The 101,938-nt window shown below is 50.5% G+C and overlaps 1 protein-coding gene across 2 annotated transcripts; it reads right to left on the bottom strand.

The window, feature by feature from the left end:
• Nucleotides 1-23,247: 23,247 nt before the first annotated feature.
• LOC119968802 (ATP-binding cassette sub-family B member 9-like) lies at nucleotides 23,248-88,196 on the bottom strand. 2 transcript variants are annotated; one of them, XM_038801648.1, is made up of 11 exons: nucleotides 87,675-88,196; nucleotides 80,461-80,572; nucleotides 76,608-76,738; nucleotides 71,547-71,752; nucleotides 67,236-67,433; nucleotides 44,774-44,902; nucleotides 44,493-44,681; nucleotides 30,752-30,925; nucleotides 29,148-29,307; nucleotides 25,993-26,129; nucleotides 23,248-24,113 (listed from the first exon to the last, which is right to left on the bottom strand). In XM_038801648.1, exons 2-11 carry the CDS (start codon nucleotides 80,535-80,537, stop codon nucleotides 23,892-23,894), a joined length of 1,623 nt encoding a protein of 540 aa, XP_038657576.1. In that variant the 5' UTR covers nucleotides 80,538-80,572; nucleotides 87,675-88,196; the 3' UTR covers nucleotides 23,248-23,891. The 2 variants fall into 2 exon arrangements, with proteins under 2 accessions (XP_038657576.1, XP_038657667.1); XM_038801739.1 differs by having other exon boundaries at nucleotides 30,752-30,817.
• Between the last annotated feature and the right edge of the window lie 13,742 nt (nucleotides 88,197-101,938).

Raw genomic sequence — 101,938 nt, 5'->3', positions numbered from 1 at the left:
TCCTTCCTCAGGTGAATGACCTGAGGGGAGAGAGGTTTAGGGAGAGGATTCCACATCCTCGGCCCCCAGCAGCTGAAAGGCTGGCTGCCAATGGAGCAATTAAAAGCGGAGATGAGCTAGAGAACTTTAACCTGGTGTTCATCATAGAATTTACAGTGCAGAAGGAGGCCATTCGGCCCATGGAGTCTGCACCGGCTCCTGGAAAGAGCACCCTACCCAAGGTCAACACCTCCACCCTATCCCAGTAACCCCACCCAACACTAAGGGCAATTTTGGACAGTAAGGTCAATTTTGGTCAAGGGCAATTTAGCATGGCCAATCCACCTAACCTGCACATCTTCGGACTGTGGGAGGAAACCGGAGCACCCGGAAAAAACCCACGCAGACACGGGGAGGACGTGCAGACTCCGCACAGGCAGTGACCCAGCGGGGAATCGAACCTGGGACCCTGGAGCTGTGAAGCAATTGTGCTAGCCACAAGGCTACCGTGTTGTAAGACTTCTTAGTATAAATCGTATAGATATCGTTTTAATAGAAATTTAGTAATCCTGTAATCATAGAAACCCTACAGTGCAGAAGGAGGCCATTCAGCCCATCAGGTCTGTACTGACCTGGGGTAAAAAACACTCCCCCACCCTATCCTCATAATCCAATAACCCCACCTAACCTGCGTACCCCTGGACACTAAGGGCAATTTATCATGGCCAATCCACCTAATAGCACACCTTTGGACTGTGGGAGGAATCCGGAACACCCGGTGGAAACCCACATAGAATCCGCACAGATAGTGATCCAAGCTGGAAATTGAACCAGGGACCCTGCCGCTGTGAGGCAGCAGTGCTGACCACCGTGCTGCCCCCATGGAGAGGATTATAAAATGACAACATGTATTTATTTATATGTGTGGCCTTAAACATAATTAAACAACTTTATAGGTTTACGGTGCGAGGGACAAGGTTTAGAGGAGATGTACGAGGCAAGTTTTTTTACACAGAGGGTAGTGGGTGCCTGGAACTCGCTGCCGGAGGAGGTGGTGGAAGCAGGGACGATAGTGACATTTAAGGGGCATCTTGACAAATACATGAATAGGATGGGAATAGAGGGATATGGACCCAGGAAGTGTAGAAGATTTTAGTTTAGACGGGCAGCATGGTCGGCGCAGGCTTGGAGGGCCGAAGGGCCTGTTCCTGTGCTGTACTTTTCTTTGTTCTTTTTTTTAACCCAAGGCGCTTCACAGCGGTGTTACAAAGCAACATTTGAGCCACATGAGTTTTTAGGACAGGCAACCAAAAATCTCAGTCAGAGATAGCTTTTAAGCAGTATATTAAAGGGGAGAGAGAGGTTTAGGGAGAGGATTCCACAGCTTAGGGCCCCAGCAGCCTAAGGACTGGCTGCTAATGAAGTAATTGAAGGAATGCTTCCTCCAACCCCCGAATGGTGAACTTTATCTTCTCCAGATGCAGGATCCTGCCAAGTCACTCACCCACCCCGCCACTTTAGCAGCTCCAGACCTCGAGCAAGATCTGCCTCAGGGAGGCCATCAGGGTGGCAGAGATTAGCGGTAGGAAACGAGGAAAAGAGAAATTAGAAAAGAGATATTAGAAGCAATGGCCACAAAAATGATGGAACGTTTAATGAATCCACAGGAACCCGAGGTCGCAGCGACCAAAGAACAGAGCAGTGCCCCATTTGGGAAGATGAGTTAAGGAAGTATTTAAAGGGGAAAGGATGGCCCCTTTGGTCTGATTTTTGTTCAAATGAAGAGTCAGGTCCAAAAAGCATAGGACAAACTTGGGGGACAACCTAACCGAGGTGCATAAGAAAAATGCAGCGAAAGCCGACGGCGATAATGTCCTGTTTGGCACAGTTGTGAGGACGCTCCGCAGGCAGCTAGTTGAGAAAGAAGAGAAGAATGAGGGAAACAATAGTGAAAGCGAAAAGATTATTGAGCAACTCCAGGATCAGTTGGCAGCTAACGATAAAGAGATGGCTGATGGCACACCAATCTTGTTTAGTTCACCTTAGCAGCTTTCAGATCCAGTATGATAAAGCCTACCAAGATACACAGCGCGCAGTCCTGGTACGAGAAAGAGACAGAACAGCAGGTAGCACAGGTAACGAGACAATGCGCGGATTTAAAGGCAGCTTTACGAGTGCTCCATAGCTCCACTACAGAACAAAGACAGAGCACAGTAGACCACGCAAAATGTAGAGAATAAATAGAGAAGTTGCAGTCACTGCTTTCAGTGCAAAACGGATTTAGGGATACTTTTTTTTAAAATAATTTTTATTGAAAAATTTTGATTTTATACAACATTGACACACCTTAGTAAAATACCGAAAATAACAATAATATTAACAATCATATACATTCTCCCCCCCTCCATGAACAACACAGCATTTTAACAACAACGCAAATTAACACACTATAAAGTTACAGAATAGACACTACAATAGTGCACCCCCCACCCCCCGGGTTGCTGCTGCTATTGACCCAGTTACCTATCTCTGAGCCAGGAAGTCCAGAAAAGGCTGCCATCGTTTATACAACCCTTGTATTGATCCCCTCAGGGCAAATTTGACCTTTTCCAATTTTATAAATCCCGCCATGTCACTAATCCAGGTCTCCACGTTTGGGGGCCTTGCATCCTTCCGCTGTAACAGAATCCTTCGGTGGGCTACTAGGGACGCAAAGGCCAGGACACCGGCCTCTTTCGCCTCCTGCACTCCTGGCTCTACCGCAACTCCAAAGATTGCGAGTCCCCACCCTGGTTTGACCCTGGATCCAACCACCCTCGACACAGTCTCCGCCACCCCCTTCCAGAATTCTTCCAGTGCTGGGCATGCCCAGAACATATGGGCATGGTTCGCTGGACTCCCCGAACATCTGGTGCACCTATCCTCACCCCCAAAGAACTTACTCATCCTGGTCCCGGACATGTGGGCCCGGTGCAGCACCTTGGATTTAGGGATACCTTTGGACAAATTCAGATGAGGAAGGTGCTCCCAATTGGCATGAACGAAATGAAACCACCCAGAGATATGTGGAGAACATAGAAAATCACAATAGAGCCCTCCCCCCCCCACCCCCCGATGCCCCAAAATGGAAAGCACCCACACCACCGACAGCACAGGCAGCACACTCCCCCGTGAATCCGGTCACCACAGCGCAAGTCATCGGATCGGGAGGAGCCCGATTGCATTTACACCACCCCATTATCCATCACCCAATTGAGAGATGCCTGCGCTAAAATTGATCCATTCGAACCCACCGCAAACCTGCATAATTGGTTTGAGAGAGTACACCAGCAAAAGGTTATGTGCGGTCTAGAGTGACGAAAGGGAGAAGTTAAACTTATAGTAATGAGCCTTGACCAGTCCGTCAGCTCAGCTTTACCAAAACCCCAGAATGTAGGAGGAGGAACCCTGCAGGAGGTGAAAACGGCCATTTTAGATGTGAAACAAGATGCACAAGAAGGGAGACCCCATAGAAGGTTTGAATTGTTGTAGGCAAAAGAAGGGAGAGCATCCAACCGCATCTGCAGGTCGCCTTTGGATCCATTTTAAGGCGGTATTTGGGGATTTGAACTGCGCACACTTAAATGAGGATGACACCACTAAATGGTCCCGCACCTCACACACCAGTCTCCCACACCACAGTAGCAGGTCAAAAGGCTTGTGTGAATTACGATCCCGCAGACTCCACACACAATGAAGTTTGGGTATTAAAGCGACTCTCCAGAGCTTGGGAACAATCTACACGGAAGGCAGATCAGGAACAGGTAGAAGCAAATATGCACCCAGTTAGAACTAACCAGGACCCAGCATGGATAAATGAGGGTAGATATGAAGGACGGCACCCCAGAGCACAGGCATCACGAGGTTGCTGTAATTGTGGACACATGGGACATTATGTCCACGAATGCCGACAAAACCCCCTGAACCAGCAACGCCACCAACAACCAGCTCCCCCCCCCCACCTAGGAACAATGTTAGGCCCATACATAGTGTTAGCGCCCGTTGAGATAATTCAGCAATCAACACCACAGTTGACGGTGTTCGGACTCCCCAACTTGAGTCTGCGACACACTCTGGGACAAATCAGGCAGACCAGTAGTCATAGGCACAGTCCGGGGACATCCAGTAGAATTTCTTTGGGACACAGGAGGGTTCAGTTGGGTCGCTTGAGGGTTACCAGGTAGCAAGGAATGAGATAAAAAAAGGACTTAGGAGAGCTAGGAGGGGGCATGAGAAGTCCTTGGCGGGTCGGATCAAGGAAAACCCCAAGGCTTTTTACTCTTATGCGAGAAAGAAAAGAATGACCAGGGTGAGGGTAGAGCACCGGTCAAGGGCAGTAGTGGGAACTTGTGCATGGAGTCAGAAGAAATAGGAGAGGCATTGAATGAATATTTTTCTTCAGTGTTCACCAAGGAGAGGGGCCATGTTTTTGAAGATGAGAGTGTAATACAGGCGGGTAGGCTGGAGGAGGTAGATGTTCTGAGGAAGGATGTATTAGTAATTTTGAAAAACCTGAGGGTCGACAAGTCCCCTGGGCCAGATGGGATATATCCAAGGATTTTTTGGGAGGCAAGAGATGAGATTACAGAGCCTTTGGCTTTGATCTTTGGGTCCTCACTGTCCACGGGGATAGTGCCAGAGGACTGGAGAGTGGTGAATATTGTTCCTCTGTTCAAGAAAGGGAATAGGAATGACCCTGGTAATTATAGGCCAGTTAGTCTTACTTCGGTGGTGGGTAAGTTAATGGAAAAGGTCCTGAAGGATAGGATTTCTGACTATTTGGAAAGATGCAGCTTAATCCGGGATAGTCAACACGGATTTGTGAAGGGTAAGTCTTGCCTCACAAATTTGATTGAATTCTTTGAGGAGGTAACTAAGTGTGTAAATGAAGGTAGAGCAGTTGATGTTGTATACATGGATTTTAGTAAGGCGTTTGATAAGGTTCCCCCATGGCCGGCTCATGAAGAAAGTAAGGAGGTGTGGGATAGAGGGAAATTTAGCCAAATGGATAAGTAACTGGCTATCACATAGAAGACTGAGGGTGTGCGTCGCGGCTAGGAGAGGTCCTAGCCTGGGGGGGGGATACCGGGTTGCTGCTGGAATGGCCAAGAAGGAGCTGGTGTGGGCCGGGGGAGTAGAGGAGAGGCGTTATCGTCATGGGGAACGGGTCGGGCGGGGTGTGCTGGCCTGGGGCGAGCAGTCGATGAGCTAGTGGTGGGGGAGGGGGGCGGGGTGCCCTCTGACCCGGCTGATTACCTGGAACGTGAGGGAGCTGAATGGGCCGGTTAAGAGAATTAGGGTATTTTCTCATCTGAAGGCGGACGTGGCTATGCTCCAGGAGACCCACTTGAAGGTGGCGGACCAGGTTCGTCTGAGGAAGGGGTGGGTGGGGCAGGTTTTCCACTCAGGATTAGACGCGAAGAACCGGGGGGTGGCGATTCTGGTGGGGAAGAGGGTGGCGTTCGAGGCGTCTGAGGTGGTGTCGGACAAGGAGGGCAGATATATTATGGTGAAGGGTAAGCTACAGGGAGAGAAAGTGGTGCTGGTTAATGTATATGCCCCGAACTGGGATGATGCTGGCTTCATGAGGCGCTTGTTGGGCCGCATTCCGGACCTGGAGGCAGGGGGCCTGATCATGGGGGGAGACTTTAACACAGTGCTGGATCCCCCACTGGACCGGTCCAGTTCAAGGACGCGTAGGAGACCGGCGGCGGCCAAGGTGCTGAGGGGGTTTATGGACCAGATGGGAGGGGTGGATCCCTGGAGGTTTGGGAGGCCGAGGGCGCGGGAGTATTCCTTTTTCTCCCATGTCCATAGGGTTTACTCCCGAATAGATTTTTTCATCCTGAGCAGGGGATTGATCCCGAAGGTGCAGGATGCCGAGTATTCGGCCATAGCAATTTCAGACCATGCTCCGCACTGGGTCTATCTGGAGATGGGGGAGGCGCGGGATCAGCGCCCGCTGTGGCACCTGGATGTGGGGATGCTGGCTGATGAGGAGGTGTGTAGGAGGGTCTGGGGAAGTATTGAGGGGTATCTTGAGACCAACGACACGGGGGAGGTCCGGGTGGGGATGGTCTGGGAGGCTCTGAAAGCAGTGATCCGGGGGGAGCTGATTTCCATCCGGGTCCCATAGGGAAAGGAGGGAGAGGAAAGAGAGGGAGAGACTGGTGGGGGAACTCCTGGATGTGGATAGGAGGTATGCGGAGGCACCGGAGGAGGGGTTGCTGGGGGAACGGAGTAGTTTGTAGGCCAAGTTCGACTTGTTGACCACCAGAAAGGCGGAGGCACAGTGGAGGAGGGCCCAAGGTGCGGTTTATGAGTATGGGGAGAAGGCGAGCAGGATGTTGGCGCATCAGCTCCGTAGGCGAGATGCGGCTAGGGAAATTGGTGGAGTGACGGACAAGGGTGGGAATGTGGTGCAGAAGGAGGCAGAGGTGAACGGGGTCTTTAGGGACTTCTACGAGGAACTGTACCGGTCGGAGCCACCGGTGGGGGGGGGGAGGGGGGATGGAGAGCTTCATGAACAAGCTACGTTTCCCAAAGGTTCAAGAGGAGCTGGTAGAGGGGCTGGGGCGCCAATAGAGTTGGAGGAGCTAGTCAGGGGGATTGGTCAAATGCAGTCAGGTAAGGCACCGGGGCCGGATGGGTTCCCGGTGGAATTTTATGAAAAGTATGCGGATCTGGTGGGCCCCCTGTTGGTGCGAGCCTTCAATGAGGCATGGGAGGGGGGGGGGGGGTTTGCTCTCGACGATGTCACGGGACGCTGATCGCTCTGATCCTGAAGCGGGATAAGGACCCCTTGCAGTGTGGATCATACAGGCCAATCTCGCTCCTCAATGTTGACGCTAAGTTGCTGGCGAAGATCCTGGCCACCAGGATAGAGGACTGTGTGCCAGGGGTGATACACGAGGCTCAGACAGGATTTGTCAAGGGAAGGCAGCTCAACACGAATGTGCGGAGATTGTTAAATGTTATTATGATGCCGGCGGTGGAGGGGGAGGCGGAGATAGTGGTGGCGCTGGATGCAGAGAAGGCGTTTGATAGAGTTGAGTGGGGGTACCTGTGGGAGGTGCTGGAGTGGTTCGGATTCAGGGAGGGGTTCATCAAATGGGTGAGGTTGCTTTATGAGGCCCCGATGGCGAGTGTAGTTACAAATGGAAGGAGATCAGAGTACTTCAGGCTCTACCGTGGGACCAGGCAGGGGTGCCCCCTGTCCCCCTTGCTGTTTTGCACTGGCGATAGAACCTTTGGCTTTGGCGCTGAGGGAGTCGGGGAGGTGGAGGGGCCTGATGCGGGGTGGGGAAGAACATAGGGTATCGCTGTATGCGGGCGACCTGTTGTATGTGGCAGACCCAGAGGGGGGAATGCCGGGGGTAAAGGAGCTGTTGGCTGAGTTTGGGAGCTTCTCGGGCTATAAGTTAAATCTAGGCAAGAGTGAGGTATTTGTAGTACACCCGGGTGATCAGGAGGAGGGAATTGGGAGGCTCCCGTTTAAGAGGGCAGTGAAGAGTTTCAGATACCTGGGGGTGCAGGTGGCCAGGAGTTGGGGGACTCTCCATAAGCTTAATTTTACCAGGCTTGTGGAGCAGATGGAGGAGGAATTCAAAAGGTGGGACATGGTGCCGCTATCGCTGGCGGGTACAGTGCAGTCCGTCAAAATGACGGTTCTCCCGAGGTTCTTGTTCCTCTTTCAGTGTTTGCCCATCTTTATCCCTAGGGCCTTTTTTAGGAGGGTGACTAGCAGCATAATGAGCTTTGTTTGGGCGCATGGGACCCCGAGGGTGAAGAGGGTCTTCTTGGAGCGGGGTAGAGATGGTGGGGGGCTGGCGTTACCCAATCTCTCGGGGTATTATTGGGCGGCCAATGTGTCGATGGTGCGCAAGTGGGTGATGGAGGGGGAGGGGGCAGCATGGAAACGGATGGAGAGGGCGTCCTGTGGAGATACAAGCCTAGGGGCCCAGGTAACGGCGCCGTGGCCGCTCCCTCCTACGAGGTATACCACGAGTCTGGTGGTGGCGGCTACCCTCAAGATTTGGGGGCAGCGGAGGCGACATAGGGGGGAAGTGGGGGGCTCGATGGAGGCTCCGCTAAAGGGGAACCATCGGTTCGGCCCGGGGAACATTGATGGGGGGTTCCAGGGTTGGCACAGAGCGGGCATCAGACAGCTGAGGGACCTGTTCATTGATGGGAGGTTTGCGAGCCTGGGGGAGTTGGAGGAGAAATTTGGGCACCCCGGGGAACATGTTCAGGTATCTGCAGGTAAAGGCGTTTGCTAGGCGGCAGGTGGAGGGATTCCCTTCGCTTCCCGCGAGGGGGGTGAGTGACAGGGTGCTTTTGGGAGTCGGGGAGGGGAAGATATCTGATATCTACAATGTAATGCAGGAGGTGGAGGAGGCGTCAGTAGAGGAGCTGAAAGCTAAGTGTGAGGGGGAACTGGGCGAACAGATCGAAGATGGGACATGGGCTGATGCCCTGGAGAGGGTTAACTCTTCCTCCTCATGTGCACGGCTTAGCCTCATCCAATTCAAGGTGCTGCACCGGTCCCACATGTCCGGTTCTAGGATGAGTAGGTTCTTTGGGGGCGAAGGCAGGTGTGTCAGGTGTTTGGGGAGTCCAGCGAACCATGCCCATATGTTCTGGGCATGCCCGGAACTGGAGGAGTTCTGGAAGGGGGTGGCGAGGACGGTGTCGAGGATAGTAGGATCCAGGGTCAAGCCAGGCTGGGGACTCGCGATTTTTGGGGTTGGGGAGGAGCCGGGAGAGCAGGAGGCGAAAGAGGCCGGTGTGCTGGCCTTTGCGTCCCTAGTAGCCTGGCGGAGGATCTTGTTACAGTGGAAGGATGCGAGGCCCCCAAGCGTGGAGACCTGGATCAATGACATGGCGGGGTTCATTACGCTAGAGAAGGTCAAATTCACCCTGAGAGGATCGGTACAAGGGTTCTTTAGGCGGTGGCATCCTTTCCTCGACTTTCTGGCTCAACGATAGGGTACGGGGTCAGCAGCAGCAGCAACCTGGGGGGGGGGGGGGGGTAACTTGACTATGTTTGCTTATTTAATTTTAATTTATTTTTAAGTTCTCTTGTTGTTTACCGGGTTTGGGGGGGGTGGGGTGTGATACATGCGTTGATACGGTCTTGGGGGTGTTACAGTTATTATGGTGTTTCATTGTTGCTTTTTATTGTTGTTATATTTTCTGTAAAAAATTCTAATAAAAATTATTTTAAAAAAAAAGAAGACTGAGGGTGGTGGTGGATGGAAAATTTTCAGACTGGAGACCAGTTACCAGCGGTGTACCACAGGGATCAGTACTGGGTCCTCTGCTATTTGTGATTTTTACCAATGACTTGAGGGGGCTGAAGGGTAGGTCAGTTAATTTGCTGATGACACCAAGATTGGTGGAGTAGTGGATGAGGTGAAGGGCTGTTGTAGGCTGCAAAGAGACATTAATAGGATGCAGAGCTGGGCTGAAAAGTGGCAGATCGAGTTTAACCCTAAGAGCGAGGTGATTCGTTTTGGTAGACAAGATCTGTCAATATGAGTTTGTGTTCACATTTCAAGGGCAGCAGTATATGTGGACATGCCTCCCACAAGGATTCCACAACTCCCCCTCCATTTTCCACCGATAATTGGCCAACGAACTTTCCAAATTTTCCCGCCCCGAATGCCTTATACAGTATGTGAACAACTTACTCCTACAGACGGACACAAAGGAAGAGCATGTAAAGCTTCTTTCGGAATTACGAGGTCTTTTGCAATCCATTGGATGCAAGGTAAACCCAAAAAAAGCCCAGATCTTAAAAGAAAAGGTCCTTTATTTAGGCACCATTATCACCCACGGGAAGAGAGAGATCGGACAGAAGCGAATTGAGTCAATAGTTAAATTGCCCCTGCCCCACAATGTCACTGCACTCCGGTCATTCTTAGGATTTGTTGGATATTGTAGGAACCATGGGCGAAATTCTCCGCACCCGCGGAAAGTCGGCAAACGGTCGTAAAAATCGGGACCGTTTTACGACGGTTGCGAAGGCTTCATTTCCCGACCGATTCACTTCCTGGAAATGGGCTAGCAGCGCGGCCGCGTCAATTACGTGCGTGATGACGACGGAACGCGACGACGACACGAACCCGCCCATGTGACGCCGCCCGACGCCGTAAAAAGGCGCGGGCGACCACAGAATCTGTCGGGCAGGATGTCGGAGCCTAGGCGAGCTGCACCTCGCTTTATTGATGCAGACGTCGAGGCGCTGCTCGATGCCGTGGAGCAGAGGAGGGGCATCATCCGCCCGCGGAGAGGGCATCGCCAACCTGCCAGCACAGTACGCCAGGCCTGGCGTGACGTGGCTGCTGCCGTCAGTGCTGTGGGGCAGACCCCTCGCTCAGCAGAGCAGTGCCGAAAGAAGCTACATGACCTCACCAGGTCTGCCAGGGTAAGTGCCATGAGGGTGCCCCCTAGTCACAACCATCCCTCCCCCTTAACTGCCCGGGGGGGGGGGGGGGGAGAGGGATTGGGGCAGAGTTATTTGAGGGTGGTTCACAAAGTTGTCACAGACCCAGCGCTCTGGCCCCGAGGAGAGATGCAATCATCTGATGACAACTTGCCCCCCCCCCAAACTGTGCCAGTATCAGAACGGACTTCTGAGACCTACCGTTTTGTAATGATCTACCTATGTTTCCTCCCCCAACAGGCCAAGGCCGGTCATAACCACCGTGAGCGGCACAAGACTGGAGGGGGTTCGCCCAACATGCACCCCCTCAGCACCTTTGAACAGAGGGCACTGGACCTTGTTGGGGGGTCTGCCACCCGCGATATCGCGCAATGCGAGGTTGGCGGAACTGCAGCAAGTGAGACAACCCTCCCTGACAAACACCCTCCCCCCCCCCCCCATCCTCTGTCCCTTCACACACCCTGCCCACTGGGACACCTCCCCATCCTCTGTCCCTTCACACACCCTGCCCACTGGGACCGTCCAGCGGCCTGCCGAGCAAATCGAAATAACCCGTCTCATTCTCTTCCCTAGGACGTGATGCCGAATGACCAGGGCCGTCTGGCTGCAGACGGAGACACGAATCTGCCGCCACCTCACCCGGGGCCTCACAACAGAGGGTGCCCGATCAGCGGGCAGCCCTATCTGCCCCAACCCAATCTGCGGACCAGGACGCACAGAGGGTTCGAGGTCCACCACCACCACCAGAAATGGCCAGGGACAACCCTCCTGTCGCTGAGCGGCCCCACACCCTGGACGAGGACCTAACCATTGAGAGCGTCGGGCTTGCGGCACTGCTTTCTCCCACCACTTCCATCATCCCAGAGATACACACCCCGGCGGGCCTATTTAGTGATGAGTCTCCTGGGGCACAGTCTGGTTGGCACATCACAGATGAGCAGGTACAGCAGGTGGAGGTCGGAGCAACAGAGGGCCCGGACTCGCGGAGGCCAGACCAGGCCCAGGATGCAGCTGGCTCCCAGACGTTTTCGGAGTTCCTGGAGTTTCTCAACCCACCCGCACAGCCGATGCCTCAGGAAACCCAGGGAAACAATGACGGGATGAGGGCTTCCTTCCAGACTCTGCAGACGCTGTTAGAGGAGTCGATCCGCGTCCAAGAGCAGGGAGTGGTGCCGCTCATGGCAGAGACCCAGTCCGACACCGCACGGGTGGCATCCGCGGTGGAGGCAATGGGTCAGGTTATGCAAGACGTTGGGATTAATGTGCACGCGTCATCCTCGGCCCTGGACAGGGTTGCCCTCTCACAGGCAGCAATGTGCCAGAGCCAAACCGACATTGCCGGCGCCCTGCGGGCCATGGCCGAGTCTCAGCAGGTCATTGGCCAGTCGCAGCAGTCAGTCGCCGAGAGCATCAACCGCCTGACACATGTGCTGGATGGCGTCGTGCACAATCAGGTTGAGATCGCACAGTCCCTGGCGGGAATGTCTAACTCCCTGGACTCCGTCTCTGCAAACCTTCGGATCCTGGTGGATACCGTTGCAGGCCTCCAGGACTGGCAGCGCCAGGTGTCGGTGGTGCGACGGGGAACCTCCCCGCTCGCACCTCTGTCCCAAAGTGAGGCCCGGGGGCCACCGGGCTCCCCGAGGGAGGAGGAGGTTTCGGGGCCCGTCCCATTAACTCCATCACGGGACGTCCCGGAATTCTCGGCCTCCCCCCGTCCCATCCCTGGTGCATCGGGTGGGCAGCAGGCAGAGCAGGGTGGCACAATGTCACCCGAGACGCCCGCAGAGCAGCCTGGCCCATCAAGGCCGGGTCGCCCCAGGAAACGCTTGGCCAAGGAGAAACGAGTCGAGGGGGGCGATTCGCAGCAATCCTCCTCCACTCCTGCTGTATCATCTGGGGATTCACTTAGACGTAGTGGTAGGGCCCGTAAGGCAACTAAGATAGACACTGAGTAAGTTGGCACGGGTGAAGGGCACAGTTTAGTTGTAGGGGTAGGGCACCTGTAAATAATTGTTAATATTAAACACACTGTTCCACCTTACTTGTAATACCGTGTGATTGTTCCACAGCCACAGGAATCGTGATGGTGACCGAGTGTCGCTGGGGGGTGGCGGGTGGTGAAACCTCGGTGCCGGGTGTGCAGTCCCTGCCCCTACCCCCCTCCCACAGCTAGCCCACGCGGGCACGTGATGGAGTGTCAGTGACGAACTCAGCGGCCACCAAGGTGGATGGTTCAGCTATTGCCATGGGTCAGACTCTCTCTAACGATTCTGAGCTCACAGCTCTTCGCAGAGCGGGCTGTCATCATTCCACATGGCACTGATCACACCCGCTGACACAGCCATCAATGTTGTGCCATTCCGTCTGGACCCAGTGATAAGCGTCATGTCGAAGTGGAGCAGTGTACACTGAGGGGGGGGGGGTTTGGTGGTGGCAGTTGTGTGGTGACCCTCTGCATGACTAGCGATGCAGGTGGTGGTTTGGTGTTCATCGGGGACGTCACATGCGATGCGTGAACCGTGCTGCCACCATGGCATCGCGTGCCCGCCGTCCTTGCCGGGTCCGTCGTGCCGCCTCCTGGACATCACCAGCACCTGGGTCGTGTCTGCGTGCTGCGCCCGCCACTCCGCCAGCGTCCTCCTCCTCCTCCTCCTCCTCCTCCTCCTCCTCCTCCTCCTCCTCCTCCTCTGTGCTGGCACCACTGCCACTAGCTTCTCCCTCCGCCTCCTGCAACAGGTCATCTCCCCTCTGCATCGCGATGTTGTGCAGCGCACAGCAGACCACTACAATGCGAGCGACCCTGTCGGCCTGGTACTGCAGGGCCCCTCCGGAGCGGTCCAGGCACCTGAATCTCATCTTCAGGAGGCCAAGGCAGCGCTCCACCACACCCCTGGTTGCTGCATGGGCCTCGTTGTATCGTGTTTCCGCATTGGTCTGAGGCCTCCGTATCGGCGTCATCAGCCAAGACCTCAGCGGATAACCCCTGTCACCTAGCAACCAGCCCCTCAGCCGGGGGGGACGTCCCTCAAACATCGCAGGGATGAACGACTGCGCTAGTATGTAGGAGTCATGCACACTCCCTGGGAACCTTGCACAGACGTTCATGAACCTCATGTGGGGGTCGCATACCACCTGGACATTAATGGAGTATGTCCCCCTCCTGTTTGTGAACACGTCCCTGTCCACAGCAGGCGGGCGCATGGGGACGTGAACACAGTCGATTGACCCCTGAACCCTCGGTATCCCGGCCACACTGGCAAATCCACGGGCTCGTGAGTCTTGACTTGCTCGGTCCTCGGGAAAGGTGATGTAGCGATCGGCGATGGCATAGAGGGCGTCGGTCACATCCCGGATGCACCTGTGCACCGATGACTGGGAGATCCCAGAGACGTCCCCGCTCGGAGACTGGAAGGAGCCGGTAGCATAGAAGTTCAGAGCGACCGTCACCTTGATGGCTACCGGGATCGCGTGTCCTCCCCCCGTTCCACGTGGGGCGAGGTGCGACAGGAGTTCGCAGATATGTATCACCGTCTGCCTACTCAGCCGGAGTCTTCTCCTGCAGGTGATGTCCGGCATTGTTAGGAAAGAGACCCGGACACGGTACACCCTCGGCTTTGGTCGTCGCCTCTGACGCCGTGGCTGCACCCTCACTCTCTCCTCTTCCTCTTCCTCCTCCTCCTCCTCCTCCCCCCCCCCCCCCCCCATGCTGCTCGACGACTGGCAACTCCTCGGCCCTTCCCTCTGCTGCTGCAGCTGGCCCTGCAGCCACTGCGGGTTGTGGGTGTGGATGCTGCTGCATCTCCAAATCCAGTAGAGCGGCCCCAACCACTGCGCAGAACATAGCCGTTCTGTTCCCATGCATCGTGCTAACCTACAGAAGGGTGGTGGGGGGCGGAGAAACGGGACATGTTAGACGGACGTTAGTCGACACCTCGGCAGCCGCCAGCCATGGGATACCAGTGTGTCCCGGTGGCCTGGTCGCGCTGCTGACACGCGGTCAGCCTAACCCCTGGTCACTTCCTGCATCCAACGGCCAGTAAACTATGTCCTCCTCACGGGTGCGTCAGTGGCCTGTGGCCGGAAGCCACAGGGGAACCAGCGGCCGTGTCCTCGTCACCTGCACACCATGGCATGGTGGCAGACATTTTGTTACGGGGTTGGACGGCTCACTCTCTACCTAAACCCCCCCCCCTCCGTCGCCCCCCACTGCCTCCCCCGTCTCCCCCACCTGCCCCCTCCGTCTCCCCCACTGCCTCCTCCGTCTCCCCCACTGCCCCCTCCATCTCCCCCACTGCATCCTCCGTCTCCCCCACTGCCCCCTCCGTCTCCCCCACTGCCCCCTCCGTCTCCCCCACTGCCCCCTCCGTCTCCCCCACTGCCCCCTCCGTCTCCCCCACTGCCCCCTCCGTCTCCCCCACTGCCCCCTCCGTCTCCCCCCACTGCCCCCTCCGTCTCCCCCACTGCCCCCTCCGTCCCCCCCACCGCCCCCGTTCTGGACCCCCTCCCGTTCCCAGGGATGCCTTCCCCGTTGTGGCCAGACTCGAGCGGTGCGCTGAGCGGTGCGCAGAGTGGTGCCCTGACCTCCTCCAAGCAGTCGTCAGCCAGGCCGACTGGTTGACGAATTTAAAAAGCAGGTGTGTTTCACGACGTCCAAACAGGGCGCCATGACGTCGGGACTTCGGCCCATCCGGGCCGGTGAATAGCGGGGGGGCTCACAGTGGCGATTCTGGTCGTGTCAGGGGCGGGAAGGAGGCGTTTGTCGGGAAACGCGACTCCGACAATTTGCGGGGTTCGGAGAATAGCGGGAGGGCGTCGGAACAGCGTCGCCGTAAAAATTTCCGACGCCCGCTATTCTCCGACCCGTCGTGAGTCCGGAGAATCTCGCCCCATATAGATGGTTTTGCCACAAAAGCAGTCCCACTCTCAGAGCTCCTTAAAAAGAACGCCCCATGGGAATGGCTTCCTCAGAACACAGACGCCATCGATGAATTAAAACGCGGCCTAGGCAAGTTCCAGACCCACACTCTGCCGATGCCATAGAAGTAGCGACCACCGACCGAACCCTATCAGCAGTACTCCTACAGGAAAGACACGACCGCTTAGGACCCATAGCCTATGCCTCACGAATTTTGGATCCTGTAGAGCAAGGATTTACAGCCTGCGAACAATACTTGCTTGCAGTCTTTTGGGCAATGCAGTATTTTGCATACATCACAGGCCTTAACCCAGTAACGATTTTAACCGAGCACACCCCAACACAGCTATTGTTAGATGGTAGGTTAAAGGACGGTTCAGTCAGCCAGATCAAAGAAGCTTGCTGGACACTGTTGTTCCAAGGAAGGGACATTACAGTCAAACGTACAAAGACCCACACATTTCTCGCCGATAACCTTCAGTATGCAGGGACCCCACATGAGTGCCAGATCATAGCAGCCCAACATCACACAGGACCCTTTATTCCGAAGTCACTGCAAACACGAGCAGGCAGTAAAACGCAGAATCCACACACCATAGACAATGCTTTAAAGATTTATGTAGACGGTTCCTCCACGATAGAAAATGGAAAGAGAATAACTGGTTGTGGAATTTATGTAGAAGACGCACAAGGGCGCGCATTAGAAGAAATATCTTTAAAATTGCCCGGCCACCTAGGATCACAAGGAGCAGAACTAACAGCCATAGCAGATGTAGTGCAGCACCCCGATTCCTTTGCAATCCCTGCAGATATACATTCCGACAATTTATATGTGTGCAATAGCTTGACAGAATTCCTGCCCCTGTGGGAATCTCGAGGATTCGTATCCGCTGATGGTAACCCCTGCCCTCAGCCCCATTGTTGAAACACATTCTTAGGATTGCTAAAGACCGCACGTATGGTATTATTAAAGTGAGAAGCCATCATCGTTCCTCCTCACCCGGTAATGTAAAGGCAGGCACCTTAGATAAGTCAGGGTCACGCCACGGTCACTTTTGGCAAGCCCCCGAAAGTGAACCGATACACGCAGTCCAGGTTTCTCAGACCAATATCGAGGATCTATCCCAGGCCCAAAAGGCAGACGGCACTCTCAAACAAGGTTTAGACGGTAACTTCCCAGCCCCCTCCGACAAATGCAAGAACTTACTGACGGTACAGGACGGTATAGTTTTGACAAATGGAATTTATGTGGTCCCCACCCAGGACAGAAACCAGATAATTTACCAGTTTCATGACGGACACGGACATCAGGGGATAGACAACACCATTGCCCATTTAAGACCTATGTACTGGTGGCCCGATTTAAAATCAGATGTTAACACATTATGTTGAGAATTGTTTAATCTGTGCACAGAACAATCCTGAAAGGTACTCCAAGAAGGGACAATTGAGACACACCCGACCTGTAATGGCCCTTGGACAAATTTGCAACTCGACTACATTGGTCCCCACCCCCCTTTCAGAAATAGTTTCAAATACGTATTAGTGGTAATCGACACCTTTTTTGCAAATTGGTAGAAGCATTTCCCTCACGGACAAACACTGCAAAGGCCACAGCTAACATTTTGACCCAACAGATATTTACACGATGCGGACTCCCCCGCAGCACTGAGTCAGACCAAGGTTCCTATTTCACCAGCAGAGTCATGCAAAATGCCCTAAAGATTTTTGGAATCAAACAAAAATTTCACATCGGGTATCACCCCCAATCCAGCGGCATTGTTGAACCAATGAATCGCACTTTAAAAGTGACCATTAGAAACATGGTGCAACAGAATAATACCGTATCGGACACAGTTCTCCCATTCGTCCTAATGATTATTCAGAAGACCATTTCCAGTTCCACCGGTTTCACCCCCCACACTCTTATGACTGGAGGGCCCATGAAAGGAATTGAATATTTATTAGGTCTCGGTTTGGCACGCCCCACAGTCACCGCCCTCACCCATGAAAAAGCGGTTCAACAAGTCACAGACAATATTAAAGCAGCACAGCTCGCTGCAGCTGTCTGACTAGGCGCTAGAGGGAAGCAGAGAAAGGCCTGCTATGATAAAACCATCCAGCCCGTAGAGTATACAGTCGGTCAGCAAGTAATAGTTTCCCTTTACAATTCCAGTTCTTTCCTCTCCCCCGAAATTTGCAGGACCCTACTCCATTTCAGACAAAGTAAGCCCCTCTGTGTTCAAGTTAACGTACCCCAATGGTAAAACTGGTTGTTTCCGCATCAACCAGCTCAAAGTCTATGGAACCCAATGTAGCCACTCCCACCACATCTCCCGAGCAATAGCAGACGATTCCACCCCGTCCATCGACAACCTAGTCCAACCCTCCCCCAGCCCTGACAGCACGTCCACGCCCACAGACTCGACCTTGTCTCCGCCCACAGGTACGACTTTCCACCTTGAGCTTGACTCCGATGACAGCGCCAGCCTCCCCGAATTGACCATGATCACTGACCAATGGTACAACCTCCCCGGCCCCAGCCCCCGGTACCACGACCAAGACATGTTTGGCCCCCAATACCCCCTTCCACAACCACAGCCACCGCCTGACAACAGTAACTTGCCCTTCACTGCCACCGCCCTACGCCTCATGACAAACTAACCCCTTTTTGGCACCACGCCAACACTTGTAGACTGGTTAGACATGATGATTCGGATTCCACGGCGGCCCACGCGGCCACGGCACAAAAACGGCAGAGACGGGTCTGGCAACTGGGAGATGGTGATGATTCACATTCTGACCCTGGTTATGGTTATCCTTTTACAACGCTTTTTGATACAGAACCCTGAGGTGTCCAGATGATGAGAAAAAGACAGCGCATAAGAATTACGGTGTCCTACTTTCTGATGGAGCCTGCCCGCCTTTTTATTTTCCTTCTTTCTTTCTTCTTGTTACATGGTTTTAATTAATGGTCGGCCTGACACCCAATTTCTCGATACAGTCATAGTTACTTTTCCAACGCCATTTACTGACCAATGGCCGTTAAAGGAACAATTGTTGGATCTAACATGTGTTACAAATTATTTCTGCTCATTTAGGTCACCCAAGTAGGGAATAACGGCACTAATCCCCGCCTGCCTGAGGACCCCAAATGCATCCGGTCAGTTAAGCTCGGATAGTGGAGCAACGGCACTGATCACCGCTCTACCCGGGGATTACACCCATTGTTGCCCTGCCGTGGCTCACACGCACCTCATGTTCCTGTCACTTCGAGTACTCTGGAATGGCTCTTGACACTTTTCACTGTCTTTGGCAGGTCTTAGTTTCCATTCTATGCTCTTTTATTGTGGTTCAAAGAATGCCCTTTGCCAGAGTCTGTACACTCATCCCTTTACCTTCCGCGACCCTCTGGTCTTTCCCCACCTCTTATTTACAGGCTTGACACACTTGGTTGCCACATATGCTGCAACACGCGAACTACCTCTGGACCCTGGGACGACAAAACTCTATTAAACTGGCCTCCGCCTCCTCCTGACATCAACATGCTGTCCCAGTACCGCCTCCTCCTGACATCAACATGTTGTCCCAGTACGATCCCTCCTGACGTCAGCGTGCTGTCCCAGTACCGTCTCCTCCTGACGTCAGCGCGCTGTCCCAGTACCTTCTCCCCCTGACGTCAGCGCGCTGTCCCAGTACCGTCTCCTCCTGACGTCAGCGCGCTGTCCCAGTACCGTCTCCTCCTGACGTCAGCGTGCTGTCCCAGTACCGTCTCCTTCTGACGTCAGCGCGCTGTCCCAGTACCTTCTCCCCCTGACGTCAGCGCGCTGTCCCAGTATGAAAATGAAAATGAAAATCGCTTATTGTCACGAGTAGGCTTCAATGAAGTTACTGTGAAAAGTCCCTAGTCGCCACATTCCGGCACCTGCCCGGGGAGGCTGGTACGGGAATCGAACTGTGCTGCTGGCCTGCTGGGTCTGCTTTAAAAGCCAGCGATTTAGCCTGGTGTGCTAAACCAGCCCTGTCGCTTCCTGACGTCAGCACACTGTCCCAGTACTGTCTCCTCCTGACGTCAGCGCGCTGTCCCAGTACCGTCTCCTCCTGACGTCAGTGCGCTGTCCCAGTACCGTCTCCTCCTGACGTCAGCACGCTGTCCCAGTACCTTCTTCTCCTGACATCAACATGCTGGCCCAGTACCTTCTGCTCCTGACGTCAGCACGCTGTCCCAGTACCACCGCCTCCTGACATCAGCACGCTGTCCCAGTACCTTATCCTCCTGACGTCAGCGTGCTGTCCCAGTACCATCTCCTCCTGACGTCAGCGTGCTGTCCCAGTACCGTCTCCTCCTGACGTCAGCGCGCTGTCCCAGTACCGTCTCCTCCTGACGTCAGCGCGCTGTCCCAGTACCTTCTTCTCCTGACATCAGAACGCTGTCCCAGTACTTTCTTCTCCTGACATCAACATGCTGTCCCAGTACCGTCTCCTCCTGACATCCGCATGCTGTCCCAGTACCGCCTCCTGACTTCAGCGCGCTGTCCCAATACCGTCTCCTCCTGACGTCAGCCGTTGTCCCAGTACCGTCTCCTCCTGACGTCAGCCGTTGTCCCAGTACCGTCTCCTCCTGACATCAGCGCGCTGTCCCAGTACAGCCTCCTCCTGACGTCAGCGCCCTGTCCCAGTACCGTCTCCTCCTGACATCAACGTGCTGTCCCAGTACCGTCTGCTCCTGACGTCAGCGCGTTGTCCCAGTACCCTCTCCTCCTGACGTCAGCACGCTGTCCCAATACCGTCTCCTCCTGACATCAGCGCGTTGTCCCAGTACCCTCTCCTCCTGACGTCAGCGCGCTGTCCCAGTACCCTCTCCTCCTGACGTCAGCGCGCTGTCCCAGTACCGTCTCCTCCTGATGTCAGCGCGCTGCTGTCTCAGTACAGCTTCCTCCTGACATCAGCACGTTGTCCCAGTACCGTCTCCTCCTGACTTCAGCGCGCTGTCCCAATACCGTCTCATTCTGACGTCAGCGCGCTGCTGTCCCAGTACAGCCTCCTCCTTACGTCAGCACGTTGTCCCAGTACCGTCTCCTCCTGACGTCAGCACGTTGTCCCAGTACCCTCTCCTCCTGACGTCAGCACGTTGTCCCAGTACCCTCTCCTCCTGACGTCAGCGCGCTGCTGTCTCAGTACAGCTTCCTCCTGACATCAGCACGTTGTCCCAGTACCGTCTACTCCTGACTTCAGCACGCTGTCCCAATACCGTCTCCTTCTGATGTCAGCGCGCTGCTGTCCCAGTACAGCCTCCTCCTGATGTCAGCGCGTTGTCCCAGTACCGTCTCCTGACGCCAGCACACTGTCCCAATACCGTCTCCTCTTGACGCCAGCACACTGTCCCAGTACCATCTCCTCCTGATGTCAACGTGCTGTCCCAGAAAATGTAACCCCACTTTCTTTTGGCAAAGTATTTTTATTTAAGTTTTCCATTTTAACAAATAAAGCAACAAAATCACAGGAATGTGCAGCAAAGCTAAACTGTCTCAAAATACATAGATACAGAGCAGCGTTTTCAAACTTTTTTGCTTGAGACCTATTTTTCTTATTAAAAATGGCCGAGTCTTCACTCCAGAAGTGGTGAGAGAGTGCAGGTCCCGCGCCCGGCAGGTACACTGATGTCACGCCATCCGTACTTTGGATCAAAGTCCTAAAGGAGAGATTCCTCCATTTTGTAGCTGCCAGCAAGTTAGCAACTGGACTGTGAAAATAACTGAAGATGGATCAGTTTGTAATAAGGAAGAGAGGATCAGAGGCACAAACATGCCAGGAACTCACAACTGAATCTGCTGGAGAGAGCTTCGCAGGAGAGTCCACGGCAGGACCAAGCAATGCTGGTGTGAGCTCCAGGGCATCTGATGAACAATCCATTCAGAAGAAGTGGAAATCCGAAAGGCAGTATAAAGTTGATTTCTTGAGGTATGGCTTAATTAATTGTGCCAATGCAAATTAGGATGCAAAGCCCATGTGTGTTATGTGCAGGGAAGTACTGGTAAATGAAAGATTAAAGCCTCAAAACTTCAAAAACATTTCAAGACTAAGCATGGCGAGTTCAAGGACAAACCTCTTGACTTTTTTACAAAGGACGCTGCCAAAACCTAAATCATTGGCTGAAGCCCTGAGCAGAAATGTAACATTGAATGACAAAGCAAGTGTGATCTTGAGGACAAAGCAGGCACACCTGTCGGATTAAAGGTAAGCAGAAAAGTCAGTTGCGGAGTTTGGGCAGCGTGGGTCACAAAGGTTGGCCGACGTGGATCACAAAGATCGGCTGGCGTGGGTCGCGAAGGTTGGCAGTTGGTAAAAATAGGTCTGGGGGAAAAAAGTCTGAAAACATTGCTCTGTATCTATGTATGTTGAGACATTTTTGCTATACTGAACCATTCCTGTGTTTTTGTTGCTTTATTTGTTAAAATGGAAATATTTAAATAAAAATATGTTATCAAAAGAAAGTGGTGTTCCATTTGCTGCTTGCCTGTCTGCAGGAACCTTTCCAGAATCTATGGAATTTTGAAAGACAACATTGCATCATGTTCAACCCAATTAATTTTGTATTAATATTCATTTCTTTCTGTTCCCCATTTTCACAAGCCCCTTGGTTCCGTAATATTTCTGGGAGATTAAGGATGGTAGACAGATTCCCGAGACTGGAGAACCAAAAAGAGCCCCTCCAGTAATTGAAAGGTTGGCAGTCCCACTATCAGATGTAGGCATGGTTGGCAACGAAATGGCACCTCAAGAAGAAGGCACCCTCGGACGAATTTTCAAACTTTAAAAATAATTGAGAAGTGGGCAGAAGCGCCGTACTGTCATTGCGAAGGGGGAGCTGTAACTGTGACCCTCTTGTCGATCGTAGCTGCAGTGGTGCATTGAGTTAAATGGGTATCAATGGCCCCTCGGATTGCCGCCAGGAGGCATCCGCTGTTCATCGGCTGGACTTCGGCCTCAGTGGGGATTCTGCCTGCCATCTGGGATATTCTAGTTGGTTTCTGATTCGTGCCCTCAACGGACAATTGAATTGGTTACCTGCCACTGACAGGCACTAGCTGTCAACCCCCATATGTCAACGAGACAGCTCCCCCCAAATAACGTGGATGTATGCCAGCCGCGAGTGGGAAATTGCTGGCATGCCTCCAGTCCCATCTCCAGATCTCCATGAGTGTTCATCATTGAAAGTGTTTAGCTTAGACCATAAGACATAGGAGCAGAATTAGGCCACTCGGCCCATCAAGTCTGCTCCGCCATTCAATCATGGCTGATATTATTCTCACCCCCATTCTCCAGCCTTCTCCCCATAACCTCTGATCCTCTTATTAATCAAGAACCTATCTATCTCTGTCTTAAACACTCAGTGATTTGGCCTCCACAGCCTTCTGTGGCAAAGAGTTCCACAGATTCACAACCCTCTATCTGAAGAAATTCCTCTTCATCTCTGTTTTAAAGGATCGTCCCTTTAGTCTGAGGTTGTGTCCTCTGGTTCTAGTTTTTCCTACAAGTGGAAACATCCTCGCCACGTACACTCTATCCAGGCCTCGCAGGGGCTGGTTTAGCACAGGGCTAAATTGCTGGCTTTGAAAGCAGGCCAGCAGCACGGTTCAATTCCCGTACCAGCCTCCCCAGACAGGCGCCGGAATGTGGCGACTAGGGGCTTTTCACAGTAAGTTCATTGAAGCCTACTCGTGACAATAAGTGATTTTCATTTCATTTAATTTCTTCTAAGTTTCAATAAGCCTTCTGCGGCAAAGAATTCTTCCTTGCTCATTATCAACTGAAGAATTTGATTATCGTCATAATTCAAAAATAAAACACCTTGACACATGGGTAAACTTTCACAACAAATTTTATTTATATTTGCAAAGCAATGTAAGTGATCTATTGAGACCTAAAGAATACATACATTATATAAGAGAAAACAAGCAAAATTCATCTGTTTTAAGGTCAGGTTCTGCACCCTCCTTCACAAAGTCACAGTTTCATTCTGAACTTTACTTTTGTTTGGCCAAGCAAAATCTTCTTTCATTACATTTAGACCTTTAGAGATCATAAATTCAGATTAATCCTGCCAGCTAACTGCCCATCATAAACACAGTAAACAGAGTACGTATTTCCCAAATATTTACAATGTTGTTTTTCTGAATAATAAGAAGTCTTCCAACACCAGGTTAAAGTTCCAACAGGTTTGTTTCGAATCACTAGCTTTCGGAGCGCAGCTCATTTATCACCTGAGGAAAGCTAGTGATTTGAAACAAACCTGTTGGACTTTAACCTGGTGTTGTAAGACTTCTTACTGTACCCACCCCAGTCCAACGCTGGCATCTCCACATCTTTTCTGAACAAGGGGGAGATCTCCCTCACATCCTACACATTCCCCCACATACTTCAAAAGTTTTGTTTATTTCCATTTATTTATTAGTCTCAGTGTTAACATTTTCTCCAATGATTCAAACTTCATTTGAATTTAAGGATTCATGATGAATTATTAATGTCAGACTCTAAAGCAGGCACTTGCATTTTTACCATTCTGAAATAGGTGCCTTTTCTCTGCATTAATTCTTCATGACTCCCCCGTTCCACTATCACACCCTCGCTGATGACAATTATTTTCTGTGCATATTTCACGGTACTCAAACGGTGTGCTACAATAAGGATGGTGCAGCGTTCCTTCAACTTGGATAGTTCTTGCAGGATCTAAAATAGTGAGTAGATTTTTAATTCTCACCAACAATTAGAATGTGTTTATGTTACATATCTGCAACATATTTTATCAGCCCTATCATTTCATATTCCTGTACTGAAGATGTTTATCAATGATGAGCACAAATCAATATTGTGGAAACCCAGCATAGAAATTTAAATTAGCATTGAAGTAAATTAGCATAGAACTAAATTAGAATTTAATTTGCAGGCACATTTAAATGCACATAGCAATTTCTATATTTCATATCATAATCAAAAAGATATTTAACTAATTTATTTGAGCAATATTGTACTCCCAATTGCTACTGAACTAGGAAACAAAGGGGCAGAAAAATCAGTTGACTGAGAGAAATATCTACTGTTTGGTTGTTTTCGTTTGCCAAGGTGGTAGTGGACAATAACAATAGAATCAATTATTCATAATGCATAATCAGTGTGTTAAGAATTGGGGAAAATTAAGATTAAAAAATTTAATTGGGATGAAAGAAACTAAAACAGATAGATGACCAAAGATGCAAACTAGCATATCAGCAAGAAAAACAAGTGTTTACCTCGGTGACCAGAGGAAACCAATGGGAGTGTAGAAAACTTCAAAATGGAGATAAGGAGATTGACATATATGCAAAACGCCAACTTCACAGGGTGGTTATCATCAAAGGGAAAAATGGTATTTCCATGTCTGAGAAAAAAGGGAGACAGGGAAAAACACAGACACAGCTACCACCAGCCACATCCAGCTGCAGAAACAATCTCCCAAAAGCAAGTTATTGTTGAACAGGAGGCTGGTTAAGGTCAAAACCCGAAACAAACAGATTTTGTCTTTGCTCAAACTGAAGACGGTTTTCCCAAACGTGGCCACATAACCTGTGCGTGGTAACTATTTGCTGGATTTAGCTCATAGAGTTATATAATATTGGATATTATTTGGGAATAGCCATCAGTGTACTTATGTATTGTTGTGTATTTTAGTCCTTCTTGTAGCGTGTTTTGATTTCTTTTGAAGTTAATAAATATTCTTTATTAATTATTCACACAACAACTGGACTGTTGCCTCTCTGGTTCCCATATTTTCTCACCGTATACTAAATTAGATGTATAATATAGGATAATGTAACCACCTCTGCTTCTACCACCACCCATCTACTCCTAAATGTTCAATTATATCTTTATCACCTCCAAACCTGACTATTCCAACGGTCTCCTGACTGGCCTTCAATCCACCCTCCATAAAGTGTAACCAAAATATTGTTTGTCATTCCCTAAATTGCATCACACATGCTAATTTTTCCAACGCTAGCAGATCCATTTCAGCTCCTAATCCCCCAATACGCACCTCACACTTTAAGATGTCGTCCTTAGGTTTCATTCCCTCTGTTTTCTCACCCCTTCCTCTTTCTGTAATTCTCTCCAGTGCTACAGCTCTGACCCATTCTCCACTCCCCTTCCCATCCTCGACCCATCTGAGTTCTATTTCCACCACTCAGGCCTTTGTGTATCCTCCACCTTGCCATTGACAACCGTGCTTCCTCCTGCCTGGAACCTATGTTCTCAAAAGGACTTTCTAAAATCTATCTGATTCTTTCTCCTCCTTTTTGACCTTCCTTAAAACTAATCTTTTCAAAGAAACTTTGCAGTCGCCCCTCCGATTATCTTCTTTGGTTTAGAAACCATCTTTTTCCTAATGTCTCTGGGTATCACCCTGAGATGTTTTTCTGGGTTTTGTGCCAGACAGATGGTAGTGGCTGTTGGTTTCTCTTAATCTTTCCTCAATCAGCATATCCTTTTCATGCATTTATTTGTAAAGTGCCTTATGACATTTCTTTATGTTAAAAGTTAGAAGTTGTTACCAATGAGTGTCATGTTTGCTTACGTTATATTCATTTTCTCCATCCAATGCGCTGGTAGCTTCATCCAGTAGTAAAACCTGAGGATCACGAACTAATGCACGAGCTATGGCAACTCTCTGCTTCTGGCCGCCTGACAGCTTTGTGCCTTTCTCTCCAGTCTCTGATTAAGGCAGGCAGAAAATAGTTTAAGCAATCTTAGACAGAAATTAAATTAATGTTTTACATGCTGTGAGGTGGGTTCATTCCCCTGTATAGATTTATTTCAGGCACCAACAGAAATAATCAGGTACATAGCTATAATCAGGTACACAGCTATACAGTATTGTTCAGGTTACTGGAAGAACTTAAACTTTAGCTTCACAGCTTTTGAAACAGTGACGGGCCAAAGAGCACCGGTGATGCTTTAGCAACACGTGAAAGTATCATTGTTTGCAATAAGCCTACTCAATAACAATGAAATGAAATGAAAATCGCTTATTGTCACAAGTAGCCATCAAATGAAGTTACTGTGAAAAGCCGCTAGTCGCCACATTCCGACGCCTGTTCGGGGAGGCTTGTACGGGAATTGAACCGTGCTGTGAGAGGATTTGAGTATTGGAATAGAGATGTTTTACTGCAACTGTATTGTGAGCAGTTGTGGGCCCTGTATCTAAGGAAGAATGTGCTGGCCTTGGAAAGGGTCCAGAGGAGGTTGACAAGAATGATCCCTGGAATGAAGAACTTGTTGTATGAGGAACAGTTGAGGACTCTGGGTCTGTACTCGTTGGGAGTTTAGAAGGATGAGGGGGGATCTTATTGAAACTTACAAGATACTGCGAGGCCTGGATAGAGTGGACGTGGAGAGGATGTTTCCACTTGTAGGAAAAACTAGAACCAGAGGACACAATCTCAGACTAAAGGAACAATCCTTTAAAACAGAAATAAGGAGGAAATTCTTCAGCCAGAGGGTGGTGAATCTGTGGAACTCTTTCCCGCAGAAGGCTGTGGAGGCCAATTCACTGAGTGTCTTTAAGACAGAGATAGATAGGTTCTTGATTAATAAGGGGATTAGGGGTTATGGGGAGAAGGCAGGAGAATGGGGATGAGAAAATATCTGCCATGATTGAATGACGGAGCAGACTCGATGGGCCGAGTGGCCTAATTCTGCTGCTATGTCTTATGGCCTTATGATCTGTGGATGGTGGAGGGTGCCAATGACAGCAATGACAAACTTTGGTACAAGGTGTGCTGAGGATCTGGCTGGGGGGTGGGGGGGATGAAAAGCGGCGTACTCAAGGCCCCTACCTGCTCCTGTGTCTTATGGTCTTATGTATAAGGCATTGGTGATGTCACATCTGGAGTATTGTGTGCAGTTTTGGTGCCCTTATCTAAGTAAGGATGTTCTTGCTATGGAGGGAGCGCAGCGAAGGTTTACCAGGCTGATTCCTGGAATGGCGAGACTGTCATATGAGGAGAGACTAAATCGGTTAGGATTATAGAACATAGAACAGTACAGCACAGAACAGGCCCTTCGGCCCTCAATGTTGTGCCGAGCCATGACCACTCTACTCAAACCCACGTATCCACCCTATACCCGTAACCCAACAACCCCCCCCCCCTTAACCTTACTTTTTATTTGGACACTACGGGCAATTTTAGCCTGGCCAATCCACCTAACCTGCACATCTTTGGACTGTGGGAGGAAACCGGAGCACCCGGAGGAAACCCACGCACACAGGGGGAGGACTTGCAGACTCCACACAGACAGTGACCCAGCCGGGAATTGAACCTGGGACCCTGGAGCTGTGAAGCATTTATGCTAACCACCATGCTACCCTGCTGCCCACGCTTATATTCATTGGAGTTTAGAAGAGTGAGAGGGGATCTCATAGAAACTTGCAAAATTCTAACAGGATTAGATAGGGTAGATTCGGACAGAATGTTCCTGATGGTGGGGGAGTCCAGAACTAGGGGTCATAGTTTGAGGATAAGGGGTAAACCATTTGGGACTGAGGTTAGGAGAAATGTCTTCACCCAGAAAGTGGTGAATCTGTGGAATTCACTACCACAGAAATTAGTTGGGGCCAAAACATTGTGTAATTTCAGGAAGGAATTAGATACAGCTCTTGGGACTAAAGGGATTCAGGGATATGGGGGGGAAGGCAGGGATCAGGGTATTGAACTTGATGATCAGCCATGATCATAATGAATGGCGGAGTAGGCTCGAAGGTCCGAATGGCCTCCTCATGCTTCTATCTCTATGTTTCTAAGATTTGGAGGGGCATGGACAGGGTGGATCGAAAGCTGCTGTTCCCTTTAGTTGAAGGGTCGATAACAAGGGGGCATGATTTTAAGATGAAAGGCAGGGGGCGGAATTCTCTGAAAATGGGTCGATGTCCCACACGCCCGTGAGAAAACGGGCAGCAATCACTCTGGACTTTCCTGGAGAAAGTCCAGAGTGATTCTCCATTTTGAAGGGGGCTTGCAGAGCCAGAGTAGTCTGCGTAGCTCTGGCTGCCGATACGGGGCCCTGCACTTCCGGCCGTGGGTCTGCGCATGCGCAACATGGCACCCGCAAATGGCGGACCCACACTTCAAGTCGGCCCCAACAATAAAGGCGCCCGCAGATCGCGCGCGGCCGCCGATCGGTCATCCCCAATCGGAACCCTGGCCGTCCCTGGAGGCCCCCCCCCCCCCCCCCCGGTGACGGATACCCCCGCCACCCCCACCAGACTGTGTCCACAGCCGCCACTCCGAGTGCCCGCCGGGTGGAACTTTGAGGGAACCACGCTGGCGGGAACTCGGCCAGCTGCCGGCTGAGAATCGCCGCGGGGGCCTTTTTCAATGGCCCCCGACCGGCGCCGTGTCGACCGCGCGCACGACTTGCAGCGATTCTCTGGTCAGCGGCGAGTCGCGGGAAGACATCGGATCCGGTCGCGGGTCTGACGCCCCATTCTCTGCCCCCGCACCAGGGGCAGGTTTGATGGGCCAAAGGGCCTCTTCTGTACGGTATGATTCTATGGTATTTTAAATCAAGTCCCAGCCTTGAGTAAGAAAGGAGCAGACCTGATCATTACTGTAAGTATGAAATGAAAAGTGGACCAAATGAAATATTTATGTTCTTTGAAGGAGGAGTTTGTTATAGATTTGATATATCAGCACGCCAGTGTTATAAACACCTGTAATTAATGTGTTTTACCTGTATTGTAGCCATCTTTCAGTTCAGTTATAAATTCATGTGCATGAGCAGTCAGAGCTGCTTGCACAATTGAATTGATGGAACACTCCTCCAGGCCATACGAAATATTTTCTTGTATTGATCGGGCAAACAGCACTGGCTCCTGACCAACCATTGCAACCTTTAACAAGAATTTTTTTGAAAAGGTTTATCAAAATGTTATGTTTGGTGATATGCATTACTGTAAATACACAAGGGCTAATGTAATACACTTAGACTAGCTAGACACTAGAGGGAGCACTAGAGACATGACACAGACATTCAACCAATAGGCCAGTAAGATAGGACACGACCAATGGGCATTCAAGACACACACAGAGGTGACACTACCACAGGGGGGCATTACACCAACCCATATATAAGGACACAGCACACATGATCTTCCTCTTTCCAGTGGAGTACACAGAGTTGATTGAAACACATCACACCCACCACGTGGATTGTAGCAGACTGGTTCGTCAGTCTGAGTAGCTACAGCAGGATTAACAGGAGAGTCGAATCCAAGTAGGAGAATTGTTAACAGTTTAATAAATGTGTTAAAGCTATCTCCAAGTCTGAACCTTCCTTTGTCAGAGTGCACATCAAGGAAGCAGCTTATGCTACATCAAGAGCATAACAAAACATTATGTACAAAGATACTGAACAGAAATGGGAAGTTTATCTCAACGAATTTACATAAATGACAATGGATTAAATAATATCCTTTCATTACAAACACATAGAGCGGAATTCTCTGTTTGAGAGTCTAAGTACTGACACCCGGACTGAGTGGGGGGGGGGGGTTCCATGGTCCCGATGGGGGTGCGATTGCCGGCGCCATTTAGCACACGCTAATGGGCCAACACTCTCGTCACATAGAACTAGTGCAATTCCAACGCACGCCGGCGTGTGATTCTCTGGGGTCGGGAATGCCACTCGAGAGCCTGACAAGTCGTAGCTGCAGATAAGCACTCCACTCCTCACACTGAACTCAGTGATCGGCCCGCCACTTTGAAAGGGTGCCCCAATCTGTAAGAGGGCTTGTCTCCCTACCATGGACAATGGTAACCCCCACACATATGGGCATTACCCCACACACCCCCAAGTGATGACACCCCACTGTGGGGTCAGTGAGGCTTCCCTTTTCAGGCTGTTTCATGCACCCTTTCGGAACCCCCCTTCCAGGAGCCCCATCCTTCACCCGCCCCCAAACGTCAAAGGGCTCCTCATAACCGCCCTGCACCCCCCACCCAACCCATCCTTTAGACCCACCCTCAGGCCCTAACCCTTGGCAGTGCCTCCCGGGCACCCTGACACTGCCACCCTGGCAGTGCTGCTGCCGGCTTTGCTGGCACCTATTTTCCATGGCTCTATGTGACAGTGAAAACCAGATCTCCAGGTTTTCTGTGCGGGGAGTTCCATAATACCTGGAGAGAAAATTCAGTAGTGGAGCCGGAGAGCTACGCACCAGTTTATTCGCCTCAGCCAGTACTCTGTGCACTAAGTGCAAATTTCTACCCGTGATATATAATTATTAATGCCAGGCTGGACATTAAAAAGATTGGTAATCAAATGTTAACACCTACCTTGGAGTGAAGATATTTATAATCATAATCTTGAATTGGGTGGCCATCCAATAAAATTTCACCAGCCTGTGGGTTGTACAAATTCTCCATCAGCTGCACACAAGAACTCTTCCCACTCCCTGATACACCCACTATAGCTGTAATTTCACCAGGATTTAGTGTGAAAGATGCATTCTGTAAAAAGCAACATACGCTTGATTCTTGTTTACCAAAAACAAACAAAGTTAAGACTTCTAAAGTATTAACCACTTTAGCCACTTGCGCTAAACACACAAAATGAAAGGCCATCCATCTGAAACAGTAACTGTTTATCTCCGCAGGTGCTGTCACACCTGCTGAGCATTTCCAGCATTTTCAGTTTTTAACACATAAATACACTTCATGCGTCCATATTTACTGATGACAATTCCCACCAACCACAGAATTAAAACACTAACTTACTGTTTTACCAACAAATGTGCAACAAGGTCACATTCTTCTGCTATGTGACAGACCCACTAAAAATGCCCATTGTTCATTTTTTTATTTACTCTTCAGAAATTTATCTGAATTCCCAATTAGCCACATGTGGCCAGTTGCTAATGTGTTAGTTCCACAGTTCCAGAGCCGCAGTGCCCTCCTATTTCGGCAAAGAAAAGAGCCATCCTGGATTCGAACCAGAAACAACCTGAGGGCCACTTGCTTGATTACCACAGCGGCAGCAGACCAGCCACCTTCAGGAAGTTGTACACAAACCTGGTCATCAGGAACGAGAGCAGGAACCATCGGTTCGTCCCGGGGAACATAGATGGGGGATTTCAGGGTTGGCACAGAGCGGGCATCAGACAGCTGAGGGACCTGTTTATTGATGGGAGGTTTGCGAGCCTGGGGGAGTTGGAGGATAAATTTGGGCTCCCCCCGGGAAACATGTTCAGATATCTGCAGGTAAAGGCATTTGCTAGACGGCAGGTGGAGGGATTCCCTTCGCTTCCCGCGAGGGGGGTGAGTGACAGGGTGCTTTTGGGGGTCTGGGTTGGAGAGGGGAAGATATCTGATATCTACAAGGTTATGCAGGAGGTGGAGGAGGCGTCAGTAGAGGAGCTGAAAACTAAGTGGGAGGGGGAACTGGGGGAACAGATCGAAGACGGGACATGGGCTGATGCCCTGGAGAGGGTTAACTCTTCCTCCTCGTGTGCGCGGCTTAGCCTCATCCAATTCAAGGTGCTGCACCGGGCCCACATGACTGGGACGAGGATGAGTAGGTTCTTTGGGGGTGAAGACAGGTGTGTCAGGTGCTCGGGGAGTCCAGCGAACCATGCCCATATGTTCTGGGCATGCCCGGCACTGGAGGAGTTCTGGAAGGGGGTGGCGAGGACGGTGTCAAGGGTGGTGGGATCCAGGGTCAAGCCAGGATGGGGACACGCGATTTTTGGGGTTGGGGTGGAGCCGGGAGTGCAGGAGGCGAAAGAGGCCGGTGTGCTGGCCTTTGCGTCCCTAGTAGCCCGGCGAAGGATCTTGCTACAATGGAAGGATGCGAGGCCCCCAAGCGTGGAGACCTGGATCAATGACATGGCGGGTTTTATTAAGCTAGAGAAGGTCAAATTCGCCCTGAGAGGATCGACACAAGGGTTCTTTAGGCGTTGGCAACCTTTCCTCGACTTTCTGGCTCAACGATAGGGTACTGGGACAGTAGCAGCAGCAACCCGGGGGGGGGGGAGGGGAGGGAAAAGGGGGGGGGGGGGGGGGGGGGGGGGGACGATGACTATGTTTGTTTATTTAATTTTAATTTATTTTTAAGTTCTCTTGTTGTTCATTGGGGTTGGGGGGGTGGGAGGTAGGGGATACATGCGTTGTTACGGTTTGGGGGGTGTTACAGTTTTTATGGGTTATTTTTTTGCATTTCATTGTTATATTTTATATTTTCTGTAAAAAATTCCAATAAAAATTATTTTTTAAAAAAGGAAGGAGAGCAGGGAGATCTGTGGCGTGGGTGTCATACGCCGACTTGTGTTGGGCCCGAGACAGTTGCATTCTTCGCAGGACCGGAAAGTTGTCCAGGTCTGGGACGTGTATTGCAGGCACCGTTGTTTGTAATGTGCGGTTCATTAACAATTGTGCTGGGGACAGGCCAGTGGACAAAGGAGTTGACCTGTAGGCAAGTAGTGCGAGGTAAAAGTCGAATCCCGCATCAGCCGCTTTGCACAGGAGTCATTTGACAATGTGTACCCCCTTTTCAGCTTTGCCATTCGACTGGGGGTAGTGGGGACTTGAGGTGACGTGCATGAAATTATACCGCCGGGCAAAGTTGGACCACTCCTGACTAGCAAAACACGGGCCATTATCAGACATGACCGTGAGTGGAATGCCATGGCAAGCAAAAGTCTCCTTGCACGCACGGATGACCGCTGTCGACGTGAAGGTCATGCAGCCTAACTACCTCTGAGTAGTTACAGAAGTAATCCACAATGAGGACATAGTCCCGGCCTAGTGCATGGAAAATAATCAATGCCAACCTTGGTCCATGGGGCCGACACCAGTTCATGTGGCTGCAAGGTCTCTTTTGGCTGAGCAGGCTTGAACTGTTGGCATGTTGGGCAGTTGAGAACGGCGTTGGCGATGTCCTGGTTGATGCCAGGCCAGTACACTGCCTCACGGGCCCGCCGGCGGCACTTCTCCACCCCCAGGTGACCCTCAAGGATGACCTCCCGCATGCTGTGCAGAATGACGATCCTGTCCAACTTTAACAGAATTCCATCTATCACTGCCAAGTCATCTTTGATGTTGTAGAATTGTGGGCATTGGCCCTTGAGCCATCTGTCTGTAAGATGGCACATGACGCGTTGGAGCAAAGGATCCGCGGCTGTTTCACGGCGAATCTGGATGAGTCGTTCATCCGTGGCGGGCAAGTTAGATGCGCAGAACTCAACATGTGCATCAATTTGGCACACAAAGCCCGACGGCTCGCAGGGCGTAGTGACGGAACAGGAGAGTGCATCGGCGACGATGAGCTCCTTACCCGCGGTGTAAACCAGTTCAAAGTCATACCACCTGAGTTTAAGGAGGATGCGTTGCAGGCGTGGTGTCATATTGTTGAGGTCCTTCTGTATAATGTTGACCAGTGGGCTGTGGTCCGTTTCGACCGTAAATTTGGGGAGTCCATATACGTAGTCATGGAATGTGACAATTCCCGTGAGGAGGCCCAGGCACTCTTTTTCGATTTGCACGTAGCGTTGCTCGGTGGGCGTCATTGCACGTGATGCTTATGCGACTGGAGCCCATGAGGAAGAGTCGTCGCTTTGAAGGAGCACTGCTCCAATGCCGGACTGGCTCGCATCAGTGGAGATCTTTGTCTCCTTGGCAGGGTCGAAGAATGCCAATACCGGGTCTAGGTGAGTTTCGCCCTGAGTTCATGCCATTCTTGCTCGTGAGCGGGGAGCCATTGGAATTTGGTTGTCTTCTTCACTAGATTACAGAGAGCCGTGGTGTGAGATGCGAGGTTGGGGATAAACTTCCCCAGGAAGTTGACCATTCCCAGGAAGTGGAGGACCGACTTCTTGTCCTCCGGTGTCTTCACGGCATTGATTGCCGACACCTTGTCTGCATCCGGCTGCACACCAAACTGTGATATGTGGTCGCCGAGGAATTTTATTTCAGTTTGACCAAAGGGGCATTTGGCTTTGTTGAGGCGGAGGCCATGCTCATGGATTCTCCGGAAGACGCATTGGAGGCGATCAGTGTGTTCCTGCGGGGTGGTAGACCAGACAATGATGTCGTCTACGTATACCCGCACCCCCTCGATGCCCGCCATCATTTGCTCCATTATTCGGTGGAACACGTCCGAGGCTGAGATGATGCCAAACGGCATCCGGTTGTAACAATACCGGCCAAATGGGGTGTTAAAGGTGCAGAGCTTCCGACTGGATGCGTCAAGTTGCATCTGCCAGAATCCCTTGGAGGCGTCCAGCTTTGTGAAAAATTTGGCGCGAGCCGTCTCGCAGGTGAGTTCTTCGCGCTTTGGGATAGGGTAGTGTTCCCTCATGATGTTACGGTTCAGATCTTTGGGGTCGATGCAGATGCGTAGTTCTCCTGATGGTTTCTTAACACACACCATGGAGTTGACCCAGTCGGTTGGTTCCGTTACTTTAGATATGACGCCCTGGTCCTGGAGGTCATGCAGCTGCTGCTTGAGGCGGTCCTTGAGGGGCGCCGGCACCCGGCAAGGTGCATGAACCACAGGCATGGCATTCGGTTTTAAAAGAATTTTGTACGTGTACGGGAGTGTGCCCATACCCTCGAAGACGCTGTGGTATCGAGTGATGATGTTATTCAGTTGTCGGCGTCTGGCGATGCTGAAGCCTCAGCGGGTGACATGGAGTGAATCCTTTGGTCGAGGTTTAGGATCTTGCACGCCTGAGCACCGAGCAGGGAAGCTTTAGTGGACCCTACAATCTCGAAGGGCAGGGTGGCCTTTAAGGAACGGTGCGATACCACAAGCTGGCATGAGCTGGCATGAGCAATGGTATTGCCATTGTAGTCGAGAAGCTGGCAGGCGAATGGCAGGATGGTCGGCTTAACGTGGAGGCTGTCAAGGTCAGACCGCGCAATGAGGTTGGCTGAAGCGCCGGTGTCCAGCCTGTATCGGATGCAAGATTTGTTGACCATGAGGGTGGCACACCACTCATCGTCCGGATCAATGCTCATCACTGGGAGGGTTTTGGCTTTTTTCTTCTGAAGCACATTGTGCTTGGTGATGATGACCACCCGGAATGGGGATTTGAGATCCTCGGTGTCAGGATCTGGAACCATGTCGGAGTCGGAATCTGTGACCGGTTGTTGTACGGTTTGGACGTCCCTGCGTAGCTGGTGCGAGCGACAGGAGGCAGGTGTTTGTGAAGACCTGCACAGGGCTGCGTAGTGGCCAAGCTTGCCACACTGGAGACAGCGTCGAGATTTTGTGGGACATTGCCGCTTTAAGTGTCACAGTTGTTGCACGTCGTGATGTCAGAACACTCAGTGCGCCACCGCGCATGCGCGGTGCGGTCGTACGTAATGCACGCCTGCGCAATTCGGTCTTCAGCCTCGCTGTCCCCTCGGTCATTGCGCGCATGCGCGGGAGCCCGGGAAAAGCGTGCAAAATGGCTGCAGTCATCCAGGCTCAGGCCCTGGAGCTGTTTTACAGCCTGCACTCGCTCTGCATCGTGGTGGCCTTGCCGCGCCGTCTCTGCCGCTTGAATGTGCGAGTATCGGTTAGTGGCATGCTCATGCAGAACTCAGGTTTCGATGGCTATAGTCAGGGTGAGCTGTTTCACTTTGAGGAGCTGCTGGCGTAGGGGGTCCAAGTGCACACCGAAAACGATCTGGTCATGGATCATTGAATCGGAGGTGGAGCCGTAATCGCAGGATTGCGCGAGGATGCGAAGATGGGTGAGGAAAGATTGAAAAGGTTCATCTTTACCCTGCAGACGATGCTGAAAGATGTAGCGTTCAAAACTTTTGTTGACTTCAATGTCACAGTGGCTGTCGAATTTGAGCAGGACTGTCTTGAACTTGGACTTGTCCTCACCTTCAGCGAATGTGAGGGAGTTAAAAATGTGGATGGCGTGGTCCCCAGCCATGGAGAAAAGAGAGCAATTTTTCTGGCATCCGAGGCAGCTTCCAGGTCGGTGGCTGCTGGCCTCTTTCCCTATCGTTCTGCTAGGAAATCAAGGAAAGGCTGCCACCGCCTGAAAAACCCCTGAACTGATCACCTTAGGGCAAATTTCATCCTTTCCAATTTGATAAACCCCGCCGTATCATTGATCCAGGCCTCCACGCTTGGGGGCCTCGCATCCTTCCACTGAAGAAGAATCCTCCGCCGGGCTACTAGGGACGCAAAGGCCAGAACACCGGCCTCTTTCGCCTCCTGCACTCCCGGCTCCCCTGCAATGCTGAATATTGCGAGCCCCCAGCCTGGCTTGACCCTGGATCCTACCACCTTCGACACCGTGCTCGCTACCCCCTTCCAAAATTCCCTCAGCGCTGGGCATGCCCAGAACATATGGGCATGATTCGCTGGGCTCCCTGAGCACCTATTACACCTGTCCTCGCCCCCAAAGAAGTGACTCATCCTCATCCCGGTCATATGAGGGCTGGTCATATTGGGGCTGGTTTAGCTCACTGGGCTAAATCACTGGCTTTGAAAGCAGATCAAGCAGGCCAGCAGCACAGTTCGATTCCCGTACCAGCCTCCCCGGACAGGCGCCGGAATGTGGCGACTAGGGGCTTTTCACAGTAACTTCATTGAATCCTACTCGTGACAATAAGCGATTTTCATTTTTTCTTGAGCCCTATGCAGCACCTTAAACTGTATGAGGCTGAGCCTCGCACAAGACGAGGAGGAGTTCACCCTTCCTAGAACATCCGCCCACGTCCCCTCCTCAATCTCCTCACCCAGCTCCTCTTCCCATTTACCCTTTAGCTCCTCCACCGAGGCCTCGTCCATCTCCTGCATCACGTGGTATATTTCCGAAATCTTCCCCTCTCCAAACGACACCCCCAAGAGCACCCTGTCCTGGACCCCATGCGGGGGCAACAGCGGGAACCCCATCACCTGCCGCCTGGCAAACGCCCTCACCTGCATGTATCTGAAGATGTTTCCCGGGGGGAGCCCGAACCTCCCCTCTAGCTCACCCAGGCTCGCAGACCTCCCATCTAAAAACAGGTCCCCCAACCTCCTAATACCCGCCCTGTGCCAACCCAGGAACCCACTGTCAATATTCCCCGGGACAAACAGATGGTTCCCCCGTATCGGGGACCTCATCGAGGCCCCCACCTCCCCCTATGCCGTCTCCATTGCCCCCAAATTTTGAGGGTAGCCACCACCACCGGGCTCGTGGTATACCTCGTCGGAGGGAGCGGCAGCGGCGCCATCACCAGCGCCTCCAGGCACGTGCTCACACAGGACGCCATCTCCATCCTCTTCCATGCTGCCCCCTCCCCGTCCATCACCCACTTACGCACCATCGCTGCGTTAGCAGCCCAATAGTACCCACAGAAGTTGGGCAGCGCCAGCCCCCCCCTATCCCTGCCCTGTTCCAAGAACACCCTTCTCACCCTCTGTGTTCCATGCGCCCACACAAACCCCGTAATGCTCCTGTTGACCCCCCTGAAAAAAGCCTTCGGGATAAGGATAGGAAGGCACTGGAACAGGAACAAAAACCTCGGGAGCACCGTCATCTTGACGGACTCCACCCTGCCCGCCAGCGACAGCGGCAACATGTCCCATCTTTTAAACTCCTCCTCCATTTGCTCCACCAGCCTTGTAAGGTTGAGTTTGTGTAGGGCCCCCCAGCTCCTGGCCACCTGGACTCCCAAGTACCTAAAACTCCTCTCCGCCCTTTTTAGTGGGAGCCTACCAATCCCCTCCTCCTGGTCCCCCGGATGCACGACAAACAGCTCGCTCTTCCCAACGTTGAGCTTGTATCCTGAAAACTCCCCAAATTCCCTAAGGATCTTCATCACCTCCGGCATTCCCCCCACCGGGTCTGCCAGATACAACAATAAATCATCGCCGTAGAGCGACACACGGTGCTCCTCCCCCCCTCGCGCCAGTCCCCTCCAGTTCCTCGACTCCCACAATGCCATGGCCAGGGGTTCAATTGCTAACGCAAAGAGCAGGGGGGGACAGGGGACACCCCTGCCTCGTCCCTCGATATAACCGAAAATACTCCGATCTCCTCCTATTCGTGGTCACGCTCACCATCGGGGCCTCATATAATAGCCTCACCCATCTGACAAACCCCTCCCCAAACCCAAACCTTTCCAGCACCTCCCACAAGTACTCCCACTCAACCCTATCAAATGCCTTCTCCGCGTCTAGCGTCACCACTATCTCCACTTCCCCCGCTACCGCCGGCATCATTATAACATTCAAGAGCTTCTGTATGTTGGTGTTCAGCTGTCGCCCCTTCACGAACCCCGTCTGATCCTCATGAATGACCCATGGCACACAGTCCTCCATCCTCGTGGCCAAGATCTTCGCCATCAGTTTGGCGTCTACATTTAACAGCGAGATCAGCCTGTATGACCCACACTGCAGGGGGTCCTTGTCCCGCTTAAGGATCAGGGAAATCATCGCCCGGGACATAGTCAGGGGCAGAGCCTCCCCCCTCCCATGCCTCGTTGAAGGTCCTAACCAACAGGGGACCCAACAGGTCTGCATACTTTTTATAAAATTCGACCGGGAACCCATCTGGCTCCAGCGCCTTCCCCGACTGCATGCTCCCAATCCCTTTGACCAGCTCCTCGAGCTCAATCGGCGCCCCCAATCCCTCAAACCTGTCCCTCCTCCACCCTCGGGAATCGCAGCCGGACCAAGAAGCGCCCCATTCCCCCTCCCCCCTCCGCTGGGGGTTCAGACCGATACAGTTCCTCATAGAAGTCTCTGAAGACCCCATTGATGTCTACCCCCCTTTGCACCACATTTCCTCCCCTATCCTTGACTCCACCAATTTCCCTAGCCGCATCCTGCTTGCGGAGCTGATGCGCCAGCATCCTACTCGCCTTCTCCCCATATTCATACACCGCTCCCTGTGCCTTCCTCCACTGAGCCTCCACCTTTCTAGTGGTCAGCAGGTCAAACTTGGCCTGAAGACTACACCGCTCCCCCAGCAATCCCTCCTCCGGAGCCTCCACGTATCTCCTGTCCATCCTCACCAGCTCCCCCACCAACCTCTCCCTCTCCGCTCCCTCCTCTCCCTATGGGTTCGAATGGAGATCAACTCCCCTCTGACCACCGCCTTCAGTGCCTCCCAGACCGTGCCCACTCGGACCTCCCCATTATCATTAGCCTCCAGGTACCTGATGATACCGCCTCGAACCCGCCCGTCCACCTCCTCATCTGCCAACAGCCCCACATCCAAGCGCCAGAGCGGGCGCTGGTCTCTCTCCTCCTCGATTTTTTGCATCCAGCCCTGAATGAAACACTTGGCCTACCCATCTTTTCCTCAATCTAACCTGGTCCGCCACCTTCAGATGTGTCTCCTGGAGCATGGCCACGTCCGCCTTCAGCCGCTTCGTTTGACCGGCCCGTTCAGTCCCCTCACTTTCCAGGTTATCAGCCGGATCAGGGGGCTCCCTGCCTCCCTCCCCCGCCGATTAGCCATAACCCTTCCTCCGCCCGCCACAGGCCCGTGCCTCCCACTCGGCCCATTTCCCACGGCGGCAAACCCCCAACTCGACCCCCTCTGCATACTTCAGCTCCTCCCTGGCCATTCCAGCAGCAGACCGGTACCCCCCCCCCCCCCCCCCCCCCCCCCCCCCCACCAGCTAGGGCCCCCCCCCCCCAACCGCGTTACTCCCTCCAAAGTACTCCCGTAAGCCAGCTGACTCCTGCTGACCCCAGCTACTCCCGCCACTCCTCCGACCCCCCCCAACGTGGGGCTGCCCCTCCTCCCCAGTGCCCACGAGCAGGCTCTCCGCCTCCCCCTCCCGCTCTCACGCGGGGAAAAAGCCCACGCTACCAGCTCCGACTCCGCCCACCTTAGCCCTCAGCGCGGGAAAAAGCCCGCGCTTTCCTCCTGTCCGGCCCCACCACCTCTAAAACAACACCCATTGTCGGCCCCATCCCCCCGCGGGGCCCCGGCCTTCCTTCCCACCATCAGCTCCCCACACAGCCAGTCTGCCCCCCTCCTCAAGTCCATCCACCGAGCCCACGCAAAAAGACAGTGCCCCACTCACCCTGAAAACAACACAGAACCAACATTAAACAGAAACCCCCCCCTCAAAAGATAACACAGTTACACAGAGTCCCCCGCACCCAACCCTCAGTTTGAGTCCAACTTCTCGGCCTGCACGAAGGCCCACGCTTCCTCCGGGGACTCGAAGTAGAAGTGCCGGTCCCTGTAGGTGACCCACAAACGCGCCGGCTGCAGCATGCCGAACTTTACTCCTTTTCAATGTAGCACCGCCTTCGTCCGGTTGTACCCGGCCCTCCACTTAGCCACCTCCGCACTCCAGTCCTGGTAGATCCGTACCACCGTGTTCTCCCACCTGCTGCTCCGCTCCTTCTTGGCCCACCTGAGCACACACTCCCGGTCAGCGAACCGATGAAACCGCACCAACACCGCCCGTGGCAGCTCATTTGGCTTGTGCCTTCTTGCCAGAATTCTGTGGGCCCCCTCCAGCTCCAGGGGCCCCTGGAAGGACCTAGCTCCCATCAGCGAATTCAGCAGGACGACCACGTAGGCCCCCAGGTCTGACCCCTCCAGCCCCTCCGGGAGGCCCAAGATCCGCAAATTTTTTCGCCTCAACTGGTTCTCCAGCTCCTCGAACCGCTCCTGCCACTTTTTATGGAGCGCCTCGTGCATCTCCACCGTTGCCTCGAGGGCTGAGGCCTCATCCTCTCTTTCAGAGGCCTGCTGTCGGATCTCCCGGATTGCCAGCCCCTGGGCTGTCTGAGTCCCCAGCGGCATGTTGATGGAAGCCTTCAACGGCTCTAGCAGCTCCGCTTTGTGCTCCCGGAAGCAGCGCTGGAGAGTCTCCTGCTGCTGCTGCGCCCACTGCCTCCAGGTCTCCACCGGCCGCCATCTTGTGCCTCTTCCCCTGTTTTTGGTTTGGCGCTGCCACCACTATTTTACTCGCCCCACTCCTGGTCCAGGCCATATACCGCTGGGGGAATGTTGTTATCACCTTCCCACATCGGGAGCCTTTGAAAAAGTGTCGCTGGGGGCCCTAAAAAGAGCCCAAAGGTCCGTTCCTGGCGGGAGTTGCCGAACCGGAAGTCAGGTCCATCAAACTCTAACATCACGTCCTGGTACCATGATGTGTTGGGTATGCTGGGCCTGCGAGGACTGTGTTTACCAGAGCAGTGAGAGAGACAGGCTACCAACACTTGTAGAAGTACAACTCTATTTTATTTAACTATGAGCTGTTAAACATACTTGCACTGTGGGTTGACACGATATTAGGTTGACTGGAGACCTGCGGCTAACCTGACCACACTATACTGCTAGCACATGGTAGATGTTCGTGTTGCTGATCACGGGCTCTGGCTGTCTCAGAGGCTGCATCCCAAATGAGCGGGAAAACTAGTGCCCTCTGGCTTTATAGTGGCCGTATCCTGTCTGGTGATTGGCTGCTGTGTTCTGTGTGTTGATTGGTCGTTCAGTGTGTCAGTCAGTGTCTGTCTATGCAACAACATATACTTGTGTGTATATTATGGCAGTTACTGTGAAAAGCCCCTAGTCGCCACTTTCCGGCGCCTGTTCAGGTACACAGAAGGAGAATTCAGAATGTCCAAATTATCTAACAGCGCGTCTTTCGGGACTTGTGGGAGGAAACCAGAGCACCTGGAGGAAACCCATGAAGACACGGGGAGAGCGTGCAGACTCCACAGAGACCCAAGCTGGGAATCTGGCGCTGTGAGATCTTGAAGAGCATGTGTGCTGACGACAGACTGTGAAGAAAGCATCTTGCAGTCAGCCTCAGAGTCCCTGCTACAACAGTGGATGTTTGAGGAAATTTTAATGGAATTTGTATAGAGAAAATCTGTGAGAATTGTTGCTCCCCTGATCATAAAGGTACACATAGAACACAAAGATATGATTGATATAAGAATTTATTCTTGACATGCTGGGTGGTAACCATACATTTTTATGTACAAACAATTCTGTCTACGCTACAGTGAAGGTAAGGGTTTACTGTCCCATTGTTCGTCTTACTACCAAGTGCTGGCGTCTCGTCCGCCCCCCGGTATATATGTCTGTATGGGTGTCTGGTTCCACAGATGGTTTAACTGTCCCCACATGTATTGGTCAGTGGCTATGTACACTGGTGCTGTTATATACAAATATATACAATGGCGCAACTATTTACAGTTATAAATAGATATGACTATTTATGCGCATATCACCACAAGAACTATTGCCAAAAATTGTATTTAATTTTGAGTTTAACTGAGCAGAAACCTTTTGGGAACTGTTTGTAAACCTACTGTTAAGTGTAAATATTTAGATTTAATATTTAAAAGCTCCAAAAAGTGGTTGAAATTCTTGGTCCTGACTTCAATGCAGATGCCTTCTCATTCTCAAATACAAATTGCAAACGATTGTGATAGCTGGTCCGTGTTTCCCTTTGGGATTTGGGCAGCCCACCAATTGCCACCTGCCGTATCATAACCACGCCAGTGAGGCTAAATCCCAGTTTGAATTTTGTGAAGGAATAGAGGCTGGAAGATTGCCTGGTTTTAAACTAGCGGAAGAATCTAAAGTGGTCATCACCGAGCCGTGTCCCAAAAAAAGCAACAACAAGCAGATTAGCTTGGAAATGCAAAAGTGAGCAGAACAAGGGACTCGAGCATCCACAGTCAAATAGGCTGAATTAAAGTTTTAGCTTTGAGAACAGCTGTAGATGAGGACAATTCTCTAGAAGAGGACTATGGCATACTGAGAGGTAACCCCTACTGAGGTAAATAACTTCGAGATTGGTGTGACTTACAAGAGAATTGTTGAGGCAAATAAGAAATAAACCTGAATGCGTAACATATATAGTTATAAACTATGTTGATAAACAAAACAGGTGTTAGTAACTTAAATCTTTAATATAAAATAAAGTTTGGGTTTTGGTTTAGGTTAAAACAAGTGAGATCCTGTGGCATAGATTTGTTTGGTTAAAATGAGGCATTTTGATTTCTATTTGAACATTAATGGCCCCTAACCCAATTGTAACGCCATTGTCTGCTGTTTCCCCAAACTGTCCTGAAAGACGTGCTTGTTAGGCAATTTGAACATTCTGAATTCCCCCTCTGTGTACCCGAACAGGCGCCTAGGGGCTTTTCACAGTAACTTCATTGCAGTGTTAATGTAAGCCTACTTGTGGCACTAACAATAAAGATTATTCTTCTAATAGCGGACCTAAATGTTGCCCTGAATTTTCATTGCTGCGGGCCCTTCATCATAGCTTCCTGTAAAAGAGTGGTCATTCCAAATTGCTCATCTGATATAAACCCACCCAAGAGATATGTAGGTGTCTTTAGCAAAATTTTAGTTGGACACACTGGCACGGTGACACAGTGGCTAGCACTGCTGCCTCACAGCGCCAAGGCCCGGTTTGAATTCCGATCTTGGGTCACTGTCTGTGCGGAGTCTGCACGTTCTCCCCGTGTCTGCGGGGTTTCCTCCGGGTGCTTCGATTTCCTCCCACAGTCCAAAGATGTGCAGATTAAGTGGATTGGCCGTACTAAAATTGTCCCCTAGTGCCCAGGGATTTCTAAAATAATAATTATCTTTATTGTCACAAATCGGCAACATTGCAATGAAGTTACTGTGAAAAGCCCCTAGTCGCCACATCCCGGCACCTGTTCGGGTACACAGAGGGAGAATTCAGAATGTCCAAATTACCTAACAGCACGTCTTTCGGGGCTAGTGGGAGGAAACCGGATCACCCGGAGGAAACCCCGGAGAATGTGCAGACTGCGTACAGATAGTGGCCCAGCCAGGAATCGAACCTGGGATCCTGGAGCTGTGTAGCCACAGTGCCAACCACTGTGCTACTGTGCTGCTGCAGGTTAGGGTAAGGGGTTATTGGGATAGGGCGGGGAAGTGGGCTTGGATGGAGTCCTCTTTCAGAGTCGGTGCAGACTCGATGGGCCGAATGTCTTCCTTCTGCACTGCGCTGATTCTATGGCTTAATATTGGTGAGGAGGCAAGGAGAAAAATCAATCCCTTTGTCTTCAGCAGCAACAATGTACAGCTAAATGGTTTCAGTTTCACTTTGGTCAACTTACATTGAGAATTTTGTGTTGCAGCCTGGCAGGGTATGCAAAAGTGACATTCTTAAATGTGACTTCACCCGTCAGAGTTTCTGGAATGAACGTTCCATTCTTTTTCCTGGTTGATTCATTATCCATGCAATCAAAGATTTTTTCTGCCACACCAATTGATTGAATCAACCCAGTAAATGTAACGCTGATGTTCTGAAATAAAAAAGAATGCCTGTTTATAATTAATGCAAGGTCTGGTTTCTCTTCCAAGTTTAAAAATATTTATTTGGTGTGAAATTGCTAACCTGAAGAGCATCAGTAAGTACCACCTGATAAAGGAAGAAGGAGATTAGGTCACCGGATGTTATTTTGTCAATCAGGACAAGGTACCCACCATAAAACACAGTGGTGACCTGGAGAAAAATCTGCAAAAACTGGGGAGAAAAGGTGCAATTAGTGAACAGACACAAGAATAAAAGCAGAAATCTGGCTGACATTTTAATTGTAGGAGCGAGTGACTCCCCTTGACACCAAGGCAGCATTTGATTTGGGTAACGTTAAGGTTCCCTGGCAAAATTAAAGTCACTAGGAATGGGGTAAAGTTGGGTTCGAGTACACTCCATTTTTACTCTGTCATGGAATGTGGGTGTCACTGACAAGCCCAACAATTATTGCCCATCCCCAGAGAAGGTGGTGGTGAGCTGTCTTCTTGGACCACTGCTGTCCATGTGGTCTAGGTACACCCACAGGCTGTTAGGAAGGGAGTTTCAGTGAACGATCTAGCTAAAGTGAAGGAACAACGATATATTTCCAAGTCAAGATGGTTTGTGGCTTCGAGGGGAACTTGCAGGTGACAGTGTTCCATGACTGCTGCCGTTGTCCTCTAGATCAAAGTGTGGTACGCGTACCGGTGCCGGTACTCGAGCCATCGTCTGCCAGTACTTGGAGTGTTTCCAGAAAAGAAAGAGACAGTAATCCTGGATTGACTTGTTTCGCTTACCGGTCCCTGGCACATTGAAAAAAAAAACTGCCGGTACACCACATCAGATAGTTTGAGATGCACTGCTCTAGATGGAAGAGGTTGCAGGTTAGGAAGGTGCTGTCAAAGGGGCCATGGTGATTTGCTGCAGTGCATCTTGTAGATGGTACACACGGCTGCCACTGTGATTTATGGTGGTGAGAGTGAATGTTTAAGTTCATTGATGGGTGCCAAAAAAGCGGAGCTGCTCTGTCCTGATTGGTGTTGGGCGTCTTGAGTGTTGTTGGAGCTGCGCTCATCCAGGCAAGTGGAGAGTATTCCATTACACTCCTGACTTGTGCCTTGTAGATGGTCGACAGGCTTTGGGTAGTCAGGAGGTGTGTTACTCACCGCAGAATTTCCAGCCTCTGATCTGATCTTGTAGCCACAGTATTTATATTACTGGTCCAGTTCAGTTACTGGTCAATGATCACCCCCACGATATTTGTAGTGGGGGATTCAGTGATTGGATTGGATTGGTTTATTGTCACGTGTTCCCAGGTACAGTGAAAAGTATTTTTCTGCGAGCAGCTCAACATATCATTAAATTCATGAAAATAAAATAAAATAAAAAGAAAATGCATATTAGGGCAACACATGGTACATAATGTAACTACATAGACACCGGCATCGGGTGAAGCATACAGAGTGTACTGTTAATCAGATCAGTCCATAAATAAGAGGGTTGTTTTGGAGTGACATGGACTGCTTCAGTTTATGAGAAATCACGAAGCGTGTTGAACATTGTGCAATCATCTGCGAACATCCCACTTCTGAAGGAAGGAAGGTTATTGATAAAGCAGCTGAAGATAGTGGAGTCTAGGACACTACCCTGAGAAATTGCTGCAATTATGTCCTGGATCTGAGATGATTTACCCTCATCAACCAAAACCATGGGCGGAATTCTCCCACCCCCCGCAGGGTCGGGGAATTGCCCGGGGCCGGCGTAAATCCCGCCGTGGCTGGAATTCTCCGCCATGCGGGAATTGACGGGGGTGGGAATCGCGCTGTGCCGGTCGGCGGGCTCCCCGCAGTGATTCTCCGGCCCGCGATGGGCCGAAGTCCTTCCGCTGTTAGGCCTCTCCTGCCAACGTGGTTTAAACCTCCTCTGGTGCCGGCGGGAGCAGGCGGCGCGAGCGGGCTCCGGGGTCCTGGTGGGGGCGCGGGGCGATCTGACCTCGGGCACGGCCTCCACCATGGCCCCCTCCACCGCGCATGCGCCGGGGTGATGTCAGCTGCCGCTGACGCTCCGGTGCATGCGTGGACTCACGCCGACCGGCGAAGGCCTTTCGGCCAGCCCTGACGCTGGTCGGCATGGTGCCAAAGGCCGTTGGCGCTGGCCAACGGAGCGGGAGCCACTCCGATGCGGGCCTAGCCCCTAAAGGTGCGGTACGCCAGGACCCCCCGCCCCGCCGGGTAGGTGAGAATCCCGGCCCATCTTCCTGGAGCTGGGATTTAATAACCTCATGGCACATTTTAAAACATATCTAACCTGTTCCACATTTGTTAGGGAACATATGCTTACTTTTCAATGTTCTCAAAATCCGAATTTAAAAGCATGCACTCTATCATCCCTCTAAAAATCTAAAGCTTAGCTGAATCTCTGGCTTGAAGAAAAAATGTTTCACAACTCTAATTTTCAGAAATTATCATTTGTTGTGTTCGCACTAAGGTAAGCATCATTCTCTCTCCAAAATGCTGTGGATACTTTAACAATTGATGCTTTCCAGACTGAAATTGACCGATATTTAGTTAGCTAAAGGTGTAACAGGTTATGGAACTAAAGTGGATAACTGGATTTAAAGTATAATCTGCCTGCATCACCCCTCGGCACTGTCATAATATATATCCAGGTATATGATGGTGCACAGACAGGCAGTGATTGACACACAGGATGACCAGTGAACACACAGAACACAGCAGCCAATCATCAGACAGGACACGACCACTATAAAGCCAGAGGGCACTAGTTTTCCCGCTCTCTGGGGATCCAGCCTCTGAGACAGTCAGAGCTCGTGAGCAGCAACTAGTACAAACACCATGTGGTAGTCAGTTAGTCTGGTCAGGTTAGCCTCAGGTCTCCAGTCAAGTCAGCATAGTGTCAACCCACAGTTAAGCATGTATTATAGTTAGTTAATCAATAAAATCGTGTTCCATTTCTTCAAGTGTTGGAAGCCTGTCTCTCTCTACACTGCATCAAACGCAGTCCACGTAGACCCAGCTTACCCAACACATCAGGCACCTGCCTCAGTTCCCACCGATCGAGTAGTTTACCAGCTCCATGTTTTTCTGTTTCTATTCTCCCTCGCATATGGCAATGGTTTGTGACATGGATGCCAGCTCTGTGCTAGATACCACTTGAAAATGGGGGAAAAAAATGAAATGAAAATCGCTTATTGTCACAAGAAGGCTTCAAATGAAGTTACTGTGAAAATCCCCATGTCGCCACATTCCGGCACCTGTTCGGGGAGGCTGGTACGGGAATGGCATGGCAGTCTCTGTACATTTACTGCATAGGAAGGCAGTGAACTGAGAAGGTGTAGGATAGAGATAGATAGAGAAATACAGCACAGAACAGACCCTTCGGCCCACGATGTTGTGCCGAACTTTTGTCCTAGGTTAATTTTGGACACTAAGGGCAATTTATCACGGCCAATCCACCCAACTTGCATATCTTTGGACTGTGGGAGGAAACCGGAGTACCCGGAGGAAACCCATGCACACACGGGGAGGATGTGCAGACTCCACACAGACAGTGACCCAAGTCAAAATCGAACTTGGGACCTTGGAGCTGTGAAGCAATTGTGCTATCCACAATGCTACTGTGCTGCCCTTAAGAAGAAATTAATCTACACTCCATTATTCTACCCTAATCCATGTACCTATCCAATAGCCGCTTGAAGGTCCCTAACGCTTCCGACTCAACTACTTCCACAGGCAGTGCATTCCATGCCCCCACTACTCTCTGGGTAAAGAACGTACCTCTGACATCCCCTCTATATCTTCCACCATTTACCTTAAATTTATGTCCCCTTGTAATGGTTTGTTCCACCCGGGGGAAAAGTCTCTGACTGTCTACTCTCTATTCCCCTGATCATCTTATAAACCTCTATCAAGTCGCCCCCTCATCCTTCTCCGTTCTAATGAGAAAAGGCCTAACACCCTCAACCTTTCCTCGTAAGACCTACTCTCCATTCCAGGCAACATCCTGGTAAATCTCCTTTGCACCTTTTCCAAAGCTTCAGCATCCTTCCTAAAATGAGGTGACCAGAACTGTACACAGTACTCCAAATGTGGCCTAACCAAGGTTTTGTACAGCTGCATCATCACCTCATGGCTCTTAAATTCAATCCCTCTGCTAATGAACGCTAGCACACCATAGGCCTTCTTCACAGCTCTATCCACTTGAGTGGCAACTTTCAAAGATCTATGAACATAGACCCCAAGATCTCTCTGCTCCTCTACATTAATTCGCTGGCCTCTGTTTTCCCTGGGCCCTCTTCATGGCCGGCTGAGTTTCGTTTTTGCTCTCCTCTTCCAATGCCCTTCCAAATGGTCAGCATCCAGCGGTCACAGCCGTCGGCTGTTGTCTCCCAGTTGTCATTGTCAATATCCCCCAGATTCATACTTTGATTGCAGGTGTCCTTGTCGCAGAGATATGGACACCCAGAAGATCATGACCTGGTGGCTAGTTCACCATCCAGAAGGTCTTTGGGTATATGGCCGACACCCTTCCGATGAAGGTCGCAATGAATGGCTCCCGATGGAATGAGCAGGCTCTAGGACCTCGGAATTGGTGACGTTGTCCTGCCAAGAGGTGCCGAGGAGATATCTGAGACAGGGAAATTGTTCAGCCTTTTATCCTGCCAGGCATATGTTGTCCAAGTCTTCCCAATGTAGAGGCATGCACTGATGATTCAAGTTTGGTAGTTTGGTATCCTCAGTCAGGTTCCACACTCTCTTACTCAGCTTGAAAAAACAGCTTTTCTGAGGCGTGTGTTGATTTCAGCATCAAGTGACAGATTGCTGGTGACTGTGAAGCCTAGATATGCGAAATGATCAATAACCTCCATCATCACAATGTCAATACTGATAGATGGCAGCATGGCAACATCCTGGACCATGACAATTAGAACATAGAACATTACAGCGCAGTATGGGCCCTTCGGCCTTCGATGTTGCGCCGACCTGTGAAACCATCTGAAGCCTATCTGAGCTACACTATTCCATTGTCTTCCTAATGCTCAAAGCTAACTCTTTACAGGCATCAGAAAATCTGTCGATTTGCTGCTGAAGGTGTTTCTCCTGTTTCCCCCATATTGTGTGTTATTGCTGCTCAGCTCCATCACCATGACAGTGACTATGGGCAAGATCTTTTGGCTGGTCACGCCGATGGGATCTTCTATTGGATTGGATTGGATTGGATTTGTTTATTGTCACGTGTACCGAGGTACAGTGAAAAGTATTTTTCTGCAAGCAGCTCAACAGATCATTCAGTACATGGGAAGAAAAGGGAATTAAACAGAATTCAAGAAAATACATGAGAATACATAATAGGGCAACACAATATATACAATGTACTACATAAGCATTGGCATCGGATGAAGCATACAGGGTGTAGTGTTAATGAGGTCAGTCAATAAGAGGGTCATTTAGGAGTCTGGTGACAGTGGGGAAGAAGCTGTTTTTGAGTCTGTTCGTCCGTGTTCTCAGACTTCTGAATCTCCTGCCCGATGGAAGAAGTTGGAAAAGTGAGTAAGCCGGGTGGGAGGGATCCTTGATTATGCTGCCTGCTTTCCCCCGGCAGCGGGAGGTGTAGATGGAATCAATGGATGGGAGGCAGGTTCGTTTGATGGACTGGGCGGTGTTCACGACTCTCTGAAGTTCCTTGCGGTCCTGGGCCGAGCAGTTGCCATACCAGGCTGTGATGCAGCCCGATAGGATGCTCTCTATAGTGCATCTGTAAAAGTTGGTAAGGGTTAATGTGGACATGGGTAAGAGTTAATGTGGACATGCCGGCCGGCATTCTAGTCCCGCCGGCAGCACATCCCTGCCATGGGGCTGCTCAGAGGCCGGCGCATTTTGCCATATGTTGGTGAAATGCCACAAAATAAACTCAAAATTTGTTAAATCATGTTTAGAAAATCTTAGCCCTGTGTGCATTTTATGATAAATGTCTAGATCCACATTTATTATGCTAAATGCCTAAGTAAGCTTTGTCACACTGCAATTATACTCTTCAGCCAATAGCTGTAGCACCAGGGGTGGGATTCTCCGTTCCCAAGACTAAGGGCGCGATTCACCGGCCTCGTTAAGCTCTCGCTCAAATGTAGTTAGGCAAGTGAATAGCGGGAGAGGCCAAAAACGAGATTTGCACCGGGCGCCAAACAGTTTGCAATGCAAACGGCCCGCTCCTGTAGGAAAAATCGGGATCTTGCCATAGCGAGGCAAGAAATCAATTATAATAATAATCTTTGTCACAAGTAGGCTTACATTAACATTGCAATGAAGTTACTGTGAAAATCCCCTAGTTGCCACATTCCGGCGCCTGTTCGGGTACAGAGGGAGAATTCAGAATGTCCAATTCACCTAACAGCACCGCTTTTGGGACTTGTGGGAGGAAACCGGAGCAGCCGGAGGAAACCCACGCAGATACGGGACGAACGTGCAGACTCCGCACAGACAGTGACCCAAGCCAGGAATCGAACCTGGGACCCTGCCACTGTGAAGCAACAGTGCTAACCAGTGTGCTAACGTGCCACCAACCACTTAAGCCCCATTTACATACAATCAACGAGAGTGACCTCAAATCCAATGGCCTCCCATCATTCAATGGCCTCCCCAGCAAGTGGTCGCACTAGCACCGATTAGTACTCCTTTTGCAAAACATGAACCTGGCGGCAGGGCTTCTGTGGGGAGCCGGGGAGGTGAGTAGCCATCTTTGCTCACAGACAAAGTGCCCGGAGGCGCTGGGAATGCCACCCCAGTGCTCTGCGGGGAGTGGGGGGAGAGCTCGGCTGGAGGTGGGGGACCGTCCGCAGGGTTGGGCTGCAATGGGAGGGTTGTGTGTGTGCTGGGGAGCATCCGGGGGGCAACTGCTCGCTGCACCACCAGTCCAACCCCTGGGTTGTGTGGACCTATTCCAGGGGCAATCCTTGTCCCTGCCCATCTGCTCCACCAATCACTCATAGCAATTGCTGAGGCCTCTGGCTGCGCGGCTGAAGGCCATCGCTGATAGGGAATTGGCAATTGTGGTTAAGTGAGCATTTGACACATGCCAAGTGGGTTCCCGTGTGTTAAATGTTTAGCTGCTGTTGTATAAAGAGTCAAAGGTACTGCTCCTTTTACAAACACCTTTTATTTCACTTTAACAGACCTGCACAAAACGATATCTTCGCATCACCTGACACAAAGGCCACCTGAAGCCTATATACATATAGAACATAGAACAGTACAGCACAGAACAGGCCCTTCGGCCCTCAATGTTGTGCCGAACAATGATCACCCTACTTTAAACCCACGTAACCCGTATACCCGTAACCCAACAATCCCCCCATTAACCTTACACTATGGGCAATTTAGCATGGCCAATCCACCTAACCCGCACATCTTTGGACTGTGGGAGGAAACCGGAGCACCCGGAGGAAACCCACGCACACACAGGGAGGACATGCAGACTCCACACAGACAGTGACCCAGCCGGGAATCGAACCTGGGACCCTGGAGCTGTGAAGCATTGATGCTAACCACCATGCTACCGTGAGGCCCCTCAGTGTCAATTATTGGGTACTTAACATAAATGAGGCAACAGCACACATCCGAATGCCCAAGGGATGGGACACAGCTCCGGGGACATGTCCACGGCCGGAGGGTGGGTGAGCGCCATGGGGAGGGGGGATACCTGGAGAACATAAGAACATAAGAACTAGGAGCAGAAGTAGACCGTCCAGCCCTTCGAGCCTGCTCCGCCATTCTATAAGATCATGGCTGATCTTTTCGTGGTCTCAGAAACACTTACCCGCATTCTCGCCATATCTCGTAATTCCTTTATTTTTCAAAAAAACATCTAAGGTAAAATGCCTTAATGCTGACTTTCTTATAATTATTAGAGAAATTGGACATCATGAAATGTCCTAAGTTATCCTTTTTGCTTCATTCCTAGTCTGCCTTGAACTTAAACCCACCTGCACACATGCTAACCTGCTGCTTATCCTTCCATTTAACTCCCTACTCCCTGTCGCTTTCCCTTCCCCCCGACTCAGAAGTTTAAAGTCCTACTGACCACCCTATTTATCCTTTTCGCTAGAACACTGGTTCCAGATCGGTTCAGGTGGAGAACGTCCCAACAGTACAGATCCCCCCGGTTCCAAAACTGGTGCCAATGCCCCATGAAATGGAATCCCTCTTTCCCACACCAATCCCTTAGCCACGCGTTTACTTCCCTAACTTTCTTATCCCTATGCCAATTAGCACGTGGCTCGGGCAGTAATCCGGAGATTATGACCCTCGAGGACCTGTTCTTCAATTTCATTCCTAGTGCTTGATAGTCCCCGAACAGGTCCTCCACCCTAGCCTTGCCTATGTTGTTAGTCCCAACGTGGACCACAACAACTGGATCCTCCCCCTCCCGCTCCAGTATCCTTTCAAGCCGGTCGGAGATGTCCCGCACCCTGGCACCGGGCAGGCAACACACCATGCGGGACTCCCTATCCGGCTTGAAAAGGATACTATCTGTCCCTCTAATTATAAAATCCCCTATAACAACTACTTGTCTTTTTTCTCCCCCCTCTTGAATGGCCTTTTGCACCATGGTGCCATGGTCAGCTGGCTCATCCTGTCCACAGCCCTTTTCCTCATCCGCACAGGGAGCAAGAATCTCATACCTGTTGGACAAGGTCAAGGGCTGAGGCTCCTGCACTCCTGAACTCCGAATCCCCCGACCTGCCTCACTTACAATCACACCCTGTTTTTTCCTGAACACTTACTGAATTTGAATTACTTAATCTACCGGGTGTGACTGCCTCCTGAAGCAAAACGTCCAGGTAACTCTCCCCCTCCCGGATGTGCGCAGAGTTTGAAGCTCAGACTCCAGATCATCAATTCTGATCCGGAGTTCTTCCAGCAACCAACACTTGCTGCAGATGTGGTCACTGCCGCTCACAATGGGATCAGCCAGCTCCCACATCATACAGCCTGCATTGTGGAAGAAAGTGACAGAGACATCATAATGGTTGTGCAATGTGCTGTACAATACCTCACTCCCAGTTGTGCTGCTTCCCCAACATCCCCCCCCCCCTTCCCACCCCCTACCTCACCCCACCACGCACCCTCCCCCGATGTCCTTGGTGATCCTCAACGTGCTTGGCCCTCCTAGCTTTATCGTCGTGTCTCGGTGTTTCCCCAGGATGCACATCAGCGGTGGAGGCATATACGGGAGCTGTTTACCTCGTCCCATTGCCTTGGATGCCCCTAGCGATGGGTTCACTTGTCAGCGGCACACACGGCCGTGCCACCTTGTCCCGTATCCTGATCTCGAGACACGCCTCATCAGAAGGGTGGAACCCAAGGGAACTGGTATCCACCGTTGCCACTCCATGGGACGAATCCGGCCTGCCACTCAGCAGCCCCTCCTCCCAATCGGTGCCCTTGGAGGCGTTGCCGGCCTCGCTGGGCCGAGCGCCAGGAAACTCGCGGTCATTCCCACTCGCTACCACTTCGAAATGTTTCCGTTGAATCGCGCTCGAAGTATCGATGCCGGGTCAGGATTCATGGAGTTCCATGACAGCAAAACTGGTGCCGCACCTGGACTGATTCAGTGACTGTGGAGGGGCTCGCACCAACGCCACGTAGAACACAAACGATTCCAATGAGAAACGGTGCCGGATTCGCAATTGACACGTAGGAGGCTGACAAGCTGCAGTCAGAAATACAAACCTCACTCCCCACACACATCATCGCAGCCAACAAGATGGCAGCTAGGAGAGCGGCATCCCGTCTCATAGACGCCGAGCTGGTGATTCTCCTGGAATCGATTGGAGGAGGGACGGGCCACCCTGTACCCCGGCCCAGGAAGGAGGCTGCCAGCTACCACCGTTCACTGTGCCTGGGCGCTGTCATAACATACACAAGTATATGATGGTGCACAGACAGACATTGATTGACACACAGGGTGACCAATGAACACTCCGAACACAGCAGCCAATCACCAGACAGGACACGGCCACTATAAAGCCAGAGGGCACTAGTTTTCCCGCTGTCTTGACAGTCAGAGCTCGTGAGCAACAACTAGAACAAACACCATGTGGTAGTAAGATTGTCTGGTCAGGCTAGCCTCAGATCCCCAGTCAATTCAGCATAATGTCAACCCACAGTTAAAGTATGTATAATAGTTAAGAGTTCAATAAAATAGAGTTGCATTTATTCAAGTGTTGGAAGCCTGTCTCTCTCACTGCTGCAGTAAATGCAATCCTCGCAGACTCAGCTTACCCAACACATCATGGTACCAGTGCGTGATGTTACAGTTTGATAGACCTACCTTGAGATAATCTGCCTTTGGCCAGCGATCAGCCATCCGGTAACATGGACAGCGTCCACCCTCCCCCGCCGCTCCACATCGCCGGCAACCTCGGTGCCAACTGGAAGATTTTTAAGCAGAAGTTCCAGCTGTATCTTGAAGCCACCGACCTCGAAGCTGCATCGGATGCCAGGAAGATTGCTCTCTTCCTCTCTACAGCCTGGGACCACGCTATCCACATCTTTAACTCCCTCACCTTTGCTGAAGGTGAGGACAAGACCAAGTTCAAAACTGTCCTGCTGAAGTTCGACAGCCACTGTGACATCGAAGTCAACGAGAGTTTTGAACGCTATGTGTTCCAGCAGAGGCTTCAGGGTAAGGATGAACTTTTCAGCCCTTCTTAATCCATCTCCGTATCCTCGCGCAATCCTGCAACTACGACTCCACTTCTGACTCCATGATCTGCGACCAGATCGTTTTCGGGGTCCACTCCAACCCCCTTCACCAGCAGCTCCTTAAACTAAAGCAGCTCACCCTCACCAGCGCCATCGAGACCTGCGTCCTACATGAGCACGCTAATAACCGGTACTCCCATATCAAGGCGGCAGAGACAGCGCGGCAAGGCACCCACGATGCGGAGCGGGTGCAGGCCGTAAAACAGCTCCAGGGCCTGAGTCTGGATGAGGGCAGCCATTTCACGCGCTTTTCCCACACTCCTGCGCATGCGCGCAACAACCGAGGGGACGGCGAGGCTGAGGACCGAACTGCGCAGGTGGCACATCGTTCGACCGCACCGCGCATGCTCGGTGGTGCACGGAGCGTCCTGACGTCGGCGCCATGACGTGCAACAACTGTGGCTCCTCCCACTTAAAGCGGCAATGTCCCGCGAAATCTCAACACTGTCTCCAGTGTGGCAAGCTTGGCCACTACGCAGCCCTGTGCAGATCTGCTCAACTGCCCACCACACATCGATCCCAGCAGCAGCGCAGGAACGTCCGCTCAGTGCAACAACCCGTTGCAGACTCCGACTCCGACACGGTTCCAGATCCCGACACCGAGGATCTCACATCCCCATTCCGGGTGGGCATCATCACTAAGCATACGATGCTTTCCGCAAAAAAGACTAAACCACTCCCAGTGATGAGCATTGATCCGGACGACAAGTGGCGTGCCACCCTTACGGTCAACAAATCTCGCATACTCTTCAGGCTGGACACCGGCACTTCAGCTAACCTCATTTCGAAGTCTGACCTGGATACCATCCACGTCAAGCCGAACATTCTTCCATCAGCCTGCCAGCTTCTCAAGTACACTGCATCAGCCTCACCAGATGCCAACTTCCAAATCCAATTAAATGACATCATAGCACGATACCACAGCGTCTTCGAGGATACGGGCACACTCCCGTACACATACAAGATTCCTCTGAAACCGAATGCCACACCTGTGGTTCATGTACCGCGTCGGGTGCCGGCGCCCCTTAAGGACCGCCTCAAACGGCAGCTGCAAGACCTACAGGACCAGGGCGTCATTTCTAAAGTCACGGAACTCACGGACTGGGTTAGCTCTATGGTTTGTGTCAAAAAACCATCAGGGGAACTGCGCATTTGTATCTACCCCAAAGATTTGAACCGTAACATCATGAGGGAACACTACCCTATCCCTAAGCGTCAAGAGCTCACCAGCGAAATGGCTCACGCCAAGTTTTTCACAAAGCTGGATGCCACCAAGGGGTTTTGGCAGATATAACTGGACGCATCTGCACATTTAACACCCCGTTTGGTCGGTATTGTTACAACCGGATGCCCTTTGACATCATCTCCGTCTCAGAGGTGTTGCACCAAATAATGGAGCAAATGATGGACGGCATCGAGGGGGTGCGGGTCTACGTCGATGACATCATTGTCTGGTCCACGACTCCGCAAGAACATATCGATCGCCTCAATCGAGTGTTCCAGAGGATCCACGAGCATGGCCTCCGACTCAACAGAGCCAAATGCTCGTTCGGTCAAGCAGAAATAAAGTTCCTCGGCGACCATATTTCGCAGTTCGGTGTGCAGCCGGATGCAGACAAGATGTCGGCGATCAACGCTATATAGACACCGGAGGACAAGAAGGCGTTCCTCCGCTTCCTGGGGGTGGTCAACTTCCTTGGGAAGTTTATCCCCAACCTCGCATCGCTCACCACAGCTCTCCGCAATCTTGTAAAGAAAAACACCGACTTCCAGTGGCTCCCCGCTCATGAGTGAAAGTGGCGTGAGCTCAGGGCGAAACTCACCAAGGCCCCGGTACTGGCGTTTTTCGACCCTGCCAAGGAGACAAAGATCTCCACCGACGCGAGCCAGGCTGGCATTCGGGCAGTTCTCCTCCAGCGCGACGAATCCCAGTCGCATATGCATCTAGAGCCATGACACCTACTGAGCAGCACTGTGCTCAAATCGAGAAAGAATGCCTGGGCCTCCTCATGGGGATTGACAAATTCCATGATTACGTGTATGGACTCCCCAAGATTACGGTTGAAACGGACCACAGGCCACTGGTTCACATCATGCAGAAGGACCTCAACGATATGACGCCACACCTACAACATATCCTACTCAAACTCCGACACTATGATTTCGACGTAGTCTGCACCCCGGGCAAGGAGCTCATTGTGGCCGATGCACTCTCTCGCTCCATCACCACGCCATGTGAGCGTTCGGACTTCGTCTGCCAGATCGACGCCCATGTTGAGTTCTGCGCATCCAACTTTCCGGCCACTGACGAAAGGGTCGTACAGATTCGTCATGAAAAGGCCAGGGATCCTCTACTCCAACGAGTCATGCGCCATCTTACAGATGGTTGGCAAAAGGGCCAGTGCCCACAGTTCTACAATATAAAAGACGATCTGGCAGTGGTCGATGGTATACTGATGAAACTGGACAGGATAGTAATACCACATAGTATGCGGGAGCTTGTCCTCGGCCAACTCCACAAGGGTCACCTGGGGGTGGAAAAGTGTCGCCGGCGAGCCCGAGAGGCAGTACATTGGCCAGGATATCGCCAACACTGTCGTCAATTGCCCAACGTGCCAACGGTTCCAGCCGGCTCAGCCGAAAGAGACTTTGCAGCCGCAGGAACTGGTGTCGTCCCCATGGACCAAGGTTGACATTGATCTCTTTCACTCAAAGGGCCGGGACTACGTCCTCATCGTGGACTATTTTTCTAACTACCCCGAGGTGGTCAGACTGACTGGCCTCACATCAGCAACAGTCATCAGGGCGTGCAAAGAGACCTTTGCCCGTCATGGCATTCCACTTACGGTCATGACTGATAATGGCCCGTTCTTCTTCAGTCAGGAGTGGACGGATTTTGCCCGGCAGTACAATTTCATGCACATCACTTCGAGCCCCCACTACCCCCAGTTAAATAGGAAAGCTGAAAAGGGGGTCCACATTGTTAAAAGACTGTTGTGCAAAGCTGCTGACTCAGGTTCAGATTTTAACCTGGCGCTGCTAGCCTACAGGGCGACTCCTTTGTCCGCTGGCCTGTCCCCAGCACAGCTGCTAATGAACCGCACACTACAGACGATGGTGCCGGCTATCCACATCCCGGACCTTGACAATTTTCCGGTCCTGCAAAGAATGCAACTATCTCGGGCCCAATGCAAGTCGGAGTATGACGCTCACGCCACAGATCTCCCCGCTCTGGTCCCTACTGACCGAGTTCGTGTTCAGCTACCTGATAGTGGCTGGTCTGCCACAGCTGTGGTGGTCAAGCAAGTGGCCCCCAGATCATTCCTTGTTCACAGCATGATGGCTCCTTTCTTCGGCGTAATAGGCGGGCACTGCGGCTGCTTCCACACTCGCCACCTGAACGTGATGTCCCGTCTCACCTGCTGATTCCTCAGGACACACCCTTCCAAGAAGTCACCGATCTGCCGCTTCTTTTGCCACCCTCTACTATGATGCAGCTCCGCCCATTCCAGTGCAGGCGGCCCCTGACCCACCCTTGAGGTGGTCAATCAGAATTCGTCACCCGCCACAGAGACTGAATTTATAGACTGAATGTTGCATTGCCTTGTGCTTCGTTTATGCGTCTGTACATGTTGTTTCTTCCCAATTCGTTGTATGCACTCTATCTGCACGAGACACCTTCCCATGTAAATACGTTCACGTATTTTGTATATAGTCAGGCTCCTACTCATGTAAATACGCTCACATACTTTGCCAGATTTTCGGCGGGAGCAGTGTCCAGGGGCCTGTCGGGAAGGCAAGTTTACCTCTTTAAAAACTAACCTTTAGAGCTGCAGGAAGTCAACCGTGGGGATTTCTGGGAAGATTTGTTAGTACCTGTATATAAATTGGGCGGTTGCTAAACCCGAGACACTACACTTGTAGTGTCCCCCACCCTTCCACCTCCTCGAACCTAAGGGGTTGAGTGACTTTCAGGTAAGCTCTTCCTTTATTTTTCTTGTTTTATCTAGAGGTGATGTCAGGGAAGGCAGTGCAATGTTCCTCCTGCAGAATGTTTGAGGTGAGGGACGCCGTCAGTGTCCCTGCTGATTTCATCTGTGGGAAGTGCACCCAACTCCAGCTCCTCAGAAACCGCGTTAGGCAACTGGAGCTGGAGCTGGATGAACTTCGGATCATTCGGGAGGCAGAGGTGGTCATAGATAGAAGCTTCAGGGATGTAGTTACTCCAAAGAATAAAGATAGAAGGGTGATGGTGAGGGGCTGGGAGGAAGCAGTCAGTACAGGGATCCCCTGTGGTCCTTCCCCTTAGTAACAAGTATACCGCTTTGGATACTGTTGGGAGGGGTGAAACGTACCAGGGGTAAGCCATGGGGTACAGGTCTCTGGCACAGAGTCTGTCCCTGTTGCTCAGAAGGGAAGGGGGAGAGGAGTAGAGCATTAGGCATTGGAGACTCCATAGTTAGGGGGATAGATAGGAGATTCTGTGGGAACGAGAGAGACTCGCGGTTGGTGTGTTGCCTCCAGGTGCCAGGGTCCGCGATGTCTCGGATCGTGTTTTCGGGATCCTTAAGGGGGAGGGGGAGCAGCCCCAAGTCGTGGCCCACATAGGTACCAATGACATAGGTAGGAAAAGTGATAGGGATGTAAGGCAGGAATTCAAGGAGCTAGAGTGGAAACTTAGATCTAGGACAAACAGAGTTATTATCTCTGGGTTGTTACCTGTGCCACGTGCTAGTGAGACGAGGAATAGGGAGAGAGAGCAGTTGAACATGTGGCTACAGGGATGGTGCAGGAGGGAGGGTTTCAGATTCCTGGATAATTGGGGGTCATTCTGGGGTAGGTGGGACCTCTACAAACGGGATGGTCTACACCTGGACCAGAGGGGTACCAATATCCTGGGGGGGAAATTTACCAATGTTCTTCGGGAGGGTTTAAACTAGTTCAGCAGGGGATTGGGAACCTGAATTGTAGCTCCAGTATACAGGAGGTTGAGAGTAGTGAGGTCACGAGTAAGGTTTCAAAGTTGCAGGACTGTACTGGCAGGCAGGAAGGTGGTTTAAAGTGTGTCTACTTCAATGCCAGGAGCATCCGGAATAAGGTGGGTGAACTTGCGGCATGGGTTGGTACCTGGGACTTCGATGTTGTGGCTATTTCAGAGACACGGATAGAGCAGGGGCAGGAATGGTTGTTGCAGGTACTGGGGTTTAGATATTTCAGTGAGCTCAGGGAAGGTGGTAAAAGAGGGGGAGGGGTGGCATTGTTAGTCAAGGACAGTATTACGGTGGCAGAAAGGACGTTTGATGATGACTCGTCTACTGAGTTAGTATGGGCTGAGGTTAGAAACAGGAAAGGAGAGGTCACCCTGTTAGGGCTTTTCTATAGGCCTCTGAAAAGTTTCAGAGATGTAGAGGAAAGGATTGCAAAGATGATTCTGGATAGGAGCGAAAGTAACACGGTAGTTATTATGGGGGACTTTAACTTTCCAAATATTGACTGGAAACGCTATAGTTCGAGTACTTTAGATGGATCCGTTTTTGTCCAATGTGTGCAGGAGGGTTTCCTGACACAGTATGTAGATAGGCCAATGAGAGGCGAAACCATATTGGATTTGGTACTGGGTAATGAACCAGGACAGGTGTTAGATTTGGAGGTAGGTGAGCACTTTGGTGATAGTGACCACAAGTCAATTACATTTACTTTAGCGATGGAAAGGGATAGCAATATACCGCAGGGCAATATAGCTGGGGGAAAGGCAATTATGATGCAATGAGGCAAGACTTAGGATGCATCGGATGGGGAGGGAAACTGCAGGGGATGGGCATAATGGAAATGTGGAGCTTGTTCAAGGAATAGCTACTGCGTGTCCTTGATAAGTATGTACCTGTCAGGCAGGGAGGAAGTGGTCGAGCGAGGGAACCGTGGTTTACTAAAGTAGTTGAAACACTTGTCAAGAGGAAGAAGGAGGCTTATGTAAAGATGAGACGTGAAGGTTAAGTTTGGGCGCTCTAGAGTTACAAGTTAGCTAGGAAGGCCCTAAAGAGAGAGCTAAAATGAGCCAGGAGGGGACATGACAAGTCTTTGGCAGGTAGGATCAAGAATAACCTGAAAGCTTTCTATAGATATGTCAGGAATAAAAGAATGACTAGGGTAAGAGTAGGGCCAGTCAAGGACAGTAGTGGGAAGTTGTGCATGGAGTCCGAGGAGATAGGAGAGGTGCTAAATGAATACAGGCTATTAGACTAGACGGGCTTGAGGTTTATAAGGAGGGTGTTAGCAATTCTGGAAAGAGTGAAAATAGATAAGTCCCCTGGGCCGGATGGGATTTGTCCTAGGATTCTCTGGGAAGCTAGGGAGGAGATTGCTGAGCCTTTGGCTTTGATCTTTAAGTCATCTTTGTCTACAGGAATAGTGCCAGAAGACTGGAGGATAGCAAATGTTGTCCTGTTGTTCAAGAAGTGGAGTAGAGACAACCCCGGTAACTATAGACCAGTGAGCCTTACTTCTGTTGTGGGCAAAGTCTTGGAAAGGTTTATAAGAGATAGGATGTATAATCATCTGGAAAGGAATAATTTGATTAGAGATAGTCAACACGGTTTTGTGAAGGGTAGGTCGTGCCTCACAAACCTTATTGAGTTCTTTGAGAAGGTGACCAAACAGGTGGATGAGGGTAAAGCAGTTGATGTGGTGTATATGGATTTCAGTAAAGCGTTTGATAAGGTTCCCCACGGTAGGCTATTGCAGAAAATACAGAGGCATGGGATTCAGGGTGATTTAGCAGTTTGGATCAGAAATTGGCTGGCTGATAGAAGACAAAGAGTGGTGGTTGATGGGAAATGCTCTGACTGGTGTCCAGTTACTAGTGGTGTGCCACAAGGATCTGTTTTGGGGCCACTGCTGTTTGTCATTTTTATAAATGACCTGGAGATGGGCGTAGAAGGATCGGTGAGTAATTTTGCAGATTACTCTAAAGTCGGTGGAGTTGTGGACAGTACGGAAGGATGTTACAAGTTACAGAGGGACATAGATAAGCTGCAGAGCTGGGCTGAGAGGTGGCAAATGGAGTTTAATGCAGAAAAGTGTGAGGTGATTCATTTTGATAGGAATAACAGGAAGACAGAGTACTGGGCTAATGGTAAGATTCTTGGTAGTGTGGATGAGCAGAGAGATAGAACATAGAACAGTACAGCACAGAACAGGCCCTTCGGCCCTCAATGTTGTGCCGAGCCATGATCACCCCACTCAAACCCACGTATCCACCCTATACCCGTAACCCAACAACCCCCCCCTTAACCTTACTTTTATTAGGACACTACGGGCAATTTAGCATGGCCAATCCCCCTAACCCGCACATCTTTGGACTGTGGGAGGAAACCGGAGCACCCGGAGGAAACCCACGCACACAGGGGGAGGACGTGCAGACTCCACACAGACAGTGACCCAGCCGGGAATCGAACCTGGGACCCTGGAGCTGTGAAGCATTTATGCTAACCACCATGCTACCCTGCTGCCCCTAATCTCGGTGTGCATGTACATAGATCCCTGAAAGTTGCCACCCAGGTTGATAGGGTTGTTAAGAAGGCGTGCGGTGTGTTAGCTTTTATTGGTAGAGGAATTGAGTTTCGGAGTCATGAGGTCATGTTGCAGCTTTACAAAATTCTGGTGCGGCCGCATTTGGAGTATTGCGTGCAATTCTGGTCGCCGCATTATAGGAAGGATATGGAAGCATTGGAAACGGTGCAGAGGAGATTTACCAGAATGTTGCCTGGTATGGAGGGAAGGTCTTATGAGGGAAGGCTGAGGGACTTGAGGCTGTTTTTGTTAAAGAGAAGAAGGTTAAGATGTGACTTAATTGAGGCATACAAGATGATCAGGGGATTAGATAGGGTGGACAGTGAGAGCCTTTTTCCTTGGATGGTGATGTCTAGCACGAGGGGGACATAGCTTTAAATTGAGGGGAGATAGATATAGGACAGATATCAGAGGTAGGTTCTTTACTCAGAGAGTAGTAAGGGCATGGAATGCCCTGCCTGCAACAGTAGTGGACTCGCCAACACTAAACGCATTCAAATGGTCATTGGATAGACACATGGATGATAAGGGAATAGTGTAGATGGGCTTTAGAATGGTTTCACAGGTCGGCGCAACATCAAGGGCCGAAGGGCCTGTACTGCGCTGTAATGTTCTGTAGTTAGGCTCATACACACTCACTATTTATTGACATATACACATTTTTTTAAAGGGGGGAGATGTCATAATATACACACAAGTATATGATGGTGCACAGACAGGCATTGATTGACACACAGGATGACCAATGAACACACAGAACACAGCAGCCAATCACCAGACAGGTGATCACTATAAAGCCAAAGGGCACTAGTTTTCCCGCTCTCTTGGGATGCAGCCTCTGAGACAGTCAGAGCTGGTGAGCAACAACTAGAATATACGCCATGTGGTAGCACGATAGTCTGGTCAGGTTAGCCTCAGGCCTCCAGTCAAGTCAGCATAGTGTCAACCCACAGTTAAGCATGTATTATAGTTAGTTGATCAATAAAATCGAGTTGCATTTCTTCAAGTGTTGGAAGCCTGTCTCTCACTGCTGCAGTAAACGCAGTCCTCGCAGACCCAGCTTACCCAACACATCAGAGAGCGGCATCCCGTCTCATAGACGCTGAGCTGGTGATCCTCTTTGACGGGTTGGAGGAGACATTGGCCACCCTGTACCCCAACCCAGGAAGGAGGCTGCCAGCTACCACTGTTCACTGTGCCTGGGTGTAGGTGGCAGAGGTGGTCAGCGTCACCAGAAACATCGTCTGGACCAGCCAGCAGTGCCGTAAGAAACTGCACGACCTCCTCAGGGCGGTGCGCCAGGATCTGGCAGAAATGTCGCACTGTCTCCCTGCTTAGCTGGAGTCTTCGACAGCATGCCTGGACCGGGAGGCCCTCAGACGACAGGCAGTACCTGTATACATGTGGCCTCATGCAGCGCATCTTGTGCACCTCCACCTCCTCTGGGCCAGGTGGATGACCGGCTCGCCACCCTAGGCGGCTGCCTCCTGTTCCTCTGGGGCAGCCTCCACTCCTGCAGCTTCTTCATCCTCCTCGAGCAGCGCCAGCTTGTACAGCCTCAGGGCATCCCCAGGGCTCCAGCGAAGGAAGGCCACCCCCAGGGCTCCAGCGAAGGAAGGCCACCCCCAGGGCTCCAGCAAAGGAAGGCCACCCCCAGGGCTCCAGTGAAGGAAGGCCATCATTGCTGGTTGTATTCCAATATGCATTGTCTGCATGGGGTGAACGACATGTTTACATGGTGTGTACCCCCCCTCCCTCCCCGTGTCCTATCAGGTCCACCCGGGCTCTGTCCCCGCAGAACTGCGGGCTCTGTCCCCGCATGATCCCCCCCCCAGCCCCGAAGGTGCCTGCTACCATGGGGACTCTGGTCCTGGCGCAAATCCCTCCTGCTAGGGGTACCATCTGCTGGGCCTACCCTTGCCAGGGGTACACACCACAGTACCTGTCCGGCGCCCTCATAGGGGCTACAGTGGGCATTGCCCTGGGTCAGCGACCTGATGCCCACCGGCGAATGGCGGCCGGTTCAGTGGTGGGGGGTATGGCGGAGGGTGGGGCACGGGGGTGGGAGCACCCATACGGCTAGTGTCACTACAGACCCAGGGGGCAAGATAGGCGGGGTGCGCAGTAAGATGGTTGCCTTGCAGGCCACAGCAATGCTGTCTCTGCCTAGGCACCACTCCAGTCCTGTGGGGTGTCGACCCAGCCACACAGCCCGTTCCCCATCACCAACCCCCATCCCACCCCAGCCAGCTCGGTCAGTGTCCGGCCTGGAAGCCTGCAGTCGCGCCTCTCTGTGTCCTACCTCCTCTCTCTTCCTCAGCAGCCACCATGCCGGTTTTATGATTTTTAAAAGCACAAGTGAACCGCGCTGCCGGGAATTCGGCCCATTGGAGGCGAGAATCGCGGGGGCCCCGGAGAAACCCGGGTCGGGCCCACTAGCGATATGCAAACAGTGTTTACTGTCCGTGCGTTCCGGACCACATTGACGCTGCTGTCGAGGCAACGGGGAATTGCAACTTGGGCGTCAAATCAGCGCCTGCTGCGATTTCGGCATGGCAACAATCCCGTTTCCCGATTTTGGTGTCGGCCGACGAAGAATCCCGCCCCACAACATTGCACTTCCAGTTCTTAAGTAATGAAACTCCTATTCTAACTGTCACTATTTCTCTGCTTCCCAAATTGCTGCAAGTTTTGCCATTTAACAATAAATTCCCAGTTTAATTTTAAATAGTGACAAAGCAGGGGATAGAATTAGTTGTGGAGTATAATTGAGTTATGGCCTGGCCTCAAATCCCATACCAGTTGAAGAATACATTTAGTCTTCACTCCCTGTATGCAGCAGGACATCAACCAGGATTACTGAATGGTTGTAATGTGTGGTAGTCACCACTAGCAGTATTACATGTATTACGGTAAGGCACGTATAATAGAGGTACATGGGTAAATCACTGCCTGCTGGCTCCGCCTAGTAGACGGCATATACATGTGTGTGTGCTCGCCGGTGCTGCAGCCATTCTGGTTCCAGCTACAGGAGGCACAGCATCTCGTTCAATAAAGCCTCGATTATTCCCGCCTTTGTGGTAATTGATAGTGCATCAATTTATTGAGCAAAGATTTTTAAAACGATGGATCTTCCCATCAAGCCTGATCGTCTGCAGCTGAGCCCTCAAGCAGCCAACACTACGTCCGCTTTGACCACTGGCTAGCCTGCTTCGAAAGCTACCTCCGAACATCCGCTGAGGACCCCTCGGACCCGTGGAAAAATTGCATATTTCAATGCTGCAAAGGGAAATTTAGTAACTGAACTTTCAGAAGGAATTGGTGCTCATGTACATGTACTGTCACATACATGGGCCGGGATTCTCCCCTACCCGGCAGGGCGGGGGGTCCCGGCATGTTGGAGTGGCATGAACCACTCCGGCATCGGGCCGCCCCAAAGGTGCGGACGTCTCCGCACCTTTACGGGCCAAGCCCTCACATTGAGGGTCTAGGTCCTCGCCGGAGTGGTTCCCACTCCGCCGGCTGGCGTGAACGGCCTTTGGCGCCACGCCAGCCAGGGCCGAAAGGACTTCGCCGGCCGGCGTAAGTCCGCGCATGTGCCGGGGCATCAGCAGCTGCTGACGTCATCCCGGCGCCTACGCAGGGGAGGGCGTCTCTTCCGCCTCTGCCATGGTGAAGACCATGGCGAAGGCGGAAGGAAAAAGAGTGCCCCCACGGCACAGGCCTGCCCGCCGATCGATGGGCCCCGATCGCGGGCCAGGCCACCGTGGAGGCACCCCCCGGGGTCAGATCAACCCGTGCCCCCCCACCCAGGACCCCGGCGCCGGCCCGCACCGCCAATCCCGCCGGTACCAGAGGTGGTTTACACCACGCCGGCGGGAAAGGCCTGTCAGTGGCAGGACTTCGGCCCATCGCAGGCCGGAGAATCGCCACGGGGGGCCCGCCGACCAGCGCGGCGCGATTCCCGCCCCCGCCGAATCTCGGGTGGCGGAGAATTCGGGACACGGCGGGGGCGGGATTGACACCGGCCCCGGGCGATTCTCCGACCCGGCGGGGGGGTCATGATTACAAAGACTGGAGGATTCAGCTCAGGTTGCTGTGTATCATTTCTTCTGGGAATATACATATTGTTTTCACCAATAATTCCATATTGAGTTTGTGAAACCTATCGCACTAACTCGATAACAAATATGCAATAAATTGTTTCTTACCCTGCTTCCCCAAGTAAAAATGGTCAATGCCAAAACTTGTTTCTTGTTGAGATCATACATTATCTTCAGCTGCTCACTGTAAATGTGTGCCTCGCTTTCCTCATTAGCAAAGCTACGTACAGTTTTTATACATGAAATGGTCTCCTCTGCCACATTGTTTGCATCTGCCAAAGCATCCTGAACCTGTTTGGCCAGATTCTAGAGAAGGAAAATAAAATAGGTTATTTTACTAGATTGTTTGATCTTTAAGTGAATAATATAATTTTCCACAGTGAGCTGAATAAGTATCAAACGATAATCAATCGGGCAGCCCGGTAGCACAGTGGGTAGCACGGTTGCTTCACAGCGCCAGGGTCCCAGTTTCGATTCCCGGCTTGGGTCACTGTCTGTGCGGAGTCTGCACGTTCTCTCCGTGTCTGCGTGGGTTTCCTCCGGGTGCTCCGGTTTCCTCCCACAAGTCCCAAAAGATGTGCTGTTAGGTGAATTGGACATTCTGAATTCTCCCTCTGTTTACCCGAACAGGCGCTGGAGTGTGGCGACTAGGGGATTTTCACATTAACTTCATTGCGGTGTTAATGTAAGCCTACTTGTGACAATAAAGATTATTATTATTAAAATGCTGGAGAGAGGCTAAGGCTGGAACAATAATCTTTATTAATGCCACAAGTAGGCTTACATTAACACTGCATTGAAGTTACTGTGTGAATCCCTCAGTCGCCACATTCCGGCGCCTGTTCAGGTACACTGAGGGAGAATTCAGAATGTCCAATTCACCTAACAGCACGTCTTTCGAGACTTGTGGGAGGAAACCGGAGCGCCCGGAGGAAACCCACGCAGACACGGAGAGAACGTGCAGACTCCGCACAGACAGTGACCCAAGCCAGAAATCAAATTCAGGTCCCTGGCACTGTGAAGCAACAGAGCTAACAAGGAAGGCTAAGAGGAAACATGAGGAAAGGATGGCAGGCTGTGCTAAAACAAATAGCAAACTGTTCTATAAGCACATTAATGGTAAAAGATTAGTGAAGGATAGAGTAGGACCCATAAGGGACAAGCAGTGTAAACTGCTCACTGAAGTGGAGGGTATGGCAGTGGTACTAAATGAGAATTTTGCTTGTCTTTACCAAATTAGAAGATGGTGACAATGGCCCAGTTGAAAATGTGAGTGTTGAGCAACTGTGCAGTATAGTGACAGATACAGAAAAGGTGCTGCAAAGACTGGCAGCACTCCAGGTAGTGAGGTTGCCAGGCCTGGATGGGATGCATCCTCGATCCCTGAAAGAGGGAAGGGAGCATATTGTGGAGCCGTTGACAGAAATTTTCCAGGCTTCTCTGAATACAGGATTAGTCCCTGGGGACTGAAGGATTTGAAATGGTGTTTAAGAAAGGGTTTAGCTGGATTGGAGCTCTTAAAATGTACACAGGAGAACTTTTTAGGTCAATATGAGGAGGGTCCAACAGGGATGGCACAATGCAAACTCCAAACAGACAGTCACCCGGGCCAGAATTGAACCTGGGACCCTGGAGCTGCGAGGCAGCAGTGCTAACCACTGTGCCGCCGTGCCTCCCTGGTTACGGACAAAGGAATTGACAATTTGCAAAAAATGATTTGGGGAGAGCGGATTTTAGGAAAACAGGTCTGGATCTGGTCAAACTAGACTGGGAAGAGTTACTTGTGGGGAAATCGACAGAACAGTGGGGGGGCATTCATAAAGGAAATGGGGAGGGTACAGGCCCAACATATTCCCTTTAGGGTGATAGGAAGGAGTAACAAACCCAGAGAACCATGGATGACCAGAGATATTCAGGATGCGATGAGAAGGAAAAGAGAGGCTTTCAGCAAGTACAAGGGGAACAAATCAGCAGAGACGTTAGTGGAGAACAGGAAGTGCAGGATGGATTTAAGAAAACAATTATTAGGAGAGCAAAGAGGGTATATGAGAAAGTTCTGGCTGGTAAAAGTAGGGAAAATCCCACGATATTCTATAAGACACCTGGCAGATGAACGTCAATGCAGCAAAATGCATTTTGCTAGAAGAAACACGGGGAGACGTTTTCGGCTCAACGGTACAACTTTGAGGGGATATACAGGAGCAGAGGGACCTCGGGGTTCAAGTGCATAATTCTCTGAAGGTGGCCAGACAAGTTGAAACAGTTTAAGACGGCTTATAGCATCCTTGGATTTATAAATAGAGGCACAGAGTATAAAAGCAAGGAAGTGATGCTGCACCTCTACAAATCATTGGTCAGACCACATTTGGAACATTGTGTTCAGTTCTGGGCACCTTATTTCAGGAAGGATGTTAAAGCCCTGGAGAGACTGCAGATGAGATTTACTAGAATGATACCAGGGATGAGGAATTTTAGATACAGGGAAAGATTGGAGAAATTGGGCTTGTTCTCCATGGGGCAGAGAAGATTAAGAGGCGACCTTACTGAGGTGTTCAAAATTCTGAACAATTTTGACAGGGTGAAGAAGGATGTTCTGTTTCCGCCAGTTGGCATGTCAGTGACCAGGGGTCACAATTTCAAGGTGGTCAGCAAGAGAGCTCGGAGTGAGATGAGGAGAAACGTCTTTACTTAGAGAGTTGTTGGGGTTTGGAATGCGCTGTCTGGGAGAGCGGTGGGGCTGGATTCCATAGGAGGTTTCAAAAGAGAGCTGGATATATATTTGAAAGTGATGAATTTAGAGGATTGTGGAGATGGGGCTGGAGAATGGAACTAGCTGGGCAGCTCTTTTGGGAGCTGGTGCGGACATGATGGGCCCAATGGCCTCTTTCTGTGCTGTAAATAACAATACCCTCCCAGGCAATGCATTCCAGACTCCCACTACCCTCTGGGTGAAAATCTTTTTTCTGAAATCCCCTCTGAACCTCATTTTCAAATTATGCAACATCATTAGCGACCCATCAACTAAAGGGAACAGCTGCTTCCTATCCACTCTGTCCATACCCCTCATAATCTTACACACCTCCATCAGGTCCCCACTCAGCCTTCTCTGTTCTAAAGAAACAACAACACCAGCTTATCCAGCCTCTCTTGATAGTTGAAAGGCTCCAGACAACATCCTGGTTAATCTCCTCTGCACCCTCTTTGGCGCAATCGCATCCTTACAAGGGGTTAATGTAAGTACACGTAGACTAGCTAGACACTAGAGGGAGCACCAGAGACATGACACACAGACACTCAACCAATAGGTCAGTAAGATAGGACTCGACCAATGGGCATTCACGATACACACAGAGGTGACACTACCACAGAGGGGTATTACACCAACCCATATATAAGGACACAGCACACATGATCTTCCTCTTTCCAGTGAGTACAGACACAGGGTTGATTGAACATCATACCCACCACGTGGATTGTAGTAGACTGGTTCGTCAGTCTGAGTAGCTATAGAAGGATTAACAGTAGAGGCAAATCCGAGTCGGAGAATTGTAAATAGTTTAATAAACGTGTTGAAGTTATTTCCACGTCTGAACCTTCCTTTGTCAGAGTGAACATCAAGGAAGCAGCTTATGCTACGCCAAGAGCATAACAAGACATGGTACCAGCGAGTGACTGTTTCAATCCATATAGTTACAACTCAGCAAACAGTGACAAACAGCAACAAACAAGACACTCCCTATAGTGCGGTGGCCAGAACTGAACACAGTACTCCAGCTGTGGCCTAACTAAAGTCCTGTACAGTTCCAACATTACCTCCCTGTTCTTATAATCTATAATCTATGCCTTGATGCAAAGGGATGCAAATGAATGGGAATGAAGTTCCTGCTGTGAGCAACCCGTTATCGGGATGGGGGTGGGGTAGAAGGAAGGTGCAATCGCAACATGATTTTCCACTGACATAAAAGACGAGATTTTATGCTCCCATTGCCAAGACGGGAGTGGAAAATCCCCGCCCATGTCACACTGCATCATTTATCCATATATATCCAGTATTTAAATTGTTCCTTCTCCATTACACTGCATATTTATCTCCCAAATTCCGACTAACTGGCAGCTCAGGTCTCATTTCCAGAATTTTTTCAGACTTTCCAGGGAGGCGTGGTCTACTAACGGAAGGTATGACCATACTGTACAGGACAGAGTGCTTAAGACCAGGGAGAAGAACGTTAGAAGCGACAAGCAATAGACAGGCTGGGGTGGAGACAGAAATCGAACTCGGTAGTGTTTGTAATGGAAAAGGTATAGGCTTGAGAATCTTAGCTGAGAGTTAAGCAGCTACAATGACACGAGATAATGTATCAATCCAGATGAAAGGCCGTTTGGATTTTTGTGAACAAGTGTATTTGTACCAGGACGTACCTTGTAATACTTCCCATACAACACTGACAGCATTAACAATATTGGAAGTCCTATGACCACAAGCATGGAAAGCCTCCAGGACAGCACGATCATGAAAAAGCAGATTCCAAAAGCTTTTGTCAAGTAACGTAAAAATAAGCTGACATTCTGCGAGATGATGTTACTCACTACCATTACATCAGAGGTCAGCCAAGATGTGATTTCTCCTGTAACATGAAGCAGATTTAAATACCAGAAAGTGGATTTATTTTGAGTTATAAGAACAAAATACGTTAGAAATTGAGTAAGGAGCAAACAGCAAGCTAAACCAACTAACTACTACTTGTTCTTTTCCTAACACCAAGAATGTTGACTTATGCGGAAAGGTTGGGCAGGCTAAGACTTGTATACAATGGAGTTTAGAAGTGGGGGAGGCGGCTTGATCGAAATGTTTCAGATTCTGAGGGGTATTGACAGGGTGGATGTGGAGAGGATGTTTCCCCCTGTGGGAGAACCTAGAACTTGGGGTCACTGTTTACAAAGGAATCACTCATTTAAGACGAGGGGAACTATTTTCCCTCAGAAGGTTGCGAGTCTTTGGAACACCTTTCCACAAAAGGCAGTGGAAGCAGAGTCTTTGAATGTTTTTAAGGTAGAGCTAGATAGATTCCTGATTCACAAAGGGGTGAAAGAGTATCACGGGTAGGTAGGAATGTCGGGTTGAAGTTACAATCAGATCAGCCATTGTCTACTTGAATGGTGGAGCAGGCTCGAAGCTCCTTCTGCTCCTAATTCAAAGAACAAAGAAAAATTACAGCACAGGAACAGGCCCTTCGGCCCTCCAAACCTGCGCCGATCCAGATCCTCTATCTAAAACCTATTTTCTAAGGATCTGTATCCCTCTGCTCCCTGCCCATTCATGTATCTGTCTAGATGTATCTCAAATGACGTTATCGTGCCCGCCTCTACCACCTCCGCCTGCAATGCGTTCCAGGCACCCACCACCCTCTGCGTAAAGACCTTTCCACGCATATCTCCCTTAAACTTTTTCCCTCTCACCTTGAACTCGTGACCCTTAGTAATTAAGTCCCCCACTCTGGGAAAAAGCTTCTTTCTATCCACCCTGTCTATACCTCTCATGATTTTGTAGACCTCAATGAGGTCCCCCCTCAACCTCCGTCTTTCTAATGAAAATAATCCTAATCTACTCAACCGCTCTTCATAGCTAGCGCCCTCCATACCAGGCAACATCCTGGTGAACCTCCTCTGCACCTTCTCCAAAGCATCCACATCCTTTTGGTAATGTGGTGACCAGAACTGTACGCAGTATTCCAAATGTGGCCGAACCAAAGTCCAATACAACTGTAACATGATCTGCCAACTCTTGTACTCAATACCCCGTCCGATGAAGGAAAGCATGCTGTATCCCTTCTTGACCACTCTATCGACCTGTGCAGCCACCTTCAGGTACAATGGACCTGAACACTTTCATTTGCACAGTAACTTCATTGCAGTGTTAATGTAGGCCTACTTGTGACAATAAAGATTATGATTATTATGACTCCTCTTTGGATTTAACATTATCCTTAATTTTTCTGGTAAGCCAAGAGTGAGCAACCTTTCCTCTTTTAATGAATAATTAGTGAATAATTTTGGTAATTCATGCACAAGATCTTTAAATATGAAACATCGTCAACCCCTTTCGTAAAGTTCCCCAATTTATCCGTGCCAATTTATGCCACATATCTCATAGTTATCTTTATTCAAATTCAAGACTCTAGCTTTGAATTTGACTACTTCACTTTACATTTCAATGACAAATTCTGTCATATTATGATCGCTCCTCCCCAACGGACTCTGCACAACAAGATTGTCAATCAGGCCTTTCTCACTGAACAGCACCCAGTCTAGAATAGCCTGTTCTCTGGATGGTTTCTCAATGCATTGATCTAAGAACAGTCTAGGAATTCCTCTTCCTCTATACCATATATGTCAAACTCAAGGCCCGCGGGCCAAATCCGGCCCGCGGTGGAATTATCTTTGGCCCGCGAGATAATATCTAATTACTTTTTTTTTAAAATTTAGATTAGCCAATTATTTTTTCCAATTAAGGGGCAATTTAGCGTGGCCAATCCACCTACTCTGCACATTTTTGGGTTGTGGGGGCGAAACCCACGCAGACACGGGGAGAACGTGCAAACTCCACATGGACAGTGACCCAAGGCGGGATCGAACCTGGGACCTCAGCGCCGTGAGGCGGTTGTGCTAACCACTAGGCCACCGTGCTGCCCTAATAATATCTAATTACTATTAAAGCTGGCCCCAGCAATTGAAGCGCCTATGGCGTATGATATGGCTGATGCCGAGTTTATTCAGGTATAGTGTGAATCACAAAGTGTTGGCCTGTGGAAAAATGTTTTCATTAGAAATTACTCTGGAAAAGCTCCAGATAAAGCGATAAGAAATAAATGCAACTAATTTTTTTATTTATTTAATATTTAATGTTGTTTTTATAGGCAATAACCTAAGCTTTATTAGTTCCAGGTTCAATAAGTTCATTTCAATAAGTTTTGCAAAAAAACATTGAACCAGTCCGGCCCTCGACTTGTCCCGATTTTTTAATTTTGGCCCACGGTGTATTTGAGTTTGACACCCCTGCTCTATACCATTACTAGTTTGGTTTGTCCAATCTATGTGTAAGTTAAAGTGACCCATGATTAAAGTTGTACCCTTATTGCATGTTTTTCTGATTTCTTACTTAATACCTTTTCTTACATCTCCACTACCGTTTGCCGGTCTACACACAACCCCCAACAACATTTTCTTCCCCTTGGTGTTTTTTCCGTTCACCCATACAGTTACCACATCATGATTATCTGAGCCAATATCATTCCTCACTATTCCTCCTTTACTAAGAATGCTCGCCCACCTCCTTTTACTTTGTGTCTGTCCTTCCTAAATAATGAATACCCCTGGATGTTCAGTTCCCGTCCTTCGTAACCCTGCAGCCGAGAGCGGGATTCTCCAAGCGCGCGCCGGGTCGGAGAATCGGCGGGAAATTCCCACCACGTCACTCTGACGCTGGACCACGATTCTCCGGCAACCGGAGATCGGCGCCAATCGCGCCCACGAGGTTGCCACGGTGGGGGGGGGGGGGGAACGCTGAAATAGGCCACTGCGGCAATTCTCCGCGGGCGTCAGGCTGAACTCCTGCCAGCATTGTTCAAACCTGGTACCACCCGGCGGGAGGTCGGACCCGCAGCCACGGTGGACGTCCTGGTGGGGGGCGGGGAGATCTGCCTCCGGGTGGGCCTCCACGTGGACCAGGCCCACGATCGGGGGCTTCCGATTGGCCAACGGCCGCGATCTGGAGGGGGCCTACCACCTTCCCCGCGGCCCGCTGTCAGGTCCCCGACATGTTGCTCTGTGCCGGCGTGGAGACGGCAACAACGCGCATGCGCCGGCGCCGGGACGGCCGTCGTACGCATGCGCAGACCCGCGCCGGCCGTGCAGGGCCACCTTTCAGCACCGGAGCAGCGCGCAGCAATCCGCCGCCATGCTAGCCCCCTGAAGACCGGTGAATTGCTGGGCCAGGAGGCCCATTGACGTACACCACTCCGGTGTTTACGCCGGTGTCAACACTTGCCCGGGATTTCAGAGAATCCCGGCCCATGTCTCTGTAATTGCAACTATATCACAACTGTTTATATCTATTTGTACTGTTAATTCATTTCCCTTATTGCAAATTCTCCACACATTAAGAAACAAGGCCTTTAGACTACCTGGACGGGTTTCTCCCCTACCCGGCGGGGCGGGGGGTACCAGCGGGACGGAGTGGTGTGAACCACTCCAGCGTCGGGTCCCCCAAAAGGTATGGATTCCGCACCTTCAGGGGTTAGGCCCACCCCGGAGTGGTTGGCGCCCTGCCGGCCGGCGGGAAAGGGGCTTGGCACCATTCCAACCGGCGCCGAAGGGCGTCATCCCCGCGCATGCGCAGAGGGATTCGCTTCCGCACCGGGAATGGCGGAGGACCACGGCCTCTGGTGCGGAACAATAGAGTGCCCCCACGGCAGAGGCCTGCCCGCGAATCGTTGGGCCCTGACCGCGGGCCAGGCCACTGTGGGGACACCTCCCAAGGCCAGATTCCCCCGCGAACCCCCAGGGACCCTGGAGCCCGCATGCGCCACCAGGTCCCGCCATTAAGGGACCTACTCTAATTTATGCCGGAGGGACTGGAGAATTCGGTCAGCCTCGGGGCCCATTGAGTCGCACCGGACCCCGCCATTCTCCGAGGCGGGCGGTGCGACTCACGCCGGGGCAATTTTTGGGGGGCGGGAGAATTAGGAGGACGGCGGGGGCGGGATTCAAGCCGACCCCCGGCGATTCTCCCACCTGGCGCTTGGTCGGAGAATCCCGCCACTTGTCTTTTTAACCTGGTCAGTCATCTTAACTTTATTTTGCTTTATGGTCCCATATGTTTCTCTCTCGTTTATTTCTGCCTTCCATTTTTGCTTTTTACATAGCTGTCCTTTGTCTCTATCCTTATTTCTCCATCGTCTGTCTCCGTGCTGAGATTCCCATCCCCTTCCCATTCTAGTTTAAACACTCCCTGACAGCACTAGCCCCCCTCAGATACAACGTGCCGAATTGCTTCCTTCTGCGCTATTACCATTCCGTGATTTAATGATTCTTGTCCTTTTAGGTGCTGGAGTTTGTGGGTTTGGGAAGTTCAACAAATGTTTCAGTTACTAAGTTCACAAATCTGTTTTTCAAAGTAACTACTATTCTAAAGAAAGTGACATTTTGGGCATGGTCGGGTGATGGGGAGAACATTTTCTAAACTTAACCCAGTCAGCAGGAAATGTGTGGATTCAAGCCTGATGTTTGACTCTGCCCAATTTTCCTCTCCATTTGCCCTGAACTCCTTTCATTTTTCAACTGGATTCTTTTTGTATTCATTAATTACAGAAGCCAAAAAATTGCAAAGCAGAATTGCATTGTACAGTGGATATTGCAAAATTATTCCATTAAATAATTAATTCTCAATCTCTAATTCTGAACTTTTTAATAAATTCCACTCACCTGTTTGATGGAGATCAAAGAAACAGATTTCCTGTTGCATTGTGGCTCCGAATAGCTCATTGCGCATCTGAACATTTAACCTGGCAAATGCCAGATTAAACAGACCTTCTCGAAAACCCCCGGCAATTGCTCTGTGGAAAAGACACATTGCAATAACAAACCTACAGTCTCTGCCAATTAATTAAAGCCTTTATACTATGGCAATGGCAGTTATTTAAATCAATCTTTCCCAACAAGCTACTACTTTCAATGAAGGAGTGCTTTTCTCACAGAATATGTCACAGGATAATTTGCAACAAATATAATATTATTATGAGAGCAAATAGACCAGCAGAACCATTGTTTTTATTTCTCATTACACATTGCTTGCCTTCATTGGACAGGGCATCGAGTATAAAAGTTTACAAATTATATTTATATTTTATTTATTGTCATATGTACCGAAGTACAGTGAAAAGTATTTTTCTGCGGCCAAGGGAACGTACACAGTACATAGTAGACAAAAAGAATAATCAACAGAGAACATTGACAAATGGTACATCGACAAACAGTGATTGGTTACAGTGCAGAACAAGGGGCCAAACAAAATAAATACATGAGCAAGAGCAGCATAGGGCGTTGTGAATAGTGTTCTTACAGGGAACAGATCAGTCCAAGGGTTACAGTTATATAGAACGTTGGTTGGGCCACATTTGGAATACTGTGTCCAATTCTGGTCACCACACTACCAGAAGGACGTGGAGGCTTTGGAGAGAGTACAGAAAAGGTTTACCAGGATGCTGCCTTTTATGGAGGGTATTAGCTATGAGGAGAGATTGAATAAACAGGGATTGTTCTCCCGAGATTGTTTCCTCCCACGGTCCAAAGCTGTGCAGGTTAGGTGGATTGGCCATGCTAAATTGCCCTTAGGTTAGATGGGGTTGCTAGGTTACGTGGTTACGGGGATTGGGTGGAGGTGTGGGCTTAAGTAGGGTGCTCTTTCCAAGAGCTGGTGTAGAATCGATGGGCCGAATGGCTTCCTTCTGCACTGTAAATTCTATGATTCTATGATTCTAGAGAGACAGAGGCTGAGGGACAACTTGATAGAAGATTATAAAATTATTAGGGGTATAGATAGGGTGAACAGTTGGAGGCTTTTTCCCAGGACGGAAATCCCAGGACAATTACAAAGGGGCATAAGTTCAAAGTGAGGGGGGAAAGGTTCAGTGGAGATGTGCGGGGGAAGTGTTTTACACAGAGGGTGGTGGTGGCCTGGAATGCACTGCCAAGTGAGGTGGTTGAGGCAGATACATTAGCGACCTTTAAGACTTTTCGAGATAGATAGATAGATAGATAGATAGAGAAATACAGCACAGATGAACAGGTTAAGGGGCTGGTTTAGCACACTAGGCTAAATCGCTGGCTTTTAAAGCAGACCAAGGCAGGCCAGCAGCACGGGTTCAATTCCCGTACCAGCCTCCCCGGACAGGCGCCGGAATGTGGCGACTAGGGGCTTTTCACAGTAACTTCATTGAAGCCTACTCGTGACAATAAGTGATTATCATTTTCATTTCATTTTCAACAGACGGGGATACAGGCGGTTGGTCTAGATAGGACACGTGATCGGCACAGGCTTGGAGGGCCGAAGAGCCTGTCCCTGTGCTGCATTGTTCTTAGATTCATTCATCAGCAATATACGTCTCATTTTGTCTATTTGTCAATACAGCTGAAATAGTTAAACCATCACCTATGTGAAGATCTTTAAATAGCCGTCAGAGCAATGAACACTTTAATCACAGAAAATGGTTCATCTTCAAGAACTAAGAATATTCTGGAAGAGTCGGAATTTTCCTGACATTCCTGTTAGCGGGATCTTCCGTCTATACAATGGGAAACCCCGTTGAACCAGCTAATGAGGGGCTACCCCCATCGCCGTGGGAAGCACAGAAAATCCTGCCCACTGTCTCTTAAAGGGTTAATGCAAGAACTCTGATTTCGAAGAGTCATTCTTTTACGAGGAAGGGTAAGTAAGCAGTTTTAATGAAGCTGGAAACCTTTCAACCCTGGTGGACCGTGTACAAATGGTGTCACGAGGTAGTTTATCGCACTGAAAGAAGCCATGCCTGGAAAACTGTGTTTCAAAGGTGTGTGGTGTGTCTTTGTGTAAGTGTGGTGTGTGTCTGTGTAAGTGTGGTGTGTGTATGTGTAAGTGTGGTGTGTGTATGTGTGGTGTGTGTCTGTGTATGTGTGGTGTGTGTCTGTGTAAGTGTGGTGTGTGTATGTGTAAGTGTGGTGTGTGTCTGTGTAAGTGTGGTGTGTGTATGTGTAAGTGTGGTGTGTGTCTGTGTAAGTGTGGTGTGTGTATGTGTGGTGTGTGTCTGTGTATGTGTGGTGTGTGTCTGTGTAAGTGTGGTGTGTGTCTGTGTAAGTGTGGTGTATGTCTGTGTATGTGTGTCTGTGTAAGTGTGGTGTGTGTATGTGTAAGTGTGGTGTGTGTATGTGTGGTGTGTGTCTGTGTATGTGTGGTGTGTGTCTGTGTAAGTGTGGTGTATGTCTGTGTAAGTGTGGTGTGTGTATGCGTATGTGTGGTGTGTGTCTGTGTATGTGTGTCTGTGTAAGTGTGGTGTGTGTATGTGCTTGTGTATGTGTGTGTGTCTATCTGTCTGACTTGGGTATCGCGGAAAAGTAATGAGTACACTTTTATATTTCATACTGTATATTATAAGCTTTGCCTTTCTATTTGACAAGACTGGTTTTATAATAAACTAATACGTTTGTTATTTATTGAAAGAAGCCGGGTTAATGTACCTTTTATTTATTCTGTGTAAAGTGTCATGTGAGAGTGCCTTTAAGAAATGGATGTTTAAGCAATGTACCTTTAAGAAATGCAGTGATGTCAGAGTGTGGGTGGAGCTGGGCTTTTAGCTCAGCCCATTTTGAAGTTTTTAGTTTCAGTTTGAGATAGCAGCTGAAAAGTGCCTGGCTGGTTTGCTGAGAGCTGCAGGAAGGAAAAGAGCTGGCCTGGTGATTTCTGCAAATCCAAAGACTATAAATATTTTGAATGTAACCTGTTGCGCTCCTATTTCTGAAGGGTTGAAGTCTTTTGGAGGTTTAAAAGAACAGTTTGTGAGGGCAGCACGGTGGCGCAGTGGGTTAGCCCTGCTGCCTCACGGCGCTGAGGTCCCAGGTTCGATCCCGGCTCTGTGTCACTGTCCGAGGGGAGTTTGCACATTCTCCCCGTGTTTGCGTGGGTTTCGCCCCCACAACCCAAAAGAAATGTGCAGGGTAGGTGGATTGGCCACGCTAAATTGCTTAATTGGAAAAAATGAATTGGGTACTCTAAATTATTTTTTAAAAGAACAGTTCGCAGGATTGGGTAGTGTATTATTTTCGGGGTTATCTTTGAAGTAAGGGGTGTTAAGAGATCCAATGTTTATTTTAAAATGTTAAGTTGAGTTCATGGAATAAACATTGTTTAGTTTTAAAAACCACGTATCCATAATTGTAATACTACACCTGGGCAAAAGCAACAATCCATTAAAGGTGGGAGTTGGTTGGACTCCACGATACATTTTGGAGTTCTGAAAACACCTCTCCCATAACAAAAGGTAAACAATTGGTCATTTGGGGAGTGAATTAAACTTTATTGAACGAATGGTGACGTCTGTGGTGTAGTGCGACGAGAAAAACTGGGCACTCCTCCCATCCTGGTCTTAACTGCAAAGCCTGTGGCCAATAGTTTACTCAGTAAACTCTGTAGCACATGCCCCTTCACTGAGAACACTTCAAAACTCAAGGTTTTCAACAACTATGTAAATATAAAAAGTTAAACATTTATTATCCAGAACAAGAAATATCGCTGGGAGATGCTTACCCTACAATTGAGAATAACGCCAGTTCTATTAAGTTTCTGTTGAAACTGCTCCTGTCCTTCTGTGATAGCTCGTCCATTATTGCACCCAAAAAATATGGGTTCAAGACTTCTCCTATATTTAACAAACCAAGAAGATCAATTTCAACCAAAGTTAAGATAATTTTGCATTGCAAAGACACAATTTAAAGACATATCCACCAATATTCACCTTATTGAAGAGACTCGTGGCCTTAGCCATGTTTCATGTCGACGTAAATGCTGAGCCTCCCCGATCAATGACAAGCCGCATTTCCCACCAATCAACAGCAGGAATATCATTGTAATACGTTAGCATATCATTATCTGGCCTATACGCCAGAATCATATCCCCAGGACATATAATGCATCTATGGCGGTGTGATATCAGAATGGCATGATATACAACTTGTCTCGATAGGCATGCACGTAGCAAGCAGAACTTCAAGGGGAACTCGGAGATGAGTGTAGCATTCGCAGAGTGGCTCTGTGTTTTCAGGGGGGGAAGGAAGGGGACGGATTGAGTCGGAGCTGACAGAAGGGTGAAACGGAGGGGCAAGGGTTGAGTTGGGGTGGATGGGGGTGCAGATTTGAGTCAGGTGTGGGCGTGAGTGAGTCAGGGGGATGGGGGTGAAACGTCTGGATGGGGGGATCATCAGGGACTGCGTGGGGTGGGCAGGGTGAGTTGGCAGGGCCAGATTTGTGTCAGGTGGTAATGGGGACAGGGGTGAGTTGGGGGGTCGGGGTGAGTAGGGAGGGCCTGCCGATGGGAGAACAGGAGGTTGAGTAAATTGGGGGGTGGGGGGGAATGGGGGTTGGAGCTGGGGAGAGACGGGATTGGAGTCTGGGAGATAGTGAGTGAGTGTGGGGAAGGCCAAGAGGTTCATGTGGTGAATGTGATTCACACTATATATTGTTGCCAATATCACTCCATGTATATATGTTCGTTATCTACCCATTGTAAGTGCAGTTGCACTATCCGACCACCAGGGGGAGTTGCTCTGGGAGTACGCGAGAGTTTGTACTGGGCTCCTCCCTTGGCTCTGCCCAGGACTCCTCCCCCTGGGACCGATGTATAAAGATCAGTGCCTAAGAGCCAGCCTGCCATTTCACCTGAAGTTCAACGACGAATAGGCTGGCTCTATTGTAAGTGTATTACTTACAATATACACGTGTTCGCTGAATTGATGGTTCCATCAGTTCACAGGCAAGTCTGAGCAGCAGCGTTTGGCCTTCTACCGCTGAGCCATAGGCTTATAATAATAATAATCTTTATTGTCACAAGTAGGCTTGAATTACTACTGCAATGAAGTTGCTGTGAAGGTTCATGCAATCATGGGGGAGAAGGGAAACAATCATGGACTGAAAGTTCCATGCAATCAGGGTGGGTTTCTGGAGGTGGGATGTTGATAACATCAAGTCGAAGGGAAAAACTTTTCAATGATTAATGCCCCGTTGTATCTGAGACTATTCAGCTTGAGCTCAATTGGCATGCTTGGAGTCAAACTAGTCACGCAATTGTGACCACTCAAGCTGCACTTATGTGTGTGAGTGCCAATGACTACTGCTCAGAATTTAACCCTTGATGCATGGCCTTCCAATATCAGTTGGGTACTAGTGTGGCTGTACCAGTGCCGAGGATTGCCACCCTAATCCGTGCTCTGTGCTGAAGTGCCTATGGGCACACAGTAACATAGTGTTTCATAGAACATACAGTGCAGAAGGAGGCCATTCGGCCCATCGAGTCTGCACCGACACACTGGTGCTCTCACTTACCTCCTATCCCCGTAACCCAATAACCTCTCCTAACCTTCTTGGTCACTAAGGGCAATTTATCATGGCCAATCCACAGTCTTTGGACTGTGGGAGGAAACCGGAGCACCCGGAAGAAACCCACGTACACACGGGGAGGATGTGCAGACTCTGCACAGAGAGTGATCCAGCGGGGAATCGAACCTGGGACCCTGGCGCTGGGAAGCCACAGTGCTATCCACTTGTGCTATCGTACTGCCCTGAAATTGGTGTGAAAATTACATGTGATTAAAACATGTCACCATAATCAAATATGTGACTAGCCAGTAATTCCTGTTAGACAACACTCTTACAGGCCGATATTCAGGGCAAGCAGTTCTGGTCAATATATTTTCAAAACATTAGTTTATTTTTGTTTAATTTGTCCACCCCTGCTTCCCATTAACTACTCCATGGTCTGCCCCATCCTTTCCTGACACTATAAGGGAGGATATTCTGAGCTGTTGAGTTCTTGGAGATTCTTTCCAAACACTGTTGTGATATACTGAGAGCCTGCCAAGCATCACAGTTCTTGTCTTATTTGGTACTTGCCAAGGTGATGCAGTGCATTAGCATTACATTGTTACCTATTAATTAATAAATAAATGGCAGGGAAGGGTGGCTGAACCTATTGCTCCCCTGTACCATGATGCACTATCAATTACGACAGGACGAGAGTAGAGTGTAATCGAGGCTTTATTACACAGAGATGTGTAGCCTCCCACAGCTGCTGCTGAAATGGCTGCAGCTCGGTGAGCCCACACATTTATACTCCGCCTACTGGGCAGAGCCAGCAGGCAGGGATCTACCCCCATACCTGTAGTACAATACAACAGTGGTGACTACCACATTCACCCCCTGTTAAAAAGAGTCCGGCGGGGGTGGTGGAAGGATATTTACATGTAGGCGTTTAACATTTTAGGAAAAGTTTACAAATTCAGACGATCGGGTGCCTTGATCCTCCGTTGCTAGCGCCGCAGTCTCGGTGGTGATTCAGGCGTCGGTTCGGTCGTCGGTGACTCTGGGAGCGTGTCGACCTCATCTGCATCCCCGGGTGGGACCAAGGGGAGGACGGGTCGTCCTGGAGTGGGTGCTGTGGTGGGGGGGGGGGGGGGGGGGGGGGGGGGGGGGGGGGCAGGGGGGATGGTGGCGCCGAGGCAGAGGGGGAGGTGTGGGGACCCAGCTGGCGCCAGGTCCCTGAGGGAGACTGTCTTGGCGGCCGTTGGGGTGCACTACGCAGGCGTACTGCGGGTTCGCATGAGGTAGCTGTACCCTCCCAACCAACGGGTCCGTCTTGTGGAGCCGCTTGCAGAGGAGAACGGCTCCTGGAGCTGCCAGCCACGTAGGGAGCGAAACCCCGGAGGTAGGCTTCCTGGGGAAGGCAGGGAGACGTTCTTGGGGAGTTTCTTTAGTCGACCGAATGGAGTGGAGGGCGTTGGGGAGGACCTCCTGCCAGCGGGAGGCCGGGAGATTTCTGGACCGTAGGGCCAGCTGGACGGCCATCCAGACCGTCCCATTCTCCCGCTCCACCTGCCCGTTTCCCCGGGGGTTGTAGCTGGTCGTCCTGCTCGAGGCAATGCCCCTGCTGAGCAGGTACTGACCTAGCTCATCGATGAGGATCCCCGGTCGCTGTGGACGTAGGCGGGGAAACCGAACAGAGCGAAGATGGTGTTGAGGGCTTTGATGACAGTGGCAGACGCCATATCGGGGCACAGAGACGGCGAAGGGGAATCTGGAATATTCGTCGACCAGTTGAGAAAGTACGTGTTTCGGTCAGTGGAGGGGAGGGGCCTTTTGAAATCCACGCTAAGGCGTACAAAGTGGTGGGAGGCCTTCACCAGGTGAACTCAGTCTGGCCGGTAGAAGTGCGGTTTGCACTCCGCGCAGACCTGGCAGTTTCTGGTGATAGCCCTGACTTCCTCGATGTAGTAGGGCAGATTGTGGGCCTTAATGAAGTGATAAAAACGGGTGACCCCTGGGTGACAGATCGTCGTGCAGAGTCTGGAGTCGGTCCACTTGTGCACTGGCACATGTACCTTGGGATAGGGCATCGGGGGCTCGTTGAGCTTACCGGGGTGATACAAAATCTCGTAATTGTAGGTGGAGCGCTTGATCCTCCACCTCAAGATCCTTATCATTTTTGATCTTACCCCGTTTGTGTTGTTGAACGTGAAGGGCAACCGACTGTCGATCGGTGAGGAGAGTGAATCTCCTGCCGGCCAGGTAGTGCCTCCAATGCCGCACAGCTTCTACAATGGCTTGGGCCTCCTTTTCGATGGAGGAGTGCCGAATTTCGGAGGCATGGAGGGTGTGGGGAAAAGAATGCCAAGGGCCCTGCCCGCTGGTTGAGGGTGGCGGCCAGAGCGACGTTGATACATCGCTTTGACTGAAAGGAGAGCAATCTCATCGACGCGTGCATCGCGGCCTTGGCTATGTCGGCCTTGATACGTTTTGAAGGCCTGGTGAGCCTCGGCCGACAGGGGACAGCGGTGGATTGAATGAGTGGGTGGGCCTGGCCCACCATAGTAGTATAGCCACTGGGCGTAGTAGGAGAAGAACCCCAGGCATCGTTGGAGGGCCTTGGGGCAGTGCGGGAGGGGAGTTCCATGAGGGGGCGCATGCGATCGGCGGTCGGGCCCTAGAACTCCGTTTGAACCACATAGCCAAGGATGGCTAATCGGTTCGTGCTGAACACGCACTTCTCCTTGTTGTAGGTTAGGTTGAGGAGTTTTGGCGGTGTGGAGGAATTGGAAAGGTTAGCGTCGTGGTCCACTGGTAGTGGCCACAGATGGTGACGTTATCCAGGTATGGGAAGGTGGCCCGCAGTCCATACCGGTCAACCATTCGCTCCATCTCCCGTTGGAAGACCGAGATCCTGTTAGTGACGCCAAAGGGAACCCTAAGGAAGTGATAAAGGCAGCCATCCGCTTCAAACACGGTGTAGGGGAGGTCTGTCTTGCGAATGGGAAACTGGGTGGTAGGCAGATTTCAGGTCCCACTGTCCCAAGACCCAGTACTGTGCAATCTGATTGACCATATCAGATATGCGTGGGAGGGGGTACACATCGAGCTGCGTGTACCAATTGATGGTCTGACTGTAGTCAACAACCATCCTGTTTTTCTCCCCGGTTTTCACAACTACCACGGGCTCTCCAGGGGCTGTTACTGGCCTCGATAATACCTTCCTGCAGCAGCCGCTGGACCTCAGACTCTGATGAAGGGCCTGTCTGGGCACTGTACCGTCTGCTCCTGGTGGCGACGGGTTTGCAATCCGAGGTGAGGTTTAGAGAAGGCGGGTCGACCTTAAGGGTCATGAGACCGCAGACAGTGAGGGGTGGTAGGGGCCCGCCAAATTTCAGGGTTAGGCTCTGGAGGTTGCACTGGAAGTGCAGGCCAAGTAGCAAGGCAGCGCAGAGGTTGGGGTGGACGTAGAGGCGGAAGCCGCTGAACTCCACGCCCTGGATGGTGACGGTGGTGGTGCAGTACCTCGGGATCGCCACGGACTGGGAGCCGGAGGCCAGGGTGATTTTTGGTTAATGGGTATGCCGCAAGGGAGCAGCGCCTTACCATATCGGGGTGGATGAAACTCACAGTGCTCCCGGAGTCCAGAAGACAGGATGTCTCATGCCCATCGACCCTTACTGTCGTCGACGCGGTCGCAAGGTTGTGCGGTCGGCACTGGTCGATCGTGATGGAGGCGAGACGCAGCTGGTCGGCGGCGGTTGCAAGCGATGAGCGGCCCAATGAGGTGCCTGCGAGCAGGGGTCCTGAGGTGGGGAATATGGCGGTGCCCACAAGGCGCACATGGCGGGCGGCGTTAAAGATGGCGTGCCCAACGGACCGCCGTGTCCTGAGGCAGACAAGATGGCGCCACCCACGGGCCACACGTGGTCTGAGGCGAGGAAGATGGCGGCGCCCCACGGGTTGCACGTGAGGGGTGGAGGGGACAATAGCGGGCGATCGAGCGGGCCTGACACACAGCAGCGAAATGGCCTTTCTTCCCACAGGCCTTGCAGAGCGCACTCCGCGTTGGGCAGTGCTGCCTGGGGTGTTTTGACTGTCCGCCTGAAGTAGCATTTGAGTCCCCCGAGGTGGTTGGCTGCCGCGCGGTACAGGCCTGGGGTTGGTTGGGGAGGTCGCTAGTGGGGTCCACGATGGGGTGTTCGATGCGGAGTCCACGATGCCCAGGAGGGTGGGCCGCTGCAGTCGGGGACATACGCCTCTACATAGCGTGAGGCGACTGAGGAGATCGCTAGTTTCTTGGTCGCCGCGAGATCAAGGGTAGCTCTCTCTAAGAGTCGCTGGCGGAGTAAGTGACCCTATGCCCGTAACCAGCGCATCTCTAATTTAGCGCGAGTCTTGCCAGGGCGTGCAGGGCACGCCAGAAATCTTCCACAGATCACACGGGGAGTTGATGCCGCGTGGAGAGGAGAGGCATGGTGTAGATTCTGTTGGTCTGCTGCTGTTGTCGTTCCCCTTCAGTAGCGCCATGGCCTCAGCGTAGGTAGGCAGTCCCGGATGAAGGGAAAGATATTGGAGCTCAGCCGCGTGTACAGGATCTGGAGCTTCTGTGCCTCTGAGGGTGGGTCAGTCACAGATGTAGGCCTCGAAGCAAGCTAGCCAATGTGCGAAGGCCGACTTGGCTCTGTCTGCTTGAGGGTGCAGCTGCAGGCGATCAGGCTTGATTCCGAGATCCCTCGTTATAAAACCTCTGCGTAATAAATGATACACTATCAATTACGACCGAGACGACGAGGAGAGAGTAATCTAGGCTTTATTACACAGAGATGTGGAGGCTCCCGCAGCTGCTGCCGAAATGGCTGCAGCACGGTGAGCCCACACATTTATACTCCGCCTACTAGGCAGAGCCAGCAGGCAGGGATCTACCCGTGCACCTGTAGTACAAGGGCCTTACCGTAATACACCTCATATGTGGTACATGTAATACAACAGTGGTGACTAACACACACCAGGAAAAATTAATGCCTTTCATTAAGCTTACATTCGGAAATGTCTCAAATGTCTCAGTATGCGCATTATTATTTTGAACTGTTAGTATGTATTCAACAGCCATTTTGTGCATGACACATTCCTAGGCTGAATAACGAGATGTATGCCTAAATAATTCATTTTTGATGGTGTCAGTTGAGGAATATTGACTAAGAAATTAGGAGAGTTACTTGACCTCCTTCAAATAATGCCTTGCATCTCCTGGCAGCCACCCTGCAGACTGAACTATGGTTCAAAGGACAGTGGCTTCTGACAGAGCAGCAGTACTGCACTGGAATAGAAGCCTCAAGTCCAGGAGTGGGGCTACAAGTTTGCAGAATGAGTGGTAAGATAGATAAGCTAGTTTTGGGGAAAAAAAGAGATTAACTTTTAAGTGAACGGAAATAAATGTTACATACCTACACTAGCTATGAGAAGGAAAACAAATGCTCCTGTGATCAAGCCGGCGTTCTTTCTCGAGTAGGTCAACAATCTCCATGCGGTGCTGAGTGAATTGGAGCTCTTCTTGGTCTCCTCTCTCTCATTTTGGTCAGTGTTGCTGATTGAGCTCTTCTCCTCTTCTGCACCCTCTCTTCTAAATCAATTGTAAAAGTCGATGGTGCCTTTAAGCTTGAAAATAGATGCAAAATGTGGAAGGTGACAGTTGAAGATATCAAAGTCCATGCAAAGAGACACCAAAAGTATGGATCGTTTGGAAAGTCCTCAGTTTCGGAGTAAAGCCAGCAATTTTACTATTGCATATGCTGACATCATCAGGCAGAATATAGTTATGCCGAGTTCAGCTGATTTTAGTCTCTTTGGTCCATCTGTTTGGTTCACACAAACTCCAATTGAGGATCCAACCAGAGAGCTGACCCTGAGGACACACAGTGCCCAAAGATCAAGAAAAGAATGGTAAATGTCAAAGTGCACTGCATCAGAGTTGAACTGACTGTAGTTACGGCCATGACTGTATAAATGCGTTGTTATGATCAAGTCCAGAAGCTTAAAAACAGCGGCATATGTCTGTACTTGCCAAATTTTCATCTTTTATTTCTTCCGTTACAGAATGTTTGCAATCAGCGGATTTTCCATCACTGCAATGAAAAATAAAAAAAGTCAAAACAGTTTAAATATTTCTTTAATATTTAAAATACTTTGAAAGAGAACTTTTAGGGGATGGAGGAAATTGAACTGGACCAGCACATTAATACCAAGGCAGGTCCAAAGCTAGAAATCCTAAGGGGAGTAACTCACCTCCTGACCCCCCCAAAGCCTGTCTACCGTCTACAAGGCACAAGTCAGGAGTGCGATGGAATACTCTCCACTTACCTGGATGAGCGCAGCTCCAACAACACTCAAGAAGCTCGACACCATCCAGGACAAGCAGCCCCGCTTGATTGCTCCCCCTTCCACAAACATATCAAACCCTTCACCACCGACGAACAGTGGACAGCCGTGTGTACCATCTACAAGATGCCCTGCAGTAACTCACCAAGATTCCTCAGACAGCACCTTCCAAACCCAGAACGTTGACCATCTAGAAGGACAAGAGCTGCAGATACCTGGGAACCCCACACCTGGAAGTTTCCTCCAAGCCACTCACCGCCCTGACTTGGATATATATCGGCCGTCCTTCGCTGTCGCTGAGTCAGAATCCTGGAACTCCCTCCCTAACAGCACTGTGGGTGTACCAAGAAGGCAGCTCACCACCACCTTCTGAAGGGCAATTAGGGATGGGCAATAAATGCTGGCCTAACCAGCCACATCCTGTAAATTAATTTTAAAAATAATTAATTAACTTCTGAATCACATCATTTTTACACCCAGAACTGGCAATGGTTCCACTTCCTGTACAGAATTTGAAAATAAAGGATGAGAGGGAGTGGTGGTGACCGATGCAGGCTGCAGTCGAGTTGGTGTTTGCCATTGTTGGGCATCGATTCAGGAGCTCGGGGTTAGTATTGGCGAATGTTCTTTTAATGTGGGTTTGGGAGGGGCACCACTGCTCCTCCTGGCTCCACGTGCAGATTAGGACATTTTTGTATCTTTCCATATTGGTGGCGAACTGCAAAGGTTGCATGTCAACCTGGTTTTGCTGAACGCGGCTGCGTCGGTGAAATCATCTTCGCACTTGGAATATTGCGCACAATTCTGGTCGCCACACTACCAGAAGGGTGTGGAGGCTTTGGAGAGGGTGCAGAGGAGGTTTACCAGGATGTTGCCTGTATGGAGGGTGTTAGATATGGTGATAGGCTGAATAGACTCGGACTGTTTTCATTAGAAAGACAAAGGTTGAGGGGTGACCTGATAGAGTCGGCAAGATTATGAGGGGTATGGATAGAGTTGGAGGGGTCGTCACCAGGAGGCAGGTTTAAGGTCCATGGGGCAAGTTTAGAGGAGATGTGTGAGGCAGGTTTTTTAGGACAGAGGGTGGTGAGTGCCTGGAACACGTTGCCAGGGGAGGTTGTGGAAGCAGATACATTAACGGCGTTCAAAAGACATCTCAACAAATACATGGATAGGATGGATATAGAGGGATACGGCACAAGGAAGTGCTGAGGGTTTTGCCCAAGGGTTGGTATCATGACCGGTACAGGTTTGGAGGGCCGAAGGGCCTGTTCCTGTGCTGTATTGTTCTTTGCTGGAAGGCATTAGGTTCCTTATGTGAATAGGCAAAGGACCTTCTTATGTCTGTTTCAAATGTGATTTTTGATGATTTTTACGGCCTTTACTAATATTCTGGGCAGCGCACCCTGACTCACACTGAACTTCCTTCTTGCCATTTGATGGCTGGTCATCGCCCAAGCAGCAGCCTGCCTCTTTGTATTGAAGCTAGTACCGCTATCTGAAAATGAAATGAAATAAAATGAAAATCGCTTATTGTCACGAGTAGGCTTCAAATGAAGTTACTGTGAAAAGCCCCTAGTCGCCACATTCCGGCGCCTGTTCGGGGAGGCTGGTACGGGAATTGGACCGTGCTGCTGGCCTGCCTTGGTCTGATTTAAAAGCCAGCGATTTAGCCCTGTGCTAAACCAGCCCCTATTATTTTTTAAGGAAGGAAGGATTGTATTGGATACACAATCCATTTGGCCCAACTAGTCCACGATAGTGTTTATGCTCCTCGAGCCCCCTCCTATCTACCTCATCTAAATCTACCATTGTAACTCTCTATTTCATTTCCCTCAAACGCTTGTCTTGTTTCCCCTTAAATGTATTTATACGATTCACATCAACCATTCCCTGTGCTGGCGAATTCCACATTCTCATTCTTCTTTGTGTGAAAATGTTTCTTCTGAATGTTCTCTTGGATTCTTTGGTGCACTTAACCAACAGTGACCGGTGCAAGAGGAGTAAGTATCCAAATTGCTTTCAATACCAGCAGCCCCAGTGTCTGTTTCATTACATTTTAATGTTAATTATGAATTGTGGAACATTTCCAGGAATTGGTTGGAATCTGTGTTACTCGATGCCCAAGTGTGTATTTTTTTGAAATTGAACTGCTTTTGTGCAGAATTTGAAACAAACAATGCATAACATCACACTTTAGCAAATGTTTATTTTCAATCAGGATACCAATTTCACATAATCACAGAATTGTTACGGCTGAGTAGGAGGCCATTTGGTTCAATGTGGTTTCACCAGCTCTCCAAACGGGCATCATGATTTAGTGCCATTGCCCTGGCTTTTCCCCAGACTCCTGCACATTGTTTCTATTCAAATAATCATCTAATGCACTCTTGAATGCCTCGTCTGAAACCGCTTCGACCATTCAGCGATGGCTTAGCTGTATTATCACCTGAAATCTAAGGCAATGCTCTGAGGACGAAGATTCGAGTCCCATAACAGATGGGGAAATTTGAATTTGATTCAAAGGCAGCATCGTAGCACAGTGGTTAGCACAGTTGCTTAACACTGCCAGGGTCCCAGGTTCGATTCCCGGCTTGGGTCACTGTCTGTGCGGAGTCTGCACGTTCTCCCCGTGTGTGCAAAGGTTTCCTCCGGGTGCTCCGGTTTCCTCCCACAGTCCGAAGATGTGCAGGTTAGGTGGATTGGCCATGATCAATTGCCCTTAGTGTCCAAAAAGGTTGGGTGGGGTTACTGGGTTAGGGTGGGGGTGTGGGCTTGGGTGGGGTGCTCTTTCCAAGGGCTGGTGCAGACTCGATGGGCTGAATGGCCTCCTTCTGCACTGTAAATTCTATGATCTAAAAATCTGGAATTAAAAGTCTGATGATGACCATGAAACTATTATTGATGAAATGAAATGAAATGAAAATTGCTTATTGTCACGAGTAGGCTTCAAATGAAGTTACTGTGAAAAGCCCCTAGTCGCCACATTCCGGCGCCTGTCCGGGGAGGCTGGTACGGGGCTTGTAACTGCCCATTTGGTTCACTATAGTGCCTTGAAGGAAGGAAATCTGCTGGTCTACCTGTGACTTCACATGTGGGTGCCTCTGGAATGCCTGAGAAATGCCATTCAGGTCAAGGGCCATTAGGATTGGGGAAGTAAATGTCGGCTCAGCCAACAACTCCTGCCCCCCATGAATGAATTGTTTAAAAATTTCTAGGCAGCGCATTCCAGACCCAAACCACTCATTTGTGTGAAAAGGTTTTTTTCTCACATCACATTTGCTCCTTTTGCAGATCACATTAAATCTGTGCCCTCTCATTCTCGATCTTTTTCCGAGTGGGAACAGTTTCTCCCCGTCTACTCTGTCCAGCCACCGCACGAATTTTAGCATCTCTATCAAATCTGCTCTTACTCTTCTTCTCCAAGGAGAGCAATCCCAACTTCTCCAACTTATCCTCACAACTGAAGATTCTCATCCCTGGAACCGTCCTTGTTAACGCCTTCTGCACTCTCTCCATCCCATAGTATGGTGTCCAGAACTGTACACAATGGGCTGTTTCTCTGCGCAGCGATGCTGGAATCGCGATTGGGCGGAAAATCACACGTCAGCCAAAAATCGAAGTTGCCGCCTGGCGCCCAACAGAATTCTCCGGTGCCTTTAAAGAGATGTGAATGGGGTCCCAGCGTGTGCAGGCAAATTGTACAGTAACAGACGTTAGCATATCATAAACGGGCCGGACTCAGCATTCTCTGGCTTCCCGCGATGCTCCGCCTCCGCCAGGCGGAAGTGACAACGGCGCGGTTCACTTGTATTTAAAATGAGGAAAGAGGCACCATGGCCGATGATGGAGAGAGAGGAGGTAAACCAAGTTACCAAAGGTGCAACGGTGGGCCACCAGCCCCGTCACTGGCTGGGGGACATCAGACAAGGCCGGGGGAGCAGGGTGGGGGGGGGGGGGGGGCGACCAAGGGATAGGCCGTGGGTTTGGGGTGTCCCCCTGGGACTGGGGTGTCTGGGCACGGACCTCCATTGCTGCAGTTTGGAGGCTTTGTTAACGGCACCTCTGCCGTTCTCACCGGCTCGGTACTCCACAAACTCAGTGTGGTGGCAGCCCTGAGGGTGTGGGAATAATGGAGGCAGCACATGAGACTGGAGGAGGCATCGGTGTGGTCACCGATCTGTGACAACCACCATTCTGTTCCGGGGGGGCTGGACGGGGGCTTTAGGAGGTGGCAGCGGGCAGGGATTGAGAGATTTGGTGATCTCTTCATTGAAGAGGGTTTTCCGAGCCTGGAGAGATTAGAGGAGGAGTTTGAGTTACCGGATGGGAACGGATTTCGGTACCGGAGGCAGGTTCCAAGCTTCCCTCGCCTCCCTCTCAGGGTCTACAGGATAAGATGATGTCAAAAACAGGGGTTGGAGAGTGGAGGGTCTCGCAAATATATAAGGAATTGATGAGTGGGAAGAGGTCCCAATCGTGGAAGTGAAGAGGAAGAGTTGGAGAGGAGTTGGAAGTCAGACAATGGGAGAAGGCCCTGAGGAGAGTCAATTCATCCTCGCCGTGTGCCAGGCTCAGCCTGATCCAGTTCAAGGATGTCCATAGAGCTCATATGACTATGGTCCGGATTGCTACCAGTGCCACGAGACAGTCAGAGTAGAAATTCAAGAATAGTCAGAATGAATATGTGGCTTGAGAGATAGTGCAGGAGGGAGGGGGTTCAGATTTTGGGACATTGGAACCGGTTCTGGGGCGGTAGGGCCATTACAAATCGGATGGTCTACACCTGGGCAGGACTAGAACCAATGTCCCAGGGGGTGCTTTTGCTAACACTGTTGGGGAGGTTTTAAACTAATGTGGCAGTGGGATGGGAACCAGATTAGGAAGTTAGAGGTCAGTAAAGAGGCAGCAACTAAAGCCAGTAAGGTACTAGCCAATAAACTCATTGTGACTAGGGGGAAGAGTAGACAGGGAAGAGATGATGAACGCAAAGGGACAGGTGGTCTGAGGTGCATTTGTTTTAATGCGAGAAGTGTAGCAGGGAAGGCAGATGAACTTAGGGCTTTGATTAATACCTGGGAATATGATGTTATTGGTATTACTGAGACTTGGTTGAGGGAAGGGCAGGACTGGCAACTAAATATCCCAGGGTATAGATGCTTCTGGAGGGATAGAGAGGGAGGTAAAAGGGTTGGAGGAGTTGCATTACTAGTCAGAGATGATATCACAGCTGTGATTAAGAAAGGCATGATGGAGGATTCGAGCACTGAGGCAATATGGGTAGAGCTAATAAATAGGAAGGGTGCAGTAACATTGTTGGGACTTTACTACAGGCCTCACAAAAGTGAGCGTGAAGTAGAGGTACAAATATGTAGACAGATTATAGAACAATGTAGGAGCAATAGGGTGGTTGTGATGGGAGATTTTAACTTCCCCAACATTGAATGGGACTCATGTAGTGTTGGAGGCGTAGATGGAGCAGAATTTGTAAGGAGCATCCAGGAGAGTTTTTTAGAGCAGTATGTAAATAGTCCAACTCGGGAAGGGGCCATACTGGACCTGGTATTGGGGAATGATCCCGGCCAGGTGGTTGAAGTTTCAGTCGGTGATTACTTCGGGAATAGCGATCACAAGTCCGTAAGTTTTAGAATACTCATGGACAAAGACGAGAGTGGTCCTAAAGGAAGAGTGCTAAATTGGGGAAAGGCCAAGTATAACAAAATTCGGCAGGAGCTAGGGAATGTGGTTTGGGAGCAGCTGTTTAAGGGTAAATCCACATTTGAAATGTGGGAGTCTTTTAAGGAACAGTTGATCAGAGTGCAGGACAGACATATCCCTATGAAAATGAGGGATAGAAATGGCAAGATTAGGGAACCATGGATGACGGGTGGAATTGTGAGGCTAGCTAAGATGAAAAAGGAAGCCTACATAAGATCTAGGCGACTTAAAACTGATGAAGCTTTGGAGGAATATCGGGAAAGTAGGACAAATCTCGAACTTGCAATAAAGAGGGCTAAAAGGGGTCATGAAACATCTTTGGCTAACAGAGTTAAGGAAAATCCCAAAGCCTTTTATTCATACATAAGGAGCAAGAGGGTAACTAGAGAAAGGATTGGCCCACTCAAAGACAAAAAAGGGAATTTATGCGTGGAGTCAGAAGAAATGGGTGAGATTCTTAATGAGTACTTTGCATCGGTATTCACCAAGAAGAGGGACATGACGGATGTTGAGGTTAGGGATGGATGTTTAAATACTCTAGGTCAAGTCGGCATAAGGAAGGGGGATGTTTTGGGTATTCTAAAAGGCATTAAGGTGGACATGTCCCCAGGTCCGGATGGGATCTATCCCACGTTACTGAGGGAAGCGAGGGACGAAATAGCTGGGACCTTAACAGATATCTTTGCAGCATCCTTGAGCACGGGTGAGGTCCCGGAGGACTGGAGAATTGCTAATGTTGTCCCTTTGTTGAAGAAGGGTAGCAGGGATAATCCAGGGAATTATAGACCTGTGAGCTTGACGTCAGTGGTAGGCAAACTGTTGGAGAAGATACTGAGGGATAGGATCTATTCACATTTGGAAGAAAATAGACTTGTCAGTGATAGGCAGCATGGTTTTGTGCAGGGAAGTTCATGTCTTACAAACTTAATAGATTTCTTTGAGGAAGTGACAAAGTTTATTGATGCGGGAAGGGCTGTAGATGTCATATACATGGACTTCTGTAAGACGTTTGATAAAGTTTCCCATGGCAGGTTGATGGAAAAAGTGAGGTTGCATGGGATTCAGGGTGTACTAGCTAGATGGATAAAGAACTGGCTGGGCAACAGGAGACCGAGAGTAGTGGTGGAAGGGAGTGTCTCAAAATGGAGACGGGTGACTAGTGGTGTTCCACAGGGATCCGTGCTCAGACCACTGTTGTTTGTGATATACAAAATGATCTGAATGAAGATATAGGTGGCCTGATTAGCAAGTTTGCAGATGATACTAAGATTGGTGGAGTTGCAGATAGCGAGGGGGGACTGTCAGAGAATACAGCAAAATATAGATAGATTGGAGAGTTGGGCAGAGAAATGGCAGATGGAGTTCAATCCAAGCAAATGCGAGGTAATGCATTTTGGAAGATCCAATTCAAAAGCGGACTATACGGTCAATGGAAGAGTCCTGGGGACAATTGATGTACAGAGAGATCTGGGAGTTCAGGTCCATTGTACCCTGAAGGTGGCAACCGCAGGTCGATAGAGTGGTCAAGAAGGCATACAGCATGCTTGTCTTTATCAGACAGGGTATTGAGTACAAGAGTCGGCAGGTCATGTTACAGTGGTACAGGACTTTGGTTAGGCCACATTTGGAATACTGCGTGCAGTTCTGGTCGCCACATTACCAGAAGGATGTGGATGCTTTAGAGAGGGTGCAGAGGAGGTTCACCAGGATGTTGCCTGGTATGGAGGGTGCTAGCAATGAAGAAAGGTTGAGTAGATTAGGATTGTTTTCGTTGGAAAGACGGAGGTTGAGTGTCTACAAAATTATGAGATTTTGTGAGCCGACCCTTTGTCGGCTACAAAGAGACATAGATAGGATGCAGAGCTGGGCTGAGAAGTGGCAGATGGAGTTTAACCCTGACAAGTGAGAGGTTGTCCATTTTGGAAGGACAAATATGAATGCGGAATACAGGGTTAACGGTAGGATTCTTGGCAATGTAGAGGAGCAGAGAGATCTTGGGGTCTATGTTCATAGATCTTTGAAAGTTGCCACTCAAGTGGATAGAGATGTGAAGAAGGCCTATGGTGTGCTAGCATTCATTAACAGAGGGATTGAGTTTAAGAGCCGTGAGGTGATGATGCAGCTGTACAAAACCTTGGTAAGGCCACATTTGGAGTACTGTGTGCAGTTCTGGTCACCTCATTTAGGAAGGATGTGGAAGCTTTGGAAAAGGTGCAAAGGAGATTTACCAGGATGTTGCCTGGAATGGAGAGTAGGTCTTACGAGGAAAGGTTGAGGGTGTTAGGCCTTTTCTCATTAGAACGGAGAAGGATGAGGGGTGACTTGATAGAGGTTTATAAGATGATCTGGGGAATAGATAGAGTAGACAGTCAGAGACTTTTTCCCCGGGTGGAACAAACAATTACAAGGGGACATAAATTTAAGATAAATGGTGGAAGATATAGGGGGGATGTCAAAGGTAGGTTCTTTACCCAGAGAGTAGTGGGGGCATGGAATGCACTGCCTGTGGAAGTAGTTGAGTCGGAAACATTAGGGACCTTCAAGCGGCTATTGGATAGGTACATGGATTATGGTAGAATAATGGAGTGTAGATTAATTTGTTCTTAAGGGCAGCACGGTAGCATTGTTGATAGCACAATTGCTTCACAGCTCCAGGGTCCCAGGTTCGATTCCGGCTTGGGTCACTGTCTGTGTGGAGTCTGCACATCCTCCCCGTGTGTGCGTGGGTTTCCTCCGGGTGCTCCGGTTTCCTCCCACAGTCCAAAGATGTGCAGGTTGGGTGGATTGGCCATGATAAATTGCCCTTAGATTATCATAGAATTTTGGACACTATGATTAAACTAGGACAAAGGTTTGGCACAACATCGTGGGCCGAAGGGCCTGTTCTGTGCTGTATTTCTCTATGTTCTATGTATGGACAGGGTGGGTAGCAACAAGCTTTTCCCAAGAGTGGGGGTGTCAGTTACAAGGGGTCACGATTTCAAGGTGAGAGGGGGAAAGTTTAAGGGAGATGTGCGTGGAAAGTTTTTTACGCAGAGGGTGGTGGGTGCCTGGAACGCTTTGCCGGCAGAGGTGGTGGAGGCGGGCACGATAGCATCATTTAAGATGCATCTAGACAGATATATGAACGGGCGGGAACAGAGGGAAGTAGATCCTTGGAAAATAGATGACAGGTTTAGATAAAGGATCTGGATTGGCACGGGCTGGGAGGGCCGAAGGGCCTGTTCCTGTGCTGTAATTTTCTTTGTTCTTTGTTCTTTGAGAAGGTTTTTTGAGGAGGTCGAGAACAGGTGTGGCCGATGTGGGGGAAGACCGGCGAATCAGGTACACATGTTTTGGGCTTGTCCGAAGCTGAGGGGATTCTGGAAGGGATTTGCGGATGTCATGTCAGAAGTCCTGGAATGGAGGATTACTCCAAATCCAGAGATGGCAATATTTGGGGTGTCGGAAGTTCCGAGGGCCAGGAGGAGAGAGAGGCCGACGTTTTGGCCTTTGCCGCCCTGGTGGCCCGGAGATGGATTTTGCTGGGATGGAGGGACTCGGAGCCTCCAAAGTCAGGAGTGTGGGTCAGTGACATGGCCGGGTTTCTCAGGCTGGAGAAGATTAAGTTCGCTTTGAGAGGATCAACTCAGGGGTTCGCCCGGAGGTGGCAGCTGTTGGATTGGATTGGATTGGATTTTTTTATTGTCACGTGTACCGAGGTACAGTGAAATGTATTTTTCTGCGAGCAGCTCAACAGATCGTTCAGTACATGGGAAGAAAAGGGAATAAAAGAAAATACATCATAGGGCAACACAAGATATACAATGTAACTACATAACACCAGCATCAGATGAAGCATACAGGGTGTAGTGTTAATGAGGTCAGTCCAATGGGGAAGAAGCTGTTTTTGAGTCTGTTCGTACGTGTTCTCAGACTTCTGTATCTCCTGCCCGATGGAAGAAGTTGGAAAAGTGAGTAAGCCGGGTGGGAGGGGTCTTTGATTATGCTGCCCGCTTTCCCCCGGCAGCGGGAGGTGTAGATGGAATCAATGGATGGGAGGCAGGTTTGTGTGATGGACTGGGCTGTGTTCACGACTTTCTGAAGTTTCTTGCGGTCCTGGGCCGAGCAGTTGCCATACCAGGCTGTGATGCAGCCCGATAGGATGCTTTCTATAGTGCATCTGTAAAAGTTAGTAAGGGTTAATGTGGACATGCCGAATTTCCTTAGTTTCCTGAGGAAGTATACGCGTGTTGTGCTTTCTTGGTGGTAGCGTCGACGTGGGTGGGCCAGGACAGATTTTTGGAGATGTGCACCCCTAGGAATTTGAAACTGCTAACCACCTCCATCTCGGTCCCGTTGATGCTGACAGGGGTGTGTACAGCACTTTGCTTCCTGAAGTCGATGACCAGCTCTTTAGTTTTGCTGGCATTGAGGGAGAGATTGTTGTCGCTGCACCACTCCACTAGGTTCTCCATCTCCCTCCTGTATTCTGACTCATCGTTATTTGAGATCCGGCCCACTATGGTCGTATCGTCAGCAAACTTGTAGATGGAATTGGAACCAAGTTTTGCCACGCAGTCGTGTGTGTACAGGGAGTAGAGTAGGGGGCTAAGTACGCAGCCTTGCGGGGCACCGGTATTGAGGACTATTGTGGAGGAGGTGTTGGTGTTCATTCTTACTGATTGTGGTCTGTTGGTCAGAAAGTCGAGGATCCAGTTGCAGAGGGAGGAGCCAAGTCCTAGGTTTTGGAGCTTTGATATGAGCTTGGCTGGGATTATGATGTTGAAGGCGGAGCTGTTGTCAATAAATAGGAGTCTGATGTAGGAGTCCTTGTTGTTGAGATGCTCTAGGGATGAGTGTTGGGCCAGGGAAATGGCGTCTGATGTGGACCGGTTGCGACGGTATGGAAATTGAAGTGGGTCAAGGCGTTCCGGGAGTATGGAGGTGATGCGCTTCATGATCAGCCTCTCGAAGCACTTCATTACAACTGACGTCAGGGCCACCGGGTGGTAGTCATTGAGGCATGTTGCCTGGTTCTTCTTTGGTACCGCCGTGATTGCCCGTGATAAATCACACCTCCGTGTCCAAAAGGTTAGATAGGATTACGGGCATAGGGTGGGGTGCTCCTTCAGAGGGTGAGTGCAGACTCAATGGGCTGAATGGCCTCCTTCTGCACTGTAGGGATTCTATGGAAGACATTGTGTGTGAGGGGTGGGGGAAGAGAGTGCGAGAGGGCTGGCAAAGAGAGAGAGTACGAGAGGGGTGGGGGGGAGGAGAGAGTGTGAGAGGGGGGAAGAGATAGTGTGTGAGGTGGGAGAAGAAAGAGTGCGTGAGAGGAGTGGGGGGATAGAGAGGAGAGGAGTGGAGGGAGAGAGATAGAGAGGAGTGGGGGGATAGAGAGAGTGTGTGAGGAGTGGGGGTAGAGAGTCCACAAGGAGTGGGGGAAAAGAGAGTACGCGAGGGGTGGGGGGAGAGAGAGTGTGTGAACGGGGCGGGGGAAGACAGAGAGTGCGCGAGGGGTGGGGGGGAGAGTCCACGATGGGTGGGGGGAGTGAGAAAGTGTGAGGGGTGGGGGAAGAGAGAGTGTGAGAGAGGGATGGGGGGTGCAAGAGTGTGGGAGAGAGGAAGAGAGGGGTGGGGTGCAAGAGAGAGTGTGGGAGAAGGGTGGGGGGAACAGAGAGTGTGCGCGGGGGGGGGAGAGAGGGTAATAATATTAATCATTATTAGTGTCACAAGTAGGCTTACATTAACACCGCAATGAAGTTACTGTGAAAAGCCCCAATCCGCCCGGAGGACCGCCACATCACGGCGTTCGAGGCCGATGGCCGCCTCTTCCACTTCCTCCGGGTTCCCTTGGCGTCACAAATGGGGTCTCGGTGTTACAACGAGCAATGGACCGAATCGTGGACCAGTACGGGCTGCCGGTCACGTTTACGTACTTGGATAACGTCACCATCTGCGGCTATGACCAGCAGGACCACGATGCCAACCTCAATTGATTTCTCCAGACGGCCCAGAAGCTTAATCTCACGTACAACAAGGAGAAATGCGTTTTCCGCACGACCAGACTAGCCATCCTCGGCTATATCATGGAAAACGGAATCCTGGGCCCCGACCCGGACCGTATGCGCCCCCTCTTAGAACTCCCTCTTCCTCATTGTCCCAGGGCCCTCAAACGGTGCTTGGGCTTCTTTTCATATTATGCCCAGTGGGTCCCTCAATATGCGGACAAAGCCCGCCCACTCTTTAAGGCCACACTTTTTCCCCTGTCAGCTGAGGCGCGCCAGGCCTTCAACTGCATCAAGGAGGACATCGCCAAAGCAGCCATGCAGGCGGTGGATGAATCCGTCCCTTTCCAGGTAGAGAGCGATGCCTCAGAGGTTGCTCTTGCAGCCACATTGAATCAGGCAGGGAGACCAGACGCATTCTTCTCCCGAACCCTCTCCGCTTCAGATCTTCGACACTCCTCGGTCGAAAAGGAAGCACAAGCCATTGTGGAGGCTGTACGTCACTGGAAGCACTACCTCGCAGATAGAAGGTTCACCCTCATCACCGACCAAAGATCGGTTGCCTTCATGTTTGACAACTCGCAAAGGGGCAAAATTAAAAATGATAAAATTCTGAGGTGGAGGATTGAGCTCTCCACCTACGAATACGATATTATGTATCGACTGGGGAAGCTCAACGAGCCCCCAGATGCCCTGTTCCACGCTTAAAAGCCATCCACAATGACCTCTGCCACCCGGGGGTCACCCGCCTCACCCACTACATCAGAGCCCGAAACCTGCCTTTCTCCAACGAGGAGGTAAAAGCGGTCACCAGGGACTGCCCGATCTGCGCGGAGTGCAAACCGCACTTCTATAGACCAGACAGGGCCCACCTGATCAAGGCTTCTCGGCCCTTTGAACGCCTCGCTATCGATTTGAAAGGGCCACTCCCCTCGACTAACCGGAATGTGTACTTCCTAAATGTCATCGACGAGTTCTCCCGATTCCCTTTTGCTATCCCGTGCCCCGACATCGCCTCCCACACAGTTATCAGGGCCCTGCATAGTATCTTCACCCTGTTTGGTTTCCCCAGCTATGTACACAGCGACCGGGGTTCGTCCTTCATGAGCAACAAGCTGCGTCAGTACCTGCTTGACAAGGGCATTGCCTCGAGCAGGACTACGAGCTACAACCCCAGGGGGAACGGGCAGGTGGAGAGGGAGAATGCGACGGTCTGGAAGACCGTCCTACTGACCCTCCGGTCCAGGAATCTCCCGATCTCCCATTGGTTAGAAGTCCTCCCAGACACGCTCCACGCTATTAGGTCCCTCTTGTGTACCGCCACCAATCAGACCCCTCACGAAGTGCTCTTTATCTTTTCCAGGGGCACTACCACGGAGGTTTCACTCCCGGCATGGTTGAAGAGACCGGGCCCAGTGCTCCTCAGGAAGCACGTCAGGGCACACAAAACTGACCCGCTTGCGGAAAAAGTGCTCCTACTACACTCGAACCCCCAACACGCCTTCATAGAGTTCCCTGATGGCCGTCATGACACCGTATCCCTCCGGGACCTAGCGCCTGCAGGATCAAACCCCACCACTACCACCGCCGAGGTATCCCTCACACTACATCCCACTCAACTCACA

Source organism: Scyliorhinus canicula, chromosome 1 (assembly GCF_902713615.1).
Source record: "Scyliorhinus canicula chromosome 1, sScyCan1.1, whole genome shotgun sequence".
Taxonomy (NCBI): domain Eukaryota; kingdom Metazoa; phylum Chordata; class Chondrichthyes; order Carcharhiniformes; family Scyliorhinidae; genus Scyliorhinus; species Scyliorhinus canicula.
The sequence above is the reverse complement of the archived record's forward strand: the minus strand, read 5'-3'. Positions and strand labels throughout refer to the sequence as shown.

Bases quoted from the DNA above. Each gene is read 5' to 3' on its own strand.
- LOC119968802 (XM_038801648.1), bottom strand. From the start codon at position 80,537: ATGGACGAGCTATCACAGAAGGACAGGAGCAGTTTCAACAGAAACTTA. The intron at 29,308-30,751 runs GTAGGTGTTAAC...TTCTTGTTAAAG, and splicing joins ATAAATATCTTCACTCCAAG to GTTGCAATGGTTGGTCAGGA. The intron at 26,130-29,147 runs GTAAAACACATT...TGCCTTAATCAG, and splicing joins GAAAGATGGCTACAATACAG to AGACTGGAGAGAAAGGCACA.